Below are 144,179 nucleotides of genomic sequence, written 5' to 3' on the forward strand. Positions count from 1 at the left end.
CAGAGCAGCGAGCACGCTGCGGCTGTGGTTCCGGCTCTGCTTCTCCCCCTCCCTCTCCGGGGCCATCAGCTGTTTGGCCGCAGAGAGGGAGAGGAGGAGTGGCAGGAACCCAGCAGGCTGGGGGAAGAGGTGGGGGAGAAGGGAGCTTGGCTGCCAGTGGAGGCTGCCCTGCAGCAGCAGCTAGCAAGACCAAGCTTCTGCCCCCTGCCCCCACAGGAGAGAGCGGTGGGCAGGGGGCAGAGAAGAGCAGGTTGGGCCGAGCTGGATTTTTAATGGCACGCTGCTGCCTGCCAGGGTCCCGGCCGCCAGCCCCGCCCAGCCCTCTGCTGGCCTGGGTTTGGCAGCGGGCTGAGCGGGGCCAGCGGCCAGGACCACAGCAGGCAGCAGCGTGCCATTAAAAATCGGCTCACGTGCCGTCTTTGGCACACATGCCATAGGTTGCCAGACCCTGGGTTAGCTCTAGGAGCTGTGAGAGGCCTGAGCATGCTCAGTGGTGATGGACTTTGGAGATTTTAGCTGCTAAAAGTCAAAAAGTCCCTACTGAGCATATGCAACCTGTGATTTTTCAAAGGCTTATAAAAACTAAATTTGGGCTGATTTTCCCAATGATTGCAAAAAGCACGTTTCTGACACAAAGGATACTCCTGGACAGATTTCAGCTCTCTGCTCCAGAGCATCGGAGTGCAAGAGCTGTTCAAAGAAAAGGTCATCAGAATTTTTTAGCATGGGAAGAACAATGTATTTTCCCCTAGCTTCATTCTTGGAAATGGCTGCATCCTTTTGGCTCAAATTCCCCCTCCTCCCATTCCCCATCTTTCCCACCAAAAGCAAACAAAAAACAAAACCCCCACAAGAAATAAACAGCCTGTGACAAACATGGCATGGACGTTTCCAGCCCAAAAAGTTAATGTTTGGCAAAGTTTGAAGCAATTGAAAACAGAGTTTTATAATGGGAAGTGTCATACAAACTTAACAGGGGGGCGCTTATAAGTTCTTAAAGCTCTACTCTGATTGCTCTGAGTTTAGTTCACTGTTCTGTTTGGTCCTGGGTTTAGAATATTTGACCACTTCAGGATCCTACGTATTCCTGGTTTTAGAACTCACTCAATCTTTCAAAAACAAAAACATTGTTGCATTTTCGTTTTTGATCTATTCCTTCATGACCAGCACAATTCCTTTACATGAGATTAAAATCACATCCTGACAATCTTTCATATATCTGGATCCCAAATCCTTTAGGGATTTGTGGATTGAAACCAACACTCGAACTTGCCCTGAATTGGTGAACCACAGGGTGGGTAGTGAGACAATGCACCCTTCGAATGATTCAGTATCCATCCTGCCCCCTCCCTAACTACAGATACCGGAGATGCACCCAGAAAGGGTTTCCCTATGGTTGTTGGAAGGAGCTAGCAAGATGCATTTCCACTTTCATACTTTCCCCACCTAGCTCACCAGGTCTTTTCCCCTTCCACCCAGTGATGACCTGCCAAAATCTTAACAACCGGTTCCCTATAAAAAGTTCTGATTTAAGGGGGGGAGCGGGGGAAGGCCGGGGGAGACATACTTGTGGGGCTGGAGGCCCCTGCAGGGCCTTGGGCAAATTGCCCCACTTGCCCCCTCGGCAGCCCTAGAGCTTACAGCCCCCTCCCTCCTTACCTTGCCGACAGCTCAAAGCAGCAGGACGACTCCGGAGCTCAGCTGAGCTGCCCAGCTGATACCGGCGGCTGGCCACGCTGCAGCTGTGGGGAAGTGGGGGAAGGGCCGGGGGAGCCTCAGCCTTCCCAGCTGGGAATCCTGGGAGCAACAGGATGGTCCCGCCCACGGACCGGAGTTCTTTGCCCACTCCCTGACCCTTTAACAACCGGTTTTCCACGGAGGTCTAATTTTAGCAACCAGTTCTTGAGAACCTGTGAGAACCGGCTCCAGCTCACCACTGCTTCCACCCACAGACAGAGGAGACAATATGAGCTTATATTTGGTATGTGGCAAAATGAGGAGATTTTGAATAGAGGTTAAAGGTGATATTACTAAAGGGGCTCTCACACCCTGAATGGTACTTGGAAAATAAATATATAAACTGCTAACAGAAATACTGCCCAAGGATGATGCTCAAACATGATTCATAGATTTTAAGGCAAGACTGATCTCCTGCATAACACAGGCCATAGAATTTCACCCAGGGATTTCTGTAGCAAGCCCAACAACCTGCGGTTGAACTAGACATACCTTTTAGAAAGACATCCAATCTTGATATAAAGTTTGTAAAATGTATCGCTTTCTTTGGCAATCTGTTCCAACCATTCATTTCCCTCACTGTTAAAAATTTACATCTTATTTCCAGCTTCAGCTTCGCTAACTTCAGCTTCCAGCCATTGGGTCTTGTTATGCCTTGGCTGATAGATTAAAGAATTTTCTAGGATCAGGTATCTCTTCCCAGAGCAGGTGCCTGTAGACCATGATCAAGTTGTCTCTTCACATTTTCTTTAATAAGCTAAATAGATTGAGTTCCTTTAGGGTGGTAGCTGTATTAGTCTGTATCAGCAAAAACAAAAGGAGTCCTTGTGGCACCTTAGAGACTGACACAGGGACTCCTCATTGGTTGTGTGTTTCTTTAGTTTCTCACAGTCAGGCATGCTTTCTGGACCTCAAATCAGTCTTGTTGATCTTTTGTGAACCTTCTCCAATTTTTAAAATGTTGACACCTTCGCTGGACACAGTATTCCAGTAGCAATGTTGATGCACATAAGAAAAGTATTAGCTACATCCAAAGCTCAAATAGATCTCTAATGTCAAGGAGGATAATTCAGTCCATGTGAGAAATTAGTAGGAAGCTGATTTTGACAGGTTTTTTTTTAAAGAAATCTTCTACGCGTGTTTTAGCAGCCAGTTCCACACACAGCAAAGCCAGGAATAAACATGCAGAAGATTTGGTTTAAAAAGAACAGCATGAGGCTTGAAGTCTAATTTAATAGATAGTGCCAAGTTCAATCACCTGATGATAAGTTGGAAAAGATCTCCTTGGTGCTATGAGAACACACTGTTGGCTAGAAAACTGAGGCAGAACTAATTATGTTAGATTCTCTATACAGCATATTGAGAAAACTGAGCTCCATGTTCCCTAGCCTCTACCATGCTTGACAAATCTACATGGAGGGGAACTAAGCCAAAAGAACAAACGTTGAGCAACCCATGAAGGTTTATTTCAGCACTATTCTTGGTAAACTTTGGTTTAAGAAAAGCACTGTTGTGCTGCCTGCAGCCACAATATGCTTTGTTTAATCAAGTTAGAGTCGTTGGTTTTAAGCTGAAACTGCATTCTGGACATTCCAGAGACTCAGGATCCTAGCATAGAAAATGGACATGAGGGTTCCAAGGAGGTGGGAACCCTTCTCCAGTCATTGAGGGGTTTTAAAAGAATTTTACAGTCTTTGACCTCACCTAAGTTTTCTTAATGATGTTGAAGAGGTACATGGATGTAAACTCCCCAATAAACGCCACACAGTCTATCCTATCCCTATCCTCTTTCAAATCCCTCTGTAATGCTCCTCTATGATGCCTAGAGATCCTACCTCCTGCTCACAGTTAGGCAAGTGACAAATTGCGCCTGTCCCTCGCCCCCTTCATTCCTTTTTCTTCTCCCTTACTCTCAACAACATCATCATTCTGGCATTCCCTGAACCTTAACTCTACCCCCCAAATTAAAAATCAAACCAATATATGTTGCTAACAGAACTGTGCCAATTCACTGCCATGTTCATTTGCTTGTACATTATATCCCTGCACCACGCTTCTGTCTGTCTTTAGGCTCTGAACCTGCAAACACTAAGTTAGGCATATGCTGAACTTCAAGCACAAGTTGTCTCAGGAAGTCAATGAGACTATGCGTGTACTTAAAGTTAAGCATGGGCATAAGTGTTGTAAGACTGGGACGCTAAGTCCCAATCCTGCCACATGTTGCATGCAAGCAGACTTCTGCACCCACACAGCATCTCAGTGCACAGCAGTCTACTCACGTGCAACAAATTGCAGAACTGGGCCCTTAGACTGCAAACACCCAGGAGCAGGGAATGTTGCTTTAGCTGTGTTTCTACAACACCCAGCATAGTGGAGCCCCAGCCCTGATTGGAGCTGTTAGGGGCTACCATTATCCAAGATATTTATCAGCAGCAGTAAATAAATGTGGCTGTATTCACTTATTTTTGTTCCGTTCACAAGGACCGTGGAGTTGCATGGATATACGTGACAGCAGAATTTTGCCCAGTGTTTGTAAATGAATAAGTATGCCTTCTTCACTGTGGTTTTAACTGCTGATTCAAACAGAGCATTTTTATTAGACTATGATTACGGACATTTATCTAAAATATTGCGCTAAAATAATGTTCTCAGTTCTTTTTTTCTTCTTGGTAAACAAGGAGGTTTGTGTGTGGGAGAGGGGATACATTTCCTAGTTCCGTAAAAAGGAAGTTGTGAAATAAAATCCCAGTCTGATTGTGACAGTGGTTCATCACTAAGAGAGATTGCTGATCAGCTGGAGTGTAGTGGGGGCAGGGCTAAGGAGCTGTGCTACACTAGCAAATTGGATAAGCCAGATCCTAAATATGTTTAAGGGGGGTAAAAGGCATCATTTAACTAGGGTACAGTTTCCTGTGGCACTGAAAGAACAAAATTGTAAGAAAGAAGAGTTAGTGCTACATTCACCCTGAGTTACGTTGGCTTCCACTGGTGTGCACCCAGACACAAGACTCCATAAGTGGCAATTCCTTCAGAGAAAGAGTTTGCAGTGGCAGTGAGTGGTTACTACCTCATCTCCTCCAGGTTGGGGGAAACCTGTAGGGAGCTTTTGCAGCCTGAAAATTGGGTGTTGCTGGCTGAACAGGGGTATGATCGGGTGCATGTGATTGTGCTGATTCAAGGAGAGAGGACAATAGGCAGGAGAGACCTGGCCACCACAGAAAGGTGCAATTTATATCTCCCAGAGCCAGGATGTGTGAATTTATCCCATAGGGTCACGTTTAGCCCTAGTGAAAGCTGGTTTCACACCACTGACTTCCATGTAATTTCACCCACTCACTCCAAGGCTGAATTTGACCCATAACGTTGGCAATTACCAATAGGTGGACAAGTTATTTGCTTTGCCTTATTAATGCTATTGTTAGATTTGCTCACATACATATAACAAAGATATGAAGAGTTCTATTATTAGTAGACAAAAAGATGTTTTGAAAAGAAAACCTATTAACTTGTACGACCCAGAGTTGAGAATTACATTTGTGCTGATTTTATTTGTGTTATTATAGAAAGCTTTTGAAGCATCAGCAGTACAAGCATTAACTAGATGGTTCTATACAACTCTAATTCAGAAGAGAGGGGAAAGAGAAGATTGCCTTAAAAAAAAAGTGAAACAAGAATTCATCTATTTAGGTATGCTAGCACTGTATGTCTTATTACCAGTCAAATGTCATTGACTAACCGGAATATTAAGGCAAACTATTCCCAAAAATGTAAACAGAATCAGCAATCCAGTCAACAGATGCAAATTACTATGTCATTTATGCAAACAGATGTTTGGAATAGCTTTTTACAGGAGACATATTTAAGAAGGAAAGTGTCTTAAACTGAAATTACTTAAGTCAATCTGGTTCCTATGTTTAGAAGATTAGGTATTTTGATGACTAAAACATTGATAATATCACACATTTATATATTACCAGTCATCAGAAAAACTGTACCGCAAGGTGATTTCAAGATTGTGGGCCTTATCCTGGTCAAATATTAAAGTGTATGGGCATAGATAGTTGGATGCTGATGAGTGTTTTGCTACTGATTCCAGCTGAAACAAGATCAAGTCCTGAATATTCCATACAAAATATACCATTACTGAGGGCTGAGCAAGCAGGTAGGGGTTATAGTCTAAAGTGGAGTTCAACCTGAACTATAGCTTCTATTCCCACAATAGAAGCTACTATACAGAAATGACAATGTTTAAGTTTTGGGGCAGGACAAGAGGTAAAACTTAAACAACCTGAAATTAATAGATGAAGCATGAATATTCTACAAGATTCCTTTTCAAATACCACTAAAAATGGCTCAGGGTTCAAGACCCAAGACAACCTACCTAATCCTTTAATTAGCACCTGATAGCCACTAGGCAGCCACATGCCAGTGACAGAAATGACACAAGAATCTTGTGTTCCAGCCCCCTTCTCTAAGCATCACTGGATGTTAAACTAAGAGCCTCACTTCTGTCACAGTTTCCTGTGAGCCTAAATTAACATCTGTGACAATTTAGTGTATTTTGATGAATTAGTATTTTGATACAGTTTTTACAATTGTAAACATTTTAAATTTTAGATGGCCCATTTCTTGAATTGTGAAAGAGTACTGGGACAGTTTTTGATGCACAAAGATCTTCTTGTAGGGGGGTTATATAGTAAATGCTAATCTTGAGTTATTTGCACTCTCATCACTCTCCACCCCCGCAAAATCAACACTGAGTCAAATTCTACTCTAGGTTATCCCAATGTTGAATCCGGTGAAATCAATGCAGTTGCTTTGGATTCATTGCAGTGTAACTGAGAACAATGACACTGAAAATCTTTATAGTGCCTCTACACCTGAGCTGCTCCTAAAATATATAAATATCCAAGCCATTCCTCGTCTTTAATCTGAATAAAAAGAAATACTATTTTACCTCGTTGAAAAAATAATTATAATGAGCGATTTAATAATGTCCACAGTTTATTTTTCATATTTTATTTTTTTGATTTCTAGTAAAAATTCTAAATTGAATCCAAAATATACCTCGTTCCAGTCACACTCAAATCATGTTGCTTATTATTCCTACTATGAAAATCATGAAATACTGTAGGTAAAGATTTATTGTATCTCTTTAAAAGATAAATAATTCATTGAATACATTAGATGGAATATTATAGACATTTTTTAAAATCAACAGGATAGCTATTTCTTGCCGCTTATGCGGTTTAGAATACTTTTAATCTTGTAGTAGATAGAGAATAAGTTATGTTTCTGAAAAAAAAAAGAGAGAGAGGAACAAAATGGAGGATTATGTAAAAAACAATAAGACCCCTCTTTGAGAAAGCATCTATATTCAGGAAAGTACTTAAGCACATGCTTAAATTATATTCTGATTAGGGACACTCTTAAGCATGCTTTTCCCTGAATTGGAGCCTAAGCTGGGGTCTATAGCATACAGACCAAATCATACCAGAGACAGGACTATATTGAATATCATACCAAATCTGTTAATATATCCATTTCATTTATTCTATAATTGGGGTAAGAAGAATTTGCAGAAGGGAAAAAAGCAAATATTTTAACTGTATTATTATTTTCAGTCAAAACATTGTTTTAAAATATATTCGCCTCTTCACTGGAACTTAAAGCATTCAATCAGATGGTGACACATTGTTACCTCCCAGTTGAAATGACAATATTGTGGTTAATGGAAGACCACAATATTCATTGACTGCTATAGGTCACTATAAAAATCCAAACTATTGGTCTCTGATCTAAAGATAGATGACATACTAAAAATAGAGCTATCTTCCCTGTGTGACACAGGATGATACAGCAATCTTATTCTCTCTTGTAAAGGTCGGATAAATTATTTGGCTGGGATGGTGCAGTCATATCTAGGAATCTCGCCATAATTCAGAATAGGTTTTGTAAGGATTATCTATTTGGATCAGGTAGAATCTGAAAGATTATTTTTAGATCAAAGATATTCTGTCAGTTTAATCTAACATCTGTGTTTTAGAACTTGATTGTTGTGGTTGTTGCCATTTCATTATAAATAAGAAAAGTGTTCAGTCATGCTGAATGGGGATATTTATATGTAAATATAGGAATTTTTCCATTGGTAATACTTTCATTTCTGGGACTGAAATTTATCTGATTCTCCAAATGATGCATTAACCACCAAAAAACCTGACAGAAAATAAAGTAAAGCCAAAAGACAGGTCTGTTCTTCCCTAGAACATGTTTTAGTACCCAGCAGGTACTAAAAATACGTAATGAGGCTAAGATGATGGTCTGAGCCGAATTCATCTCTGATGTAACTCCATCGAAATCACGGGGAAATCAACAGAGTAGTAGCAGGAGTGAATTTGCCCAAATGATGGCATGAAGTGAGTGGTCACTAGGTTTAAGGGCACAAATCACCTCTTACTCACAGATAAAATATTAATGTACATTAGTGATTATACAAAAATCCTATATTAAAAAGATATTCATGGTGCAAAGTTAAGCATTCAAAGTTCCAGAATGAAGTTTGCCTATGTAACTTTAATTTAATTTGGGCTCTGTGTGCATATGCATTATAGCAGTCTTTAATTACATGATCACATACTGGGTTTTTTTTCAACAGAACCCCTGCTTCTCTCCATGCACAGGATGGATGGGGCTCACTGAATGAGCAGCTATTCACTTTTCATTTTACCCTTATCATTCAATATGTGGCTCCATGCTTTATTTACTACACACCATTCACACCCTGGTCTGAATACTGAATTATTAATTTCTTCAAGATAGCATAGTTTCTGATTATTTCACAAACATTAATTCATTTATCCTTACAACACCGCTATGATATTATTATGCCCACTTTAGAGACGAAGAATTGAAGCTCAGAGATACTAAGAACAAAATTGTTAAAAGTGTCCACTAATTTGGGGTGCTCAAATTTACATGCCTAGAGCCTGATTTTTCGGAGTACTTAGCATTTTTATAGCACTTAATGTATGCAAAGCACAGCTCTCATTGACTTCACTTGAAGTTGTGAGTGCTCAGCACTTCTGCAAATCAACCCCAAGTGTCTCAAGTTGTGCACTTAGAAAATGAGGCACCTGTGAAAAATCTGGTTTAAGTGGCTTCTCCAGCATTATACTGGAACTTTGTGGCAAAGGCAGGGACAGAATCCAACTCTCCAAGGTAGCAGTCAACTGCCTTAACCACAAGACCATGCTTTCTTTTCTGCCTAGCCCTGACACATTCATTACACACCTTCCAGCTTCTTCAACAGTGTCATGCCCTACACATATCTTCTAGTCCTCTGATACGTTCCCTGAGCACCATTCATCCTGTGCACAGAATGAGGCAAGTGTACTGTGGAAAAACTAGCATGTGATCATGTAATTAAGGACTACCTCCTAATGTATACACACAAGGGGGCCAAATTAAGGTTGCATAGGCAAACATGGAGGGATCCTGGACAGGTAGAAGTTGCTGCAGATAACACCAAAATATGCTAACAGTTGCAATCCTTTCATAACTTTTCAATGCTTGAGTTTGCAACCTTGACGTTCTTTTAATGCAGGTTTTTAAAATGCAATTTCCCAAAAAAATTTCTAAAAATCCAAGCTGAAAAAACAGCAATTCCATCATGTGCAATCATAGTGATCCCCCCCACCCCATATAGTTTAACAGCAGGGTTGGAACTTTAGACTTATAGCACAGATCTTTGACACTTAAGATAACAGAGTGACAGTAGCAGTTATAGGCTGTTAATCTTTATGTGTACTAGCCACTAAAGGTGGATGAGGCACACAATTTGCTGGTGGGTTTCACAGCTGCTTGTTAGACAGCAGAAGAATGTTGAGACTCAGGAATCTCAAGTTCTATTCCAGTTGTGGAGGGGAGTGTGCTCTAGTGTTCTTTCTATCCTAAGCCTGAACCCTTCTGCACCAATCCTCTAGCGTGTCTCCCATCCAGCATGTCCCTCAGTTCCTGTTGCCCCGTCAACCTGTGTTTGTTCACTCTCTGCTCCGACTGCCTCCTTTAGCCTGCCCTTTCTCTCCTCTGCTCCTCGCCTCTGCATTTGAGTCAGAGAGCTTCCTCCTTCTCCTTCATGCTGTCTGAGCACCAGCAGAAGGAGCATTGTGAGCACAGGAGAGACAGTCACCATACTCTCAATTCTGGTGCCTAGAGGCACAATGCCCCCAACAGCTGGGAGGACCAACTTTAGAAAAATCTCCCGCTCAACACAGATGGAATCTACCAACTTCTCACAAATTATTAGTGAGCATGTGCAAGCAGCTATTTTCAGACACTTATAACTTAGCAAAATTTGGGTGGATTTCCTGGGAACAGCAAATGGCACGTCTTTAACCCCCAGGGCAATACCCCTGCAAAATGTTAAGTCCCTTTTCCAAAGCTAGACCTTCTAAAAAAAATTGTAAGATTTTTTTAAAGATTGGCTAAACAATGTGTTGATCCCTAATTTCATTTTCAGAATTGGCTGAATCATTTATGCTGAAACTGCAAACATGATCTGCCTTTGGCCAAGACTCAGCATGGAAAATTTCTGCCTGAACAACTGAAGTTTGACACAGTTTATAAACAACTGAAGACAGGGTCTTATAATAAAACATGTTAGGCAACCTTCATTGCATGCAGCAGAACCAGCTCCACCTATAAAAATGTGGTAACGATAACATATATATTCATGGCCCAATTCTGACTATTCTGATGACCCAGCCACAGGTTGCACCTGCTACCCCTTCATTTTCACTGCTATTGTTATCCTCTTGATAGCCAAGAAATTATCCCTTTTGGGGTAAGGTGATTTATCCAATGACTATTAGCTTTGTTTTTGTGACAGATTTTCACACTGCCTGTGTCTGATCATATATTACATTTGAACAGTTGGCAACATTTAGTCTGTTTTGGTGTTTGTATTTGGGTATTTTGTTTTGTTGTGTTTTATGGCACTTACAGGTCTTACAATAAACACCTTATTCAAGGATTAAATAAAATGTATTTTACTTCTATTCAGAGAGCCCATCTTTGGTCAGGCAGAAATTTGCCAGCTGCACTGCCTGTACATTGCTCCTTAGCAGCCTGTTGAAGCTCTAATGACTGATCTAATAAACCAGAAGTATTAGAAGGTCAGAGTGAATAACATTGCTCAGTTTGACCTTCCATTATTTATGGTTTGTTGGATCAGCCATCAAAGCTCCAAGCGGGTAGCTGATAAGAAGCAGAATCAGCAGCACAATCATGATACTGCAAAAGTCTCACATTGCATGAATGGTGCCCCCTGGTTTTTGGTGACCTGTGCAGCCACCCATGTCTCATGCCCCTAAAGCAGGCCCCTGCCCATTCACCATTTCACTTTTAAATGGCTTTCGTAAGTGTCAGGATTAAAAATACAGTTGCAAAAATGGTTTTCTTTCAGCTAAAGACTCCTCTTCCTTAAAAGAATAAAGTCCACAAAAGTTCTTCATGCTAATGTTTCCATCTTGTAGAAATGAATTTATTTTTACACTTGCAAAGACGCAATTGAACTGTTAGTTAATTAACATTAGGCACAAATAATGACTGCATTTCATAATTTAAGGGACAAATACAACCCCATCACCTGTGGCTGAGGATGTTCCCCATGGCAGCAGAACTGATGTGGTGGGGCTGGATTTGAGGGTGTGCACTTTCAGCATGAAGCTGAAGCCTCCCTGTGTGCCACTATGCAGAGGAGTGTGGATCATCAGGTGCAAGATGTGGGCCGAAATAGGGTGGGACAGACCAGGACAATTCACTGGGTGAATCCCCCAGTCCTCATCCTTCTCCCACCACAGGGTTACAATGAGGCTGCAGAGGGCTAATTCAGCCTCTGAAGTAGCCTCTGTGGAATGACTCTTCAGCTGCTTTGTGACATGGGAGTAAGGATTCCTCTCTCTGGGCCCTCGGTTCATATATCCAGTGCTGCTATCCAGACTGGGCATCAGTCCTGGACAGCCTCCTGACTATTAGGAGTTTTTATTTTGCTAGTACACAGATTACTGTAATCATGGTTCCATTTGTTTTGTTCCATTTATTTTCATGAACATGTGAGTGCTATCTACTTAAATTTTTCTTACTGTCTGCTGTTTCTTCTGAGAGATGGAGAGGATGAGTTTTAGCCCAGGGGGCCACTTAAAGCTTCTCTCTGCCTGACACAAACAAGGAGATGCTCCTCTCCAGCTGTAGATTGCAAGGCAGGACTAGTTTTTATTTTATTTTTTTATTCAGGCCCTGCTAGAGTTATTCCTGTCTTTTTCAGCTCAACGTTAGGCTCACATGCTGTACAGAGTGAAACACACTGAAAACTCCCAGCAGTATGATCCGGTCCAGAACATGGCTGCCTAATCATTAAGTAGAATTTCATGCTGAGATCACGTAGCACTATTGTTTGATGAGCTGCCCTGTCTTCTGAATAGAGTTTAAGGTATTGGTTTTGACCTAGAGAGCTCTAAATGGACTGGGACCTGTCTACCTGAGAAACTGCCTCTCTTCCGTGCCATATTGCTGTCGTAGAGATCAGTAGATACCTCTAAGCCCTCTTTGGTTTAAACAGGAAATGCTTATTGCTAGGTAGTTATACTCTGGGAAGGTCCCTCCACTTTGGAACTTGTTTTCCATCTTGGCCAGCTACAACCCAGCTTGGTTTGCCTTCCAGACAGTGAGAAGCCAGCTTTATTCTCAGGTTCTTGAGGAGAGGACAAGATGATGATCCTGAGACAGGATTTGGAGAATTTATGAGCGTTTGAGGTCCCATGTGGGGCAATAGGGATTATTTTTGTTGCTAGTAAAGTTGGGTGTTGTGGAAACAGATTGCTTTATTTTATTTAGCATTGTTTTTGTGGAGCTGTGAATGTAAAAATGTGTATGGGTGACCACAACATACGTCTCTAGGATCTGGTATATCCATGGCTCCATTTCCTGTTGTCTAATGTCACATGGATGCAGGTTCTATTTCCCTAGGTCACTTCAAATCCTTTCTCACCCCTCCCAGGGGCCAGTTTGATTAAATATCTAACAACACCACTCCTCTTGGTATCTGGTTCAATAAGATCACTAAATATTTTCAACAATTATAGAGTCCGGTCCCTCCTAAACCTTCCCTTCAAGCGTAGTTTCCTTTATAGGGCTCATTGTCACCAAAAGAATTTGTTCCTAAAGGATCTAAGCCTTCCCCTATGGCTTGGGTCAGCCATCGCTCAGTCCTCATTAGGGTTCTTCTTCAGCCTACCTTCATCTAGACTCATTTTCCCAGCTGCCATTGCCACAGCCACCACATCTTCCAGGTCCTCCTCTGCAGACAGCCCCAGAAGCAGCCCCTATTTTATCCAGACAATTTTCAGAATGAGAAGCAGGCCCTGCCTTTTCATTTCTTGCCTTAGGTTCAGCCTGATCAATCACATGATTAAATTATGACATCCCCTCCCACCCTAAGGATGACATTTCCTGCCACCTGTCCCTCCAGACCACATCCCCTGGAATTCCTGGCCTTAAAGTGATGAGGCCCCTTAATAGTGCTTGTTAGGTTAGGCTAGGTCTTTCAAGGCCCCCATGTCTATTACAAGTATTCAGAGTGTTTGGGATGGGCACTTGACTATAAATTGAGATGCATTTTTTTTTCATTTCCCATCTGCCTCAAGGAAAGGAGGGAGGAAACTACAGCACATGAAGGACATCATACTAATAATCCTTTTATAGATACTTGCATGAAATTCACACCTGGGCAGAGAGCCCACACAAACCCTACACACTAATTAAGGTCCACTTAACCTTATTTCATGTATGCCATCAGCCCAGGAATGAATTTCACCTTAGGTATTGCAGTGATGAGATTAGTGTAGATAGATCAAGTGGAGCCTGATCCTCTTCTCATTTACATTGGTGGTACTGATGAGGAAAACCCCATTGAAGTCAAAAGTCTTTGGACCGCAAGACAAATTTTTAAAGGTATTTAGGTGCCTCAAACTGCAGATAGGTGCCTAGTGGAATGTTCAAAAGTATCTATGAGTCTAGCTCCCATTGATTTCAAGTGAGCGGAGCCTATTCCGAGCATTGGCCATCTTGCTGGAAACATGCAACATAAAAAAGTAATCCCTATATTTAAAAAAAAAATACTTTTCAGTCTGATTTTCAAAATCAGGGGGAAAATATCGCTACTGTTGAAAAAAAGTCTCATTTAAAAATGTAAGACGTTGTCAGTGATTGTTAAATAACATTTATGACAAAGGTTTGTTGTTGTTGTTTTAGGTCTGGCCAAATGATATAGTTAGGCTAACTATACATCCCATTTTGACCGGGACAGTCCCTTTTTTAAGCCCTCTACGGGCTGTCCTGACTGTTTTTTTTAAAGGTGGGCATTTGTTCCGTTTGTTCTTGCCAACTTGATCAGTTGGGAAGAGCAAACAGGACAAATGCCCACTTTTGTCAAAAAGTGGGGATGCAGAGGAACATGTAGGGGGCAAGTGGCAAGTGGGGGGAAGGCTGCACCCGAGAGAGCAGCCATGCCAGCCCCAGCCTAGCATGGGGCCAGCCCCGCATGGGAAGGGGGGGCTCAGACTGTGGCTCAGGCCAGCCCCACATGGGAGGTGGGGGTGGGGCTTGGACAAATGTCTGGGGCCAGCCCAGCGTGGGAAGGTGCCCTCAGGCTAGCCCAACATGGTGTCCCGTTTTCCCTTTGAGGTATAACTTTTATTGGCACTTGTGGTCAGATCAGAAGTGTACGCCCTCTCATGCAGGATTGCACTGTGGCAGGCACTGCTAAACTTGCAATTCCCCCTGAGAAAGGAGGGCAAGCACCAATTAGCCCCAGCGGCCAGCAGTCTGTGGAGAGGCAATTCCTGATGATCTGGGTACTTGGAAATACCTGCACCACTGTTGCCCTTTCTAGGCTACAACTCAGAGCTAGAAAAGTGGCTGCATTCACTGGTGTAGCTGTTAAGTTCTACTTCCATCTACTCCTGTGTATTTGTAAAGTGCATAGCGCAATGGGGCCCCATTCTTGGATGGTCCTAAAGCATAATAAACATGATTCATAATAATAGTTACTATCACAGGATAGTATGAGGTTTACCACAGATACTCTCAATTGTCATAATAACAGTTGCATCCCATAACTTTGGAAACCAACCAGCATGGACTGTTTCTTTGATTATTATGTGGTGACAACATCTGTGCTAACTGTAATTAACAACTTCATTTGCAATGCCATTGAACGCTGAGAAGGATATCTTCATCTATAAAATGTCAGGTTCCTTTTAAGTTTCAGATACCTTTTAAGTGGCAACTGGTTTTGTGTGTGTGTGTGTGTGTGTTTAAAAAAGTGTTTTGATTTTTACTTGCATTGAATGAGCTAATGTAAGTAACTTTTTTCGCATCTTTGCGCCAACTCAATGACAGTTGTGGTATCATTCCAAACCTGTAAGAATAAATGAACATTTTATGCTTTATTTATACTCAAATCTATCATTTATATGCACATGTATACATGCCCAAATGTAAATTATTGCTAACAATGTTAGATTCAATAAAAATGTATTTTATTAACAAATGCAAGTTCAGACTAAACCCACTAGATAGAAACACACAGTAGAATCAACATTCCAAAGACCTTTTAAACTGCATATTCTTCTATTCAAGCAGTGGAAAAACAATACAATTACATGGAAGGACTTGTAGTAGCTTGCTTAATGCATGATGAACATGCTGACCAAATACTCAATCCTCCTACCTCTCTATCCCAGCAGTGTCTGAAAGGAACAGGACAGCTGTAGTCTCCTTGATTTTGGGCCACACTAGTGAATGGGATGACAGATGTAGAGCTACTCTTTCAAAGAAGGCAGGAACTCCTCTTTGTCAAACAAAGAAGATTGACAGTCTCAGAGCCCAATTTATATGGTTAAAAAAGCCAGCTGCTTCTTTAACAGTTGTAGGCAGTATTCCTAATGTAGCAGAAAGTAGATGAATAAATTAATAACTACTAACATGATGTTATCCGGTGAATGACTTTGAGCACACAATACTCCCACAATAAACTATAGTAGACTTAATGCCCGTTCCCCCATAGAATAAAAAAGGTGTCCATACAAACTACTAAACAAATTAGGTTCCTAAACTGAGATTTAAAACTGTCTCCATTTTATGTATTATACCTAATTAGCACTCACCAGCAATATAGACAAAATATAAAGCTCTCCTCAGATTAGTGGTTGTGTCCTGTATGAGAAATTAATTTCAAACATAATTAATTCAAACAAAGGGCAAGTTTTTAATAAATGCATTTGAACCTTTTTAGCTAACATATTTGATATCTGTTTGATCTACTTTTAATGTAGACACAAACATATATTTGGAGAGTACTTCTTTATCAGTATCTTTCAATTCTTCATCAGTCAAGAGTATAAGGGGGAAATAGAGTATGTCCTGCAAAATGTACATGATGAACAGTAGATTTTGAAGGGCAGTATTTTGAAAAACTCACATGACAACATATAGCCAAATGATCGTCCCATCAGAAACATTTGCAATTATTAAAGGGTCAGCTGTTTAAAATCTGTTGAAACCTGCATACACAGATTCTGGGGGAAATAAACTAATACCTTGCTGTTTAGTGTCTAACTAGTAATATAACTAGTATTATATGTAACATTATTTTATGTTAAAAAATAAGATTTAGGAGATTTCGCTTTTTGAAATTTAGTAAAAAAGTTATTCTTTAAAACTTTGCTAGTTGTTAAGAGATACATCACATTAGTTAAATTTAATTAAGCACCAGGAATTCTGAGCTAAGGGAGTAGTTGATTTATGAAATTTAGTTCTCTCATTGGGCCTGATTCAGAGCCCACATTGAAGTCAATGGGAGCTTTCAATCTGGCCCATAAAGCCAAACATAAAAACTAACGAATTGTCAATAGCCTACTATACATACAAATTTGCTGAGCTTTAAGCATTTTCCACAGTTAGAAGTTTGCAATACTATACATAACAGAAATGATAATTAAAACGATGGTGAATTTTAAGGGCAAGACACTAGATTACTCAAATTAAATATCAGAGGGGTAGCCGTGTTAGTCTGGATCTGTAAAAGCAGCAAAGAGTCCTGTGGCACCTTGTAGACTAACAGACGTTTTGGAGCATGAGCTTCCGTGGGTGAATACCCACTTCGTCGGATGCATGCACGTCTGTTAGTCTATAAGGTGCCACAGGACTCTTTGCTGCTTTTACAAATTAAATATGTAGTTCTATATTAAAAGAAAATGAGATACAGCACAGATTGTGTTAGATTATAATAAATCAGGGCATTAGAAGAAGGATTAACGCTTGTAACTCAAAGAATTACTGTAAGTATAACTGCAATATTCGGGTAATATATTATTATTAAAACAATATTCAATTGTATTAAATAATATTATTAAAATATCCATTAGAGATCAAAACGGGGTTGTCAATTTTCTTTTTCATTTCATGGTTTAAAAAAACCAAAAAGATGAGAGATTCAAGTGAACTGAGTAATACTTTACTTCACAGGGTCCTATTTGTTTCAAGGGGACGACTCCTGGGGTAAAGTGCTACTCAGCACGAGTAAGGGAGTCAGATTCTGGCCCTTCTAAGGACTTTGGGGTTGTGCCTCCACGTTTTGGAGTGTCTTGGGTCACATTTAACCCCCCAGTTGAGTTCTAGAGCTAATAATGGGTTTTAATTGGGGCTCTGGGGTGGGAGGAAGGAGAACTTTAGGCAGGAGTGACTGTCCTCTCCAGCCTCTGCTGTTCATTCTGTATTTCCCCAGTGCCACTGGGCTCTGATTAGACAGACACACGCAATCCCCCAGAAAACAAACGGTGCAGCCAGCGGGGTTACTGTAAAGGTGGGAAGTCGCCGCCCCTCCTCCCTGCTAATCAGAGACAAAGGATCTGAAGTGCCCGCCGCCGACCACTCCTAACAGTCTGCCATAGCTTCACTCGCAAGTGTCCTCTGTAGCCTGTCCCCTGCCAAAGGCACTCGGAGCTGCAGGAGAGACTCTGCTGTGTATAGACTGCGCCCCGAGGAAATGCAGAGTGTGTGTGGTTGGGGAGGAGGGGTAGAGTTACCGCCCCCACTATGAGCTCCCCTCTCACAAGAGAGCACAGCCCCTCGTGCCCATTCATAGCAACCCTGTTGCTTGCACCTGCCAGCAGAACAAGTGGCAAATACATGTGCTTCAGGTCCTAATCTCTCTCACACCCTCGTGTAGGAACAAGGCGCAAAGGGGCGGGGGAGGAGAGAGAGAGAGATCAACACAGAGCAGTGTCAGAGGGTCCCCTGTTAGCGTTCACATGCAAGGGCGCTACTCATACCGAGGAGAGGGCGGAGTAGGGCGGGATCAGGGGAAGGGGTGGGATCCGAGGGGCGGAGGGGGGCTGGGCAGGGTGGGCTCCACCGTGCGGAGCTGGGATTTGCCTTTTGTCCTTTACCCTGCCCGCCTGTCAGTGCTGAGGGCCAGCGTGATTGAGAGGGAGTGTGTTAGAATGTGTGGGAGTGTGTGTGGCAGAGTGTGTGCGCGCGTGCGCTAATTGGGTGAGCGTGGGGAGGGCAGATCTCAGGGACAAAGGGTGTGTGTCTGGGAGAGGGGGGAGCGGGTTGGATGCAGGGGAATGGTGGACATCGCTGCTGTCCTCACACAACAGGGGCACCAAAGCAACCCGTAAAGGAAATCCAAAGCTCGGAAGCCCCTCTCTGATCATGAACTTACCTTGTTGATACAGTGTTACATAGGGCTAGGCAATCTCTGGCTGCGCTGTGATACTTACGCAGGTGCTTTCTAATTGGGACACCCTTCTGCGTGTGTAGATGGTTATTTTTCTTCAGGAAATGTATGCCCTCGGTGAGATTAGACTCTGATTTTGACCCGGGTTGGAAAACAATTTCCTGCTGCACAATAGTGAGGGTGCTTTGCCCTTTCACGTGGAACAGAGAGGAGACCATAGCAGCGTTTTCCCACATGTCCGCCTCGCACAGGACCATTCTGTCCTTTTATCTTGCCTCTCTCCTACAGAGCGTCCTTAGATAATTAGCTAAACACCCTGTTAGTCCTGGCATTGGCCTCTCCTTGTACAGGCCTAAATGCTGTGAAGCCCCCTGATCTAAACTGGCAGGCTGTGGCTATATTCTGGAATTGAACTCAAGTACTTAAAGCCTCTCTACTAGTACTGTCCCTCCAAAACATTTCACCGTCAGTACACCCCCATGTTGCACTGCACATACTGTTGCCTCTTTCAAGTTCCTGACTTTGGCAGCAATTCCCCCTCCCCCCCCCCACCTTCATCATGGCAGAAAAACTCACTAACGGCCTGATCCAAAGCCCCTGGGAATCTTTCCCATTAAAGCCCCTGGGAATCTTTCCACTGATTTCAATAGGCTTTTGATCAGGCCCGGTCCCTGAGATTCTGACTCCCACCGGCTCGAATGGGGCAGTAGCAAGAGTATGCGAAGGAAGGCGGGATTTGAGCCCCCAACATATTTTACTGAAAACACAGAGTCAAATGTAAGTGATCTATGAACGGCCAGTAGCTAGGAGGGGGAAGGCCAGGGGACAAATGCCCTCAAGCGTGCTTTGAGTTTGATGCATAACCAAGAGTTGACTTGGGAAAAGCCCTGTCCCTGGTAAAATCTCTATCCACTTCAGGTCAACAGGATTAAACCACATTTTTTAATTCTAAATCGCCTTCATTGTATCCCATCGGTAAGTAGCGCTCCATCGCCATGGCTCCTTACAGCGTATCTGGCTACTTCTACACTTCACACCTTAAAATCAGTTATTTCCCTACTTTCATGCTCTTTTGAACAGGCATTCCCCTTATATCCTGGTGTTTTTAACCAGGATTCGCAAGATTATTCCCCTCTGTAGGCACCTGGATTTGCTTCTGGTCATGAAGGGGCAAATCAGTAAGAAATTAGACAACAAAAAATCACCAATAAATTGTTGTTGCATCTCAGGCGCATCTGCCAAAGAGTTGCATGCAAGAAGGTACAAAAAGAAAGGTCATTCTTTTCATCAGCACCAGTAATATTGTGACTACTGCTAAAGCTTTCTCAGAAATCGAATCCCTCAGAACTACTCTCTGTGTTCCCTGCCACTGACTAGCGAACAAGCCCGTTGATTTAAAAGCTGCCTTTATTATGAGTATTATATATTCTTGTTTAACTTTAGGTCCAGTTCATCTGGTAGGCACCGTGTCACCACTCGTGCCCAACTTACGCTATTTATAGAAGCAGGCAAAATATAAACCAAACTTATTCTTAGAGAGGCGAACAGAGTTCTCCTTCAGAAAGGGGCGGGGGAAGCGTCACTGATTAAGAGGCCATATTCCAGGACTGGCATATTTTAAATGTAGCCAAATATATTTGAGGCAGAGCTGCAAAATCTGACACAGAGGCAGGAGTTGAGCAGTTGCCAAGATGGTCGCATCTCAGCTATCCCAGATTCCCTGCGTAGGTTAGATTTGACACGACCAGGGCGGTGTATGAAAATACCAGGACATTTTTTAAAAAGGTGATAGACACAATCCCGCAATGGAAGCACGAGGGAGTTTCTCCGAAGTAAAGGTTGAAGGATCGGGCTCGAAATTTTAGCTCAGTCAGCTAAACAAGGGGGGACCCTTGGGGGAGAAGGGGGAGGGTGAGTTCATCTCCAGGAATCTCCTGTAGCGTTTGATGCAGAACTCTGGGGCTTTTTATTTCCAGCTGGCGTATACATGAAAGCTTCAGAAGCCTTAGCTGATCTCGACCATTATTTATGTTCGCCATTTGCGTTTAAAATCAATGTATAACTTGACTCTCTGGAATCCCCTTTGAAGAGGTTTACGCAAAGTGGCGCTCATACGGCAGCCTTTGATTGCACCATAACACAGTATGTAGGAAAAATAGAAGGAGATAATTATTGTGGTTGATAACGGAAAAGCAAACGTCTGACCTTTGATTTGTACAATGAATTATTCCGGCAGAAAAAAATCCCGAGTGTTATGTGCAGCTTCCTGGAGGATCAGTTCTGTATCCCCCTGAAAGTCCTTTGGATAAGGCTCTGACGTTTTCAGGGACTGTCCATTGAAAAGAAGGGAGGATCACTGTTGTATTATTTTTCAAGGAGAGAAAAACAGTTGAACTTTAAATAGAAGAAGTGCCTAAGCAACTCAGCAACATTTTCCTCGAGTTCTCTACCAGAAACTCTCTAACAGTATGTATGGTTTGCAATGCTATTCTGTACATGTAGATAGACAGTCCCGGTTTTAATAAGTATAATAAGCCTCTACAGAGTTAAGGCGTTCTCTAAATGCTAGTGACTTAAAACCAGTGCATTGCATCTTTAGCTGTCAAATCACATTAACAGCAGCAGTAGGTGGCCATGGTTTCAAACGGACTTCCCAAGTCTGATATTAGTATCCAAGTGATATACTGTACGTGGAATCCAGGGTTAGTTTTTGTGCTCTCATGCAATGCTCTCGGTATCCAAAGACAAATTTGGAAACCAACCTGTCTGATTAGTGTTTGGGTTACTGGGGGGCGGGAGTCGGAGGAGGGGGGTGGAATTTTCACAATTATGCGAGAATGAATGACATCGTTCTGCCTGAACTAGGGTATGTGAACTATACTGCCGTCACTTCTGGTTTGTGAATTAGCTCGATATTTACGTGATAGCACAGTATGGGCCAAATTTTGCTCGCTTTAACGATGCAAATTTTCCATTTAAATCAATGAGATTGAAGTCAATGGGCGTTTTCCCCCATTAAAAAAACAGAAAATGTGCTATAGAAATTCATATCCATTTGAAACAGTATTTAGAGCCGAATTCTGTTCTCCTCCCCCCCCCCCCCGTTACATTTGAGTGAAGCCAGCGGACCCAACTCGCTTGAGTAGGGCAAGCATGATATGGCACTTTGCATGTAACAGCCAAAAAGAAGAATTTCAGGGCCAAATTCTGCTCTGAGTTACAACCGTTGTGAATTCGGAGCAGCTCCACGAAAGTCAATCGAGTTTATACGATTATATCAGAGAGCAGAGTCTGGCCCTAATTTTTCCCCATCTTATTCATACCAGTGTGTAAACTCTAAATCACGGAGGAACACATTCTGTGGTCCTTTATAGAGCAAAATGCCCATTAACTTCTATCCCATTGACTTAATTGGGAATTTCGCTCCATTAAGGACTGCAGAATTTATCCTAAAGTGACCACAATAATTTTGTTGCCGGTAATGGAGCTTCAAAGCCTTCTCTAATTAGGAGCCAAGAATCCTTAAACATTTGTTCATTCTGTACAAATTAAGTGTATTCTATGTGGAGACTGTGAAACAGTTAAATGCTCCCCATTCAAATCTTGGGGTATGATAGTAATCATATTAATATAATTTTACAAATACTACTTATACACAGGACTTTTCATCAATGATTTCTAGTTTAGTAACTGAAATGATAGTATCACAGCAGGGGAACACAAATTACTGGAACGTTATAGGAAATTTTATCACCAACGGAGGTTTTTATCAGAGATAACTTTCAAATAATAATGGTATATCTATGTATTTATATATATTAGACACACACCTAGTCAATTGTGTTTACAAATAATTCAGATGACTCCAAATGAAATGTATTAATTCAAGAATCAGGTCCTATAGTAACTAGCTAGCAGACTGTGGTTTGATCAATTTCACTCTGTATTGCCACTTTGCTTATAGCTTTCTGACTAGCAGCTTTCTGATTACTGGGGGAAACATAACAGAAAGGAAAGATCAACTTTAGCAAAAAAACAAACAAACAAAAAACAACAACAACCCCCCCATAAACTATAAATGAACGCACCATTACATTATGTTACATCGTCATCCGAGACTATGTACAGTCTATGGTATACACGAATTTTTAAGCAAAATGTCCTTATTAAATTCCAGATCTGAAGTTCCAGCAGTATAGAGAACGTATCAGTATCTTTTAAATTGTGTTATTAAATAGCCTGATACCTAGATTCCTAAATAAATAGATTTCCCCCTGAAGAATGCGATTTCTTTTCTGCAGAATCTGGTTTCAGAAACAAGTTTCACCTTGAGATAAAACACTCTTTTCAACCACTGAGGATCGGGCGAAGATTTTCTATTCTCCTGTGCAATATACCAAGAGAAGTGAATATAAAGGATGAGTGACATAAACTTTTAAAAAGACAATCCTATAACAAAACTACATACAATCTTCTTAGAAACCACCCTGTATTAGAATAAGAAACAGATATGGCCCCCAAACTAAGGGCATACACAGTACATTACACACTTACACACACACACACCAAAAAAAAAATCTGCCCCTACATTTTGGTCAGCATTCTAGGCAAAATATGCTCAACAGATGATAGCAGAGATGCAGCCAGAAAACAACTCCAGCTATTTAAACTGCCAAATGAGACATAAAGCCGCATTGTAAAAATCATCTGGAAAACAGGTTTTCCTATTGAAGTCTCTATGTGTTAATTACTGTGATCTGGAAGAGCTCTATATCTAAACGCCTGGAAGCCGACTTTCACCCCGCATATGTAAATGAAGAAAGCGCTGAATCAAAGCCAGAGGGTTCATGTTCGGATTCATTTCCATGCATGCCTAGACATTAATATGTGTTCATGTAGGGTTCGTACAGTACGAGGTGTTATTTCCTTATAAAGAAACACCAGGTCTCGCTTTCCATTCTCCTTACAAAATTATTCGCATTATTTATGCTACATTGAGCGATCTAATTTCTTCGTGATAGTCAGCTAATTGCTCTGGCAGGTAATTAGAAGCGGTTTACAACGCAAAGGGCTTTTGCAGTGCCCCTCGGATTATTAAGTTGCTCTGTAAATTATACCATATTTGCCGGGGGGGGGAAGGATAACGATCTTTTGAGCAAGTTCTTCTCCTGCGATCAGAGCTCAAAATGCTTTTTAACAGGTTTTATTTTTTCCCCTGGCTTTTTCCTGGACTCGAATTATTCTAAAGCACGCGATCTGAAGCCCATTTTGTTCGTGCTCACTGGTCCAGAATAACTTGGCCATTATGACCGGGAATGGGCCAGGTTTGAAGCGAGCTTCCTGTGCGCTGGCAATATCCAGCAGCAGCCATGTGGGAAAAGAATGGCTTAAATGGGGACATCTGTTCAGTGTTGCTCATCTCACTCTTACAGCCAGGTCAGGTTAAGAGAATAACCTGGTCGCCACCTTTCCCCCCTCCCTAGTTAATACGACTTGGGGGGAGGAGAGAAGGGGCAGTGGGGACGCTAATGGCTCTGTTATATAGGCAAATAGCTACAAAAAAGGTGGCAGCTCTACTCTAAGTGGAATAGTAAATAGATCAATATTGGGCTCTTTCAAGGCAAATCGCAGGACTTCTGTCTATTACGACGATCCGGAAAACGGGAGCTCCAACTGTTTAATGGTATGCAGCATTATCGGAGGATCAGGAATTCCTGTATTTAATCGACAAGGATTTATTTTCAGCTTGTCGTTTCTCTGCAAATGCCAGCACGTGAACACCCGTGGGAATGTTTTATTTTTCTTCTTGTATATACTCTGCAAACCGTGACTTCTGGTGCTCCGGTGGTGTGCGTGTACGTGGGTGGGTGGTGTTTTTTTTTTAAATCTATTTTCAGGGCATAACCTGGCTGTAGACAATCTCTATCAATGGGAATGTCAGATCTCCCACACCGATTTCTCAGACGTTTACTGTTTCTTGCCACCCACTTGAAAAGCGTGTACAATGATTCGAACACGTGTGGTTAAACCATCGGACCCAGAGCAGCTCCTAGATTATTTGTAATTAAACAGAATTCCCAAAGTAACATTTATCTTTCCGAAACTGCGATTGCAATTGTCAACCGTCTGGAGGAGACGCTGGGTAATCTGGAAGCATTACCTCCTCTACTAACAGAGCAGAATGAAAAGAAATCAATAGTTCCAAGGATAAGGATTTAGTAGTTTTTAACTGTAAGTGGTGGCTGTGAGGAAGTGAGATATAGTAGAAACACAGAAAACAGCTTAAACAAATCTATTCTAGGAAAAAACAAAGTGACCTACTGTATTGCAGAGAGCAGGTCTATCTCGCGCATTCTCTCTGCCCCTCTCCCTCAGCAGAACAGACATACAGGCACACACACGCACGTAGATTAGAAGCTCACTTTCACTCCATAACATGCCTCATGTACTTACACGATCACTTACGAACGCCGCTGGTGTACAGTTACACAATATCCGTGAAAATGTTGCTCAGTTATATTGTATACACCCCCATCTATAAACATTGTGATATGAACGCACATCTCTCTCTCTCCCTATAAACACAATAATATGCGCATACTGTATTCATAGGCTAATCTAATTGCACCGGCATCGATATTTGAGAGACGCATACCCTCTTTTTGACCAAAGCACAATTTTTGTCCGCAGTCAGCTGAAAATAGAAGATCAATCTGTGCCCTAGCGAAAATGACTCAGTAAGTAAACCAAGCTCTAAGGCTGAGGAGCGATGCCCGTTTTGAGACATTTCAACCCTTTTGAGATGAGAGAGCCGCAGCACTGAGGCTGTTTAAAAATAATCTTGAATGTTTTTGAAAAAACGTACAGGACTGGGAACAATACTGTGCTTTCAGGTACAACATGAGATATCAATTAGGTACATTGTGTTCGGTAATAAATACAGCCAGAAAAAGGATTCTCTGCTTTCAGCAGAGTCTGCTTCTCATTAGACCAAGATACCCTACTACACAGCTGCAATCAACGAATTTGCCCAATTAAGTAATGAGAAAAACGTCCAAAATCAGCTATAGCGATGGAAAGATGGGGCTGACTATCAAATAATAACATTAATCATTATTATTGGTAAATGATAATCGGTAATAACAGCACGGTCCTTTTGAAAGGTGTCTGTGTTGTTTTTTTCCTTCCATTTTTCCTCCCAAGCTGAGCCCTTGAAACCTGGAGAGTTTGTTGTCACCGCTCAGTAAATCATTAGACACAGACAGGTGAACGTGGCTTTGGAGCAGTAATGTAAAAGGGGGTGCCCGTCTGAATCCACAGGTACCTGCTACAGTCTGTCCAGGTTTTCTTTTCAGCAGGAATTCAAGAACGGAAGAAACTTTGGCCATAAACCCGAGAGCTTCAAATCTGTGCAAATCCAGAGTCCGGAGAGACCTCCCCTCACGGGGGTCCACCTCCCGCACGGTTTATCAGCGCCCCAGTCCAAGATAGGAGTTTCCAATGCAGTGACCATGAGGGGGTAAGGAATCCAAGTCAATTAGACCCTTCCCAGGGCATATGTCAAAACCTGAATTTAAACCAGTCAGGTTTAGCTCTAAACTGTAGCCTTCGCTTTACGCTTACGGAGACGGCTGAGAAAATGTGCATAATTACTTAGACACTGAGCGATTTAATTGTAATCATATAACATTCAGGATATTACATGATTATTAATAGATCACAACCACGCACAGGTATTGTATACACAAAACACACACTCACAGAGTACAAACACTTGCAATATAGTCTCATTTTTTATATTTACCTTCCAGGTGTGGTTTGTTCATTATTTAGATTAAATCCTTTCCAGCTATGTCCTTCTGAAATAGCCGGAGAGGAACTATATTTTCATTGTATCAATCAGAAAGAGCCCCCCATCTAAAGCACATTGTATACAGGCAGCTAACCCTTAGGAGCATTTGTGTATTTGATTTTCAGGGTACAGGGCGTCGTCACACGAGGCCATTGTTCTGGTCCGAGGAAAGGATTACCGACAGCTATCCTTGCCGGTAAAGTTCTGAGATTGCTAATGTATACCGTAGACACAAGGTGTTTGGTACACTTGAGCAAGTTGTTCCCAGGATGTAAATTAGGTCCCCAAAGCTGTTGTCCAAATCGAAGAAACAGAGAAATTAATCTGGGAGACTATCCATCATAGCCTGTAATAAAGGGAGCGACATGGATGAGACAGATGATATGATTAAGGAGCTGTGGTCGTTTTAATTAACTTTTTGCTGTCCTGTAATGATCAAACTGGTCAACAGACCCGGTCAATAAGCATGTTAATATCAAACAAATAAAACCAGGGATGATTAAAAACCTCCTGGTTTATTAAATTTGAAATTCAAATGAAATTTATGCCGCAGATGCATACAGAATGCTAATAGATTTTCGCTTTATTGGGAGTGGATCCCACAGGTTTTCAAGAAACAGCACGAACATTTATCTACCCCAGTACATTAAACTTCAAATGGAAAAAAAGTTTTAATTAATTTCGGAAAAGCCTTTACTTGCTAGCTTTTCCCCCTTCCCTCCTCCCCACAAACCTGCATATTATCTTGCTGTAATACACCCTTAAGTGCAGTGGTCAATAACGCAAATGCAAACAAAATTGTAAGCTTTCTTAAATCCTCTGCCCAGCAGGCAATGTATACAAAAGGGGAAGGTTACAGATGTTCCTGGGGTGAATTCAGAAATGATCAGCTCACTTCTCTCAAATTTCAGAGCTGCTGTTTTTCCAGTTTCAGTGAAACTATCAGACCAGCAGAGTGATGCTACTGACCCAATTTTGAGCTTTTTATTCAGTTACGATTATGTATTTGCCTGAAACCTTTTGTCAAGTTCCCGTTATAGGGGATTTTTGTAAGAGTTTTTCATTATTTCCAACGTCAATGTCTCACGGCTTTATTTATGTTGACAGGAAAATAAATTGAAAAATAAAATCTTTCAGAACAAAATTAAAAAAGAAAAGTTAGTAAAAGTATACAAACTTCGTAAAAGGCTCATTTCATACAAAATGCAGACAAATGTGGAAGCGATCTAATTAAAGACCTAACTAGAGAGGTTATTTTTTAAAGATACCACTTAAGCATTATACTTTGCTCATGTATTGTAACATACATAGAGGAACTTTATCAGGCTGAGAGTAAATGATCTTTATGCAGACTCTGACACGCCACAAAATGCGATTTTCTATTCCGCTTGAAAAGCATATTGCTTAAAATGCGTGTTTTGCTCTTAAGCTTTCTGATCTCTGTCTTAATAGTTACACTCCAGCTCCAACAGATAAAGGAAGTAGAGATAAAAGTTAATAAGCATTTATACAAGGGAGTCTCTCACGAAAATGCTCCCCCCCCTTTTCTACCGGATGATGGTATTGATTAGAATTAAACCCGAAATTTAAACAAGTGTGCATTAGGTCTGTAAAATGAATATCATTATAGAAGGAGACCAAAGCAATGAAGTTAATTCTTTTTTATTTGTTAAACGGAGTTCCCTCCTTCCCCCACCCCTTCCTCCTTCTGGGCTGGCCTGTCACGCCTTCTCAACAGGCTAAAATCATTCAGAGCAGCTCGCGGAGAGAAACACGACATTTATGGTAACCGTCAGTCTTCAGAGAAAGAAAGCAGTTCATTAATTTACTTCACTCTTACTTCAAAGTATGATAATGTACGTTACCCCCTTAATCAATAGATATGATGTATGCTCAATATCCCCGCAACATTGAAACAAGTCAAAAACCCAAACACCCAAGCCGACTTTCCTACCCGAAATGTACACCAATGATACAACCTCACCCGAAGACAGCTGCATGTTTTTCAGAGTTTTAGGAAGCATTTGATGCATTTGATTTAAAAAAAACCAACAACAACCCAAACATAGTAGGCCAGTCAAAACAACGCAGCTCTCCATTGCTCACAGTATTAATAACTTCCATCTTTAAACTATCAACATTTGGACAACAGAGGAGAGGAGATTAAACTGCGTATTTTCAATACACAAAGAGGAACAGCAAATGAAATATTGTTTACTCTGTGGTCCAGCTGCCGTGTTCCTAAAACTCTGATGACACTTTCTGAGAATATATACCACAAATTATCTCCGTGTACCTATAACCTAGGGCACTGGCACTGATATATGGCTTAGTCTGGGTTGCCAAAAACATTCGCACAAAGCAACAGCAATGTAAAAGGAATCCGGACAGAAATCGACCTAACTGTGGTCACTGAACTTAAATATTTTCCTGTTCCCTTGAAAAGATAAACAGTCTGAAAGCAAAACGAAGTGAACTGCAATCAGAACTAGCTAGCTAGCTATCAGGGAACAAACACCTCGTCAGGAAAGTGGGACCTTTGGATCCACACCAAATACCCAACAAACCAAAAAAAGTCCACGGGAAGGCACAATCCATAACTTCTAGCCACAAAAACCCGACTACGTATACATTGCTAAAGGCAAAGGGTGGAAAGGCAGGAGTAACAAGAGCTACAAAAGAATGAAACTATTGACACTCACTAAACTGAAAATGCTGCCGGGAGTTTTTAAACTCAAGAAAAGGACTGGGAAGGGGGAAGCAGAAATGCACTTGGGTAGTTGCATTGAGTATTTGTGGGCACCCTGTATTTGTGCACCCTCCCTTAAATTTGCAATCTCTCTCTGTCTTTCTTTTTGGAGAGCCGCTGTTGCTGCCGCGCGGCTGCAGAATGCGTTTGGCGGTGCTGATGACCTCACGCAGTAACGTATCTGAGAGGCCCGGCGAGGCTGTAGATTGGCTGGCTGGGACTCAGCGGCACTTCAAAGCCTGAGAGGGAGCTACAATTGTGGTGGAATGGGCGGAACTGATCATTGTATTGCACACCTCTAAAAAAAACACTGCCTCTGATTTATCAATATAAAAAAGATCCTCTGAGAGGAGGGCACTTTTGTGTGATGGCAACTTCACTTCTAGGGGTGAGTCTAAGGATTTTTTCTCTTGCTGGTTTAATTAGTTTCTTTTTATTGTCGATCGGAGGGGGTTAAAATAGCCCCTGTCTTGACCAGGGCTATCAGTCTCCTCTATTGAGGTTTTTTTTTTCTTAAGTACAAGTGAGTTTAGGAGAAAAGAAAGAGAGAGGGGGGGAAAGGGGCCAGAGTCACTTTTCAGTGTGCAGGAAAAGGTCTTAAGGGCATTTGTAGAAGCAACCTACAGCGCCCGGGCTGTGCTGTTCCTGTATCCCCGGTGAAGTGTCCTCTCTTCTTTACATGTGACTGCTGGAGGAAAAAAGCAGCACTTTCTCCGTCCGTGTGCAATTGCTAATTTGCAACAGATTGTGGTTTTCTTTTTCCCTTTAACATTTTTTCAGCCCGTCGCGTCCAGCAGGTACGTTGAACTTGTATGTTTGTTTATTGGTACGTAGATAAGACTGTCTAGCAACTTTTTGCAACCTGGTCTTTTTTTGGCCTGAGAGAAACGAACCTCTTAGTTCCTGGGGAAAGGAGGACAAGCTGCAACGTAGCTGCCTCCGGGTTGAGGGGCTTTAGTTTTAGCATCGCGGAAATAAATAACTTTTTCTCACCCCCTCTAGGTTTATCAGCGTTAAAATACCCCAGCTAGCCGGAGGCTACATAAACCCCAGCTCTCCTTAGCCAGCCCATTTCAGAGGAAGCCCGGAAAAACTTTCTCTCCTTTCTCTGGGGTGGTGGCGATGGAGCGAGCCTGGGTCAGCGGTTTGGGGAGAGGGGCAGGGGCGCGATGGGAGGCTGGCGGGCGGGAGGGTTGTTTCGAGGGCAGGCTCTGACGCTGATGCCCTTCTTGTCCCTCTCTCCGCAGGAAGAACCGAGGTTAGGCTCGACTCCTTTGGCCATGCTCGCCGCCACCTGCAACAAGATCGGCAGCCCCAGCCCGTCTCCCTCGTCCCTCTCGGACAGCGCGTCCTCCTTCGGCAAAGGCTTCCACCCCTGGAAACGCTCCTCCTCCTCCTCGGGCAGCTGCAACGTGGTGGGCTCCAGCCTGTCGGGCTTCGGGGTGGCGGGCGCTTCTCGGAACGGCTCCTCGGCTGCTGCGGCTGCAGCGGCGGCGGCTGCGGCGGCGGCCGCCCTGGTCTCGGACTCCTTCAGCTGCGGCGGCTCGCCGGGCTCCAGCGCCTTCTCGCTGACCTCCAGCAGCGCGGCCGCCGCCAGCTCGCCCTTCGCCAACGACTACTCCGTCTTCCAGGCGCCCGTGAGCTCCGGGGGCGGCGGCGGAGGGGGCGGCGGGGGCTCGTCCCAGGAGGCGGCCGCGCACCAGCCCGTCTTCCTCTCCAAGGTGCACACGTCGGTGGACGGGCTGCAGGGCATCTACCCGCGCGTGGGCATGGCGCACCCCTACGAGTCCTGGTTCAAGCCCTCGCACCCGGGGCTGGGCGCCGGCGAGGTGGGCTCGGCCGGCGCCTCCAGCTGGTGGGACGTGGGCGCCGGCTGGATCGACGTGCAGAACCCCAACGGGGCGGCGGCGCTGCAGGGCTCCCTGCACCCGGCCGCCGGGGGGCTCCAGACCTCGCTGCACTCGCCGCTGGGCGGCTACAACTCGGATTACTCGGGCCTGGGCCACTCGGCCTTCAGCAGCGGCGCCTCCTCGCACCTGCTCAGCCCCGCCGGGCAGCACCTCATGGACGGATTTAAGCCCGTGCTGCCCGGCTCCTACCCGGACTCGGCCCCCTCGCCGCTGGCCGGCGCCGGGGGCTCCATGCTGAGCGGGGGCCCCGCCGTGCCGCTGGGGGGCTCGCCCCGCTCCTCGGCTCGCCGCTACTCCGGCCGGGCCACCTGCGACTGCCCCAACTGCCAGGAGGCGGAGCGGCTGGGGCCGGCCGGGGCCAGCCTGCGGCGCAAGGGGCTGCACAGCTGCCACATCCCGGGCTGCGGCAAGGTCTACGGCAAGACGTCGCACCTGAAGGCGCATCTGCGCTGGCACACGGGCGAGCGGCCCTTCGTCTGCAACTGGCTCTTCTGCGGCAAGCGCTTCACCCGCTCGGACGAGCTGCAGCGGCACCTGCGGACCCACACGGGCGAGAAGCGCTTCGCCTGCCCCGTCTGCAACAAGCGCTTCATGCGCAGCGACCACCTCAGCAAGCACGTGAAGACCCACAGCGGCGGCGGCGGCGGCGGAGGGGGCGGCGGCGGGGGCGGCTCCGGCAGCGGCGGCAAGAAGGGCAGCGACACCGACAGCGAGCACAGCGCGGCGGGCAGCCCGCCCTGCCACTCCCCGGAGCTGCTGCAGCCGCCGGAGCCCGGCCACAGGAACGGCCTGGAGTGAAGGCTGCGGCGGGGGGCGGGGGAGACGCTGGGGCTGGGCGCCCTCCCCCCGCTCCCCCGCGGGAGTAACTGTGTAAAGGGGCCGTGGACATGTAAGTAACGTGCACTGTGTTCTCGGACACTCTCCCCAGGGCCTCCCTCCCCCGCAGCTTCCAGCCCCCTCCAAGCGCGCCTCGCTCGCTCGCGTGTGGGTTAAGGGGAACTGGGGCCGCACAAGAAAAGCTCTAGGGGAAAAGCGACCGAGGAGGAGGCAGATCGGGACAAAATAGCGCGAGCGAGTCCGAGCTGGGGGCCAGCGTAGCGTGTCTCATTGAGAAAGTTGGGGGCAGAAAGCTCCCAGTGCTGCCACTTGAAGCATTTGGGTGAAAATGGGATTGGAGACTTTTCTTTCCCCTCAAAACAAACAAACAAAAACAACCCTTCCGTGTTTATTTAAAAATCACCTGCTCTGCAGCAGTTAAATGGCCATTTCACAGGTCAAGAACTTTTTACACTTATAAATAATAATTACAAAAACAAAACACCCCAACCATCAAAGATACGCCTGGGAGCAATTCAAAAGTTGCAGAAGAAGTCTCGGGCTTGTTTTCTGGCTGTGGAGGGAATGATTTCGGAGTGTATAACAACTTCAGAGTTTTTTTTTATAAACACATTTTGCAATTGTTGTTGCTGAAACACAGCCCTAATATTGAATTTAAAATGATCCCGATCTAACAGGTTTTTTTTAAAGCACTGCTTTCCAGTGAGACCAGCGTGACTGTATTTGTCCTTTTGAAAAATAGGTTTCCACCCCACTTTCCAAATTTAATTTCGTTTGCTAGTCCACCCGTCCATTTGTATAGTTCCCGTTTCTGTACATTCACACGGTACGCCGAAAATAATTAGGATTAAATTTTTTTTTTTTGGTAATTAAATTCAAATCCAATGAAGAAGCATCGTTGGTTTCAAGCGAAGCTGTAGATCGAATGCCAAAAAGAGGATGGTGGGGAGAAATAGGGAAATAAAATATTTGTAAAATGCATCTGAATCTAATGGTTTGTACAACTGGGGAATCGTTCTAGATTAGCTAACAATTAAATATAACTCCACCAATGTATCGGTGTGAGGTGCAGTTGTTCAGGAGACGATTTTGTATAGTATTTTTCTTGTACATTACTTCTAGTAAATATTTGAAAATATATTGAAGTACACTTGAGCTTTTTTTCTTTTGTCACGAGAAAATATTAAGCGTTATTGTTGCAGTCCTAGTTAACTGCCTTTTTTTTTCCTGGACTTGTTTCTTGAAGTGTATCTTCAGACCGCACTTCAGGATATAGTTTTTGCTTGAATATTAATTTAGATAGGCATAAACCTGTAAGCAAACAATATTTGATAAATGTTGAATGACATTTAATTTAATGGAGCATGTACTTATTTGCATTTGCTGGCAGTTCAGGTATAGTTAAAGTGAGAGTTCTCCTATATTTCATAAAGTGGGTTTGCCAAAACCCATGTATTAAATAAACTGTCCAAGTGAAACTGAACTAACGTTGGCCTATGTGTATTTCCTGAAAATAATATTGATAAATGTTAATAAACACTCCTGACACTACATTAGCGGTTTGCAAATGTTGCAAACTATTTGTCTCATTGTAATGTTGAAATAATTTGGATATTTCACATTGAAATGGAAAGCCTTTCGCTGGAACATTTTAGATTTGCATTTTAAATGCATGAAATATGTAATTGATTTTTATCTGTAATATTTTAAATGGTATTAATAAACTCCAGATAAAACATTCCATTAGGTCAGTTAATTTTTTTTTAATGCAGTCACTGTAGGTGGTTTGTTATTTACCTGAAACTCCTACTGTCTGAATAATTCTCTATATTTTAATGTCAACAAGGGAATACAAGGAATCAAATCTAATTTTAAACTATAGTATCTAATGTGAACTGCACTTGAGACATTAAAATGGATAATTAGTCAGTCTGTATGAAAACTATAGCAATAGCTGAAATTAAAGAAAATGCATTAGCATCTACTATTGACCAATGTGCTGATCTTTTGTGTATGAATTAACTGAATTGCGTATACTTCTTTCACTTTTTCCCCTTCCCTCTAGTTCGGATTGATTGTAAATGGTTAATTTATATAAAAAGATGATTATTTCTTAAAAATCCAAAGTAAAGAAATGTTCTGGGGATGTTTTTTAGATAGCATAAGACCACCACCTCTACTCACAAAAAGTTAATTAACATGATGAACTCCAACTTTGTATAGGCACTGGGGGAAAAACTTACCTAACTGTTGTGTATAAAGAATTATTCTATCCTGATCCAGGGACCTTCTTCTATTGGGCCCAGAATCTGTTAATTTCAAGGACTGTAGTTTATTAACAAGAGGTTGGTAAAGCCCAGGAGGACTAAAACTGTTGATATATGAGTTGGCTATTGTCCATAGATGTCAGTGAACACCACTGTAAAAATACTACTGCAAGGGTTTCCTAGAACTGAATATCTCTTACTGATATTATGGGAATGCATATAATTTTTAAATTTTGGTGAAAATTCCTAGCCAACTCTTCTTGCCTTAGAACTTTTTTCTCTTTGAAAACCTAACCTGTTCTATTAAACATAGGACTTGCATTCTGCCAGATTATTGAATCCCTGTGAAATTCAGTAACTAAAGAAATATGTACACAGAACTGAGATTTCCACAATTGCATGCTGTGCCTGTATGTGAAATATATAACTGTCCTAACAATTGTAAAGGAGTGATGCACCCGGGAACTTGATCCTATAAATTTATGGGCATTTAAAATAAACTAGAAACAGGAATTATTCTAAATAAGCTAAATTTCTAAGCAGCCTTTTTACAAATGTAGATGTTTGAGGCCTGCAAAGTTTTCCATTGAAACAAAGCAACAGTTTGCTTTGCATTTTTAAAAATGATGTTTAAATGGGATCAACCTATTTAAACATAGTTCTATTTAAATCTATATGTAAAATTTAGTGGGTTTTGTCTAAATAAAAGTTTGGTTCCAAGGAATATGAGAATCATCTAAAAGGAAAGTTAAATGGTAAAGGTAAGAGCAATGCTTCTTCTGGTAACTCATAACAATGCTCCTTCAGTCTGTCACTTAAAAGAAAAGGAGGCTAACATGACAATAAATAGAAGACTTATGCTAAATTTATGGAGCTAGCTTTCTGGAATTGGGGCAGGTTTACAACAGGATCTACAAATGACAACACTCTTCCTCCTCCCCCAAAGGTGTGTGAGCTTTCCCCGTTCTTTAACGGACTATCTCCTTGGTGCTTGCAGGTTGTATAAGGGTAGACATTTTTTTTCCCTTTAACTTCTTCGGGAGCAAAATTCCAATCTCTTTCCCTTTTGTAGCTTGATTTATTTTTACTAAACCCATCTTGTTAAGGGCATTGAGTTGTTTGATACCAACTGCAAATTATCCTGCGTTTAAACCAAGCGTCGTGTAGATCAAGGTAGAATTAAAGTAGTTGCTGACCTTCAGGTCAAACCGGTGTCTATCAACTTACCTTCCAAGCGCCTTAGAATTATTGCGGCCATTCTCGTTTGCTCTTTGACCTTTTAAGTCTTTTCTTCCACAAGCCTGTAGCAATGTCTATCAAATTTCATGTCCTACTTTTTCCTTTTATTCCAGCTTTTCATTTTTCATTTTTTCAGTTTAAACTTTTCAGTAGGGTAGAGAGGGGAGGCGCATGCTGTTGAGTTGGTTGAAAAGTACTAGCGATTTCTGACTCTGCTTAAATGCTTTCTCTCTCTCTTCCCTCCATCCCCATCAGCCTAATATCTAAAGATAATAAACACGAAAGCTTATGCCCAAATAAATTTGTTAGCCTCTAAGGTGCCACAAGTACTCCTCCTTCTTTAAACAAATAAAAGGTTTCTGACTTGTCTTAAATTCAGCCTTTTTTCCTTGAGAATGTGAAAAGGGAAATGAATGCTGAACACTTCCTTCCTGCTATGCGGATCCATGTTACACCCGTCAACATTTTCATAGCCTTCAAGAAGTTAGTACTGTAAGAATGTAGGATGTTAATTCACTAGATTCGAATGTATATTATATATGTGTGTAGATGGGTAGATGCGCGCTTGTCTAAAATTGGCATACTTCAGTTGTGTTTGGTGAGGCGACTTCTAATTTGGCATTGAGAAGAAATAGCAAGGAAAACGTGTGAACGTATTAATAGCATGGTGGCATAAGGTTTAGTGCCTCCAGAGCTTAATCAGATCTGATGAAAGGTTGAAACATTTTCACTCTAATTCAAAGTAGGTTGGTGTTTCCTAACATACCGAAGAGAGCTGCATAATCAGCTAGTTTCATTATACTCTGCTTTATTATATTAAAGGAACTGTTTAAGAATCAGAGCTTGATTTCTACCCCCAACCTCCCCGAGGAAAAACTGATTGTGAAATATCTATTTTAAATCTCAGACTGATTACTTTTAACTTTTCTACTACCGCCTGTTCTTTCTTTCTTTTATTTTCGTTCGTTTTCTCAGGCTTTCTGGTTAATTTGCTTGGCACCTTTCAGAGAAGCTGTTTGTTATGCATCAGAAAAGTGTGTACTGGGAGAAATCACTAAAGTTAGCATTTCCGAGTTTCTAGTCCGGTGGCTTTTAAATGCTGTTTGGAACTATTCACTTTGCTACTTTTAAAATATTCTTTTAATTCCTTATTACCGGATCCCGGTAAGTGCAGTTTAAAAACAAAACAACAGGGAGCTAAAGTCTGCTTTAAATAGAGTCACTCCGTATTTACACCTAGGTTACTGGAACCGGAATCTGACCATTCATTACTTTTGATAGGTGGATAGCTCAGCAAGAGGCATAATTATGTTATATACTGTGTGCTTTGAAAGGGTCTCTAATGGACTCAGCCATAGTTTTTAGCACAGGCACTACTTATCTTCCACGAGAATCTCTTAAAATAGAGTACAGTAAAACGCTCCACGCCAGGCGTGTTGTTTCCGCCTCTCCTCCAGAGGGCAAAGGTCACAAGTCCCTTCTTCCAGGTCGCTGATTGAGCTCAAAGTCGGACCAAACGTCTGTTTTGGGGTGAGGACAGGTAGGGAGCAGAGGAATGTTCCAAATCATGACTCTGTCCGGTAGTTGACTCAACATTTCAACGACTTCTCCCTTGCCTTGCCGAGGAGCCTCCTTCCCTTCTCAGGATAAGTGCTAGAAGCCAGCTCCTGCTTATTTTCAGTAGCGGATCCGATCTTACATTTTAATATTTTAGGAGCGATCCCTTGTCGTTCTTTCCTCTGCTCCTTTTGGCCAGCCCCGCCTTGTTAGGTATCATGACCGCCCATGGCAATGAGCGCTGACAAAGTGCAGCTTCTCAGCCCGGAGTAACACTCCCTGGGGTTTCAGCACGTTTTAAACATTTCGCGTCACGGTTTATCCTGCGCGTTTGGGTCTAGCACGGTGTGGATGCGGGAGGAGGCGAAAGCGGTCACACGGTGACTTGACGGGGCTCACTGGTTCTGCGCCCCTGCCGGCTGTGTCCCACGGAGCTGCAGCATCATGGCGGGACTTGGTTTTTTGGGTCCCCGCCTGCTCCCTTAGCCCCGAGCCTTGCTTTGCGCGACCCACAAGCCCCCTTCACGCCAGGCTGGACAGGCCGCCTGCCTTCCCCTGAGCAGGCTCAGAGCGCCACCCTGCGCTCTCCCCCGGCCGGGACTGCAGGGCACCCAATGGCGGGCGCTTGCCAGACGGGATTTCTCTTAGCCCTGCCCCGCTCCGCAGGGCCGGGGAGCCAGGCGCCGGAGAAAGCTGCCAGGGGCATCCGGGGGCTTTATGCCCCGGACTTTTCGGTTGATTATTTTTTCATCAACTCCAGCGAGGCTGTGGCGGGGGAAACCCGGGGGTAACTGTCAGGCCCGGCTTACACTGGGATGAGTAGGGACGGTAGGTCCGGGTAACTCTGGGCTTGGCCCTGCTCTGCTGGGTGAACGCCGGCCCCGCGGGGGTCAGTTTCAGCACCAGCGGAGAGGTTCGCTCCGCCAGTAGCTGAGAGGCGGATCGTGCCCAAGCTCTGTCCGCCCTCGCCCTTTACAGGGGTCCGGAGCAGTATCAGCTCGTGGGGCTGCCCCCCTCTCAGCGTCACTGGCCCGCTCCCTGCGCCCGGCAGCCCCGGCTCCTACCCCGCCCCACTTTGGCTTCTGCTCCTAGCTGCAGGGCCCGGCCCTTTCGCCCCCTACGGGAGCCGCTTGCTGCCTGGGCTGGAGTTTCTCCGACAGCCACGTTGCGTTCTGCCATCGCCTTGCCGCCCCCCCCCCCAATCCATCGCTGGGGCGGGGATTCTGCAAGGTGTCGCCTCTTCTTGCTGGCCTGGCTGCAGGGGCTTTCCAGTCAACACCTGCTGGGCGGCGATACTAGATCCAGGCCGGACGGTGGCTCCCCTGGGCTGCCCACCGAAATACCTTAAAAAACACCCCCCTCGACTCGGGTTTTGGAGCAGAGACTCCCCTAAAATTAGAACTAGGCCCTCTGTGATCGGTGCACTGAGCCAGCCGAGGTGGCCAGGTTCACGGCCTTGCCTGTACCTGTTGCAGTGATCAGCGTGATCACGTCCATTCCCATAGCCCTCTCCAGCGCTGGACGGGCTCGCTTTGCTAGGAAAATGACGGGTCTCTCGTAGGTTCTTATTCATCCGGAGCCAGCTAATGCTTAAGAAGCAACAGGCCTTCTTTGGGCGGCATATACCTTTACAAAGCGATTTCCAGCTGGCAGGGTGGGTGTGTAGCAGTGTGGGTCCCAGGCTATTAGAGAGACAAGGTGGATGGGGTAATAGTTGGTATTGGAGCAACTTCTGGGGGTGAAATGGACAAGCTTTACAGCCACCCTCAGCTTTATCTGTTATGATCTACTCTCTGATGGAATTTTTTAGTTTGTAATTCACGGACCCCACATTTCAAGCACAAGATCACACAGTGGTTTATCGTGGAAATAATCTGATTAGAGACGTGCCTATCTATTAATATACACACAACTATATATATTGACATGCTGCCCTTCAGCGTTTCATATGATTCTCTCATGCTGCAGCGTCTCTTTAAGCAAGCAAATCACTACCTCACCTGGGTTAAAGTCACACGCAGAACTGGGCCGAACTCCATGAAATCAAAGCCATTCAGAGGTTAAACTGCCCTTTCTGAACTCGCGCCATTGTGCCTAGGCATTACCACACACAATAGATAGCATCAGCGCCTTGCAGCATTAAGCACCGAGGGGTGAGTGGAAATTGAATTTCTTTCTTTGCTGACGCCTTCTAATGGGCCTCAGAAGGTGAATAATTATGCGGTGTAACACTTCACGGGTTGCTGGAGTGGGAATTCCCACTGAGCTGTCACCGACCAGAATCCCCTTGGTACACTCGATGCTAAATGAGGCTTCACAAGTAACAGCCACAAGTGGCTTGCAGCTCGCTCTTTTACTGGAGATCATAGCCAATTCCCTCCCTTCCCTTTAGGAAGTCGTCTTTAGCCCTTCGCTCGACTAAGGTTTATTAGCGACCTTTTTTTTCTTTTTTTTTTTTTTTTACTTTTGCGTTATCCTCATTAGAGGTTTTAATTGTTCCGCGCTAGAAGGAACCGCGGTTAAAACATTCATTCTCCGAAGAGGAGCCCAAGCTCGCAGCCTAGCCGCACTGACCCGTTTGCCAGAGAGATTCAGCCTCTGGCAAACAAGCCGCCGTAGGTTTGCCTTAAAAATCCGATCCCAGAACTGATGTTCCCTTAAGTATAAACAGTCACTCCTGGCAATCTGGTAGGTGAAGCGCTGGGATTGCTGGGAGGGTAGGAAGCGATCAGCTAACAATATTTATTTAGCGATGTTAGCCTCTCGGTTGATTATCCTGACTATCTGTGCAAGACGGCGAGGGGTGAAGGAAGAAGAGAGGGTGTGCGAGTGCTTTCGCTTAACGCCAAGAACAGTAACACATTATTTTGTCATACATCAGAGCACCATCAAAATACAAGACTCTTGCAAACCTTGGCGGCACCAAAGCCGTATTTTGAAAAATTGCTCTTATTTATTTTTTCCTGGTCTCTTTCAAAGCTGGACAGGAGAGAATTGACAGCGTAGTATGGGCTTTGGGATCTGCTAGGAATGTAAGCACTTACTGTTAACACTACACCATACCATTTTCAAGACTGCACTTGGGAGATTTAAATCCCAGAGGAATGCTTCAAACTACTGTGCAGTTTGTTTTTAAACAAATTCTTTTGACACTAGTCAGGAAGGTTCTTTTCCCGAACTAGTGATGGTTGTGCCATTTTTGCTGCCTTGAATTATGCCACACGTAATTCAGCTCACTATCCCCCTGGTTTTGTAAGAAAAGCTTTCTTACTTCAATCCAGTAGCAGACCGCGTTATTAAATTCCTAGGAGTCTTTTAGCAACTGCTTTGAAAGGGACTAAACAATGAGACAATCAACATTACATTGATTTCACCCAAGACTCTAACAATGCTACCGGCTAGTCATGTTTACATTGTATGGGAAATTAAATCTCTCATAGACCAATGGTGCAGCCCAGAAGTTCTACAGATTACAATTGTCACTGTTGATGGAGCAACGACTGCAGGGTTAGGCCCCCAGTGAAGAAGTAATCACCAGCAAAGAAACTGTCTTCAGACTGCAATTGGACCTACTTATACTGAACCTAAAGGAGTCCTGCTGCCTAATTTAGCGTGTTCAGTTACACATAACCCACTATCAGATTTTGCACTAAATCAAGGAAGCAGCTTTGGCGCCTGCAGGTGCCCACCCATAGTCCATTACATACCTATTCCCGCACATTTATGTTCTCCCTATGCCTCCAATAGCCTCTGAGCCATCACTCTCAGTTACAACCAGTACCAACAGTAGTAGTAAGTGAATATTTTTAATAATGCTGAGACCAGATTATCTAACCACCTACTTTTAACCAATCCTCCCTTGTCAGAAATTAATTATAATTGTCATATCATTGCAGTACCTTCTCCTCTGAGACAGTTAAACACACCCCACCTTTTGCCTGTATAACTTATTAGCAGGATAATAATCTCTCTCCTCTCCTCCCTCATTTTTAATACATATACCATGACACTGTTGGAATATATACAGGCGGATTTTATAGCTTTTTTCTCGTTAGTTGGACAGTTAAAGGGGGATTTCTCTTTTAGGATAAATTGTTACCTGAATAAGAGTAGTAGTACACGAGACACCACTAAGAGCACTAGCTTAATTGTTTGCTAGATATGCTTGCTTTGTTTTAATAAAGATTAATTTTTTCCCATCACTTGGAGTCTGGTCTTGCACCTCTTCAAGTGTTTACATATATTGACAGGGTCTGAGTTTTTGTGGCTAACTCTCTTCCATTGAGAGGAAGGAAGCTTAATAATGAAAACACTTTCCAAATATATTTTAAAAAATTAATTAGACTTCTATAATGTTGAAGGCAATTGACTGTACAACTGTCTTCTACGCTCTGTGCAAACACAGATTTTTTTTCTTTAGGATTCCAGAGCAATGCATGGCTGGGGGGGGGGGGTCATTATCACCCACACTTTTCCCTGCTTGCTCTGCACCAGTGGTTCTCAATCTTTCCAGACTACTGCACCCCTTTCAGGAGTCTGAGTCATCTTGTGTATCCCCAGTTACACCTCTCAAAAACTACTTGCTTACAAAATCAGACATAAAAAATACAGAAGTGTCACAGCACACTATTCCTGAAAAATTGCTGACTTTCTCATTTTTACCATATAATTATAAAATAAATGGACTGGAATATAAATATTGTACTTACATTTCACTGTATAGTATATAGAGCAGTATAAACAAGTCTTTGTATGAAATTTTAGTTTGCACTTACTTCGCTAGTGCTTTTTATGTAGCCTGTTGTAAAATCAGGCAAATATATAGAGGAATTGATGTACCCCCTGGAAGACCTCTGTGTAGCCCCTGGGATACATGTACCCCTGGTTGAGAACCACTGCTCTACACATCTGCAAGTGCCTTTGGAACTGCATTCTTTGGAAAGCAGCCAATATGACCTTTGGCCACCAATCGGAGCCGCTCAGTGATATGATAGGTCCAGTGAACCATGTACAGGATTAAGAGCAAGGAACGCCTATATTCTAATCCCAACCTCTGACATAGTGTCTCTAATACACTACCTGTTAAAATGAACAACCTCTCAGCCTCAGTTTTTCCGTCTGCAAAATTAGGTTAATATTTAGCTACCAACTTCAGTTACATAGAAGTGATTAGTTAGTGTTTGCAAAGTGCTCTCTAATAACATTCAAGAATCTGCCAGAATGTGCAGTAGACCTTTGCCAAAAAGAAGTACAAAAGCCCTGAGAGTATTTCTAAAAATGGACCTTGCAAAACATCTGTCAGATGTGGCAGCTATAAATGGATCCCAACACAAGCAGCCTGCCCACTCTCACCCACACAGTATTACCCCAGTATCCTCATGCTAACCTAAACTCAATCCATAGGGAAAACAGTCAGTTATGAAATGTTGTCTGGGATAACTTGGAGAGTCTATATTATCTGTTAGGCATAACACCCGGCGAAAAAGGCAAACAGTAAATGTACAGATTTTTCTACTGCCTCTTTCAATGAGATTTTAATAAAAGTTGAAAGCAAAAGAGTAAAATGTAGGTTTATGTCAGAACTGACATCTTTCTATTTCCTAGTGGTATTTCATTTTGATTTCATTATTTGACAGGTAAAAAGACTAGTTTGTAATGTAACTGTTGGCTTTTCACCAAAATGATAATGGGAGAATTAAGAGGAGGTTTTAAAAAGGGAAATGTAGAAAATGCTGAAGTTGGCACATCACTTGGTGGACAGAGTACTACTTATGAAATAGAGTGACTTTCAGTGGTGTAACATTTGGTGACTTTCTTCTACTGCTTTTAAAGGCTTTACCTTACACTGTGTATACTTTATGCAGTGTAGTTTCTGCAGAGAAAATTGTGTGTGTGAAAGAATACCCATACCAAAAGCAATATTACAAATACCTTCTCATTAGTTTATCATGTTTGTACATGTACAGGAAGGACCTGAGAGTAATATTGGTAACTAACAGGTAATTTTCAGCACAAAGATTTAGCCATATGTTGATAGGACTCATGATGTGGGTAAATCCCTGTTCTGATATCTTGCCCTTAAAGACTCATGTTAGTTATAACTAACTATATAGGGAGGTTCTAACTTCCGCATAATACAACTCTAATAATTTAAATGACAAAACTGGTTTTTGCCCTTTTATAGGCCAAGTTTTAGGGTCCTTATACAGGTAAATTCTCTGAGTTCACTGGGAATTTGCCTGAGAAAGACCAGGTTGAAAACTGGTACAACCAGGGCCGGCTCCAGGCACCAGCCGAGCAAGCTTGTGCTTGGGGCGGCACATTCTAAGGGGTGGCATTCCGTCCAATCCTAGGGTGGCACGGACGCCTTTTTTTTTTTTTGTTCGCCACTCCGGACACCCTGCACCCTGGTGTTCTTTTTCTTTTTTTTTTCCTTTTGTTTTGCCGACAACTTTCAGTCGTAGGGGGCGGTGGCGCAGAGGAGGGGAGCGCCCTGCTGGGAGTGGGCTGCGCGCTCCGTCTGCCCCAGCCGGTGCCACGTCTGCAACAAGCCTGGCAGCCTGCATCCTTTCCTCCCTGCCGACCAATAACTTTCAATTCACCTGCAGGCAGGAGCGGTGCGGAGCCCTCCCAGCAGGCAGTGCGGCGGGAGGGGCCAAGTGGCGAGCGCCCCGGCTGAAGGAAGCCCTGGCCGCCCCTCTTCTCTCTCTCCGTCCCGCTCCCTTCCCCACTCTAGCTGGGGTGTGCAGTCCACTGCCCGGGGTATGTCTGCAGCGCAGGGAGTCTCGCTAGTCAGAGTGCAGCCACCGCCCGCCCAGAGGCCGCCAGCGCAGCTCGGGGAGGCAGCTGCGAGCCGCCAAGTAAGTGGCACCGAACGTTTGCAGCCTGTTTTTTTTTTTTTTGGTTTGCCGCTCCGACCTCCCTGCACCCTGGTTGTTTTTTATTTTGTTTTGTTTTGTTTTTGTTTTGCTTGGGGTGACAAAAAAGCCAGAGCCGGCCCTCGGTACAACCTCATGATTTGTCTAAGTCCTGCAGATCACAATAAGAGATACAAGCTGCCAAAATGAACAAAATGCTTGTCTCCTTCCTTTAAAAGAAACAATCAGTTTGGAAAGTGTATGATAAATCTAGCACTGCTAATGAAAGTTATGCTCTTGAACCATGGTATTCAAAAACCAAAGCAACATCCCCTGGAGAGCTTTTGTCTAGACATATGTAAGGTTATGGTCTGAACTAGGCATACAGGCCAAGATTTTTTTTTAAATGAATATTTTTGGGTACTCAACTTGAGATAGCTGAATAGACGCTGACTTTCAGAAAATGCTGAGCACCCACTAGATGAAAAATAAGGCCTTTAAAATGTGTCGCAAGTCAAGTATGCAAACATTGAGGCAAATAAAATCATCAGTCTCTTCTGAAAACCTGGGCCACAGAGCTATAGCCATGCAACCAAAACTAAATGTGATAAGTGGTTAAGGCACTGCTTATTGGTTTGAAAATACTGTGCTAACTCAAAATGCATTAAGGTAAATTTACTTTTTCAGTTGCATATTTATGGTTAAAACAAAATAGCTACCAAATGTTAACATTTGCATGTATAAAATTCAAAAAAGTTAATGATATTTGGAACCGAAAAAGTTGCCAGATAATCAATTAACTACTTAAAAAAATACATGTATAACAAACATTTTATTGTCTTATTTTAAGTACAGAAATCAGAGAAAAACATGCTTCTAAAAATAAAGACATCAATTTGATTCCACACATGACTCTCACCAGTTGTCAGAATCTAATTAATTCAATCTCTAGGGATCTTTAAGTTTTATGAACGTTTTGAGAATACTTCACTTGGCTGTCACTTTCCCACTGTTTGTAGATTATATGTATAATTAAATTTGTAACTAGAAGCTGCCCATATAAAAGTAACCAGGTGTTTCTTGTGATCATATCTGGATTCTGAAGATATCTGGAACTACAAACAAACAAACAATCAAACCACTTTCTGTCTTGCCAAGTTAGAGCTGGTATGGATAACTGAACATGTCCTGCCATGACTCTTTTTGGATCCCTTAGTCTTCCATCATTTCAATTCATTTAAGTTTAAACATTTTACTTACAAAACAGAAAAGGAGTAATAAATATATGGCAACAGCATATACTTTCATAGTGTCTTTTAGTGCTTTGATCTGATGCATGGAAAACTACATTTTTCATTCATGTTTAGTCCTATGTACAGACTGCTCGTAGGACACTTGTTTTTACACAGATCCTGTTTGTACACACTTTAGAATTCTATTTCTTGTAAAAGTAGAACTATTTCTCTATTGTAAGTAATATCTTGGAGTAAAATGCCATGGATGTCAGAGAAGCCAAATACAAAGATCAATGGAGGCTATATACCCCATCTTTATTGCTCTGTTAAATGCTCTGCAGCTAATCTAACTCTACAATTAGAGGATTTGTACACAAGTTCCTTAAACTGTTTAAAGTCAGACAGTTGTCAGTTTACTGTACTTTAAGCTTTCAAAGACTTATGATGGTACAAACTTACTTTAATATAAATATATCATACATATTTTTTAAGGTGCAAGAATTAAAACAAATTACACAATGGGATAAAATATTGTTAGGCCCCATTCTCTAAAATGGGCATAAATAGTGCTAGGACTACCCTCCTTCCTGGTTTAGTAAGTGAGGTGTGAAAGGTCATTGTAGCAATAATCCATAAAGGAAAGAAATACAACCCTAGTACTACCAATCTGAGTAGAGATATTGTACAAGAAACCTGTATTCTGGAATAACTCCCCATGCTGCAATAAATATGCTGGTCAATTTCCCTGTGTAGCCAAGGCCTTACACACTTTAAAATATTTTATCCTGTTCTGGGGAATTCTCTAGCACAGTGCAGGTGCCACTGCAAACTAATCTAGTGTTGGCACTTGTCCATGCAGGAAACCAAGATATTAAACTGGACTAGCGGTGATGCTCTGCACTGGAGACCCTGGGAAAACTGCAAAGACAGAATGCTCAGTTACTGAGAAGGAGACTTCGGTCTCCTTCGGGCTGAATAAAGAGCAGGGCTGACTCTTCAAGAGTCATAGCTTTGCAATCATTACTTGTAAAGATCAGTGTTAAGATGCAGCATCTTTTGAGTGTCAAGTTTATAAAAAAAATTTCTCCTAAAAAAAAGAGGAAGGATTGTGGAAATCTACAGGGTTCTGATAGAAATTTAAGTTGTCCAGGAAGAACTAAGTTAGGAAAGCAACAATGAAACTAAATAGATGCTTAAAGGAAAGTGACATATTTGGCTGTGTTGCAAGGTCCAGCTATTGAAGACTGTTACAAAGACATTTAGTCAATTATGGTAATAATGCCTGAATTTATTAGATAAAACAGGGTATTTTATGACAATGCAGATCTTAAAATTTTGCTATATTTCTGAAATTAATCTGCAAATGCTTTGCACTTCTACAGTATCTTCCTGACAAGATTCTCAAAGCTCACTGAGTCCTATTTTCCAACTGGGGAAACTAAGGTCAAGTCTACACTAAAAAGGCTTTGCTGATACAGCTCCACCTGGACAATGTAATACGTGTTTATAGATTCATGGAGCTTTATTAGGACACTGCCAGTGTTCGGTGACCAGATAGTGAGTATGAAAAATTGGGACACTTTTGTGGGGGAAGGGGGAAGGGAGAGAGGAGATAGTTGCATATAAGAGGACTTGTTTACATTATCGCTTAAGTCTATGTAACATGTTGCTCAGGGGTATGAAAAAAACCACCCTTCTGAGCAACGTAAGTTACATCAACTTAAAGTGCTGTCTACATCACACAATGTCGGCGGGAGACGCTCTCCTGTAAACTTAGCGTGTCTTCACCAGCTGTACTGCGGTAGTGAACACAAGCCCTAAAGACAAAGCCCCTAATATTGTGACATCTGGTCACCCTATGCGAGTAACAACTCCAGCACACACAGGCAGCACTGAACAGCCTGCTACACCCCAGGTTTTATCAACAATATAACATACAAGACAACAACTTAACACTAAGATAAAGATATAGCCCCATCTCCTAGCGGAGGTGCTGTCTACTACACTAATCTTTACAACAGCCAAGCCCACTAGAGGGGCAGCTTATACAGGCATAAGGAGATCTTTCGTTGGAATAGGTAAACTGTCCCCTTGAATGACATAAGCTATATCATCAAAAGGACTCTTTTGCCATCACAGCTGTGTCTACATGGGTGTGTGTTTGCTGGCATAGTTATGTTGGTCTGGGTTGTGGATTTTTTCCTGACTGACACAGCTATGCCAACAACTTTGCAATGTAGATCTGGCCTAAGGCAAAGAGGCAGGGTAACCTGCCCTAAGTCACACAGGATGTTTGTGGTAGGGTTGGACTATTGATATTCTGACTCCTTCCTGTGCTCTGACCAAAGGAGCATCTTATCTCCTCCTCAATACACAACTATTTTTTGCCTGTTAACACCACAGTAGTGCTCAAAGCCCCCAATCAGCATTGAGCTTTCCTTGTGGTAGGTACTCAGGGAGACACAGGCCATGTATACATTAGGAAAAAAAGGTGCATTTTTACAACATGATAGCAAACATGTTGTAAAACTCTGGTGTAGACAGGGCAAGTTATAATTTTTCCTAATTTATCTGGTTGAGAGGAACCCTAGATTAATCTTGGCTAGCTAAATCAAGGTAAAATACACCTTTCCCTGTTCACACTACAATTTTGTAATACCTTAGATATCTCATTGTACAGCCCTCCCCCCCAAAAAACCCCCAAAAGCCCACAAACACACTTTTCTACATACTTACAGCCCTCATCCTGAAAAGAGTGAAATGAGACAAAATAAGGGATATGACAAGACAGAGAAGGGTTAGAGGTAATGAAAATATAATCCCATGTAGGTTAGCTATTGCACAATTTAAGGCTTCAAAATCGCTGAAAGTATGTGTGTGTGTTGGGATTTTAAAAATAAATAAAATCAGGTATTTCCAACTACTGACCCACTCATCCTTTACTCATTGGCTGATTTATTGTGGGTGTCACAGTAGGAGTGGATCTGTCTGAGGAGAAGATAACAGCTTTATGGCTTAATTCAGAGAATGCTCCATGCATGTGAAGCAATGTGGAAAGAACTATGACAACGTTTGTGGCAGAAGCAGAAAAATGGGCATTTAATGGTGAAATAACTGGCTGGTGAGGAAGGGAGGGGGGTCATAACATAAGGTAAGCACTTGAAACTGATGCAGAATATTATTAATGAGTTTCCATAGTTCAGAGCTACTGTACAAATAAATAAAAAGCTGTGTGTGTCCCTCTCATTACAATTCTAACAACGTTTTAATTTGTCTTGCAGAGTCTCTTTGAAAATTTGCATACTGCAATATTTTTAAACCAATTAGTAAATGTATAATTTTAAACTGGACAAGGATTTATCCATGAAGCATTAATTTAAGAAATTGTTTTTATGGGAACAAAAAGGGTGGAATGATGCACCAGTGTGAGGGCTGTTACTGGGTTATGATTAAAGCTGATGAAAATAAAGGGAACAGTGATGATTCATCAACGAAGCTTTCTCCAGCCAGTTTGTAAAGATCTAGGATTAGAGGCCACTCAAGACAAACTGCTGCACTAAGTAAAACTTCATTGAGTCACCTCCGTCCTCATAGACTTAGGGCTTGTCTATACTTCTGGCTTAATTGGCACTGCTATGATTGATGCAGCAACGTTGATTTAATGGGTCTGGTGAAGACAAGCTAAGTCGATGGCAGAGCACTCTCCCATTGACATTTGTACTTCAGCTCCCTGAGAAGTGGAAGGTAAACTGGCGGGAGAGCATCTCCCATCAACATAGCGCGGTGTAGACACCGCTGTAAGTCGACCTAAATTACATCAACTTCAGTTACATAATTTACATAAGTAAAGCAGCGTAATTTAGGTCAATTTATAGCTTTAGTGTAGACCAGCCCTAGGATGGCAGATTTGGCACTGCCACTCTTCTGTCATGATGGAGGGGCATCTGGGCTAAATTTCAATGAATAGTGTTGTGAACCAGCACACTGGGACAATTTACCAAGGGTTATGCTGAATTATTGTGAGGAAAATTAAAAAAAAAAATCAAGATTGATTTTTGTCTAGAAGACATGCTCTAGTTCAAACAGAAATTAAGTCCTATGGCCTGTGTTAAGTAGGAGTTCAGATTAGATTATCATAATGGCCCATTCTGGTTTTACAACCTGTGAAGATAAACCATGGTAATTAAGAGTAACTGAATGACAAGAGTAGCATTATAAAATGATTTGTTAATCTGAATGAAAGAGGCTGAACTTCTAATGTACTACTCCAGGTAAACTGATGGGTTGGAACATACTTGGTCTTGTTCTGGATGGAAGATCCGAAAATCAGAGCTGGTTGGGAAATTACTCCCCCCTCCCCAAATATTTTTGATGAAAATGAAATTTGTTTAATTTTAATCCAAATATTTAGACTCTTTTTGTTTTTGATGAAAACCTGAAAAATGTTGAAAACTGGTTTTTGTGTGTACATTTTGTTTGGCTGAAAAGACTTTTTTAGTCAAATATCATAAGATAAGATAGTCTATTTCTGTTTCTCAAAATATCCAATGTCTAAGGCTATGTCTTTGTGCTATAGTGTGGACTATGGGGGTGTGAATTGCAGAGTGCACCTCTTTCAAACAGGACTCCATTACCATGAATTAGGTACCTTTTAGTTTGCACCAGCAGCCACCGCATGGGGGCAGTTAGAGCGCAATTCTTTGGTGTGCTGTGCAATACACCCCTCCATAGTCCACCCTGCAGGCCGGTGTGGAGAAGCTGTGTCTTACTATCATATTTCATGCTGTGAACACTTATATAATGTTTCCCTGTATGCAGGATGAAATATATGTGAGTAGGATTTGATGCTTCATAAACTGCCTGAATATTTGTGGATTTATGGAATGGAGTCTTCCAGGAAGTGTCCTTAATCCAGATTGTTTTCAATTGTTAATATTTGCATTTTATATATCTTACATATGTGAATATCTGCACTGTTCTGTGTTCTGCAATGTTCTGGATTAAGGACACTTCATTATATTAAGTGATATAACAGGGTATTCTGTTTATCTGTCCATATCTGAGGAAGATGTAGCTGCTGCTTTAGTCACTTCACCTAGAGGTAGAAATAAACCTTTCAGTGGGATTGGCCTGATTTATGCTAGGCTCTGCATAGCAGAATCCGAATTAGTTATGCTTTGGGCTAAGACCTTTGGGAGATAAATTTACCCTAAACTTGGAACACACTTAGCACACACAGTTTGGAAGGATCCCAGATATCATAACCTGTATATTGCAGCCAAGATTACACTACATTTAAGTGGCTTCTCTGAAAAAAGATGCACAGATAATGTGAGGATTTAGCCTTTAGCATTTGAAAGAAAAAAAACTTGTAACCCTTTGACAGCTTTCAAGTTAGTTTATAATTGCCTAACCCCCTTAAAAATCATAAGAACCTGACTAAATATAAAATGTCTCTTGGAAATTGAGCCACTCTTAAAAGTGACTTCTAAAGAGAAAAGGCCTTGTTTTTAAAGGAGAATTATAACACTTGATTTTTTCATATTGCTGAAGAATTCCTTTTGGGGAATGGAGAACTAGTAGGATTATGACATTACAAGAGATGGAAACTTGAGGAAACTGAGAGGGACAGGGTTTTTGTTCACACTCATTTAACTCAAATTCTTGAGAAACACTTGGGAGAAAAGCTTTGGGAAGATTCAGTACCCTTCCACCGTCAGTTGTAAGATGAGAACATTCCTAAGCCAGTTCTCTAGTCCTTAAGGCAGGGGTCCCCAACACGGTGCCTGCGGGTGCCATGGTCCCTGCCAGGGTGTCTAAGTGTGCCCGTGTACTGTCTGGCAGACGAGCATCTGCCGAAATGCTGCCAACAAGCAGCGTCATCCAGAGGCGTCGCTGCCAAAATGCCGCCAATTTTTGGCAGCGATGCCTCTGGATGACGTTACTTGTCGGCGGTATTTCGGCGGCGACGCCTATTGACGTTGCTGCTTGTCAGCGGCATTTCGGAGGATGCTCATCCGCTGCCACGGTCCTCCGTGGCTCATCGTCTGGCGCCTGCAAGATGAAAAAGGTTGGGGACCACTGTCTTAAGAACTCCACAAAAACAGTGAAATTAAGATATTGTCTCATTGTTTCCTTGTCTTTTTATACCCATTTGTTGTCTCTTGTCTTATATATACACACTTATATTGTAAGCTCTTGCGGGCAGATATGGCTTTTTTGTTCTGTGTACGTACAGCACCTAGCACAGTGGGGTCCTGATCCATGATTATAGCTCCCAAGTGCTATGGCAATAAAAATAATAATACAATACAATATTTCTAATGCATAAAAGAAGCAGAAGGAAAACTTAAATACCCATAAACTCAATGGCAGATCTGGAAATAATACAGCCTATTAAAATCCCTAGCAGGGATTCTGTAACAGTTTAAATTGGGATTTATGGGTTAGTGGATTAGTAACTAATTTAAACTCAAGATGCGCTACGTAATGAAGCCTGAATATGGATCCAAACTTTTAACAAATGTTTGGTCAGGACCATCGCTAGTTTCAACAGTAGCAAACATGTAATGATTTAAACCAACTTTTATAAAAAAAACAAGAACTCTAACATTGATTTCAAATGATATATAATTAAGATTTTTATATCTACATCTCTAAATATCTGCTAAAGCAAAGAGTTCCTGTCCAGTTGCATATTGCAGGAGCAGGTAGAGGGAATAGAGTAACCCCACCTGAGGGAAATACTGAAACATGCTCTGCAGATAACATGAGAAAGAGAGGTTTTCCCATGATTCCACTGACTCAGTATTAAACCCCAGTCTACGGTTTAAACCTCTCCAACATGGATTTCCCAAAAAGAGCATCTTTCTACTCCAAAGGCAAGAATGCTGAGCAAGTTAAACTACTCCAGGTCCTGCGGAGCATCTGTGTGTCCAAAGAAGAGTTGCTGGTAAGCCCATAAGGTCAGATCACATTCTCTGGATGCTAACTACTCCTTTTCCTGACAGCTAATTTCTAAAGAAGGCCTCAGGGGCTATCCTTGTTTTAGAGCTGTGTTTGTGCATTTACTAAATTAAAATAGGCTTCACGCTTTGCCATTAGTTGCTGATGAGTTCCTTGTTCTATTATTTTTCCATTGTTAATAACAACAATGACATCTGCATTCTGTACTGTGGACAGCCTGTGAGCAATCACAATACAGGTCCTTCCTTTCCGTGCCTGGTCAAGGGCCTGTTGCACCACCTAGGGAAAAATACAGAAGACATTACGGACTTGGTTTTAACACCTTCTCAGAACTGTTGCCCCTACACTGGCAAAATTTGGATCTGTAATTGACCAACAGCACCCTCCCAGCAGTAGGTCACAGGCATTTAAAATCAATTTTAGCCAAGTCTGATCTGAATAGGATGAAAGAGTGGTAAGAAGGCTGCAGTGTCTCTGTGTTACACTTCAACAATTACGGCCACAGTAGGGAATTCCAGCTTTGAATTTGCCTACTATGCCCACAGCCCTAAAGGCTGGTCTACATGAGGAAAGACAAGCCTGGACATTTCAGTAAGTTAAAATAAATATTTCTCTTGGGAAGAGGTTAAGTATATACACAGTCTTCCACCCGTGGCACAAAAGTTTAGGCCATACTTGCACATACAAAGCCTTGTTTAAAACAAAGACTTGGTGTAAAACCTATATCAGCATAGCTATGTCATTAAGGGTGTGAAAAAACCCACCTGCTACAGCCATAGCTCTGCTGACAAAACTTCAAGTGTAGACACAGCTAGGCAGACAGAAGAGGGCTTCTGTCAGCATAGCTAACTTGGGGAGGGGGTATTCCTACACGAGCAGAAAAACTCCTTCTGTCAGTGTACACTGTGCCTAGATGAGGGCGCTATGCTGGCAGAGACTTTATAGTGTGGATATAGTCATACTTGTCAAGCAGTTTTGTAGTGCAACTGGAATACAATGTATTTTTGTCTTGCTTTTGAGGGCAGAAAAAAACAAAACATATTAGGGACCATACTTTAACCTTGTTAAATGCGCAGGATAAAACATATCTCCCTAACGTAAGAATACATATATTTCTCCTCCGCCCTGCCACCATCCAGACAAGTAAGCACAGATTCTCAATGGTGTTCCAACATGGTTAAATCTGTGGTATAGACAGGGCCTTGGCAAAACACACGTGGAGCCTGCTCCAAAATCAGCATAGGGAGAGTGGTGTCTGTCCAAAATTGGAAGAAGATTTTAACAATTTTCTTTCCTATTTGTCCATTAAGGCACTTAGGGCCATACACTGTCACCACTTATTTCAATGAGTCTACTTGTGGAGTAAGGTGCTACTCAGTGAGAGTCAGGTTACGAACATCTGGCCTTTTCGTAGTGACCTGCTGTGGCTGTGCCAAGGTCTAGGGAAAATCCATGAAATCCCATGCTGTTCTGGAGGATCTCACAGGATTCTGTTGGATTTCCAATGTTTTTATCTCACACCACTGTAATCATAGAATCATAGAATATTAGGGTTGGAAGAGACCTCAGGAGGTCATCTAGTCCAATCCCCTGCTCAAAGCAGGACCATCCCCAACTAAATCATCCCAGCCAGGGTTTTGTCAAGCTGGGCCTTAAAAACCTCTACAGATGGAGATTCTACCACCTCCCTAGGTAACCCATTCCAGTGCTTCTCTACCCTCCTAGTGAAATAGTGTTTCCTAATATCCAACCTAGACCTCCCCAACTGCAACTTGAGACCATTGCTTCTTGTTCTGTTATCTGCCACCACTGAAAACAGCCGAGCTCCATCCTCTTTGGAACCCTCCCTTCAGGTAGTTGAAGGCTGCTATCAAATCCTCCCTCATTCTTCTCTTCTCCAGACTAAATAATCCCAGTTCCCTCAGCATCTCCTCATAAGTCATGTGCCCCAGCCCCCTAATAATTTTCGCTACCCTTTGCTGGACTCTCTCCAAGTTGACCACATCCCTTCTGTAGTAGGGGGTCCAAAACTGCACACAATACTACAGGTGTGGCCTCACCAGTGCCAAATAGAGGGGAATAATCACTTCCCTCGATCTGCTGGCAATGCTCCTACTAATACAGCCCAATATGCTGTTGGCCTTCTCGGCAATGAGGGCACACTGCTAACTCATATCCGGCTTATCGTCCACTATAACCCCCAGGTCCTTTTCTGCAGAACTTTTGTTTAGCCAGTAGGTCCTCAGCCTGTCACGATGCATGGGATTCTTCCTTCCTAAGTGCAGGACTCTGTACTTGTCCTTGTTGAACCGCAACAGATTTCTTTTGGCCCAATCTTCCAATTTGTCTAGGACACTGTGGACCCTATCCCTACCCTCTAGCGTATTTACCTCTCCCACCATCTTAGTGTAATCTGTGAACTTGCTGAGGGTGCAATTAATCCCATCATCCAGATCATTAAGAAAGATGTTGAACAAAAGCGGCCCCACAACTGACCCTTGGGGCACTCCACTTGATACCGGCTGCCAACTAGACATCGAGCCGTTGATCACTACCCATTGAGCCCAACAATTTAGCCAGCTTTCTATCCATCTTATAGTCCAGGGGTCGGCAACCTTTCAGAAGTGGAGTGCCGAGTCTTCATTTAGTCACTCTAATTTAAGGTCTCGCGTGCCAGTAATACATTTTAACATTTTTTGAAGGTCTCTTTCTATAAGTCTATAATATATAACTAAACTATTGTTGTATGTAAAGTAAATAAGGATTTTAAAATGTTTAAGAAGCTTCATTTAAAATTAAATTAAAATGCAGGGCCTTCCAGACCGGTGGCCAGGACCTGGGCAGTGTGAGTGCCACTGAAAATCAGCTCATGTGCCGCCTTCGGCACCCATGCCATAGGTTGCCTACCCCTGTTCTAGTCCATTCATCGAATCCATACTTTTTTAACTTGCTGGCAAGAATACTGTGGGAGACCGTATCAAAAGCTTTGCTAATGTCAAGATATATCACATCCACCACTTTCCCCATATCCACAGAGCCAGTCATCTCATCAATCACTACTTTTAAGTTCATTTAGAGAACTACTGTACCCATCTCAGTTCAAATAAGCGAAATAATGCAAGTTCAACTGGTTACTGATTCAGAATGTACAGTCTTATTTGTACAGTTATTCTGCTATAACACTTATTCGAATATATGTGATATCAGCAGGCAGCAGGTATGTCCAGCTAAATTACGGAAAAGCATGACGTGACCTTAAGCAGTGAAATGTTGTATTAAGTGGTAGTGAGCAGGTTTTGGCGAGGTCTACAGTAGTCTTAAAACATTCCTGAGCAAGTAATCTCATTAGTTCATAAAATAATCTTGCACTGCCTGTACAAACACAGCTGCAATTCTCTTCCTTCAAGGAAGATACTAGAGTGTGGGGGTGGGGGTGAAAGAGTGGAGACGAATGTGAAATGATCTGAATTAGCAAGCTGGAGAGCACTGCATGACTGCAGCAGCCAGGTTAGAAGTTAGCCAAAGGTGGGAGCACAAAATAGCAATAAAACAGAGTCTGATAGTGGGGAAAAAAATGTAGCGTAGCTAAACTCAGGTGTTCAAAAACCAGAAGACAAATGACCCCCCCGCCACGAGGAGATTATTTCCAAAATAAAACACACACAGAACTTGCTTCTAGTGCTTGCACCCTTTCATGTGCAGTTCAGCACCACAGCAACTAACACTTTTATGAAAAGAAAAGGAAAATACCCCAGAGGGGATGATGGATGCTGTGATCCCTATTTAGCCATCAGAAAGCTGGTCAAGTCTGATACTGCATGACCCACCCCACTCCAAGCTTCAAACTAAACGCTACATGAAAATAAATGGGATGTTTGTCCTTTCCTTAGTACTATTGTTGGTTTCCATATGACTCCCTCCAGTCCATCGATACACATTCTTGTACATTATTATTAAATATAGGCAAGTTACCTTTTCACTCTCATTATCAAGAGCAGAAGTGGCCTCATCTAACAACAAAATTTTTGGTTGCCGGAGAAGAGCCCTTGCAATAGCTATTCGTTGTTTCTGGCCACCCGAGAGCTGTGTTCCTTTATCTCCAACTCGGGTGTTGTATTTCTGTTATAAAAATAATACAGTTGATGAAGGAAAAGGTTCATTGTTTACATTACATCACAACCGTAGGTAGAATTAAAAATTAATCTACACGTTTCCTTTCACCCACTGCCCCTCCTCTAAATTTTGTGATGCAGAAGGAGTAGAAAATCTATTCTGGAGTATTAGTGGATTTCCCATTGTGGCTCAGACCATGGTGTAAGGTGGAGAGCAATGCAGAGACATAACCTCCCTTGCTACTGATCTTGTGCACTTACTGTGCCTCAGTTATTGACTTACTGGTGATGGGGACAATCCCATGGAATAGTATATCTCACTTAAAAAAAACAAAGTGGTATTTGAACATTAAGTCAAACATTCCTATTTCAATAATGTTGAAAACTACATATGGATAATAGTGCTGTAATATCAAAATCATCAGACCTTGATATTTGATATATTCTAAGACTTGAGTCACTTTATTACCTCAGGAAGTTCTTCTATAAAAGAATGAATATTTGCTGCTTTTGCTACTTCTTGTATCTCATCCAATGGTACATTCCGACTGTTATCCCCATAGGCAATATTCTCAGCTATGCTGCAGTCAAAAAGCACTGGCTCTTGGGAGACTATTCCTATTTGAGAGCGTAGCCACTGGATATTCAAATGTTTTGCATTGATGCCATCAAACAGCTGCCAACAGCAACAAATGTCAAGATTGGGTGTCTGGTATTTCAATCAGACTTTATTCACAAACATTACAATTCTGATCATTATCATAGCAAGAACTCTCAAGGAACTATCAAGAGTTAATAGCAATGAATATTGAACCCCTCTGGAAACCCCTGCAGACACAGCAATAGGGAGAAGACTTCACAGCACCAGCAAGCTCCTGATGTCAGCTGACTCGTTCAGTATCGAGCTCCTATATCTTGATTTTAATAAGTGTGTTGATTATGTCATTGGTTTTTACAGCGTTGGTTCTGATGAGAGCTGAGCAAAACCTGAAATTTCCATCTTGTGGGAAATTCCAATATTTTGTTTGTTTTCATCCCAAAATCAGAATGAAAAGTCAAAATATCATTTTTTTTCATGAAATGAAAAGCTCTGAAAAATTTTCATTTGAAAGTGTTACAATGTTTTGTTTTGACTTAGTTTGACATTAACCTGCATCGTCCTAATGTGCAGCAGTGCCTCATGGGAGTTGTAGCTTTGTGCCTCATGTCCCCTTTGGGCCAGCTCCCTGGCTATATTGTATCTCTCATGGTGCACCACGTGGCTGGGTTAGAGGGGAGACCGTGGGAGTTTGCTCAAATCCATTGGGAACAGGTTAAAGCTAAACCACAATAAGCCAATCTTAAAATGAAATAAGAGTCAATGCAGGGGGTTGCATCAGCTTAACTATATTGATTAAAAACTAGTTTATGTTAAACTGCTGCAGATTTCTGGTGTAGGCAAGTTTTAAGGATAAACATAGCACAAATTAACTGCAAAGGTTGATTACTCCAACTAAATGCAAGTGGACTGGGGTTGTGTAATGAATTTGAGAGACATGTGTTTTCCACCTGTGTATTTCCAAAAGGGTGGAGTCACAAAGTTTGGGGATCTTGCCAGTGTATCAGGCCTGGATCAGCTGATTTGTACTGCCCATCTCTTAAGTGGAGTAGCACTATAAGAAACATTTTTTTCTGATGCCGGTTCATTAGTAACTCAAAAGAGGATTCTTCTTGGTCAATAATCAATCATTCTCCATGAGATTAAATTTACAGTTTCCAAAAGTAACATTTCCTTTAGGTCGGTGATAAGATGACACAGTTTTTCCAATGACTAAAAACTGTGAGATTTTTTTTTTTAAATTTACAGTTGATGTTTGTGGTCCTAGTTCTGGAAAAGAGATGTTATGTGGGATACTGACAGTGAAAAAGCCCAGTGCAATAAACCAACATTTCTAATCTGCTTACTCACTCCAGCTATAATTGGTACAATATGGCAGAATTTGACCTAATGACCACAAAACCTGCATGACATGCTGTGCTCAGTAGTCACTGAATTAATATAAGATCAGGCATCCCGGCTGGCCTCAGTTCACTGCAGCTTGGTCACTGGGGCTTTTAAAATAGCAGTAAAGCTTAAGTAGGAACATGTGGTTAGAAAAACGACAATAAAATCACCAGTGCAGATATTATCAAAATTTAATCTTACCACTTGCCCTGTGAGAGGGTCATAGAATCTCTGTAAAAGCTGAACAGAAGTGCTTTTCCCACATCCACTGCTGCCAACAAATGCCACGGTTTGTCCTCTTTCAATCTGAAGAGACAAGCCTTGGAGGATGGGAACATCTGGGCGAGATGAATAAGTGAAAGACACTTCACGGAACTCTAAACCTCCTCTGAATGTAGCCTGTGAGAAGAGATGGGCAATGCTTTCATGTCACATGTGTTCTAAAACTTAAACAGAAGACTTCTTTAAACATTTGCCTTAAAAACACATAAGTCAAGTTAAATATTTATTACAGACATATTCCAGAAATGTCCTGGTTGTACTCAGATGCCCTGTTCTATTATTTTCACCAAAAGATTTCTAAACTGTCCTGACAATGCCAGTGTGGGTGTGATGGTGACTAACTGTTCTGAATAACACTTATTAACTGTTCTTCAAATTTTATTCTACTATAATCAATCTTTAATTTTAGGTCTTGGACTCCATGCTTACATTTCCAGGAAAAGAAGTTGCTCAGTCTTAGCGTGGAAGACAATGGTAGCAGCTGATTCTGTCTTGGTATATGGTAATGTGCTATGTTCTTTCAGGACTTAGCTGGTTTTAAATTGCTTAACACAACACAGACATATGCCCACCCCCAAAGGGTTCTGTAAGACTTGTGATTTAAAACATATGGCTCATTCACGGTCCGATTCTGTCACTGTCTGCAGAGGATGCTCCCACTGAAGTTGTACCAAAGCCTAGTGATACCCATCCATCTTCAAACACAAAAATTATTTAATCTAATGTCACCTGTTCTATGGGCACCACCAAAACAAAAGAATGAGGAAGGGGCTCAGTGTCTGATGAACAACCTACCTTGACTAGGTCATTCCTGTTCTGATTCTTGTCTTTTTAGATTGTGACCTTTGTGTGTGTCAAGGATTTCATCATTAGTATCACAGTAGCAACCAGACACCACCATTAGGATCAGGGGCCCTGTTATACTGGACATTGTACAAACGTAAGATAAAAGCCAGTCCCTGTCCCCAAAAATTTACAGCATAAGGCCCTGCTACTGCAACTTGCTTGGCACAGGATGCCAACTCCTCATTGTGGGTGGGTGCAGTGTACGGGTCTGCCTGTGTAGAACATGTTGCAGGATCAGAGCCTAAATACAGGACATGACTGGACAGGTGGGTGTAGACCACAACAGAGGATGATGAAGAAGAAAACGAGGGTGACAGTATTAGGAGCACAAGGTTTCATATATTTGCTACAGTGTACAACTTAGCTGGGATGTAATCATTCACTAACAGGTCACTTATTATTAAGTGTTAGTACATTTTGAGCACAGCTGTAATATAAACAACAATAGCATTGAGATGAATGGATAAAAGGCTTGTCACTCCACAATAGCCCAAAATACCCACCCTTCCAGCCTCTCTTTTTCTTTATTCTAAGCAGAAGTTTCAATGAGGTGAGATAATTGCTAGCAACAAGGACATGTGCAGTACATTTAGAACTGAAGTTGCACTCACTGGTTTTTCTCCTTCTTGGCTGTAGCTATCAATGGCTGGTGTTCTTTCAAACAGAGCAAACAAGTGTGCGGCCCCTGATTTGGCTTTGGCATATTCAGGTGCAAAGGTTAACGTCTCGCCAAGTGCCATAGCGCCATACGTAATTGCAGAAAAAACTCTATAGGAAGGAAAACACAGTAACTTCTGGTTAGATGCCAGCTTCATTCTGCGAGGCAAAAGCAACAGAAGCACTAGTGGCTCAAAGGTCATGACATGTAGCAGACATTTAAGTAGTAAAGGAAATCAGTGCAAGACACCTCTTTTCCCTCTAGCAACCAGCATAAGCAAACAACCACTGCAGGTTGTATTTTCAAGTACAAGGATGACATTGGGCTTTGCCTTGTGACCCAGGAGCCCACCATATCCTCCGCACCCCTGCACAGAACAGCAGCTGCAGTAGCTCTGTAGGGATTCAAGATGGACAGGGATAATCTATGAGGGTCCTAGGAATTCTTTAATTCCCCTCAGAACTCTCACTAGGGAGCAACAGTGTCAGAGGCACCACCGAGACTGAAGGCAGGAAGACCAAGAGGGAAGGACCTTGCTAGGGCTCAGGAACTCTTCACTCAGGTGCTTCTCACCCTGTTGGAGAGCAGCAGTGGCAAAACCAGAACTCTAGAGGCTTACGAGTTCTTGGATTGTCCTTTTGTCATGCATGCATGTAATGCATGACTGGAGATACTAAGACCAAGGCCTTTGAGGGAAGAGAAATTGAAATAGGAGGTTCTGTAAGCCTGGATAGCTACAGGGGATCAGGCTCTTTAGGAGCTGGGAATTCTGGTAAAAAATGGGAGTTGATAGATTCTTAATGTAATAATCAATTAATTAATAAAACCATACAGGAATGGCTGCACTTTCTTAGTTGACACTTTATCATAATTACTTAAATTTGTAAAAAAAATACAGCAAAACAAGAACACCCATTGTAAGACTAACACAGCTAGGATTTGCTCTATGAGGGAGAAGTGAGGACTGGATCCTGGAGGGTGCAGGGAAATTTATGTATAAAGGGATAGTTTGGTTAGGAATTTAGTGGAATTAAATACTAATATGTATGGGATTATAGAGCAGGATTGGGTCAATATTAAAATTTAGACTGTGTCCAATGGCTGGATGAGAATCTTTCCCCTTTTTCTCAGCTAGAGATTGGATAGAGAAATCCCCTTTAAAAATAGTGTACTTGTATGGGCCAGACCCAAGAATCTGGCCCATATTATTAAGTTATCAGCTTGTGGGCACAACTAAACTGAATTACTCCTGTGATTTTATCGTTGCAAATTTCTTGCCTGCCTTCCTTATTCCTCTGCCTCCATTGTTTACACCTCTCACTTGTGTCCTCTGATAGTTAGATTGTTAAGTTCATCAGGACAGGAATCGTGTATCGTTTATCTGTGAAGTATCTAGTGCAATTTTGGGTGCTATCAAATAAATAACTGCATAACATTTCAGAAATGCATTAACCTTTTACATTCCCTTCCAAAATAAATACACAATAAATAAAAATTAAAGCCCTGTATCAACAAAAATAATGTTTAATGTATCCACATGAACAGCACTGATGCTTAAACTGATTTTGCCACAGGCATTTGCAAGAAGACACTATAATCTGTGTACAACATATAGTAGATATGTGCTTCAAGAATTTTTGCATATATTATGTACGAGCAGGTTTAAGCACTGATTTTAAGGCCAGTTATCCATACCTCATGTTTTAAGTTATAAAGAGCAGAGGTTATAATCATTTAATAATAAATCTACTCTGAGTGAAAGACTAAAGAGACTAAAAATCATGTTTTAAGCAGATATATGAAGAGCTTGATCTTTTGATCTTGTAAATTGGGTTCTAGATCACAATCTTCATTTTATAATATTAATTATCAGCTAGAAGCTAAGTATATAAGATGAGCATATGCGTTCTGAAAGTCAGGCCCTATTAATGTATCTCATGTTGGGCACCAAAACATTTTTTAAAATGTCAGGCCTAAAGCACTCTGGAAACATAAGGCCCATTAATAGTTAGCTTCAACAACAACAAAAACGAGGCATTTTAAAACATGTGGACCATTCATCTTGTATTTCTCTTGTGTTCACTCAAACCTGAGCCATTATTTTCCACAAACAGAATCTTAATTTAATAGCAAAGATTACGTGTAATCCTAACAAGACCTTTATTGTTCCTGACCTTAATTTCAAATACCTGGTTCAGCCATCATTTCCGTGACGTGGGGCTCTGATTTTCTTATAAGTTAAAGAAGAGAACTGCACAATACATTTTATATAAAGCAGGCGAACACAGTAGTCCTTCATAAGGATTATCACACTCAGTTTAGGTCAGGTTACAGTTAGGCAAGAGGGTGTGCATATAATACAAAGAAAGACAGAGGGGAACAGGGCAATCTCCCAATACTTGCATGGTGTCTGACTAGGTACCAATACTTTATCTCTTTCAAAAGAGCTTATCTGCACAGTCTGGCTCCTGTCAGCATACATGTGCTCCACACAATCTTTCCTGTACGTGCTACTTCAAGTGTCAAATTGGTAAATAATAGTATGGAAGAGGACCTGCTGGATGAGCCATGTACAGTCCCTGAGGGACTAGCTTCTCCGGCTTACTGGATGACGACAATTCCGTTTCACAGCAACTTTTGAGGTTTCCAATTCTTTTGTTCTGCATTAGAATAAAAATAAAACCTTTTCCTGAAGGAGGGGGTATGCCACTCTATAGCTGGTGGTCTAGGTCATTGCTGTGTGAGACCCACATTTAAGTTCCTGTTCTGCCTGATTCAGAGCAGAGCTCTTCATCCCAGATCACGTCACAATCAGACAGAGTGGAGACTTGCAACTTGATCTCTCACAGCTTAGGTGAATGGCCTAAGCAACTGGTTATTCTTTCTCCACCCTTCTCTCTGAGCCCCACAAGCCTTCCAGATGAAAGTTTTGTAGCTATAAACACCTTTTGACAAAACACATATTGCAGGGAAAATATTCCACTGACTTCAAGTAGAGAGCAATGCTACAAAAAATTAATCGTCCCTGAATGTTTTGTAAAATCAAAATCAAAATCAGTGAAATAATTTTTCTATAAAAATAACAAAACTATAAGCTCCTCTTCCAGAGGAATTGCTAGATTTGCTTCATCATCAACCATCCTGTTGGAAGCTGGCAATGAATGTGTCTACATAGAATGATGAAATCAGGAGTGCATCATGCCCGCTGTGCTCCCATGGGAGTCAGGTAAGAGCAGTTTTAAAAGCGCAGCCTGGCTGTGTAGGTGCCCTGTCATACCAAGTCTATCAAAGCAATGTTCTGAATCAGCATATTGCTCTGATTTCACCACCTGTCCAGCAAACACTGCCCTGTTCTGGGGATATGCTAGCTGGCAACCCTTCTTGACCAGGAGGAATAGGTGCTTTGTAGTGTTGGCACACTTCACTGGGCAAATTTTAGCTGCCAGAAAACCTACACCTCCCAGCTTCCTGAGAGTTAATCTGATCCAATATTGTGAAAGCCCTTGCTGACGGAATATCACCAATTAGCATGCTTTATTGTCAGCTTGTTCCTGCTATTATGACTCTGGTTTCTCATTGTCTACTGCAAAACACAGCAGGCATTGCCAGGAAAATAGCCACTTTTCTAAAGCACAGTGTGGTGTCAGAACGACGATCATTTTCAGCATAAAACCAACTTGCCCCTCTCCTGCAACTGTGTCAGGATGTACCATCCAGAGAGCCCTCAGTTTTCTATATGCTATGGTGCCTACTGAAACCCAGTAGGACAACACATGGCTAGTGCTTGGAACAGGCAGTTAATAAAAGGGGCTGGGTTTTGCTTTAACGTCAATTAATGCCACATATTTTTGAAATATGAGTTCCATAACATGCCAGCTGATATGTCCATGCTCATGCTCATCTACTCCACTGTCCTATCTCCAACAGTGGCCAGAAGCAAAGGCTTTAGAGAAAGGTGCAAACCCAACCCATAAAGGATAATGTTCTCTAAAGTGAACCTCCTCTCTGAAGTTAAGTCCCTCTGGAGTTCCTCACATTCTTTTCCAGTGTGTGTCATTCTTTCGCCATATTATGGTACTTATTAACGCCTAGTATTAAACCTCGTGGCTTTCCACTGGTAAAATTCTTTGCAGGTTAAAACCTGATCATTTATTCTTACTCTTAGTATTCTGTCTCTGAACCAGTTTTTAATTCATGACACAACTTTACCTCTGACCTCCAGGCTACTTCATTTTTTTAACAGCCTTTTGTGAGGGGCATTGTCAAAAAGTTATTGAAAGCCTTCACAGAATATTCACCCTCTTGGACTTTTCAGCATTTCTCAACTGTGTAAAGATCTCACAGGGATAAAAGACATCTCTACCGTTAATGGGATTTTAAAACTTCATGATGCTTCTTCCTTATCACAATTCTCCTTTTCATCATAATCAGGTGTTTCTTTGTCAGTGCAACATTGTGGCAAACAGCCTCTCTTTTCTCTGACAAATTTGAGGACAAGATTTTCACTTGCTGAGCCTCCTGGTGATGGGACTGATTTGAAATGCAACTCTCAATACTATCATGGTAGACAGCTATCTTCTGGAAATACTGGGTCAGTAGAAGCAGCAAAGAGTCCTGTGGCACCTTATAGACTAACAGACGTTTTGCAGCATGAGCTTTCGTGGGTGAATACCCACTTCTTCGGACGCAAGTGGGTCAGTGTCACTAATGACTCCTGCAGTTACTGTAAAGATATGATTACTTTTAATTATCTGAGCAATCCACTTACTAATGTGTTATTGGAGTGTTTATTAAGATTTGTTGATGTACCAACAGATTACAGAACACCTTTGCAGCCTAAAAATGTAACCTGGCTTCATTTAATCAAAATAAATCATAATATTTGTAAAGGAAAGTTTTTCAAGTAGATTAACGGGGGAGATACATTTGGATATATAATAAAATGTTGGGGCAAAACCCAAGCAGATTCCAATGGGATCATAAAATGTCTAGAATTCTGCTTTGACGTGAGTGATACCAATTCAGATAATTCCATTACTAAAGAAAATATCAGCAATTGCCACACAGATGCTGTGGTTTATATGGTGGTTTATACTTATAAGTATTGGAGACAATGTAGTTTCCCAGCATCCACATCAGGCCTTGTGTCTGCCAAGAAATTTTAAATTTATATTTAAAAAGTTCACATGGGGGGGGGGGAGGGGGAGAAGTGGATGATAGATACAGATACTCCATTTTATGTCTGAAAGTCCCTATATTTTTGTCAAATTTATAATGAGTTCTTCAGGCTAGGGAACATTTGGACATCTTTGCTCTAAGGTTACGAGTGCATGCCCTATGCCTCATCACCATTTTGGGTTGGTGGGCCTGAGGAAGGTGGCAAAAGAAGCAAGCTTTCGCTCTCTCAGTTCTTCTTGCAAGTTATGCAAATAACCAGGCTAGCTAGCACCAGCATGTTCCTTAATCAGACGGCATCATTTTCAGATGTAAAGAAAAGCAGCACAAGAGATGTTGGGCCAGATTCTGATTTCAACACACTACCAACTGCAACAGCAGTACTCCTGATTTATACCACTGTCAGCAACAAGAGACCCAGCCCCTATATTCATTAATTTTAATGGTTCAGTAATAGATCTTTGGCTTGCTAGTGAGAGGAGCCCTCTCTTTCCAGGTACCTGTGTGCTGTACTCTGGCCATCGACAGAACTCGCTTCTCTGTCTCTTGAGTGGCCATATTCCTCTACCACAACATCTCTGTCATGAACAGCCATGCTCAATACTTAACCATCTTCATTAATGTAATTTCTCTGTCTGCCTCTCCCCCTTCTGGGTGGCTGTTTTACATTCTTGATCATCTGCCACGCAGCTCTGTCTGACCTCTGTTGCCAATAACTCCCCAAACATTATTAGCATATATGATTAGGCACAGAAAGAATAAATAAGACGTGCTGCCAGACTGTGACACCAGATCTAGGCAGGCTCCAAAGATATGTCATCAACTGAATGACTTTGCTCCAAAAATGGAATATGCCTAAGACTTTTTTCCCAGTAAAAACTATCCCCACATTTTCCTGTCCCATACCACAAAATCTGATGGGGTAACTAGAGAGAAGGAAGATCTGTTCTGCAACACTGAGTGCCTAATGCAGAAATAAATACAGCCATAAACTGAGAAGCTGTTTTCAAGTGGTTTTAATTGTAAAATAATTTCTTTTTAACCATCCCCCCCATTTTAATCTTAAGATCCAAAACCTCACATCCAGGTGCAATATAGTGAAGTCCTTAAGCACATGATTTGGATGCTGTATCAGGGCTCCAATGTGCAGCCTGAATACTGTGCATTGGCACAGGTGGTGGAACTAAGTTGCTGGTGGTGCAGCTGCACCCCCTGGCTTGAAACTGTTCCCATTATATACAGGTTTACCGTTTGGTTCAATGGCTCTTAGCACCCCCATGTACAAATTGTTCCAGCACCCCTGTGCACTGGGTACATATGAACATAAGAATTCCCTTCAGCCTTGATGCTGAAGTTTGATGGGGTCTCTGTGGCCTTTAAAGGCTCCCTCTGTTGATGGCAGGGGGCAAGCTCCAATCATTCCCTGATCCAGGGCTGCTCTGGCCCCAGGTACCCTGGTTCATAGGGAGGTGCTGTGATCTGTGATGTCAGAACGCAGCCCCCAACATTACCCTTCTCACCCCTTGTTATGCAGCTGAGCTCTCCTGGTCCTCTGTACCTGGAACAGGATTTGACCCAGTGGGCTTGTTTATATTCCATAACATCAGAATTTGGATATCCTTTGGGTCAATGACAGAACCTTAATTTAATAGCACATTTTTCCTTCCCCACACAAAACTCTATATATTCGAATAATCAGAAACAGGTAGCAGACAATACTGCAGTGAATGATAACTTCCTAGGACCTCCATCCTGCAGAGGTCCACGTGGACAGATCCCTGTGCACAGTGTCATTGACTTCCATGGCGCTCTCCGCAGGCAAACCCAGTGCCCAAGTTTGTTTATGCAAACAAACATTAGTGGGAAAATTGAAACCAATTTTACATTCTGAATTTACTGAAATTAACCAAGCTTGTCACAAAAACTCTCTAATCCTTGGAGCAGACATTGGTACTAAAGTGCTCCACTAGGGGCTGTCATTGTATTTCAATAACAAATACAGAAAATAAACTCACCTCCTTCTAGTCTGATAATAATTTATCTCTGTGACAGTGTTGTGAGATGAGGAGGGTGGGTGTTGGGGGATTTCCTCAGGGATCTAAGGGGAGGTGTAAAATGGCACACATTGCATATTTGTTCATTTATGAGACTCACGTGAAAACACCCTCTGGGGTCATTCTTCCAACTGTAATTAAGTATGCCCCAAATCGAAAGCTTGCCGCATAGGTGAAATACATAAAAGCCTGGCTGAATGCGTAACAGGAACCATAGATCTGAGCTTTCTTCTGAGCATTCCTGCAACATACAGTATTTACAAAAAACATGAACCAACTGTAAAAATATGAGGGATATTCTGCTTGTTCAGAGAGAAACTGGGCTTATGTATGCTGTGGCTAGTATAGCTTCACTCCCAGGTATGCTACAGAGGCCACCCATAGTAGCCACCCCAAATTTCTCTACAGTTGAAAGCATGCATAGATGTCAAAAATGTCCAAGCTTTGTCTACACTAAAACCACCACACTGCTTCCAGTGGTGGAGACGCAAGAATGAGGGAGACTTATGGGTCCAGTTATGGGTAAATGAAACTGTAAAAAAACCCCAAAAACTATATCGCATACAGCTGTAGCCAAAGGTCTGATCCTGGACACACTTACACATAACTTTGTTTCCATGAATAAAATCATGCAGCATCGAACTAGGGAGGTAAGGGTTTCCTGGGACAGGAGAGAAGAAAGGCCTCCAAGGGTGGTCTGGGCCTGTGTTGACTGATAGGATATCTATCCCCTCCACTACCTCTATGCAATGTCTACAGAATGGAAATTTACCAATACATTCCCACCAGTTCTAACAGCAGTTCAGTTAAGCTGGACCCCTGTCAATGCTAGCCAGGAGTCAGACCAACAGATCAGCAGGACCTGTGCTTAATCCACTACCGCTTGGGTTTTGAGAGAATTCCCTGTAGAACCACATACCAGTCTGAGCCCGAAGTCAGATTTATAAGTGTTTTCAGGATTGGATCCTAGAACTGCAAATTTGTACTGTATATTTAACTACCCCAGTCTTCCCACTCAAGCATCTTTTCAGTGAGTTTAAGAGAAATTATGCTGACACACAAAAATATTGCAATTTGTTTAGAATACATCACTAACAACATTTGATGCCTTAGGGACTATCCAGATTACACTTGAGGTGCAATCTCTTTCATTCTTTCCTCAAGCTGATATCCCCCTTAACAAAACAGCCATATGATGTATTAATATGGCTGTTTGTTTGCCTTTGTTTTGTTCTCTGCAGACTATTAACTTAATGTAATATTTTAAATGGATAAATAAAATAGAAAAAGAACTAAAAGGGACAATTGCAATGGAGGAAAGGGCAATGCACATGGTCTCAACATGACTGATAACCACTGCGATTGCCTGGCTTAATATGACATGAATCATTTCTGACCTGTATGGCTTCTGCAGGTTTTCTTCATACATTTGTTCAAAAGTGTTCTCTCTAGTTAATGAAGCAACTGTTCTAATGTTCTCCACAGCTTCAGTTGCTACCTTTATGTAAATAGGAAAACCAAAAGACAAAATGAGATGGAAAAAAATCACCACTGGTCCTTCTCAACGTAGTCTGGGATTGGTAAACATTTTTTTTTTACAGAGGAATGTACTTACTTGTACTTATGGTGGTAATATACTGAATGCAGCAAAATAAATATCCAGTTTGTTTGTGCAAAGGCTTAATCACAGAAATAAATGCAGATGCTTTTATTTCAATGTTCCCAACTCCAGGTATATACCTAAATGTGCAAAGTTAGGCTGAGATTCACTGGTCTGGCTGAGGGAGTGCTTCAGTTGAGTCCTTGAACGGTAAGTAAGAGTGAACTCTTGTTCATGTGTATATGTGAGTATTGGTTTATTCCTTTTTAGAAAAAAAAATAAGAATAGAGTGCTGCTAGGGTATTAGCATACCCCCCCCAACTATATAAACTAGAACGGTAACTATTATTATGCATTTGTATTGCAATAGCACCTGGGAGTCCTCATCATGGACTGAGACCCTGTTGTGCTAGGCACTGTACAAATTAAAAAAACAGGTGGTGTATTGAAAATGAACCCTTGAGGGGTTCACATCACAGATCAGATTAGAATTAGGAGAGTCTATTCTTTATTTGTTCCATTCAATTAGCTGTGTTATGAAGAAGCTGTATTTTACCTTTCCTGCTCGTTGCAGTTCCTTTTTATCTCGGTTGGCAAATCCAGTCAATGCACTGGTCTCCAGCATCCCAGTCACAGCAAGCACCGGTGCCATCACTAGGATCAGCAGAGTCATCTCCCACCCATATATAAAAGAAATGATGACAGACAATCCCATGCTGGAGATGTTTTGTGCTATTACACCAAGCCTTGAACCTGTTGCCTGTAATTGGGTAATATGTGAAAACTGTCATTTGCTAATGGGTCTTAACTACAATCCTTCTCCCTACCTGATAACAAGCAGATTAAAAAAACCCAAAACAACCCCCGTCCCCTGCACATACCTTTCAGAGAGAGACCTTTCATTCTGGCCTCATCTCCCCTAGCAGAAATGGGCTGTGCCATCCAGTACTGGTGATTGTTTTTAAAATACAGTCTCATCTGTTGTTTGAAACCTCCATTCCCACACTGTGAGAATCTCACAACTATTAGTGGCCAACAAAGAAGCCATAGGGAGTGATTCAGACAGTAACTTACAGTGGACACTGGATGTTAATTTTGCTTAAAGGAATCTTGGCATCCAGTGTTTATTTTTGAAAACGAGTTCTTGAAAAATAGCAGGCTTGGCCTTTTATTGACTGTTTGAAATTTAAAACTGAAACCCAGAATCTCTACTAGCATTTATATAGTGCTTTTAGCTGAAATGCTTTCAGTCACTCTCCCTTTCACCCATCCCTTGTTCCTTCTAGAGACAGGCTAATCTGAAACTCCAGATCTGAACTCTGCTGAACTCCAAGTTTGCCCTGTATCATTACAATGGGATGAACCACAACCCTATATCCCAACACTCATGAACTTTAGGTAACTTCATATCCAAATCCAAACTTGTAGTTCAGACCCTTCTCTATGTACTGCACAACACCTGCTTCACTTACTCCTCCTCCCTCGCTCACAACGCCCTAGCATTCCTTTTGTCCCTTCATTCTAAATCTAATTCTCTCCATTTAAATAGCTGCCCCCTCTCCTCCACCTTTATCAGTAACTCTAACATTCTGGGCCTCCTTGCTTTCTCTCTTCCCAGTCTTGTCCATCTCTCCATAAATCTGCTTTCTTCCTTCCACTAGTATGATCCAGTGCTCATGGTCACCGACCTCCTAACAGCTGAATAGTGTGCTTGTCCCTAGTTTTACAGATAATGTCATCTTGTAAGTACCCTGGAAGAATGATCCATATTTAATGTTAGTGTTATATAGATACAAAAATCTCTCTCTCACACACACGTACAGTACGTACTGTTTGAATTTGTGCTGCCTCTGTGGCTAATCTTGTTGTCAGAGCTCCGGTGTTGTTTTTCTTATCATCAAACCAAGAGATTTCCTATGGAACAAAACAGAAAAATGAAGTTACTTAGTGAGAGCAAGGTCATTTCTCCCCTTCTTGCTTTATTATTAACAAAATCTTCAGTGTCTGAGTATGTCTGTTTGCACATGAAAAACAAAATCAAAACCCACCAAACATCTATTTGTTCAAAAGCGTCCTCTCTATTTAATGTGGATAGTTACCCATGCAAATCACATTAACCAATTTGTGCATGCAATTACTTGATTTATGCATGCAAATATCCATTTGCAGCCAGATAATAACTTATTGTAGACTGATGTAGCTCCCTTTACTTCAAGTCAAGCAATGCCGATTTATACCTGTTAAGAATATGGTCTATGATTTTTTGTGCATTCAAAATTTATATTCTTGCAAATATCAGACATAGTTATAAAGACCCTTTAAAATGTTGGTCCTGTGTGTTCTTAGCAAGGCAACAGCTGAACTCTGAAGATAGCCTAGATTTTGTATTTTCTTGAAGTCCTATGCTCTAAGCCTCCTCTCTTCTTGCAGACTCTGGGGCCTCCCCTATAAATCTTCTTATGCCCAGCATCCTGCAGTCTGAAAGTAAAGGAGGTCAGCAATTAGCCTGTACAGAATGGATGTCATGCTAGTTTAGGGGCCTTGGGTGGCCCTATATATCAGATTGACTTTTAGTTACTGATCAACTAAAGATCAGTTATGGGCTACAAAAGGAAACCAGCTGACCTGTCAGCATTGGTATAGTCTCCGATTTCAAGGCTGGGGTTGAGATAAGTTAATTGCTGAACTTGATTTGTATATATACAGAGTGAAGTGAAGTAGGCATAAAAGAGAGTTAGTTATTCAAATATTTCTTTAACCTAAACTTCACTATAGCTGCACGGACACTATTTTGATGCAGATGATAGATTTAGCTGGAGTACTTTCATTCTGTCACCATGGCCCCTTCCACACTTGTACTAGGACACTGTTTGCTAACATGGATTTAAAAGGCTTCAGGTCAGGCTAAAATGGTTTTAATATGAGTTTAGATTAAGTGTTTTTTAAACCAAAAATTAAAAGCATTGCAGAAACCATGTTTCAGCGCTCAAAAGCCAAGAATTTCCACTTGCCGGCCATTAGAAAATATGAGCCTCACCCTGAAGCCCATTGTGTCTTCCCACTGACTTCAGTGGGCTGAGAAGCAGGCCTTTGCATGGAAGGTTTAGGCCCTGTCTACAATGGCAAGTTTCTGCAGAGTAAAGCAGCTTTCTGCGATGTAACTCCCAAGGTGTACACACTGCCAATCCACTTAGTGCACAGAAACTGCACAGTTGCAGCACTGTAAAAAACCCACCCCAACGAGAGGTGTAAAGCTTTCTGCGCCAGAGCTACAGCATTGCGGTACCAGTGTAGACACTGTGGTCGATTATAGCACTGCGATTGGCCCCTGGGAGGTGTCCCACAATGCCTGTTCTCACCTCTCTGGTCATCAATTTGAGCTCTACTGCCCTGCCCTCAGGTTACCAACCGTCATCCCCACCCCGTAAATTACTTTGGAATTTTGAAAGTCCCCTTCCTGTTTGCTTGGTGATGCGTGCAGTGGTCTCAGCGTATCTTTCCAGGTGGCCATGCCTGCTCCACGCACCAGGCAATCCCCTGCTTGGAGCAATGCCAAGCTGCTGGACCTCATCAGCATTTGGGGAAAGGAGGCTGTCCTGTCCCAGCTGTGCTCCAGCCGTACGAATTATGATACCTATGGACAGATTTCACAATGAATGACAGAAAGGGGCCATGACCGGGCCACATTGCCGTGCAGGGTCAAAGTGAAGGAGCTGTGGAACGTCTACCACAAGGCTGGGGAGGCAAACCACTGCTCCGGTGCTGTGCCCACGAGCTGCTGGTTCTACAAAGAGCTGGACGTGCTACTCGGTGGCAACCCCACGTCCACTGTGAAGACCACTGTGGATCCTTCGGTGCCTCGTATGCCAGTTGAGAGTGGACCGAGCCAGAAGGAGGAAATCTTGGACAAGGATGTGGAGGGGGAGGGGAACCCAGAGGCAGAGGATGACTCAGAGGTCAGAGATGCATGCAGCCAGGAGCTCTTTTCTACCCCGGAGGAGGCTAGCCAGTCACAGCTGTTGGAGCTTGGCGAAGTGCAAACAGGAGAGGAGGCCCCTGGTAAGTGGACTTGATTTTGGGACTCACTGAAGCAAGTTGTTGGGGGCAGGAGGGTTGCAGAAAGAAGGCTTGTCTCCCACCGCATGCCTAGTCTGAGTAGCGGAATAGGCTGTTGATTGACTTCCTCATGTCACAGGAACCTTATTCAGAGATCTCCAGGAAATTTTCGTGGAGATACTGGGCAATCTGCTGCCACAGGTTCTTTGGCAGAGCTGCTTTGTTTTTTGCCCCATTAACGGGGAGTGCTTTTTTCTAGGTGGGCCTTGAGTGGGCCTGACTGTTATAAAAAGGCAGTCAGCTGCGAACCAGCTGAGCGGCAAACAGCGGAGAGGCTAACAGGGAGTTTGACTGGGGAGAGTGCATTGAGGCTTGCATCTTGCAGGCTTCTCTGAGTAGTTACTGCAACAGCTGAGGAAGCCATTAGAAGGAAGGTAATATGGATGGTGAGCGGTCAGCTGTTGTGACCTGCACAGGATGTGCCATGTTCGTCTTTCTTCCACAGGACAGAAGCAACTTTGTCTGTACAAAGTGAAAGCTGGTCTCCATATTGGAAGAGAAGGTTCAAGGTCTGGAGAAACAAGAATCGACCCTGCGTTGCGTAAGAGAAAATGAAGATTTCCTGGACAGATGTCAGGATATGCTTCTATGGGCACAACGTCCTGAAGAATCAGAGCAGGCTGCACAGTGGGGACAGAAGGATGGTGAAGAAAATTGGCAGCATGTGACCTCCAGAAGAACAAAGAGGAGCCTCCATGTACCAGCAATGCAGATACAGGTGAGCAACTGTTTTCATGTTCTCTCCACAGGTACTAATGCAGAGAGTGGACTAGATGATACATCTGAGGTAAGGGAGCAGAAGGAGACTCCACCAATTGGAAGGCATGAGATGCACTGTTCTAGGGATGGGGGTTCCACGACCACGTCTCCCAAGAGGAGGTGGGTGGTGGTGGTCAGGGACTCCCTCCTCAGGGGGACTGAGTCATCTATCTGCCGCCCCGACCGGGAAAACTGAGAGGTCTTCTGCTTGCCAGGAGCTAGGATTCACGGTGTGATGGAGAGACTGACGAGACTCATCAAGCCCTCGGATCACTATCCCTTCCTACTTCTCCATGTGGGCACCAATGATACTGCCAAGAATGACCTTGAGCAGATCACTGCAGACTACGTGGTGCTGGGAAAAAGGATAAAGGAGTGCTGTTCTCATCCATCCTCACTGTGGAAGGAAAAGGCCTGGGTAGAGACCGTAGCATCATGGAAGTCAATGAATGGCTATGCAGGTGGTGTTGGAGAGAAGGCTTTGGAATCTTTGACCATGGAATGGTGTTCCAAGAAGGAGGAGTGCTAGGCAGAGACGGGCTCCACCTAACGAAGAGAGGGAAGAGCATCTTCGCAAGCAGGCTGGTTAACCTAGTGAGGAGGGCTTTAAACTAGGTTTACCGGGGGAAGGAGACCAAAGCCCTGAGGTAAGAGGGGAAGTGGGATACTGGGATGAAGCACAAGCACGAGAGCACAAGAGGGGAGGACTCCTGCCTCATACTGAGAAAGCTGGACGATCAGCAAGTTATCTTAAGTACCTATACACAAATGCAAGAAGCCTGGGAAACAACCTGGGAGAACTGGAAGTCCTGGCACAGTCAAGGAATTATGATGTGATTGGAATAACAGAGACTTGGTGGGATAACTCACATGACTGGAGTACTGTCATGGATGGATATAAACTGTTCAGGAAGGACAGGCAGGGCAGAAAAGGTGGGGGAGTTGCACTGTATGTGAAAGAGCAGTATGACTACTCAGAGCTCCGGTATAAAACTGCAGAAAAACCTGAGAGTCTCTGGATTAAGTTTAGAAGTGTGAACAACAAGGGTGATGTCGTGGTGGGAGTCTGCTATAGACCATCAGACCAGGGGGATGAGGTGGACAAGGCTTTCTTCCGGCAACTAACAGAAGTTACTAGATCGGAGGCCCTGGTTCTCATGGGAGACTTCAATCACCCTGATATCTGCTGGGAGAGCAATACAGCGGAGCACAAACAATCCAGGAAGTTTTTGGAAAGTGTAGGGGACAATTTCCTGGTGAAAGTGCTCGAGGAACCAACTAGGGGCAGAGCTCTTCTTGACCTGCTGCTCACAAACAGGGAAGAATTAGTAGGGGAAGCAAAAGTGGATGGGATCCTGGGAGGCGGTGACCATGAGATGGTCGAGTTCAGGATCCTGACACAAGGAAGAAAGGAGAGCAGCAGAATACGGACCCTGGACTTCAGAAAAGCAGACTTTGACTCCCTCAGGGAACTGATGGGCAGGATCCCCTGGGTGAATAACATAGACTCAGCCAATAATCATAGAATATCAGGGCTGGAAGGGACCTCAGGAGGTCATCTAGTCCACCCCCCTGCTTACAGCAGGACCAATCCCCAGGCAGATTTTTTACCCCAGTTCCCTAAATGAGGGGTAAGGATTCCAGGAGAGCTGGCTGTATTTTAAAGAATCCTTATTGAGTTTGCAGGAACAAACCATCCAGATGTGTAGAAAGAATAGTAAATATGGCAGGCGACCAGCTTGGCTTAACAGTGAAATCCTTGCTGATCTTAAACACGAAAAAGAAGCTTTCAAGAAGTGGAAGCTTGGACAGATGACCAGGGAGCAGTGGCGGATTAACAAATTTGGTGCCCCTAGGCTCTCAAAAAATTGCCGCCCCGCTCGTCCCCCACGCCAGCTCACCTCTGCTCCCTCGTGGTAAGCCTGGGAGGGAAGGGGGAGAAGGGGAGTTGCAGCATGCTTGGGGAATGGCAGCGGTGGTGCGGAGGTGAGCTGGGGCAGGGAGCAGTTCCCAGCCCCCCCCGGGTTACTCCCTGCGCCTGTGGGCCCCAGCTCACCTCTGATCTACCTTCTCCAAGTGCACCGCTACTCGCTTCTCCCTCCCTCCCAGCGCTTTCGCGCGGCAAGCCTGGGAGGGAGGTGGATGGAGGGAAGCACAGCGCGCCTCGGGGAGGAGGCGGGCCAGGGATTTGAGGAAGGGGTGGAGTTGGGGAGGGGTCACGAGCAAATTTGCCACCCCTGCAAATTTGCTGCCCTAGGCCTAGGCCTTGTTGGCCTAGGCGATAATACGCCGCTGCCAGAGAGGAGTATAAATATTGCTCAGGCATGCAGGAGTGAAATCAGGAAGGCCAAATCACACTTGGAGTTGCAGCTAGCAAGAGATGTTAAGAGTAACAAGAAGGGTTTCTTCAGGTATGTTAGCAACAAGAAGAAAGTCAAGGAAAGTGTGGGTCCCTTACTGAATGAGGGAGGCAACCTAGTGACAGAGGATGTGGAAAAAGCTAATGTACTCAATGCTTTTTTTGCCTCTGTCTTCACAAACAAGGTCAGTTCCCAGACTTCTGCACTGGGCAGCACAGTGTGGGGAGGAGGTGAACAGCCCTCTGTGGAGAAATAAGTGGTTTGTGACTATTTAGAAAGACTGGATGAGCACAAGTCCATGGGGCCGGATGCACTGCATCTGAGGGTGCTAAAGGAGTTGGCGAATGTGATTGCAGAGCCATTGGCCATTATCTTTGAAAACTCATGGGACAAAAAAAGCTCGAGGGTTTAACTCTTGGATCTGTGTCTGCACTCCTCTGTTCTTTCCTCTCATGTTGGCACCATTATTTTAGCCCTGACCTTTCATGTCAGCTATCGCAATTCCCATATCTTCCAGCTTTTTAAGAAGCACATTTGTCATACTAGCTCCTGTAGTATCATCGATGTCAATAATTATAGAAAATGCTCTCTGACAGTCGCCATTGCAGGGACATTTTCACTAGGTTCTGTTGTTGTTACAAAAAACACCATTAAAGTCATTTGTTCCATATGGCTGATGTCAGGTGTGCAATCCAGAATAACAGAGTAATATCTTGCTGACTTCAGATTTGCCACAATCTTCTGTTTGATTTTTGTTGCCAGGGCGTTTTCTTCTTTACTCATGACTGTTGTTCTGTGCCAGCTATAGTGGCTCTCAACACTCAGTTGAAGGGGACAAATAAGCAGGCTGGTAGCAGGGCCTGAGTGAGGGAAGATATCAGTGTCTTAAGGGCCTAACTGGCTCCTACTACTTCAGTTCATTGCCTGTTCTCCTCAAGTGGGTTCAGGAAAGCACCAGGAAACAAGAAGCTCCCTGAGAAGCTGGTGTCAATCAGCTCCTGGGGGTGCTAGAGAGGTACATGAGAGGCTCCTCCTCCTCTATCTCCCTGCAGCTCCTGCTGCTTTCTGTTATTCCCTCTCACCTTTTCTCCTGCCTGCCTCTTATGTCTCTTGTGTCCTCGTTCCTCCAGCACAGCACTCCCCCATCTCTGTGCATCTAGAGCAGAGAGATACATATGCACCAGCAACAGACACAATTTTCTACACTCTGAGTCCTATTGGTGCCACCCCCCCTTGCCTCCCCCACACACAGTCTGGCACCTGAGGCGGCCGCCTCAGTTCACCTCATGGTAAGGCCAGCCCTGGGTATTCTTCTCAGCTGAGGTGAAGTTCTTTTTCTTCGTGGTTTTCAACATACTTCTCCTTGAATGCACTAACTTAGGCCAGCATCAAGTACTCAGCATGTTACGTCAGTGCTATTGTCAGGAAGATTAAAATTCATACCAGGGGACTTCTGATTGCTCAATGCCACTGGCCAAAGAAGATAAGCATGTGCTTGACATAAATAAAAATGATGTTTAGGACGATGGGCATCTGACAGCTACCAAAGAAAACCAGGTTCAGCAGGTAAAAGCAGGAATATAATTTGGTCACTCAAAAAAGCCATCTGGTTTAAAATTAACCTGGTTTAAAACGAAGTAGGTGGTAACCTCAGGGCGCATGCACATGCGCATGCACAAACACACGCACCCCTGCCCCCACACACCTGATTAACAACTGCAATTAAACGTGGTTGCCACTCAACTCTGTTCTTACATGGTATAGCGCAGACTGCATGGATGGGACAGAATCACATTATAATGGGATTCAAAACCATATCCCAGTTGTTAGAACAAGCTTGAACTTCAACCAAATTTAATTACTGATTTTGGTGTGGTTGTTTTCAGCCTGTAAATGAGGTCTTAGCTTGGTAGCATGTAGCATACTTTCATGAGGTTCTAACACGATTTCCAGTCAAACAAATCTTTATTCAGAGTGGTCAAGGAAATTTGCAATAATAGTAGTTAATCATGGTTAGAATTAGTACAGTTCTTCTCCTACTTTGGCTAGAGTAAGTATACATATAATTAATACCTAAATCTTCATGTGAAAGGTGGTGCAGTAAAATTGCGCTGTGTATGAGGAAAGAGGGTGAATTAATCCCTTTGCAATTTATTATAGGAAAGGCAAGTGAGAAAATGGTGTATTTATAAGAAAAATTTTAACACTAACCTGCCGCAGCATGGCTTTAAATGCCATATGCCTTAATCTCATTGTTAGGATTTCTCCTGACCTCCCATAGAGAAATCCCTGTAAGAAAAAACAAACAAACAAACAAAACAAAATAAAAAACCAGAAGTGCCTCATATCTTTGATTTTTAGTACTTGTAATTTAACTGGCAGTCTGATGCTATTTATACATCGAGTGCAGTCATTTATTACAAGCATAGCACAAAATGGTGAGATGTGAATATAAAATTAAAAAAAACAACCAGAGCTGAACAATACAGCTGCAGAACCAGACAGACATTCCTCCATCCCATCATGCCATGATCACTCAGCTGCCAACTTTAAATCCATAGCTGATTAAAGCAGTTACTAGAATGCAAACTGCTGTTCTGACCAATTGTTTTATTGATTAACACTGGTCTACAATTTTTGAGAAGTCGTCTGCTTCAGAGATAAAAATGTGGTATTTATTATGTATTTTGATGTGCTGAATTCAAATATGACAATTAAAACAACTGATTGGCTACTGTTTCTAAGATATTTAAGTTTTTACATTTTATGTCTATGTATATTGTGTAGATAGTAGAGTTTTAATCATAAATTGTAAACCTAGGTTTTTTCATGTGTTTATGGTTGTTTACATGATAATATTTCACCTGTCCTGTTTATGTAACACTTTAAAAATCAGCAAAAGGGTTATCTAACTAAAATTTATTATGAAACAAAAGGCAAAAAACTATTATGTACATAGTTTAGTCCTATTCAGTGTCTACTCGGCGCTTCTTGGCTTGTCTCTTGTATTCATTAAATGGAGCATCTCTTGTCACTGTCCAGCAATAGTCTGCAAGCATTGATGGGCTTCATTTGCCCTGATAGCGTTTCTCCATTGTTGCAATGTCCTGGTGAAATCGCTAGCCCTGCTCGTCGCTCACTGCTCCACAGTTCGGTGGGAAAAAAATCTAGATGAGAGTGCAAAAAATGTATCTTTAGTGACATGTTGCAACCAAGGCTTTTGTATGCCTTGAGGAGGTTTTCCACCAACAACCTGTAGTTGTCTGCCTTGTTGTTTCTGAGAAAATTTATTGCCACTAACTGGAAGGCTTTCCATGCCGTCTTTTCCTTGCCACGCAGTGCATGGTCAAATGCATCATCTCAAAGAAGTTCACGAATCTGAGGACCAACAAAGACACCTTCCTTTATCTTAGCTTCACTTAACCTTGGAAATTTTCCACGGAGGTACTTGAAAGCTGCTTGTGTTTTGTCAATGGCCTTGACAAAGTTCTTCATCAGACCCAGCTTGATGTGTAAGGGTGGTAACAAAATCTTCCTTGATTCAACAAGTGGTGGATGCTGAACACTTTTCCTCCCAGGCTCCAATGACTGTCGGAGTGGCCAGTCTTTCTTGATGTGGTGGGAATCTCTTGCACGACTATCCCATTCGCAGAGAAAACAGCAGTACTTTGTGTATCCAGTCTGCAGACCAAGCAAGAGAGCAACAACCTTCAAATCGCCACAAAGCTGCCACTGATGTTGGTCATAGTTTATGCACCTCAAAAGTTGTTTCATGTTGTCATAGGTTTCCTTCATATGGACTGCATGACCAACTGGAATTGATGGCAAAACATTGCCATTATGCAGTAAAACAGCTTTAAGACTCGTCTTCGATGAATCAATGAACACTCTCCACTCATCTGGATCGTGAACAATGTTGAGGGCTGCCATCACACCATCGATGCTGTTGCAGGCTACAAGATCACCTTCCATGAAGAAGAATGGGACAAGATCCTTTTGACGGTCACGGAACATGGAAACCCTAACATCACCTGCCAGGAGATTCCACTGCTGTAGTCTGGAGCCCAACAGCTCTGCCTTACGCTTGGGTAGTTCCAAATCCCTGACAAGGTCATTCAGTTCACCTTGTGTTATGAGGTGTGTTTCAGAGGAGGAGGATGGGAGAAAATGTGGGTCCTGTGACATTGATGGTTCAGGACCAGAAGTTTCATCCTCTTCCTCTTCCTCGTCTGACTCAAGTGAGAATGATTCTGGTGCATCAGGAACCGGCAGTCCTTCTCCGTGGGGTACTGGGCGTATGGCTGATGGAATGTTTGGATAATGCACAGTCCACTTTTTCTTCTTTGACACACCTTTCCCAACTGGAGGCACCATGCAGAAGTAACAATTGCTGGTATGATCTGTTGGCTCTCTCCAAATCATTGGCACTGCAAAAGGCATAGATTTCCTTTTCCTGTTCAACCACTGGCGAAGATTTGTTGCACAAGTGTTGCAGCATATGTGTGGGGCCCACCTCTTGTCCTGATCTCCAATTTTGCAGCCAAAATAAAGGTGATAGGCTTTCTTAACCATAGTGGTTATACTGTGCTTTTGTGATGCAAAAGTCACTTCACCACAAACATAGCAGAAGTTATCTGCACTGTTCACACAAGTACGAGGCATCTCTGCTCACTTTGGCTAAACAGAAATGTGTCCCTTTGCAAAATCAAACACTGACAAATAAGAGAGCACGACACTGTATGATTTCTAGAGATGATATAGGGCAATTTGTTCAGCAGAGTGATGTAAGCTTCGTTATGATTGCATCATCCATGTCTTCTAGGAATAACATGATGCAATTCATATAATGTATGACGCAATACCAGCTTCAGATTGCATCATTCATTATTTTACCTAAAAAGCAAGTACTGTCCAAACCCGTCATAGATTTATTCATAGATTCAGTCAAAGATGTATTTTAGACATTTCTGGTTTAAATTGAGATCCCTTCCCTTTATAACTCACTTATCCTCCACTATTCCCAAGTCAAGGGTCGTATATACTGACCCAATAGCATATCTTGAAAACTAGAGCCAATCAACAATTTTAAGCATCATTTTCGTTCTCAGTGACCCAGAATTAGTAAAGTTGGACTACATTTATTTCAAAAGCATTTTGGCTGTAGAGCAGTGTTATGAGAGTTTACCTGCAAAAACCAAGTGATAAAGCAAACACCACCTATAACAGCAAATGTGATGGAGAAAATGTTAGCTTCATGCTGGATCCTCTCCCGATCATCTTTTATTGAAAAGATCTGCAAAAATAGAAGGAAAAACATCCAAATATTTTGTGAGCCAGCCTATTAATAGATGCTGTATAACACTATATAGACTAGAATGGAGTTTCTTACATACTTGGGGAAGAAGAGAGGAGAACATTTATATGAATGACTATTTCAAGGTTAAAGTTAATGAGGACTAAGGGTTAAATTTTCAAAAGCCTCACATGGACTTTTCTGCCTCACACTCACTCCCCTCCTGATAGTCATGGCGCTGTACCTCTGCTGCCTGGCTACAGAGAATTACCTTTGTTCAGACCTTTACCCACTGGTGTCAGAGACTGCAGTAATGATTGTGCCCATTCCCTGGCTTTGGAACGCTGACACAGAACTGAAGTCAAAATGAGAAGGAATGAAAAAAGCAATCTTGTTAGTAACTGGTTGGTCAGTAACTTCCTAATAGAAGTTGGTCCTCTGATGCCATCGGGAAACCTTTTTTCTTAATGATATTCCAATAGGCATAATCTTTCAGGAACAGGAGCACTACAAGAGGCCCTACTTCACTCTATTCAGCGCAGAAAGAACCTCCCCCATCTGCATTAGAGAGAGGAAAAGAAGGTGTGAGCCAGCAATTAGCCCTGGCTGAGATGATTTAGTTGGGGTTGGTCCTGCTTTGAGCAGGGGATTGGACTAGATGACCTCCTGAGGTCTCTTCCAACCCTAATATTCTATGATTAAACTACAGGAATGGGAACTTCTTGGTTCTACAACATGCTCCAACAATCATATCCTCTGTGGCTTTGGACAACTCACATCTCTCTGCCTCAGTTTGTGTAAAATGGGGATAATACTTCCTTCCTTCACAGATAAGTTGTGAGGACTCATTCATTAATGTTCATAAAATGCTTTGTGAATGGGAAAAAAGTGCAATATAAATACTAAGGATTAATATACTACAGAGAAACTATGTTAGCCAGAACCATTTTCAAATGGAAAGATGCAAACATGGTATTCCTATGTTCTGAATTGTTTTACAAACCATGTTTATAATCTGCTTATGTTGGGCGCTCAGTGACCCAAGAAACAGTGGTGAAACTATGCTAGCATATTTTTGTAAAGAACTATGTATAAAAATGATTCTAACTACCGTGGTTTCACAGAAGTGTACATAGGGCCAACGGTACCAATCAGGTCAAATTAACCAGCATCCTTCTACAATTACATTACGGAAAGGTCAGTACTGCACTTACTGTTATAATTTTAGCAAATATGATGGAAAAGATAGGGTGACATGCTCCACTAATAACAGCAGCTAGTGTCCCCAGTGCAATGAAAGGCCACTCGGACTTGTTTAATCTAAAAAGCTTGAGGAAAGAAACTTTGGGAAGGTGTTCCTGGAAAAGAAAAACACATTAAAATCAGATCTTTTATTTTTGTCAAATAAAATTCAATTTTACATTTTTTAGAGAGCTGAGCTGCATTATGGTGCCTACAGGAAGAGTTGAGTTTAAGAACCCTGGACTAGTAGAGAACAAGGCAGGTAAATGGAAGACTGCAGGTGACAGGACTGGCCAAAATCCATTCTGAAAACACTCTGGAATACTCTTTACATCAAACTTTACATGGATAATTATGCTTTGTACTTACATTCAGTAGCACTTTACACTCAAGGATCTCAAAGAAGCTCTACAAAGGAGGTTATGTATTACCCATATTTTATAGATGAGGAAATGACACACTGAGAAGTGAAGTGACTAGCTGAAAGTTGCACATTGAATCAGTGATACAATTTTCGGAAGAGGACACAGTCCTCTTGACTCCCACTGAAATAATTTTTGATATACACCACCTTTCAGAAATGTTCTGATCTCTCTGGCAGAATTGTGCAGGTTTACCACTGAACTGCTGAATCTTTTTAGGATGAAAACATAAACCAAACAACCAAAACCAAACCAAACAAAAAAATCTCGACTAAGCTACAGTAAACCATTACCTCTTCGGGTGCAGCTTCTTCTTCAGCCTCTTTTTGTGGAACATGTTTTATGCTTGCTCTTTTGGAAATCAACCCGTTGATGGGGAACACTTCTTCGTGATCTTTTAAGGTAATAGTTTCTGTTGATTCTTCATGGTCTTCTGTTTTAATAGACTTTAACACAACATAAATTCAGTCACAAATACATCCAAAAGGTCAGTGTAGTTGCATTAGGTAGACTTAGGGTGACCAGATGTCCCGATTTTATAGGGACAGTCCCGATTCTGCAGGCTTTTTCCTATATAGGCACCTATTACCCTCCACTCCCGTCTCGATTTTTTACACTTGCTATCTGGTCACCCTAGGTAGACTCCACTTCCATCTGCAGTGTCATGTAGGTTCTCTGAGTCCCTGACTGCTATTTTGGATTTAGTCCTCTGACTAAATTTGCTACTCATACTCTTATTTGGCAGAAACATAAGAGCATTTCTCCTAGTTATTGGATTCTCACTCCTCACGTCCTGAAATTCAGCTACAGGCATCTTCTGTATTCTCTGCATGTTTACACAAAAAGCTAACATTTTGTGCCACGCATTAAGGAAGCCATGCTCACTTTCTTCCAAAGAGCCTAATCCTGTGCAGTTATTCCTCTGAGCTTCCATTGACTTCCATGAGAAATGAGGTTGCTCTGCCTCTTTCAGAAGGGGGCCCAAAAGGTTGTAAGCAAACAATACATTCAAAAATACTTTGACATATTGTTTTAATTCTGTTTTTTAAATGGTTTGCAAAACTCATGATAAAACATGTTTGTTCTCCGATTTTAGGCTGAAATCCTGGCCCCATTGAAGTCAGTGGCAAAACTCGTATCAACTTTGATAGAGGGAAGATTTCGTTCCTAGTATTTTGAAACAATTTCTTCTGAATTTCCTTCTAGTTTATCTTCCCACACCCCCAGAGTATGAAAGTGGGTTGATTCTGAATTGCACAGATGAAAGAATCCATGACAGTACAACAGTTCTAAAGTATAGCCTATAAGAAAGTTTCCTACTAATATGTTTTAAAACACTATTTCCAGGGTCAGAGCTGGCCATACTCATCTTGAAACTGTGTTTTAAAACCAAACAATTTTCAAAGTATATTCAAGAGTTTTCTAAAATATGGCTTAAAAACAGCCTAGTTTTATCTATTGGCCATTCTTACACCGTGTTGTTAACAGGAGTGGTTTTAAAACCATGGTAACATAAATGGTATGAAAAAAACTGCTTTAAAATTGTTCCACTGTCACCGCCTTAGTGCCAGTTCAGGCCTTGTCTCCATTAAACAAAACTACTAGCATGTCTCTCACAGCTGGGCTAGCAATGGTGACAGAACCAGGTAGATCAGCCTCTATTCTAACCCTGGATAGAGAACATGGTAGTAAAAATGCCTGTGCTCTGCCTACAGTACACTAGCACCATTTCTACCATTGAAGTTGCCCTGGGTGCTAGAGCAACAGCGGAGAAAAAGGCTGAAAATGGTGTATATACACACCTGCACTACAACTGTAATTGTACAAGCACCTGGTTGTCTAACCGTTAGGGGGCATCTGGATTCTGACAGATTCTGTGCATAGTGTGGATCCAACATCAAAATTAGGAAATAGAATTAGACTAGACTGTTATCTTTTCTTTGGAACCACCTTTGTGCTGTGAAAGCTTCCATCCACCCCTTTAGTTGGGATTCCACACACAGCGGTTGCCAAAGGAGCTATGCTACAAGGAAGCTGGAGGGTGGGGAAGGGGGCCTGATTTCAGCACATCCTGGGGTATCTGTGGGTTTGGGGATGGATGTGGGGACAAGCAAACCCCAGTGACATGTACGAACAGAACAATCTTGGTTTTTTGCAGGAGGCGGTGATTTGGCTTTTAGTTACCATCGTGCCTCTCACTTCTTGGCAGAGTAAAGAACTTAATGCACGTACTAGTGTATGCGTAACCTGCTTATTGTCAATAAATGAAGTTGATATGTCACAAACAAGGACTTTCACAGCAAAACTTTGGTATCTTTGTAAGGTACCTGTGCTGTTGCAAGTGAATAATATAACCCCCTTTTCTCCATCAGCTCTGAATGTGTTCCTACTTCAGCCACAGCACCATCCGCTATGGCCACTATTACATTTGCAGTCCGAATGGTGGAAAGCCGATGAGCTATTACAAGAGTGGTTCGACCTTTGCTGGCCTGTAAACAAACAACCAAATTGTCATTTGTGTCCCCTGTGGCTTGGAGATTTAGTGCAATTTACTCTAATTGGTCATATTGAGACTGTAGTTCCTCCAATCGATTTCACTTGCTAAACATCCTGACAATCCGTGAGTTTTTCCACAGCTGACAACTAAAACCTTTCATATCCTGGTCCTGTCTCTGCTGAGCTACAGGAGACCTGCTTCCCGGCATCCACACTCAGCAAACTCAGAAAGCTTCTTTTGCTTCGCCTGATTTTCTTGACTCTCTCTCTTTTTAATTATTCTATCCAAAATTAAGAACGCTAAACTCTGAGCTGCTTTAGGTTATGCCACGTGGAACAGTCTCATAGGGACTGATTCCTTGCAGAGGCTCAGATGGAGCAACATGTGCTCTGGCCCTGCCCCAAAATGCCGCTGTATAGGTGTCCAGGTAGCATGAAGTTGCCTACGCTAGCCTCACACCTCCCAGGAGTTTTCCTGAACAGTGGGAGCTCTCAACTGTCTTCTTGAGGCTTCTCTAAGTGCCTTCTTTGCTGCCAGAGTGGCATAAAGACACCCAGGATACATCTACTCTGCAATATCTCACCTGAGGCTGGCCCAGGTCAACTGACTCAGACTCATGGGGCTCAGTCTGTGGGTCTTTAAAATTGCAGGGTAGACATTCAGGTTGGAACCCAGGCTCTGGGACCCCATGACGGGGGAGGATCCCAGAGTTCAGGATCCAGCCCAAGCCCAAATGTCTACCCTCAGTTTTACAGCGTGAGCCCCACAAGCAAAGTCTGCAGACACAGGCCCACTCACAGGTGTTTAATTGCTGTGTAGACATACCCTAAAAGATACCTGGTTCACATTCATGTAGTCCCATTTGAAACAGGACTATATTAACATGAACTAGGTACCTTTTAAAGGGCAGTTAGAGCACAACACTGTACCACGCTTCACAAATCACACCCCTTTGGTGCACTTTGCCAGTGCCATGTAGACAAATCGTTCATCAGTGCTGAGGATCTGTTTTTTGGAGGGAGTAGCCATGGGTGACATGAAGTGGAATAATAATCAACGCACACTTCTTCGGCAGTGCACATCTCTATGAAAAGCATTAACAAGAAGGTATCAAGATTTACACCTTCAAAAGATTAACATTACTGTAGCACTTCTTAATACCCCATTTGGCATTTTTGTTAGCATTGGTCTGATGATCTGAAAGTACAGAAATATCTATTGTACCAATTCAGATGTTTGTGTATTTAAAATTAATTTTCAAGAAATGGGCAAGATGATAATTCTAAAAGCTCTAACTGTGACAAATTATTTGCCAAAGGGCAAATGTTGCCCTCAATGATTTGCACCCTATTTACAATCTGGTGGTAGCCAATGGGTTTACATGTGCATCAGGGCAACTTTTGGGCCCCATAACCACATAACAATACATTCATTATATCTTAGTGATTTAGATCCCAGTCTTGTAATGAGGCTCACCCATACAGAGCCTCACTGCTGGATTGGGCCATGGTGAGAGTTACCACGTGGTTACTGTTGTTCCCAGTGGGGCTACAGCATTGTTACAGCTGAAGAATGGGCAGCATTTGGCAGTAATTGAGTAAATCATCCCTGTCATTGCAGTACAATAATAATCTGGTTCATCTCTTCCTTGCTTTGAAAAAATATATGTATTTGATTGAAGAAGATGGAACTAGAGGTTGTGTCAGTAACCCAGCATTTACCTTTTCCAGTGCGGCTTGGACTACTGACTCACTTTCTGTATCCAGGGCAGATGTGGCCTCATCTAACAAGAGAATTTTAGGGTTGCGAACCAAAGCTCGAGCTATGGCTATTCTCTGCTTCTGGCCACCACTCATCTGTGCTCCTCTTTCTCCTACAAGGGTACTGAATTTCTGAGAAAATAGCAGAGACACCATCAGTTTTGAAGTATAGACAATTAACCACTAAATAGAGCTTGATCCACAGTCCACTGAAGTCAATGGAAAGACACGCCACCCCCCAACCTTGATTTCAATGGACTTTGGATCAGGCCCACAGTGAGAGCAAGATAATTATGTATTACGGGAGCACCCCAGTGAAATGAAAGCTAAGGTTATAGATTGTCTGATCCCCAGAGTGCAGGACACAAATCCCATTTGAAATGAAATCTACACAAAGTCACTTTCACTAGCAAAAACGTTCCCACAAGTAGGTGGTCATGGCATTTTTTCAGATGAGGTACTAAGGACCAGAGGGGCAGCCCAAGGCAATAGAGGGAGTTTCTGCTCGATCTGGTACTGGAACACAGGTTTCTGTTGTGAAAGACCCAAATCTTATCCACTCAGCCACAGCACCCCTCAAAAAAATACACGTTAGATCTGCTGCCCTGATTCAGCCAGGTATTGAAGCACCTGCATAACTTGAAGCACTAGGGTGACCAGCTAGCAAGTGTAAAAAAATTGGGATGGGGTGGGAGGTAATAGGTGCCTATGTAAAAAAAAGCCCCCAAAATTGGGACTGTCCCTATAAAATCGGGACAGCTGGTCACCCTATGAAGCACGTAAGTAGTTCTATTGACAGGGAGGATACTCACGTGCCTGACGTCATGCACATGCTCAAGTGCCTTGTTGAATTGGGGCCTTTGTGCCATAAGCATTACCCTGATCACCACCTTATATGTCTAAAAATACAAATTTTGAATGACACTGCAAATTCCACTCAAGGCCACAAGGTGGCTGTAAAAAACAATGTTTCCCTGCTTACATTTATCAGCTGCTGCTGAGTTTTGGTTACCCATATTCTGTGATTTTGCAGAGGGGCAGCTGTCCCTCAACGTGGGGCTGAGATTGAAGGAAAGACAACCATAGTTCTTAATTTTAAGATGCATTTATATCAGAGTCATCCATGCTTCCAGCTTTTGGATTCAGTTATCCTTCCCCTGACCCCAGCCCGGATTTATTTCCATTTCCTTAGATGTCTGTTTCAGAGAATTTAGAGAAACATTGCAATTGCTGGAAATTCCTTCTGTCACACACACACAAAATGGTTTCTTTTATGGTCATATCTCAATATCTCACTTTATTTCAGTTCATTTCTAAGAATGCAGGTTATTTTAAGTACCATACTTACATCAGGAAACTCCATGATAAAATCGTAAGCATTTGCTTCTTTTGCTGCATTCTCAATTTCTTCATCAGTTACATCCTCTCGACCATATCTTATATTGTTTCTAATTGTTGTCCCAAACAGAACAGGTTCCTGACTGACCACACCAATGAATTCTCGGTAACGTCTCAGATTAAGGGACTTTATGTTGTGTCCATCCACTGTGATCTAAAGAAAGAAAAAGACTATGAGAGCCTGAGGTTGTATATTATTATTTTTCTTCTTATTTTGTATTACCGTAGCACCTAGAAACCCTGGTCATGGACCATGACCCCATTGTGCTAGGTTCTGTACAAACACAGATCAAAAAGACACTCCTGTTCTTGAATCTTTCTAAACCTACAAATGTTTAGGACAAAATCTTCCCATTCAGTTTGTTAGGGCAGATTTAGGATTCATGAGAAAAGTGAGGATTTATTTTTGTTTCAGTGAAGAAATAGTCCTTGGCCAGATGTTTCCATACACCAAGTAGAGATTTGCCTCTGCCGGCACCACATCTGCAGTAAGGCCAAAGTAAAGGAAAAAGGAAGGGGCCCTCAATCTGAATCCTACCATCCCTTACACAGTGTTGGCTGGAGATATTTTTCATTTTTGCAGAAGAGGAAAACTTGAAACCAGCAGAGGCCATTTCTGCTTATCAATCGTATGGTATTATGGTTTCTTGACACACACCCTAAGGCCTGCATGAAGCATGGTGCAAGGAGGATAGAAGGGAAAAAGAACAACCATCATGTATCTTAAATGGGAGATCAGTAATCTATATGGTGGAGGAGGTAACACAAAGTTTGGCACTTTACACTTTAGCTGTGCTCAGAAATGCCCATGAAAATTCTTTGTCTGGATAGCAAATAGGAGAGGATGGATATAAGTGTCAGGCAATCGTTGAGACGAACACCGGTCTTCTATGTGCACTCTCACAGGACTGTGTGACACTGGAGCCTGGGTGGAGTGTGCTTGGCTGTATTTTGTTACAGTGTGTGTTTGGGTGTTCTAAATCCAAGCCCAGCATCTGCAACACATTCCTAATGTAAAGGGTGAGGCTGCTCAGAACAGAAAACACACGACAGTATTTAAAAAGCTGCCAGTGATTTATGTGACTTCCAAGTGATCCACACTCTGAGTGCTGCAAGGCTCACTTTGTAAGAATTAGACTTTTGTTAAATCTCCCAGCATCAGACGGGAGGAACAGCGGCTGATTGGCTCAAAATCTTGTGTATTATAGTTGGGTACAATATCCCCAACTTTGTGTTCCACTTGTCTCCTTTTTCCCTGAGGACATGTATAGCTATAATTCTTTGTATATTACTATTTTAATACCCATGTAAACAGTACTATGCTCTAGAATGGCTGTACTCACCACTCCTTCCTGTGGATCATAAAACCTCTGAAGCAGCTGGACCATTGTGCTCTTACCACATCCACTGCTTCCAACCAATGCCACCGTTTGTCCACAGTCAATTTTCAGAGTAAGGCCTTTCAAAACCTTGTAGTAGTTAAAAAAATAAAATGTAGATCAATCTCAAATTAACAAGATTCTGTCACTTAGGGTGACCAGAGGGCAAGTGTGAAAAATCAGGACAGGGGTGGGGGCTAATAGGTGCCTATATAAGAAAAAGCCCCCAAAATTGGGACTGTCCCTATAAAATAGGGAATCTGATCACCCTACTGTCACTAAATCCTGCCAGATTTATCCCTGCTGTATTTTCAAAATGCACTCATTCCTATTGCAAAATCTGGCTCTGATCTTGTCTCATACCTCAACCATTGGAACCTGCCCTTCCTGACACCTCACATACTCTAATTTGTCCAGTGTTCTGCAGCAAAAAGTCATCTACTGACATGATTCTGACCACATTCAGTCCCTCTTGAAGTCCTTCCATTGGCTCCTGCATGCCTCCTGCATCACATTCAAGCCCCTGGGCTCACCTTCAGGACCCTGCATAACTTTGCCTCTTCCAATCTCTCTTCTCTTCTCCTTTTTAGATAGGGTGACCAGATGTCCCGATTTTATAGGGACAGTCCTGATTTTGGGATCTTTTTCTTATATAGGCTCCTATTACCCCCCACCCCCGTCCCGATTTTTCACATTTGCTGTCTGGTCACCCTATTTTTAGAGGCCACACCTTCCTTGCCTCACTCAGCTCAAACATTCCATTGGCTAACAACCCCTTTTTACATTCTTCTCCAACACTCTTCTTCATGCCTTCTTTTATGTTTCCTCTTTACGCATGGAACTCAAATCAACCTCCTGACTCCAATCTGCCGTGCTTCCATCCTGTCCTCTAAAGCACACAACTCTTTTAGGATAATACACAAGTAACATGCCATATTTCAAGTTGTAGTCACTGTGACTACAACACAGCACAGAATAGGTGTTTCTCCTACCTGTACATCTGGTCTTGAAGGATAACTGAATTGTACATTATTAAATTCAAGTGCTCCCTTTATGTGATCAAGTTTGTGTCCATCTGAAGAAAAACTATCTATAGTGGGTTTCTGGGGAGTGGAAAAAAAATAAAATTTAAGCAAATAATTTACAAATGCATAATTGAGGGAGATATCATTATAGCCTGAATATTTCATATTTTTATTCTACAATTTAAAACATCTCCCACACCACACCTGTTTTAGCATTGGGTAGTTTGCAATCTAACTACCACAGTTACTTTGCTTTGGTAACTGCATTGTATTGTTTGTAATTTCCTTTTAAGAGACTGAACATAATGTTTCTTGCTAAGCCAGTTTGGTCTTTTTCCTTTTGGCTAACACTAATTTTTTCCTCCTTTATTTTTCAATGGAAATTACCATGGCTTTTTGCTTATTGCTACTTTATTTTTCTATTGGCATTGTTAGTGCTCTCATGCAAGATACTAGCCCAATTAGGAGGACAGGGTAGAAGGATCCATACCTGATCAATGATCTTGAAAACTTTAAAGGCAGCTCCTCTAGCAATAGAGAAAGTTTCAAAGTGTGGTGCTGCTGTGCCCAGGCAATAACTACTAAAAGTTACACAGAAGAAAACCTAGAGGAGGAAGAAGATGAAACCCACACTGAAAACAAATCCAAAATTAAAGGTTGGTTCTATAGTTTTGATTAAGGCAACACTCCCATTTCTGACCACTGGAGTTATGCCTCAGAAAAGACCACAGGATCAGTCTCAGCATTGGTGTGTCATTCACAAGACACTCCTAAGTATCAAAAGAGGAAGTTTAAACCTAAGTTTAAACCTTGGAATGCCAGCACAATACCTTATAGTCTGGAACAATAGAAATTGAGAAGGATTTTTGGCAAAATTCTACGGAATTTCTACATAAAACAGAAAGAAAAGGACTATTTTTGTTTTCTGTTCTACTTGTCTCTATTGTAGTATATTTGAACACTAAATATTGTTAAAAAATACAAAAAGGTCATTCAAAAATATGTATTGGCTCATTAAAGTGAATGGCCTTTACCGCTGCTAGATCAAGTTTTGCAGAAAACTCAGAAAACCCGCAAACCACACTGCGAAAGTCCAGCATATCTTTAGCTGACTACACCATAAACCCCACTATTACTCTGAGTTTTAAGGCAACCAGTAAATAGAGTTTCAATTTTCCAAACAATTCAAAACTCCACATAGTCAAACTTTCAACTTTATTCAATAGAATATCCTTCAAATGAAGAGAAACACAAGATGTGAGGAGTACATGCAGCCACCCTACCTAACAGTTCATCACATAATTTGTGAGGAAGAGTCTATTATGCAAATTTCACCTCCTCTTCTGTTTGTGGAAAATCCATGAGCAGATTATGATTTTTACTAATTTGTTAGTTATTTTAAATTATCTGATTATCTGATCTGATTACGTTTTCAATTAACTTCATTTACTGTTATTTAGTTGTGATTTGTCATATAGTCGCATGGTATTGTTTCTGTTCTCTGGCCGCAATTATTATAATCCTTGTGTCTGGTGTGAATGCTTCTGGAAAGTAAATTTAACATTTATCTTCAATGCACATTTGTGGTGGTAAAACAAACAGCATGAATGTTTATGGACAACAAACAGAAGAGACGCAAATATGGCAGAGACAAATTTTTATATAAATTCAAACTTCTGTTTTGTTATTACATTAAAAAGACAACAGCAAACCAGTTATGTGGTGAAGAGTCTCTTCTGCCTATCTAAATTCTTATATTAGTGCCCATTACCCTGGTATCCAAACACAACTTTACAATCAAAAGGGCAAGGAACTTAATTTTAACTTATATTTTACAGAACACAACCAGCTCTGCAGGAAGTTATAGAAAGAACCCAGCTCCTGGGCAGTTGTGGATTCTCCATACATATGATATCTCTTGTCCCTGCCTATAGCCAACATATTATATACTCAACATCACCTTCACAATGAAGTCAGTTTGTAAAAAGACACTGATGTGAAAATATGACACTTACAGCCAGGACAGTCCCAACTGAATAGCCAGTATTCTCATCAAGAATTAAGGTAGTTCCATACCAAAACCCAAGGCCATAGCATCCATTTATAATTAGGTACAAAAACCCAAGAGACAGCTTAGAAGCAATAGCCTTTTTTATACCAAGGTTTTTTGCTTCTCCTAGTTTACTTGTATATCTGTTAAAAAGACAAACATATGTTAGTCATTGTGGCTGCAGACAAAGTCATAAATTAAAAAAGACATTAACTATTGAGAGAGTCAGACCTATTGATTTCCTTCTCTTGTCCTCCAAAGGCTACAACAGTTCGCACTGATGACAGGACTTCTTCTGCTACTGCACCTGCTTTGGCATAGGCTGTTAACTCCTTACTGGTTAATGTGATGATCATCTACAGTCAATGGGAGCAGAATGAAGTGAACTTCTCAAACAAATTGAGAGTAGCTCTATACCTCATATTTATTATGTTATTTCTCCGAGCTCAGAACTGCCAGATTCACAATGATCTTTAGAAGTGCTGCCTGGGTCATTATTCTGTGTCTGATAAAGTATCCAATCTTGCAAATACTACCATGCAGATGTAAGTATGCACTATCCCAGAATTGGACCCATAAGAAACATTTTAAATGCTGTTCCATATGTACAGAACGTGTTATGGAATGTATCTTAGAAGCATAAAGATCTACAATTTTATAAACTCTGTCCCGGCAGTCTACTAGACCTACCTAAATAGGATGAGTGCAGGGATGTTCATTAATTGGGATTCCCAACCCACACCTGGAGACCTTGCTCTGGGCCAAGTGAGGCCAGGAGAAAAATGCTAGGCCCAGAAGGGGAGGATTATTGAATCTTCTCAACTTTATTTATACATTTTAAGATATTAAAAGACAATGTTAAAATCATAAAGGCATGTGTTTAGGAGGACCACTACCTGTTACAAATAATCTGTTACCGAAATTGTGAAGTCTTTGGGACAGGAACTATCTTTTTGTTGTGTGTGTGTGTGTGTGTGTGTGCAACACCTAGTAGTATGGTGTTGTGATACTGCTTGTGGCCTCTAGGTGCTACTGCAAATCTACTATCATCACTAACAATACAAGAAAATTGAGACTAAGAAATATACCTAATTCCCTTAAATATATCTTTTTCAGGCTATTTTTTGTAAAATTTTATTTTACTCCAGCTTCAAATGTACTACTGGAGCTGCTCAGAAATTTTTCAACAGAAAACAGATTCATTGAAGCAGAACCTTTCATGGAAACGTATTGGCTTCAACACAGCTTTTGTCCAGAAGGTTGCTCAGGTCCAGAATACGATTTCTGATTAAAATGAGAGGTAGAGAGAGCACCCAGAATAGCCAGTGATTAGGCACTCTGCTGGGATGTGGGAAACCTATGTTCAAATCCTTGCTCCGAATCAGGACAGGGACTTGAACCTATAGATCCTACATCATAGAGGAGTACTCTATGTACCTGTCTATCTGTGCAAAGAAACTATTTTTTTTTAAATCAGGCATTTTTCTTTTAGTTTCTTTTCTTTTCATGAACCATGCCCTTAGCAATTGTGAGCAGCTCTTAAACTCCTACTAAAGGAAAGTTAACACTTAAAATGTAATTTGGTAATTTAGAGATCAAAATGTACATTCATTCACACATAAGAATAAGTCCCAGGATTTCACTAGTGGAAATCTGAGCTTTTCGGTAACTGTAATTTTGGCAAGTATATAGCAAAAACAGTTTCCATGAAATTCCCTTTCCCCAAGAAATTTGTTACATATTAATCTTTAAAATCTTGCCTACCTTAGAACAAAAAGCTGCTGATAGTACTACGAGGGGGCTTGTGGACAGAATCACAAGTGTAAGTTTCCATCCCTTTACAAAGCCAATCACTATGCCTACTGTGAACGTTGACATGTTTTGAAATAGCTGAGCGACTTTGTCTCCAATGCCATCATTGATTTTATTAATGTCTCTAAGGGGGAGAAAAAAAACAAATTTTCAGCTGAAGATAGTTTAGAGTAATATCTATATTATCTCTATTTCTCTCTCATTTTTATTAGGGCTGTCAAGCGATTAAAAATTTATCACCATTAATCATGCTGTTAAACAATAGAATACCATTTACTTAAATATTTTTGGATGTTTTCTACATTTTCAAATGTATTCATTTCAGTTACAACACAAAATACAAAGTGTACAGTGCTCACTTTATATTCTTGATTACAAATATTTGCACTGTAAAAAAAACAAAATAAATGGTATTTTTCAATTCACCTTATACAACTACTGTAGTGCAATCTCTTTGTCATGAAAGTTGACCTTATGAATGTAGAATTATGTACAAAAATAAATTTAAAAAAATGTAAAACTTTAGCGCCTACAAGTCCACTCAGTCCTACTTCTTGTTCAGCCAATTGCTCAGACAAACAAGTCTGTTTACATTTGCAGGAGATAATGCTGTCTACTTCTTGTTTACAATGTCACCTGAAAGTGAGAACACGCGTTTGCATGGCACTTTTTTAGCTGGCATTGCAATGTATTTATGTGCCAGATATTCTAAACATTCATATGTCCCTTCATGCTTCGGCCACCAATCCAGAGGACATGCTTCAATGTTGACGACACTTTAAAAAATGCGTTAATTAAATTTATGACTGAACACCTTGGGGAGGAATTGTATGTCCTCTGCTCTGTTTTACCCATATTCTGCCTATATTTCATGTTATAGCAGTCTCAAATGATGACCCAGCACATGTTGTTCATTTTAAGAACACTTTCACTGCAGATTTGACAAAACACAAAGAGGGTACCGATGTGAAATTTCTAAATTTAGCTCTAGCACTTGACCCAAATGTTTAAGAATCTGAAGTGCCTTCCAAAATCTGAGGGATGAGGTGTGGAGCATGCCTTCAGAAATCTTAAAAGAGCAACACTCTGATGTGGAAACTATAGAACCTGAACCATCAAAAGAGAAAATCAAAATTCTGCTGGTGGCATCTGACTCAGATGATGAAAATGAACATGAGTCGGTCTATACTGCTTTGGATCATTATTAAGCAGAACCCATCATCAGCATGGACGCATGTCCTCTGGAATAGTGATTGAAGCATGAAAGGACATATGAATCTTTAGTGCATCTGACACATAAATATCTTGCAATGCCGGCTACAACAGTGCCATGCAAACATCTATTTTCACTTTCAGGTGACATTGTGAACAAGAAGCAGGCAGCATTATCTCCTGGAAATGTAAACACACTTGTTTGTCTGAGTGATTGGCTGAACAAGAAGTAGGAATGAGTGGACTTTTAGATTCCAAAGTTTTACATAACTGCACTCAACGCCCCCCCCCAAATTCTACATTTGTAAGCTACACTTTCATGATAAAGAGATTGCATGACAGTACTTGTATGAGGTGAATTGAAAAATACTATTTCTTTTATCATTTTTACAGTGCAAATATTTATAATAAAAATATAAAGTGAGCACTGTGCACTTTGTATTCTGTAATGTAATTGAAATCAATATATTTAAAAATGTAGAAAAATGTCCATTATTAATGATTAATATTTTGAGTTAATTGCATGAGTTAACTGTGATTAAATAGACAGCCCTAATTTTTATATACACACACTTTGTAGCACAGTATTTATTATTACTGTTACCCCTTTTGGCCCAAGTGGCTGGCCAAAAAATTTGGGGTCTTGCAGAGTGTCAATTTATCCTCCTAAGTGGAACAATGGAGCCAACTACCTTTGATGCAATCTTGTTTATTTGCAAGGAATGTACAAAGTAATCCTCCACAACACTTATGCGCATGCTTAATTTTAAGCATGTGAATAATCCCATTAACTTCAGGTAGAGTTAAGCACATGAGTGTCTGCAGGCTCAAGGCCGAGGTCGGGCAGATATCTATTAATTTTATTTATTTATTACCCTATCACAATTTGTGAGTGCACTTTACATGACTTAAGGTTGGGTCTGCTCATATTTCCTGTAATATGGGGGAAAAAAGCACCCTGGGCTCTTTGTCTTTAAAGCTGTAGACAAGTTCAGATCTCAGGCCTGGTCTACACCTAAAAACTTTGGTTGACCCAGCTACCTTGCTCAGAGCTGTGAAAAATTTCACACTCCTGGGAGAGAGAGTTAAGACAGCCTATGCCTTGGTATGGGCTCTGCTAGGATGACAGAAGAAACCTTTCATCAACCTAGCAAATGCCTCAAGGGGGTGAATGGACTATAGTGATGGTAAAACCCTTTCTGCTGCTGCACTACACTAAGGGTAACTGCAGCAATGCAGACATCCCTCAGTTACATTGGTGTAAATCACAGTAAATGAAGTAATTGCAAGAGTTACTCTTCATTCCCAGTGGCGAAACTGATGGCAGAATTAGCCCACAAAACACCAGTATAAAGGCCCACTTTACACAGGTGCAGCCTATTAGTCCCCACTCAGCCCCAGTTTAGTCACCACTAAATAGTTGCACCACTGCAAAATGTTCTTAATGAAAACAAGGCTTAACTGTCCAGAATATTTTCTGGTTGAATTAATCTATTTGGGAATTCAAGTTGAATTTGGTGAATACAAAATGAAAAAAAAATGTCCAAAAGGTTCATTTTGACCTTTTCTAAACAAAACGTTTCAATTTTTCATTTTGAAATAGTGCTTTGTTTAGAAATGTAGTTAGATTGGTTAAACTCAGTTTTTGTTTCTGGTCGAACAAAATTTCATTTGACCGGAAATTATTTCTTTTTTTCATTTTGGCAACAACAAAAACATCAGGTTTTTTTACATTAAATTATTTTTCTCCCCAGATCTTTTGTTTTGACCATGAAAAAACAAAACTAAACAAAACAAAATTGAAAAAAAGATCATTTGCTCAGCTCTACCTAGAATTTCACATTCAGTGGAAATATATACGGCTTAGGCACAAGAACAAAGAGAAATGCTCTCAGAAGGCTTAAAAACTGACTAAGGACATGGTTCTGCAATCTTTACTCACTGGGACTACTTGAGGGCTGCAGTACAGGGCCCTAAACAAACAAAATACAAAGACTCTTACTCCGTCAGACGTGTGTTAAGCTCTCCACTATTACTGCTATCGAACCAGCTGAGTTCCTGTCCCAGAATTGCATGGAAGAAAGTTTTTCTTATTTTCTTTGTTTGCCTTGCAGCCGCCAAAACCCAAAAGGAAATCTGTAGGTAGCCAAACACTAAGGCAGTCGCTCCAATACCGACATAATATAAAGCAAACCTTAAATTAAAAAAAAAAGTATATTAAGTTGTGGCAACTTGGAAGAAAGGGAACTTGGTTATTATTATAAATAAAAAGGTTATTTAATTTTGTTTCTAAGGTTATGTCTACACTACTGCCTCTGTCAGCAAAACTTATCTCACTCAAGGGTGTGAATATTCCACTCCCGAATGAAATAGTTACCCTGACGTAAGTGCCAGTGTGCACAGCGCTTCTCCCACTGACATAGCTTATGCCAGTTGTAGGAGTGGGTTTTTTATGCTGATGGGAGAGAGCTCTCCTGTCGGTATAGAGCATCTTTACCACACACGCTGCAGTGGTGCAACTGTACCGGCACAGCTGCAGCACTGTATGTGTAGACATGACCTAAAAGTTTCACTGCAAAATCCCAAATTCCTGTGGCGAAGTTAACCACAGACATTTATCTAGCAAAAGCTGAAGCCTGATTCCTTTACAGTGGTATGACTCCACTCAACTCTGTGCAGGCCTCTGACATACAGATAATATTCCTGTCCCCTGGCTGCATGGTGGCTGATTTCAGGGCTTTGCAGCAGGTCAGTTTCTGTAGCTGGAGAGAAGTTGATGTCTAGGAGTCAGGTCTGATGTAATTTGTTTATTTACGCGAGGGGTAGGCAACCTATGGCACGCGTGCTAAAGGCGGCATGCGAGCTGATTTTCAGTGGCACTCACACTGCCCGGGTCCTGGTCAACAGTCCAGGGAGCTCTGCATTTTAATTTAATTTTAAATGAAGTTTCTTAAACATTTTAAAAACCTTAGTTACTATACATACAACAATAGTTTGGTTATAGATTATAGAATTATAGAAAGAGACCTTCTAAAAAACGTTAAAATGTATTACTGGCATGCAAAACCTTAAATCAGAGTGAATAAATGAAGACCTGGCACACCACTTCTGAAAGGTTGCCGACCCCTGATTTACGCTATGAATGTGATGCTATCTACATGCTTAGGTGAGATTTGTGGTTCTTATACAGAGGCAGACCCAACCTGTCACAACGAACTCTGGAAACCCCAGCTCAGTCCAGGGCCGGCTCTAGGTTTTTTGCAAAAGAATTTTTGGCCACCCCCTCTCTGTTTTGGCTTTTAGATGTTTGCACTTTGCAATTTTTGTTTGTTGGTTTGTTTTTGACTGTTTAAAATAAAAAAAAATGAAAACAGAATTTGTAGTTAGTGAAATAAAACAATTTCCTACTAGTGTACTCATTTAATTTCAACAAAATCACAATTACAAACAATTTGGGTTCAACTATACACTGTAATGAAAAACGTTAGTATCGTCTGGTGTGCCCAGTTTCTCGTAAATTTAAAGAATTTACATGAACTGAATTTTTCTGGTTTTTATACTTGCGTAGTCTATTAATAATTTCGTGAAATCTAAATTTTTTGCAATGGTACTTTCAATTGAAATTAATGTGAGTCCCGACAAATGATTTTGAGACATGGTGGACCTCAAATAATGTTTTAGTAATTTCAGTTTTGAGAAACTGTGTTCACCAGAAGCCATTGATACTGGTAATGTTAAAAGAATATGTAATACTATAGCAGTGTTTGGAGTGAAAAAATCATTTCTTGCTATAAATTGTAATACTTTTAGAGGAGAAGTGTTAGGACTTGTTAGCTCAGATAAAGTTATTAATTCATCATACAATTCTACTCCGCCAATGTCAGCAGCGTTATCCGTACCGAGCGCTAAATGTAGCTCTTGGCAGTGCTTAATGAGGCCTTCTTTGGAAAACTAATTTTTAATATTTCCAATATGGTAAAAAAATTCAAAAGTTTCACAATAACCATGCAACTGATAAAATCTTTCTTCAAGGGAAGTTATTGCTACATCCAAAATACAATAGATTGGTCTTCCATCAGTTGATGAATAATCACTTTCAATGCACTGGTTAGAGCTTTCTCCCTGATTGTGGACTTTTAAAAAATACTTATTTGAAGTACGAGATAGTTTTTCTAATTCTTTTTGCCGTTTTTCTCTTTGTTACCGGTAGCAGCACCAGAAAGTCATTTTCATTTTTGTCCTGGCATTTTAGCCCCATAACCACTGACACCAATGTAACACGGAAATTGGTGTAAATGGCGCCAATAGGACAGCACAGTACACACAAGTAATCATGATTCCTGATTTAATTAATCAATAACTGTTAACATTTACACATTTACACACGTTCACCTTATGAGTGACCGTGTCACGGCATGACACGATATTTTTCACGTTACACTCCTATCGCACTACTGGAGATTTTTTTGATCTTCATGTATTATTTTTTTTGTACACTGGTGTATTTTTCAAAAAAAAAAAAAAAAGGATGGCTGGAATGCCGCCCCTGGAAATGTGCCGCCCCAAGCACGTGCTTGCTTTGCTGGTACCTAGAGCTGGTCCTGGCTCAGTTACCACATCCACTCCCAGCAACTAGAAACAACTGCTTCCTTTGCTCTTCCTACAAGTCTCTCTCCTCCCTCCTCTCCCCGCCGAGCACAGTTAAACAGCACCTTCCCTTCTTGGCTGTCCTACATCACCCTCCAGTCAGGAGCCAGAAGGGCAGCAGTAGATTCACCCTCATCAGATTCTTGACTCTGTCCTCTGCTGACCTCTCATTGCTCAGCTGATTCCACACAATACAGTTTGTGAATCTAAGGCCTATTACAGTTTGGTCAGCGTTCCTTTCCTTATCTGCACTCAAGATTAAAACCTTTTCATCATCGTTATGAAAAAGGCCAATAAAATGCTACATCTTTGGAGGCTAATGAGTTTAAATGGCTATTCATTACTTCACAATTATACATTAAGCTCCTGGAATCCCATCATTTGCTCTCAACGGCACTCGGCTATTTCTTCCCATTCTGTCACTTCCCTCAGCTTTACACCAGCGTCACGCCAATCAATGCGGCTGAAGTTATCCCTGATTTACAGCAACGTACGTGAGCAGAGCATCAGGTTCATTCATTTTATTTTATTCATGAGGTAAAATGGTTGGGACAGAAGGGAAAGCAGTCACGGGGATATAATTCAATACAGAAGATAAGTCTGGTTCTCAGCTAGAGGGAAGGTGATGAATAACAACTTCTATCTAATGCTATTAACTATCTCCACAGACAGTTTACTTAGAGTCGGTATCTGCTATACACTTAGCAGCTGCTAGTCAACCCAAAGTTAATAATTACTTTGAACTTACTCTGTCATTTGTTCTTCAAAGGGCACTTGTGACTGATTGCAGCTCAATGAACTTGCTGGAAAAAAAAAGATGTTTAAAAGTTATGTAAGTTGTTAGAGAGACAAGGTGGGTGAGGTAATGTTTTTACTGGTGATACCGACAAGCTTTCAAGCTTATGCAGAGCAGGCCTGAAGAAGAGCTCTGGGTAAGCTCAAAAGCTTGTATTGGACAAGCTTGGTGAGAGAGACAAGCTATTACCTCACCCAACTTGTCTCTAATATCTTGATACCAACACATAGTATTTAATTTGTAATGAAAGAGGTGCTGGGGCTCAAGCTTTTTTTTTTTTTTTTTTACATTCATAACTGACGTAGCAAACCCAGAGGTGCTAAGGCTATGAAGTGCCAAGTCTAGAGATGTCAGGGCTCAGCCCTGGCACAAATTAAGCACTGCCAACATGGCTACAACACCATCGCATACAACAATGTAAGTTGTTAATTATTTGCACCATCCGCCTTTAACTCTTCATTGCTGGTTCTCCACACCAGTATGTGTTGCGACAACATGCAGTATCATTCCATTTATTACAACATTCCACTGAAATTGAAAGTTGTAACATATCCGCTATGCCAATTTAATTTATTTTGTGCCTGACATCCAGCAGCAAAGGGGTTAAACTCAGTAATTGTCACATTAGCATATTACCATTAGAATTATATGCCTGTGTTTCACTTGCATGTGGATTTTGCTGCCCGCCCCCTTCCCCCCATGCTCACAAGCAACACTGAATAGCTGAAACTAATCACACAAAGATATTCATGCTAGGCAGGGTAATACTTTTTAACCCAGATTTACCCCAGTTTACATCCACTTTTGCCTACATAAGCTAAGATGGTGGTTGTTTATAAGGTAAAACGTAAGCTCTAAAAACACCTTTTAAACATCAGAAATGTCAAGTTGTGTCTTCTCTGTACTACTGGAGCATGCATTAAATAGCCAGAGGGCTGAAGTTGGGGATTTCTTAGCCCTCAATTGAAGAGGCACCCATGTTGAATCTCCTATGCAGTGGCGGCTCTAGACATTTCGCTGCCCCAAGCAGGGCGGCATGCTGCGGGGGGCGCTCTGCCAGTCGCTGGTGGACCTACCGCAGGCGTGCCTGTGGAGGGTCCGCTGGTCCCACGGATTTGGTGGACCTCCCGCAGGCACCAGACCAGTGGACCCGCCGCAGGCACGCCTGCGGGAGGTCCACCGGAGCCGCCTGCCGCCCTCCCGGCGACCAGCAGAGCGCCCCCTGCGGCATGCCGCCCCAAGCACACACTTGGTGTGCTGGGGCCTGGAGCCGCCCCTGCTCCTATGGAGAGACCTTTTCTTCTCCCAGCTGTTTCTCAGACCTTTGAGTTACACAGGTGTTTTTGTTTATATTGGATTAAAATCTCTCCCCCTTAATTGCTCAAGTTTTCCCGATTTAATAATCCCACTAATTCTCTAGGCATCTGTAGTGAGTCGGTGTGGCTCCCCTCCTGCCCAGCGGAGGGCGCTCCCTCCCAGAAGCCCAGCTGGGCTGAGCCACCACTTCCTGTCCCCGCCCCCCGGAAGTCAAGGGGCGGGACAGGAAGTAGAAAAGGAGGATGCCAAAGCTCAGTCAGGAGCCAGCCACCGCCAGGAGCAGACGTGCTGGCGGGGGCTCCAGACTGGGAGCCCTCTAGGACCCGAGGCGGCGATCCGACTGGCCCCCACTACCCCGCGCCCGGTACGATGAGGAACCTGCGGAACTTCCCCGGGATCGGATCCCGGAGCAGCCGCTAGGACTTCCCCGCGCCCGGTACGAGGAGGAGCCGCCGCCGCCGCTTCCGCCCTGCTGTTATCCGGAGGAACCACCAGAGCCAGCCTGGCCAGACTGCCAGCAGGAGTTGCCTGACTTGCCCCCAAGCCCTGGTCCTGCAGACCCCATGCCGGTGGACTGGCCCGAACCCATGGTGACCGAGGAGCAGGTACCTATAGAGGGGGATATGGAATGTAGCCCGGGGATAGCCGACCCCTGTCAGGCTATAGGCACCGAGGTTGCCCATGTCAGTGTGTTTCGGTCAGGACCCCACTGACCAGCGGCAGTGCTAGCCGCTAATAGGGCCCCGGGCTGGGACACAGTGGCGTGGGTGGGCCTGTGTCCCCCCTGCCACCCCACTCACGGGTGGCAGTCTCCCCCTCACCCCAGCGCAGACAGAGACGCCTGCACTAAGCTGAGTTGCTGTCATTGCCCAGCTCCTGACACCAGGACTTGAGTCCTGTGGACTATGGTTTGTTGCCCCGCCCTGACCAGAGGGTCTGGGCTTACTGACTTTGTAATTGCTCAGCTCCTGAGGCAAGGACCTGAGCCCTAAACTGAACTGCTGTTGCCCAGCCCCCTGCTCCAGAGGGCCTGGGCTTATATGAACTGCTGTTGCCCAGCCCCCTGCTCCAGAGGGCCTGGGCCTATACAAACTGCTGTTGCCCAGCCCCTGCTCCGGAGGGCCTGGGCTTATATAAACTGCTGTTGCCCAGCCGCCCTGCTCCAGAGGGCCTGGGCTTATATAAACTGCTGTTGCCCAGCCCCATGCTCCAGAGGGCCTGGGCTTATATAGAACTGCTATTGTGCTGCCCCGCCCTGATTGAGGGCCTGGGCTTACACTAATGGACTGTGTGCCTGGTGTTCTGCCCCTGCCTGAGGATCTGAACCTGAAGGCGTTGAGACTGATTGCTGTTGCCCAGCCCCTGCTCCAGAGGGCCTGGGCCTCTATTGAACTGCTGTGGCCCCGCCCCTGCTCCAGAGGGCTGGGGTTTATATTGAACTGCTGTTGCCCCGCCCTGACCGAGGGCCTGGGCTTACACTAATTGACTGTGTGCCTTGTGGTCAGCCCCTGCCTGAGGGTCTGCACCTGTGAACCTTCATGAGACTGATCGCTGTGAGAATCTGAGACTGATTGTTGTTCAGCCCCCCTGATCTAGGGGGCCTGAAGGCGCTGAGACTGATTGTTGGTCAGCCCCCCTGATCCAGAGGGCCTGACTCCTGAGACGGTGCTAACCTTGACTTCTTGCCGCCCACCAGTTAGAGGGGACAAGGAGCGAGTCGGTGTGGCTCCCCTCCCGCCAGCTGGAGGGTTGAGCCCCGACCACCAGCTTACAGCATCATAGAGTCTCCCCAGGCTACGGTAGTAAACACAACCCAAATTTCTAAAGTAACACAGCAAACAGAAATAATTGCATCTTTTTTTTTTTAAAAGGAGAGCGCAAGAAGAGGAAAATTCCCTTTCAGACTGTTGTATGTCGCTGGTGATCTTCTGGTTTTGAGTACCATAAAAATAAGAGGCTATTGTTTATTATTAGAATTAAATGAGTTTACAAAGCACAAACCAATGGATCATTAGCTACTCCGGGGACAGCTTTTCCCCACATTGTCTGGATTTCCTGGTAACAAAGAGCTCTTAGAAGTCTTGTTGCCATGGGCTATGTGCTCTGCCCTTCTCTTTGGCCATGGCTACACTTGCAAATTTGCAGCGCTGCAGCAGGGTGTGAAAACACACCCTCTCCAGCGCTGCAAATTGCGGCGCTGCAAAGCGCCAGTGTGGTCAAAGCCCTAGCGCTGGGAGCGCGGCTCCCAGCGCTGTACGTTATTACCCACAGGGAGGTGGAGTACGGACAGCGCTGGGAGAGCTCTCTCCCAGCGCTGGCGCTTTGACTACACTTAGCGCTTCAAAGCGCTGCCGTGGCAGCGCTGCCGCGGTAGTGCTTTGAAGTGCAAGTATAGCCATAGCCTTTGAGGTGATAGAATCCACTGAGGGAAGTAAATGCCCCCTCCCCCCTGCTTCCATGCTCCCCATCCCAGCTCTGCCCTTTTTTACTGTTCTCCACCTGCACAAATGAAGTGGGGAGAGAGGTTCCAGGCCCATGGTTATAACATTAAGTTACCGAGCACCATCAACCTAAATAAAGTAGAGCAGAAGCCTTTATTTCCATAGGCAACACAGCTAGTGATATCTTGAAGAATATTAACGGGTCACCACTATCTGTAGAGCACATCAAGGAGAATAGTGGGATCGGAATTTATTAAAATAAGTAACTCTTCCACGTAAGCATTTCTTCATGAAGACATTGCCCATTGTCATAAGGTGGAATCCATCCCTGTGCAGAGGCCTGCAACACCGCTTAAGTCCTCTCAAGGACTATTAATCCTTGTGTGAGATTTGTAGCAAGGGATGAATTTCACCTATAAAATGAATGGCCACGATGAGTGAAGTTTAAACAAATTAAAGAAACCGAAGAAAACTACTACGTTTACATGAAGACTTACTGCTTCCCAAACTTTTCTCTCAGGTAAGGATGATAATTACTTAGCCATGAAAACACCCACATAGCCAAGCTCTGCTACAGGAATAAAATAATAATAATATAAAAACAACAGACAAATTGGACTTACTTTTAGCCCTTCTTTTCACAGGAAAGCTAAGGTGATCATAAGGAAATAAATGGGTGAGGGGAGAGGAACATATAATGAACAAAAGCAAAATAAAGTATATGAACTGTTTCCTTACGTAAACTCTCTTGGGATATACAACCACTCACAAAACCGTCGCTCATTTCACCAAAAACCAGTGACATCAGAGGAAGGCAAACTCCATTCAGTAGTGCTGCTATTGTTCCAAATACCATAAGAGTTATATCCAGCCCGTCTGCATATCGAAACTGATGGGAATGAGTAAAAGAAGTAAATATCAGATTATTGTAGTCAGTGGATACCAGTATGGCTTCCTGGTTGTTTGAATGTTAATAAAATAAACTATTTACAATAAAATGTTAGGAAGTTAATGCTCTGATTCATTTAATATTAGAATAGTATTTTGGATTATATATCACATCATCATCAATGGAAATATAAAAGAGGTATAGAAAAGTTCAAGTGGCATCTCTCCTACATTACCCTCTGTGGTGAAATGCCTACAGATGGCATTGGGAGTGCTTCATATGGATGGAGAGCAGCATTTGTACTTAGTTGTTACAGAGTTAACTACAATTCCAAAGCAGCTGTCGGACAAAAATGAATGCAACAAACCTGGGATAATATGATTTTGGAAGACATGAAAACTCACATTTCACTGCATGTGTACTAGACCAACATGTAGTTACTATCATTACAAGTGTATTCTTGCTTACAATTGTGATTGGACCAACGATTTCAGATGGTTTGCTTTTCTCTTCTTTTTCTTTGTGTCTCCTGAAAGATAGAAATTAAACACGGGACATTTCCACTTTCACAAGATTGGCACAAATGTGTACATCATTTTACTTCCTACAGGGCCGGCTCTAGGCACCAGCGCTCCAAGCATGTGCTTGGGGTGGCACTCCACCCCCCCCTCTCCCGCTCTCTTTTTTTTGGTGGGGCGCACAAAGCCTGGAGCCCGCCCTGAACCAAGATGTTCCCTGTCGGCTGAGGCTTTCAGGCTGAGCTGGAACTGACACTGCAGTTCTGGCTTCAGTCGCTAGATGGCGCTCACGGCAGCCTGAGTCGCACAGGCTGGACTGCAGTTCAGGCTGCCCTGCCGCTGGAGAGCCCGAGCATCATCCCCCGGAGCTGAGCCCGGGCTGCGGCGGCGAGAGGGGCTCAGCTCCGGGGGATGATGCTCTGGCTCTCCAGCTGCAGGGCGGCCTGAACTGCAGTCCAGCCTGGGTATGAGGAGCCGGGGAGGGAGGGAAGTGGGGCCCGGGATGCAGGGAGGGAGGAGGGGTCCGGCTGCCGCCACCGCTGCTGCTCTGAGTCTCCCCAGGGCGGCGCGGCATTTCCCCGCCCGAGTGGGCTGTGCAGGGCGCCGCCGGGCTGGGCAGGGGGCACGGATCCCGGCTCGCGCGCTGATGGGGCGAGTGGCTGGGCAGCCCGAGCTGCCAGGGAGCTGCCCCCTCCTGCCCCCGGACCCAGCCCGCCGCGCACCTCCCCTGGACCCAGATCCCTGCTTTCCAAAGCCCCAAGATGCCATCTCGTCACTCTGCTTCCTCCACCCCTTCCACTTCTAGGCCCACTCCGGAAGGAGAGATGGTGGTTTGGGGAAGATACACATGTGCTGCATGACAATGCAAAGTGTGGCGGGGGGGGGGACCCCATATACACACACACACACCTCTCGGAATGCAATGCATGTGTAAAGTGGGATCCTGGCGATGAGGAAATTGGGAATGCAGCATATGTGCAGAGCTGTGCAGCTCTTGATTAGCTAGTCCCATAGGTCAGTGTGCAGCAACATGGCATGTATAGACTTTATCTGTACATGTATTATACAGAGTATTATAGACTTTTAGCCCCTGCATTTTTTGTAGTGACCCTGCCACTTGGCCCCCTCCTTAGGAAGAGGCTGGCTGGGCCCCAGCTGGCAGTGAGAAGGGCATGTCAGGGGTGGGGCTGCAGTCTACAGTGCTGTGGGCCATAGGGCAGCCTGGGGAGACTTCGTAATTTAGACAGACCCTCAGGGCTGAGTTACTCCTGGGGCCTCTCCACCTCACACAGCAGCCTAGACTTGAAAGGGTACAAAAGGTGACCGAATTCTGTTCTGCTTCTCTTAAATTGTTATCGTCAGTGACCTTTTAATTTTCAAAGTTTTTTTAATTTTTTTAACTACATAGAGGAAAGATGTAAGATACAGTCAAAAGAACCACAGTTTATGGCCCAGCTTCAACCCAGTGGCTGGCATAGACAGCGACCCTGCCAATCTTTGTTAGAAATGATGTAGCGTTCATCCAAAAACTGCAACCCCCAGGAGGCTACCGGGTACCATCACAACCCACAAGTTGGTGGTATTAGTTGGGGATGGCACATAGTCATGGGTTGCCAGGATGCGCTGATTCAACCTCAATGGGGCTTTTATGCCATTTAAAGCTGACTACCCTCAACAAACCCTACAGAAGCATAGGTGGTGGCAACACCTTCCTTCAGGGTGAACACCCCTTCGGGACTAGGGAGCTACGGGGGGACAGGGAGCTGTAATTTATATCTCTCTGAGCCATCTTGTGACACTTGCCCTTTTAAGATGTGCCGCCAGACTGGAGTGCATGCCAAAAGCAGAGCAGCATATTGAATATCTTTTTATACATTATTAAGAAATCAATAGAAAGCCTGCACAGTTCCTCTGAGATGAGTAATTAGAGAAAATGGCTGTGTAGATGGAACACTTGGAAAACCATTCCAACAGCAGCAGTCCCCAGGAGCTCAGATTAGCACAAATTTACTTAAAATAGAAACAAACACTTTTGTAAAGAACAAGTAATTCAACCCATTGCTGGGCACATGACACAAAACGTTGAGAATTTAAGATGAAATCCACTCTGAAGCCAGTGGGCCTGAATCCAGTCTCACTTAAACTGATGTAAATCAGGAGTTACACCAGTAGAAAACCTTTGTGAGAAGACAATAAGGCTCATTAGCTGGTTTCTATATGTGCGTTACCCTCCTTGACCTGAAAGCTTAGCCAAATTCAGGGTGTTACAAGTTGTTCCAATTAGGAGGGAAAATTGATGGTAGAATCAGATGTTTTCTTTGAAGCAAGTTTGTTTATTTACAAGGAATGTCCTGTTTTCCCTGAATACTGGAGGAATCAAACAATAGGAGTTAGTTCTTTGCTTATGGCCTCAAGCCTCTTTAGCCAGCTTCTCCTCTTTAGCCAGACCCAGAAGGCCCTGCTCTTGGCTTTTTCCTAGATCACACTCTGGACACCCTATGCTTGTCCAAGCTTTCTCTGTCTCTCCTGTCTCTGTCTGCTAGTCTCTGAGTATCTCTACACTTAAAATGCTACAGCAGTACCGCTTCAGCACTGTAGCACTTCAGTGTAGACATTCACTACACTGGTAGGAGGAGTTCTCCTGGCACTCGAGTTAATCCACCTCCTCCACGAGAGGCAGTAGCTAGGTCAATGGAAGAATTGTTCTGTTGACCTAGCACTGGGGGTTAGGTTGGTCTTTCAGGAGTGTAGGTTTTCACCCCTACCCCCGAGAGACATAGCTATGCTGATGTAAATGTTCAGTGTAGACCAGCCCTCTATCTCCTGCTTCTCTCTCATTAACACACCCCCTTAGCCAAAGGATGCCCAGCCTAGCATTCTGCCTATATAGCTCAAATTCCTGAGTGGCATTGGGTGAGCATGAGCCCATCTTTTTAGAGCACTATTGTTTCTTACCCTGAATGAAGGGTGGCTGCTGCACTCACCAATGGAAGGGGCTTTAAGCCAGTTATGACACCTGCTTCATTCTGAAAACTATACTAAGGTTGTTTGAGACAGTTTGTCCCATTGAGCTATTGAAAAAAATAATCAACCCAAACAAGATATAAAGCCAAACTCAGACAAGAGGTGATACCCAAACACTTACCTGTCATCTACATCCACATTAGTAGAATACTTTGGTGCCTGTCCAGCGATTTCTATGTCAATGTCTTCCATAATTATGTGGATAGGTTATTTATTCTAGAATAAAATGTCATGCTGTTAATATCATTACTCACCATGAAATCCAATAGATTTCACTTTGTTTAGGTGACACCAATGAGAAATCTCAAATATAACAACTTTATGTTAGACATATTATTAGCTTGTCCATTGAATCTTGTTTAAAATTTATTAAAAACAGAATTAACCTTTTGTGACATCATCTGATTAAAATATGACCATATAGATCATTGTTGAAACCACCGTTATACATTTGCAACAAATCTTGTACAAAATGTGGAATGTAAGATGTCTACGGAAAGGTTATGATTTGCTGAATATGATTATGCTGTTTGTATGCATGTATCATTTTTGTATTTGAAGTTATGAGTATTGGCTCTATACCTGTATTTCAAATGTTTGCTCCTGGGGTAGCGCCCACAAGGTATTTAGCCTGCACATCTTGAATTCAAGTAGAATGGCCCATTACAGTACTCTTAACTTACAATTGAAGAAGCCTATCTACTCTTAATGGACTTTACTTCTGTGACTAGGCGAAATCATGCATGGACATGTGACTTGAAACACCATCTTGCTACTGTAAATTTCCACAGTAAGAACAATGGGATTCCCTCCACATGGCAGAAGATATAAAAAGCCTGGAAAACCTCAATTTTGCCTCTTTCCTGCTCCAGCCTCTTTTCTGCTCAAACTTCTGGACTATGGGCTCAGGGCTGGGGCAGTAGCGTGGGGCTGGGGTGCAGGCTTACCTCGGGCGGCTTCTGGTCAGTGGTGCAGGGAGGCTAAGGCAGGCTGCCTGCCTGTTCTGGCTCCATGCTGTACCCCGGCAGCAGCCAGCAGGTCCGGTTCATAGGCGGAGATGGGGGGGGGTGAGGAGGGGAGGGGGAAGAAGCTACGTGCCCCAGGACAGGTAGGGACCAGCCTGCATTAGTGCCACAGCACCACTGACTGGACTTTTAACGGCCTAGTTGGCGGTGCAGACCAGAGCAGCCACGATTCCTTTTCAATCAGATGTTCCAGTCAAAAACTGGACACCTGGTCACCCTAACCTAGAACTTTGTATTTATTGTATGTATTTGACTCCTTTAACCAATTTTAACTCTCACCTTTCTTTCTTTTTATAAATAACCCTTTAGATTTTACATACTAAAGGATTGGCTTCTGCATGATTTTTGGGTAAGCTCTGAGTTGTATATTGACCTGGGTGTGTGGCTGGTTCTTTGGGATCAGAAGAACCTTTTATCTGAGGAGACTGGTTTTAAAGAACCACTCGTCTCTAAGTCTAGTGTTTTCAGTGGTGATAGAAGGACAGGTATGCCTAAGGAAACTGCTTTTATGGCTTCTTGTTAGCCAGTGTGGTGAAACAGAAGTTTACTTTTGATGCTGGTTTAGTATATCTCATGGGAGAATAACCTCCAGTTTTGGGGTGTGTCCACCCTATTTCTCAGCAGTTTGTCCTCAATTTGGTATTCTCAATAGTGACCCACAGAGGCATGGGTACATGTGTTTTCTCCAGTATTACCACTTTTTTTCTGGTTTCCCTATTGAATGAGTTGTCTTGCTAACTTTGATTAAATAAGCAGCTATGAGAGTCGAAGGAAGCAGAAGACACAATAGCTTCAGAAATGTCAAATATTACAGACACAAGTACAGTGCATGGAGTACACTTGCTCTATGACAGGGGTTCTCAAACTGGGGGTCGAGACTCCTCAGGTGGTTGTGAGGTTATTATGTGGGGGGTCGCGAGCTGTCAGCTTCCACCCCAAACCCCGCTTTGCCTCCAGCATTTATAATAGTATTAAATATATAAAAAAGTGTTTTTAATTCATAAGGGGGGGCTATGTGAATGGGGTCACCAGTACAAAAGTTTGAGAATCACTGCTCTATTCCAAGTTCACACTGAGAAAGATGACAAATTATGAGGAAAAAAAGCTTACCTATGAAGAGAGACTGAAAAGGTTGGGATTCTTTCCCTGAGAAAGGAGATAAATAAGAGAGGCCATGATAAAAGCATTAGAATAATGAATGGTATAGAGAAGATGGATAAGGAAAACAGAAGTTCTCAATCTCATAATACAAAAACAAAGGCCCATTAATCTGGCACCTATTAGGAGCATAAACATTTGCTTCAAAGTTGTTTTAGGGACCATGTCCGGTATAATCGCCTGCACAGTATGTCAATTGTGTCAATTTGAGATCCACTTCTTTTTATAAAGTCCCACACAGAGGAAATTAGAAACATGGTACCAGGTACCTTATTTTAGTGAAGCCTCTTGCTTTAGTCTTCACTCAGCAAGGGAAAATATGAAACATGTTATCCAATACCACATACTTACAAAAAAAAATCACAGCATGCTTTATAAACAGAAACAATTATTTTGCACTGATGTGCTAAAAGAATAAGAAATCTCACTCTCAGCTCATAAACTGCAGTGGAGTATGTAGCTTCAGAGGGTTTTACTGGGCAGCATCCAAAATAGCTCAAGGGTGTACAGAAGATGAACAGTGAATAGCAAATTTCAACAGAAATATTAGTTCATCTGGAACCAACTTCCTGTCTTTTATCATGGACTATTTTAATGTATGATCCTGTTTTTTTCCTGGTTATTATTTCTCTTCTCTGATACAATACTTCCAAGAATATCATTTTTAATTACTCTTTTACATATTTCCTTTTATTGTATTTATTTACTATTTTTCAGTGCATCCATCAAAAATTAGCATAACAAGGAAAAATGGACTCACCATCAAAGCAGGAATAATACACTTTAGGCAAAACCATAAGTAAGCAGATGGGCATGGTGCCGTGCCCTGATTTAACAAACTCAGGCTCTTTTGGACTAATGGAGAAAGTAAGTTTCAGAGCTGAGCTCATCTTCCTGATGACAGGTCCTGAGCATTCAAATATAGGGCCTCTCTGAGCCTAGGGGTACAGCTACACTGCAAAGACAACCCCGCAGGAGGAAGTCTTGGGGTTCGGGCCACCTGACTCAGGCTCTCATAATGGGGCTATAAATAACAGGGTGGACTTTCCCGCTTGGGCTGGAGCCTGAGCGCTGAAACCCAGTGAAGGGGGCATCTCTCAGAGCCAGAGACACCTGCCCACTCCCACTGGGTTTCAGAGCCCGGGCTCCAGCTGGAGCGGGGAAGTCTACACTGCTATTTGTAGCCCCATTGCACAAGCCTGAATCAATTGAGACTCACTCACTGCCACAGGGTTGTTTTCTGCAGTGTAAATTGACCCTAGTAGCCAATAGGAATTCAGTGCCATCTATACAATGCTAGCACAATATGGTGCATGAAATCCCTACTAAGCAATTGGGCTCCTTATGCTCTCCCATCTGAAGGGGCTTTACATGTAGCCAAAAATCTAAAAAAAGGGACATACTAGAAATAGAAATAGATGGGGTTCAGAGACAGGTAATGAGGTCAGTCAGAGGGGACGTGACAGAAACAGGTAATGAGATCAGTCAGAGGGGACATCATAGAGACATACAAAATAATGACTGTTACAGAAAAGTTACATCTGATACTCCTGTTTACCTTCTTTCATAAAATGAGAACAGGAGACATTCCATTAAGTTGTAAGGCAGCACATTTAAAAACTGAAATATTTCATTTCAGTTCAACATAATTAATCTGTGGAATTCATTGTCATTAAACATCACTTTGGCCAAGACCTTAGTCTTGAAAAAAAATGATTAGGCCTTTATATGGATAGTGAGACCATCAACAGTTACATTAGATGGGATTTTTTTTTTAAAGTTAGTCCACACATAGTTCCCAATCGAATGCCCATTGATATCAGTGGGACTCATTCCACTGATTTCAATGCACATTCAATCAGGCTCAAATTCTCTTAGGTTAGGACACAAGCCAGCCTCTGAACGATAAGGTTTAGAAAGAATCTTCCAATATGGGGTTTCTTACACCTTCCTAGAATCTGACACTGGTCACTGTCAGAGCCAGGATATTGGATTAGCTGGACCATATCTAGTATGGCAATTCCCATACTCCTAAATCTATTAATAACAAACAATTGTGTGTTGTGGTTAACAAGCAAATACTGAATTTGTTTAATTTTTTTCATTTAGGGCCCAATCCTGCTCTCATTGACATAAACATACACAACTCCCACTGACTTGAGGTTTCTAAAAAAACTTTCAATAAAACTGTGCCCCTTCCAAAATGGCCAGCATAAATGGTAGAATCATAGAAATGTAAGGCTGAAAGGGACCTTGAGAGGTCATCTAATCAATCTCCCCATGCCAAGGCAAGACCGTGTTACCTAGAGCATCCCTCACGTGTTTGTCTAACCTATTCTTAAAAATCTTCAGTGACAGGGAGTCCACAACCTCCCTAGGTTTTAGGAACGATCTTGCTTTATGAGCAGGTTATTCAATAAATATGTTAGTGTCAACATGTTGTTTGCAATTTTGTTGTAGCCATATTGGTCCCAGGATATTAGAGACCCTGATATTATTGGTCCAATAAAAGATATTACCTCACTCAACTTGTCTCTTGAGTTTTAATACTTTTTAAAAAATGATTTTATAAAAATGAAGATGACATAACATTGTTTTGGATGAGAAGGAATTGGTGAAGTGATTTAGAGAATAATTGACTCAAGCACCTTCCAGCCTCAGACACATTTCAGGTCATTTTAAGCTTATTTCACTGAACCAACAGTACCTGAAAGGGTAACATTTATCATTAACATACACAGCATGATTTGACAGACAGTAATTGGTACTTAAACTCTTTTGTACATCAGCAAGATTTGAGTTCTGCACCAGGGAGGTAAAAATAAAGAGAACCTGTAAGTCCCCAACTGAATGTTCTTTAAGCTTACTGGGCCAAATTCTTCCCTGCTGTAAATTCTACAGCAGTCAATTTACCTGTACCAGGGATGAATTTGGCCCACAAATGACACAAAACAAGCATACCGACCTGATGTGCCGGTAGCTAGCAGGGTTACCTCCACCAGCATATTCCTCATCCACAAACGCTTTAGAACTGTCCTTAACTATTTTAACTATTTTAAGATCAACCAGTACAGTGAGAATCTTACATGAGCCTAATGAGTCATGTCATTACCTATGAAGCAGACGTCAGGTTCAATGGTCAATCTCATTGTAAACTTTCGACATTTCATAATACATTCTAGGATTATTAATTTGTAACAGCAATACCTAGAGCTTCACTGTTATGAGGGATTTTTCACACAGACACAATATGTAGAGCAATTAAACTGCTTTACAAAATTGTGTTACTTTGTTTTGTGGCAATGTGGTTTGATATAGAAGTTGCTAATTCAACCCCATCTCTCCTGTGCTCCACATTACACACACACGGAGACTTTCCCCAGTCCTCCATTATTCCCCACTATAGTATCATGCAGACTCTCCACCCTCTCCCCTTTCCCACACCTATTCTTCCTGTTGATTAGATATGGTGCATTAAGTAGGTTTTACAAAGAAATTTTAGGTTATTGGTTTAATGGTTATTTCTTGCATTATTCTCCACAGGTCTCCCCAGTTAAGACGGTCACTGTTTACCATTGCTCCCAGTAGGAGTGGAGACATCAGCGTTCCTGGAATATAGCGATCCATTTACTTGCAGGATGCAGAAAGAAGAAACATAAGGAGCAGATGAAAGGAGGCGTTGGCCACCTTTAATAAGGAAAGGCAGTAGTCTCAGTCCCATTGAAAAACAATAGGAGCTGGCTGCCATTTTGAAAGTGGGCAGCTTTTGGCAAGTTTCTCTGAAAGAGAACATTATTCTTTACCCTCTGCTGAAGAAAAAACGTCAGTGATGAAGATTAGTGAGAAAAAGTAATCATTAATCACTTAAAGGCTCTTCAAAAAATATCCTAAGTCCCTAATTGTCCTTACACCAGATCAGCTCAAGGTTCACCCCCCCTGCCAATTTTTATGTAGCTAGATAATAACTTAGTTAAGATCATCTGGAACAAAACAGATCTAATACCAAATGTTGAATATCTAAAAGGGCCTGTTTAACTTTTTAAATTTAAAGTGATTAATAGATTTACTTATAAGTTCTCATAAAATTCGTGCTATACTCAGAGTAAGTGCTGTAGTTTTGGGGAAGATAGTGTTTTCTTCACATGTAGAGCAAGAATTAAGTAAGTAAAAAACAGCTCAACCTTAACTATGGAGCTGTAACCAGTGCCTCCATATTATGGGCACACATATAGATACACACTGTATGACTGAGGTATATGAAAGATTTTTTGCCTTTTTACCCTTTTCCTTGTGGTAACTGATTTGCCTTTTCAAGCAGTTCTCACACCACATACAGGACCAGTACACTTGAATCAAACAGCTTTACAAGGAACACAGGGGCCTCTCCCATCAATACGCGTAGCAGATTTCTCTGTTAGCATTAGCTTTTCTGTTTGCTACTGAGATATTTGGCCCCACAATGTCTAATTGACAATCTGGCAAAACACCAAGATTTGACAGCGGGAGCTCTGGGTTTGTGTGAAAGCCTTTTCTGTCTTCCTCATTCTGAGTGTTCCTAATCTCTAGGATGGTGAATTTCTTTTATGGGAAACACATTTAAAAACAATATAGATCCTGGAGTATGCATCATCCAAATCAATTTTCCATTTAACAGAGACTTGAAGAGGATGACTACGATGTATTTAAGTACTGACCTTGGAAAAAAGCTCTACTCAGACAGTTTTCATAGGAGAAAGATGCTTATCTGAAAATATATGCATATTTCTCCTTCCAAATTAGGATCCTAAAATGTTGCCATCACCTGATGAAGAGATTCATCTAATGGAATGGCCTTTTTATTAATGGCACTTCCAAAAAAATATTGTGGCAGTTTGATTAGTAACTGGGACCATGTGTTACATTCTTATCAAAGCACCTTCTCCTCAAGACAATCTCTGCAAAACATTTTGGAAGAGAGAGGAGCCTCATGATGCTGTCCATCCCCATTTCCCTTGTGATCATTTCTTACATTAGCATTTGACCCTGTTCACAACACCAAGGCCAAATTGACTCTCACAATCCCACAGCAGGTTCCCTACATCAGGTGAAGCTGTATTCCAAGGCATAGAAATGTGATTACCCCTCCTCCCCCTACGATTGGGCTCCAACATTTCCCTGAGAGCTCAGCTCTTCATCTCTTCTGGTGCTTCAACACCAACTCCCTTCAGCTACCTGCCACCTTGTGGCATCAGCCTTTTATCCCCTGCTGACTCCTGTGCAGCTTGATAGCTCATCACAGGATGCTCTTGCAGCCAGCTTCACCAGGAGAAGAGACACACGTGTGACAGGTTTTGAAAGAGTCATCAACTTCTTCACTGTGCCATGAGAGTAGCCATAGAAACTTAGGCCCAGATCCTCAAAAAATATTTAGGCTCCTAACTTCCATTGAAATCAGTAGAAGCTGAGCGTTTAAATGCCTTGGAGGATTTGGGCCTTACTGCAGTTGGCAACTTTGGCAGTTTTCCTTGCCTTCAGCTCTCCCCTACTGTGAGGGTACATGTACCGTTTCTTTGAAATTGCAGCAGGAAGCAAGGCAGGAAAGGGCAGGGGAAGGTTCTAAGAACAGTGGGAGACAGAATGACTTCAAGGACAGTGTTGTTTGTATTTCTAATATAGTTCCTCGCACATTGTAAGAAGAAAGTGACTCTTCCTGCAATTCTTAATCATGTTCACATGATGCCTGCCCTCACCCATTTGCAGGCCAAACAGAAACAAGGTAGAGGGGCAGGTCTTGGAGCTCTGTTTTTGATCCTACTTCCCCTCAGCAACTGAAGCAGCTCCCATGGAATTGTTGGCCCTAAACATAGTTGGGGAAGGATTTCTGCCCCTGTGATATTTCATCAGGGATGTTAGCAGACTTGGCAATCTTAGGGCTTCTTTCTGCCAGAACCCAGCTTGCAGATAACCTTAGGTTGTCCCCGAACACAAGGTTTGAAGACAGCAAACAGCAGTGACACTATCACACCCACAGACTCCAACAAGGATTTCAATAGGAATCGGGGGAAAGGAGGAGGAAGTTATTTTCTATTAAACCATTGGGAAGTCAGCTTCAGACTTGCTGCTACCCACCAATCCCCCAGGCCCTTGGCAATCTGTTATCACTGAAATGCCAAAGCGCAGGCAGGATGCAGCTTTATTATGGTGATAATTCAATGCAGTCAGTAAAGTTCCAGAGTAATAAGGCTGCTGGCAAAAGGGAAGAGATGGACAATTTTATCTGTGAATATTTTTCTAAGGAGAAAATAAAACAAAGATTAGGAAGTGGTGATGGATACAACTCAATGCCTCCAGTCCACTCAGCCAATACTTCAAGACCTTAGCTAGACAATATTCTTTTCTTCCTAATGCTTGAGGCAGGAAAGTTATGGTTCACTGACAGCTCTGACAGAGCTTGCTAGGAATCAGCTACTATTTGGAGTACGTTGGTATTAGAAGCGCCCAGCACTGCATGCAGGCATGAAGGTCAGTGGCACTGAGCTTAGCCACTGGGATTCACTGAGGCTCAAACAATTCTCATAGGTATTGACTCAGACATCGGCACTTCCCTCAGCCCAGAGCTGGATAAAGCAGAGTATTTATTGACAATCTTTTGGTGTTAATGACATCTCTGCAGACAGACGTGGATTTTTTTTAATAGAAGCTACTCTTTCCTCATAGTTGTTTGACTAACACTTTATGTTAATATATAGGTTGTTCAAAATTGATCCACTTCGAGTCTGTCTTCAGCTCTTTGCTATTCGTCATTTGAGATATGTGATTGGTAACTTAAGCTGCACAGTATCATATCTGCTCTCTGGCCAGATGACAAACTTTACAGCCAGGCACTATTCTGGTTTGAATAGTGAAGACCCTTGTTTGCATGTGCACAAGAACAGTCACCATTGCTACAGATGGCCAAAAATAACATTTGAAAATTAAAAATAGTAAAAAACCAAAGTGGAGCTTTGTGAAAATGTCTTCCAACCAGCTGCACACTAACACCGAGGAATGACTGAACAGCCACTAATTTGCACCAATGTTCACAGAAAAGTGAGCAAAAAGGGATGTGGCTAATTCCCAAAGCTATTAATATTTAGTGAAAGTTCTCAAAAAACATTTACCCACCATTTGCCTAGCTCCAATTGACACCGTGGTTCATTAACATGCAGCTTAAAGATTTGCTAACCTGCTGCAGACTTTGCCTCTGCATGAGAAAGCGACAGAGTGTGTGAATAATTTACCTTCTTTGGTCATGCTGAGCAAGCTCTATCTTCTTCTCTTCCTGCCCCAGAGAAGAGCTGATGACTCAAGGGTGGGATTTTCTTTATTTCTGTGGAAGGAGATCACCGACCTCTTCTAGAGTACGCATCCAGCTGGGGCTCTCCTTCTGAGCCACAGCTGACAAATGCATTTAGCCACTCCTCCTCCCTAGGCAGCAGCTAATAGAAGAGGGGATGTGGTCACATCTAAGGTCCAGTCCCACAGGCAATCTTTCTCGTATGCTCCTGATCTGCACCCCAATCCCCCCCATGGGAGATCAACTCACACAGACATTTCCTAGTAGTCTGTATTTATAAGTTTTCAAAATGTATAGGTATTTCTGGTGTGTGATTTCATTTTCTAACTTACATGCTTTTCTGTAGTCTGGTTTAAAGAAATACGGTCATGCTGAAATTATATATTAATGCAGGTGTTAGGAGATCTGTTTTTTTAATAGAAACAGCTAAGATTGTTGAAAGTGAAAGCTTTTTAAAAGTCTAATTTACTTTTTTACCATTTATCTCTTCTGCTTACTTCCCCCTCACTCCCCTTATATTGGGACAATGAAAGCAAACCAGTAGCTGTTGGTTTCAATTTCTAATCTTTTTAACTTTTTACTTGTTCTCATATATTTACAGGATGCTGCAATATTTGGATTGTAAACTCTGGAGGGGATTATTATTGCTGAGAACAAGCTACTGCCATTGTCATAAACATACAGCTAAGGGTAGCATAAAATATTTCCTTTACCTGTAAAGGGTTAAGAAGCTCAAATAACCTGTTTGGCACCTGATCAAAAGGACCAAATAATGGGAGAAGATACTTTCTAATCTGTGGGGGAAGGTTTTTGTTTTGTGCTCTCTTTGTGTGTTTTCTCCAGGACAGGAAGGAACCAGGGCAGGGAAAATACATCTCCTAAAGCCATACCTGAACTAAGCATCTAAGATTACAAATTGTAAGTAACAGGAAGGAAACACATTAGATTATCTTTTGGTTTAGCTTGTGAATTTTCCCTAGGCTAAGAGGGAAGTTTATTCCTGTTTTTTTTTGTAACTTAAGTTTTGCCTAGAGGGGAATCCTCTGTGTTTTGAATCTGATTACCCTGTAAAATTACCTTCCATCCTGATTTTAAAGAGGTGCTTTTTAAAATTTTTTCTTTATAATAAAGTTCTGCTTTTAAGAACCTCATTGGTTTTTAATGTCCTAAAAACTCAAGGGGCTGGTCTGTGCTCACCTTGTTTGCTCTCAAACCTCCCCAGGAAAGGGGATAAAGGGGGTTGAGGGGATATTTTGTGGAAACAGGAACGCCAAGTCGTCCTTTTCCTAAATCTTTGTCTAACTCACTTGGTGGCGGCAGCAGTACCCATCCAAGGACAAGGAAGAATTTGTGCCTTGGGGAAGTTTATAACCTAAGCTGGTAGAGATAAGCTTAGGGGGTCTTTCATGTGAGTTCCCACATATGTACCCCAGAGTTCAGAGTAGGGAAGGAACCCTGACAGCCATTATGCTAAAATTAGACTTTATATATATTGTGATAGACCCAGACCAGTTGGGTATAGCAGAAGGCAGATATACTGGCCACTGGATTAACAGTTTTCTGTTCCCTGACTGACCAGAGCAGGGGCTGCTCCAGGCTAATGAGAACACCTGACTCTAATTAACCTGCAAAGAGTCAGGTGAGGCCATTAAGCTAATGTGACCACCTGACTCTAATTAAGGCCCCGCTGATACTATAAAAAGGACTCACTCCAGTCAGGCAGAGGGGAGCCAGAGGAGAGGAAGTGCGGCTGAAGGGCTGGTTAATGAAGATGCCCTCAAATCATCATTAAGGGAGTCCTAAGGTAAGGGTGAAGAAGGGAGAAGCAGGAGAGCTTTGGGGAAGTGGCCCAGGGAAATGTAGCAACTCTGGCAGTGAAAGGTTGGCTGCCAACAGCTGCTACCATTAGGGTCCCTGGGCTGGAACCTGGAGTAGAGGGCGGGCCCGGATTCCCCCCAACCCACTACTACAGGAACATCTCCTGGGAGGGGAAGTCAGGCCCCTGTCAGGACAGGAGGCTAAACTGTTCTGAAATAAGCCCCCAGGGACAACAGGAGGAGATTTTAGAGACTTTGGTCATGGACCATTACATGCGGGGACTGCCGCCAGATCTCTGCAAATGGGTCTGCCAGAACGATCCGTCCACCTACGATGAAATGATCAGATTGGTGGAAAGATGGATGACAGCCAGGGAACTGACCCAACTACCCAAGGAAGGCCCCTCACGAATCAAACACTCGACCCCGACCATACCTCCAGGAAGCCCTAGGTGGAAAAAGAGGGAGGTCGAAAACCAGTTGGGAACCCAGAAGGAAGGGGAAGACCTGAGTGGGGGGAACCCTGGGACTAAACCCCCTAACCCACATGATAGGGGAGTGACTAGAAGCAATTATAGGTGCTATGGGTGTGGGGAGTTGGGGCATATAGCCGCCAAGTGCCCCAATGTCGTAGAGCCAATGTAGTGTAACCTGGGGAATGGGGCAGACCCATGCAGCCTACTCAATATTGTAGGGGTCGCAGTCACCCCACATAAATATACAAGACAGGGAAAGTTGAATGGGGTAGAAACCATGGCACTTGTAGACTCGGGGAGTGCTATCACCCTAATTTCGGGTAAATTAGTGAACCGCAACCAGTTAATGCAGGCCAAGCGTACGGAGGTAACCTGTGTCCATGGGACTGTTAGCTACTACCTCATCATACCAGTAAAAATTGAAATTCAGGGAAATGTCACCAGGGTGAAAGCAGGGGTAGTCCCAAACCTCCCATACCCTGTGCTCATAGGTAGAAATTTCCCCAGGTTTGGAAACTTGCTCCCACAGGTGGAATTGGAGGGAGAGGAGCTCCCCGAACTTCAGGCGGCTTCCACGGCAGAATGTCACCTCCCATTTTTTGTGGAAATGTCCCAGGAGCTATTCTCTGTCCCGGGGAAAGGCAGGAAGACCAAAAGAGAAAGAAGGGTGGCCAAGGCCTTGGGTACTCGAATCCTGATACAAGGACGAGGGTTGCCTGTGTAGGCAGACATATACGGGCAACTGAAGGGGAGGGCCCTGAGACAGAGGAGGGGTCAGAGACCACTTCCAACCCCAACCTCACGGAGCCAGCCGAGAGGGCAGAGACAGATCCCTCAGAGTTCAGGCTGTTAAGCCCAGAGAGAGAGACTTTTGGACGAGACAAGGTGGAAGAGCCAAGGTACGAGAATGCCAGGAAGGAGGTGGCTGAGATAGATGGGATACCCACAGAGGGAAAGGCCCGGGGGCCAGGGCCTTATTTTGTGATCAAGAGGAATCTCCTATACCGGGTCGTGCAAATGCAGGAGCAAGAGGTACACCAGCTGCTAGTCCCCCGGAAACATCAGAAGGCAATATTAAGCCTCGCTCACAGTCACCTTTTTGGAGGACACTTGGGAGTGGAGAAAACCCAGATGCGAATCTTACACAGGTTCTTCTGGCTGGGGGTACATGAAGACGTCCGATGGTACTGTGCCTCTTGCCCCGAATGTCAACTGCACAGCCCTCGTCCACATCTAAGAGCTCCTCTGGTATCCCTGCCGATCATCGAAGTTCCATTTGAGCGGATCACCATGGATCTTGTGGGACCGCTAGAGAAAATGACCTGAGGCCACCAGTATGTGCTTGTCATCCTAGACTATGCAACCAGGTACCCAGAAGCTGTCCCCTTATGAAACACAGCTTCCAAGAGCATTGCCAAAGAATTAGTGGCAATCTTTGCCCGGGTTGGGCTACCAAAAGAAATCCTCACAGACCAGGGAACACTATTCATGTCCAAGTTGATGAAGGACTTGTGTTCCCTGCTCCATGTCCAGACCCTGCAGACCTTGGTTTACCATCCACAAACCGATGGTCTGGTGGAAAGATTTAACCGAACCCTCAAGGCCATGATAAGAAAGGTGGTAAGCAAGGATGGGAAAGATTGGGACAACCTACTACCGTATCTCATGTTCGCCATCTGTGAGGTCCCCCAAGCTTCCACTGGATTCTCCCTCTTTGAGCTGTTGTATGGACGCAACCCCCGAGGCATCCTGGACATAGCCAAGGAAATTTGGGAGGAGGAACCCAGTGAGGGGAAGAATGTAATAGAACATGTACTACAGATGAGGATAGCCCGGGTCACTCCCATAGTGAGGGAGCACCTAGAGAAGGCCCAAGAGGCCCAGAGAACTTACTATGACCATCAAGCCAAGCTTCATCAGTTTCAACCTGGTGACCGAGTAATGGTACTGGTACCCACGGCCGAAAGTAAACTACGAAATAGTTGAACCCGTAGGGAAAGTAAATTTCAAGGTGCGACAACCAGGACGTCGAAAAGTAGAGCAGATATATCACGTCAACCTTCTGAAACCATGGCATGCGCGAGAGGCATGCACAGTGATTCGAGAAGAGCTGCACCCAGGGAACAAAAATCCTGAACAGGTGAGGGTGTCTCCTGATCTAATGACAGTCCAGAAGAAAGAGGTAACTGAGATGATTGACCAATATCAAGATGTATTCTCGACAAAGCCAGGTCACACAACCGGGACATATCACCACATCATCACAAACCGTGGGGCCAGAGGAACTATGAGGCCCTACCGGGTGCCAGCAGCCAAAAGGGAGGAAATAAAAGTGGAAGTCAGGAAAATGCTGGAGGTGGGGGTCATCGAAGAATCGCATAGTCAGTGGTCCAGCCCAATAGTGTTGGTGCCCAAACCTGATGGCACCACAGGGTTCTGCAACGACTTCCGTCGACTAAATGAGATATCCCAGTTTGATGCCTACCCTATACCCCGCATAGACGAACTAGTCTGGGGAATGCCCGGTACTTGACAACCTTAGACTTGACAAAGGGGTACTGGCAGATTCCCCTAGCCGAAGATGCAAAGGAAAAGACTGCGTTTTCTACAGCAGAGGGTCTCTTCCAATATACGGTCCTTCCCTTTGGACTACATGGGGCTCCAGCTACTTTCCAGCGCCTCATGGACAAGTTATTACGTCCCCATACCAGTTATGCTGCAGCGTACTTGGATGACATGGTGATTCATACCCCAGACTGGGAGACCCACTTGGAAAAAGTGGGGGCAGTCCTTGATACCTTTTGGTGAGTTGGCCTTCTGGCGAACCCTGTTAAGTGCGCTGTAGGGTTCACGTAGGCCAAATATCTTAGCTACGTGGTAGGAAAAGGTCTGGTAAAACCCCAACTGAATAAGTTAAAGGCCATCCAAAATTGGCCTCGGCCGAGTCGTAAGAAGCAGGTCCGAGTATTCCTAGGGGTGGTGGGGTATTACCTGTGTTTCATCCCCCATTTTGCTACAAGGGCAAGTCCCCTAACGGACTTAGTGAAGGCCCGTGGTCCTGATCCAGTCAGATGGTCCGATGCAGCAGAGAGGGCATTCGCGGACCTACAGACTGCCCTCTGTAGTAACCCCGTATTGATAGCCCCAGATTTCAACAAGGACGTCATTCTACAGACAGATGCATCCGAGGTAGGGTTAGGGGCCATCCTGTCCCAGATGGTTGAGGAGGAGGAACACCCAGTTCTCTACCTCAGTAGGAAACTCCTTCTGAGGGAACAAAAATATGCGGTAGTAGAGAGAGAGTGCCTCACCGTAAAATGGGCCATGGAAACATTGCGTTATTACCTGCTGGGGCGCGGATTTATCCTTGTGACTGACCATGCCCCTCTTCAGAGACTGTGGGAGTTCTCTCACCAACCTCCTTGCTGGCCTATGATGAAAAGGGCTCAGTAGACTGTAATCCTGGCCCTAGAGAGAGAAGGGCTACGTGGAGGGTCACAGTGAGCCACTAAGGCTAGCATAAACCACCTAGAAGCGCAGGACCCACGGGGGCCAGGTCAGAGCTCTGCCACAATATATATATGTGTGTGTATATATATATATATATATAAAACCCCTTAAAAGTCAAAATCTGGGGCTTAACCTGAGCTGACATTTCCCTGAAACAGTTGCAGATTGGACACTCTGTGTGCCTAAAGTTGATCCCATGAATTTGCCAATATGTTAGTTAGATTTTTAAAGTTGAAATTCAAACAAACTAGATTGGCCAATTTGATAAGTGTTCTAGCCAATATTGGTATGGAATTTAGTTAGGTTAACTCCTTTTTTTTTATTGAGTCCAGGGAGTGTTATCTTAATAATTTTAAGATTAGGTCAGTTCAACTTTTACCTTGGACAGTAAAGAAATGTCTTAAATTGGGACACTTAGTGCTCTTAATCAATTAACAGTTGATTAATCAATTGATACGACTAATCTTCTAGGCACGTACTGAAAACAAAAATAAAGTTTTGCAAGCAATTGTCAGACTAGGACTGATATGCAGCAATTATAAGGTAACACACTACAAGTCATCAAATGTATTACATTACATTTATGATCGATCCTCAGTACCTTAGTACATCTAATACATTTGCAATACTTTTCTAAGGAGTAAGGACAACTGACTTATGGAGGTCCTATCTTAAAGGCTATTGTAAGAGTGTGGTTCCTGCCATTTGAATGGTTTTGTATGAAAGGGACAAGGTTAGAAAATATCAAAAGCAAATTGCTTAAAGTGATTGTTTTAAGTCTCTTGGGTTAATTTGCCTGGGCTTACAAAGGGGAACATGCTCCTAGCATTAGTTAAAGTCCAAAATGTGGCTACTTGAGGCCTCACTAAAGAGGGCAGGCTCCGTAAAAATAAGATATCCTACAGTAAGTGATATTCAAGTACAGAAAGCAATACAATCTCCAAAATGAAATCTCCCTACTTCTTCCTAGTCTTGCAACACTAGAGGAAGGAGAGCTGCTCAGTCTGGTCTGAGTGTCTGACAGCGAGAGCCCTGTGAAGTTATTTTTTGTAATTTTTCATTTTGTGTGTTGGGAATTTCTTTTCTTTTTTGCATTCTCCCTCACAGCTGGAGGTCCTGTTGGGTGCTAGGAGGGTAGGGGTGGGGTGTCAGCGTTTACAGAGCAAGCCCTTCCCATACTCACCCCACAGCTGTGGCTTCTGCAGTTCCCGTCCTGTGAGTCTGGGCCTGGCTCTGGACATTGCAACTTGGTGCAAGGAGTTGTAAGGGTGGCTGGGCCAAACCTGAGTCATGAGGCCAGGCAGACAGGGTTATAGCAACACCCAGAGTGGTGAGTCAGGTCCCCATCTCACATGACAGCAGCTGCAAGAGCCACAGCTGCAGGGATTTTTGTTTTGTGTCTTTTGTTTTATTTGTGTTATTTTGCATTTTTGAACAACATGGGGCTCTACCAACAGCATTTCTGGATTCAACAGCCTACTCATAGATTCTGCCAACTCGTCTAGTCCTGTAACCCTGGATGGGGGCAAGGCCATCCAAAGGGGTCCAGCAAAATTCTGAAGTCTACATGATGGCCACAAGTTTATATAGGCTGTTTCAGGGCCTGAGGGAAGGCCATCCTCTTATTTTCTATTGGACACTATTCAATTAGTGCTCAGATTTCAGCAGCCTTAGTTTTTCTGCTGCTTCCGTCAATAGCCAGTAGATGGCACCAATGTACAAGTTTCTTTGAGGTTTCCCAGAATTTTGTTTACGTTGGGTTCATTTCAGTATTAGCCCAGACTATTTGGAATTTTCCCCCTTTAAAGCAATTTCTTTTACTATTCCAAAGTTCTGCTCCAGTTAAGTGCTTTCAGCTTTCTGCATTCTTTTTCCTTCTTGTGCTGTACAATTCCTATCCCTTTTAGAGTGCAACAATCACAACGAAGTCAAAAATCCCTTCTGGTTCCTCTAAATCTAATTGGATGCAATAGAGAAGCTGAAACTCTGTGGGAGTGGGATCACTTAGTTGTCTAATCCAGGTAATGTTTAGTTTTGTCAGAAGTTTGAAAGCCTGCTTTAAAGAAATAAATCTTTCCAGAGAAGTGATCTAAAAGGAGCAAAATTTGGGCTCATCCTGATTGCTGGTAGAAAGAAATTACATAGATTAGTGCCCACTTTCCCTGGCTCCACCAATACAGCAGTGGCTGTGTTTGATCGTTTGTGGCAATTTTTTATTCGCTTACATTATCTTATGACTAAGAAGGTAATAAGGGGGAGGAAAGTAATTGACATTTCTACAAATGACATATGTCCCTTTAACGGCTTTGAACAGCTGTTGAAAAATGGAAGCTGTTTTTATGAAGGAGACAAACTCCAGGATTCCTGTAATAGAACAGAGCTTTGTTTGGGTGGTTTGGAGAATCCTGTGTGACTTGGAAAAACATGGGTGGCTAGGTCTGGAACTAAGCTGGATATGGTCCTATTTCCCTCCCCTGTTCTCTGTCCATTTCACTAGTGCACTATTATGTCAACTCTCCCCCTTTGCAGATCAGTCTCCCACTGAGGTGCCAAGTAATAAAATAATTCACATCTAATCCTATCCATAAGGAATGAGGGCAGATTCTCCCCCCACTTCACTCCCTTTGTGCCACTCAGGTGTTACGAAGAGAGGAAACCTCCCCTAAATTCCCCTCTGATACCCCAGTACAATGCATAGCTCCTCTGGGGCCATACAGAGGCGTGGTAACTGTAAACATGCATACACATGGTATGTCTATGCTGCGTTTTAAAACCTGTGGCAGAGAGTCTCAGAGCCCAGGTCTACAGACTCGGGCTCACACTATGATGCTAAAAACAGCTGTGTAGACATCATGGCTTGGGCTCTGAAGCCGACCCCTCAGCCTTGAGCTGCAGTGCACAGAACATGGCCAGATCCTTCTTGCATGGAGCTCCTTCTGGCCTCTGGGTCTGACCTGGCCCCCGCAGCAAGGTGCTCTCATAGAGGCAGACCCATTGTACATGCCCCTCTTGCCTGCATTCAGTGCACACGATTAGGTGTAGGGCCCCTCTTCTTCCCTTTCAACATTTGCAGCAACCAATTCTTTCTAATTGCTATAGCTCCTGCTGTGGCTGTGCGGGAATTTCCAGAAATGGGAACTGGACCCCCTGAAGTCATTGTAAGCCTCCATATGTTGATTGGGGAGGGTGGACACCTCACAGCCAAGGAACGGGTTTGTGCCTGGCTGCTCGGTCACCCCTTCTTGACTGTAGGGGGTTTCAGATCCCACTTCTGGTACCAGTGACAGTGGGGCTGCCCTAGGGCATGCCCCCGCTGGTAGTCCTGTTGGTACACTCAGCACCTGTCCAGGTTCTTCCAATCAGTGACCAGAGACTGATTCCTTCAAACAAAATGTCCCCTTCATGGGGTCTGGTTTAACAACTTTTTTTTTTTACAGTTACAGAATCCAAACCACTGATTTTAGGGTATGTCTATACTATGGGATTATTTTGATTTTACAGAAACCGCTTTTTGGAAACAGATTATATAAAGTCGAGGGCACTCGGCCACACTAAGCACATTAATTTGGCGGTGTGCGTGCATGTCCCGAGGCTAGCGTCGACTTCCGGAGCGTTGCACTGTGGGTAGCTATCCCATAGTTCCCACAGTCCCCCCCACCCACTGGAATTCTGGGTTGAGATCCCAATGCCTGATGGGGCCAAAAATTTGTCGCGGGTGTTTATGGGTAAATGTCATCAGTCAATCCTCCCTCCGTGAAAGCAACGGCAGACAATCATTTCACGCCCTTTTCCCTGGATTGCCCACAGACACAGTACTGCAGTGCTACGCAGCAGCATCCCCTTGCCTTTGCAAGTTAGCAAAGACAGTTACCAGCTCTACTGTACAGTCTGCTGCTTTGCAAATTGACAATGACAGTTACCAGTCATACTGTACCATCTGCTGCTGTCATGGGTGCTCCTGGCTGGCCTCGGTGAGGTCGGTCAGGGGTGCATGGACAGGTCATTCTCTTCTTTAAGTTTTGTCTAATGGAGAGTCAGTCCTGCCTAGAATATCAGGCAAGCCTACTAAAGAACCAGAGAGGCAAACAGACGCTCTGGGTCAGAGCCCCAGACATCCCGCAGAAATGATGAGCTGCATGCCATTCTAGGGGGCCCCTGCAACAACCCCACCCATTGCTTCCCTTCTCCCCCACCTCTCCTGGGCTACCGTGGCAGTTATCCCCCCATTGGTGTGATGAAGTAATAAAGAATGAATGAATAAGAAACAACACTGACTTTATTGCCTCTGCAAGCAGAGATCAAAGGAGGAAGAGGAGGGCTGTTGGCTTACAGCAAAGTAGAGTGAACCACCATTCTGCACTTACTCAGCCTATAGCTGAAAATGGGAATCTGTGACAAGCACTAGGATAGAAGCACAGGCAGGACTGAATCTCCATTTGTGTGTGAGCCTTTGGTTGACACTGGTAAAATACAAAATGTCCCAGGATATGTATGTTGGGGGACAGTTCTAAACGGCAGCTTTTTTTATTTGCAGCAAAATGTAGAGGTCTAAGTATCTGATTGTGAGCCCTGGTAGCAAGGGGCAGGCTGGGGTAGGCACGACTGCGCAGTGCTGCTGACTGGGAGAGCAGCCTGAGGCAGAAGTCTCCAGCTGCCATGATATTCCAGGCAGGACTGAATCTCCATTAGACAAAACTTAAAGAAGAGAATGACCTGGATTCATTCCCATTTTTGCCCAGGCGCCCCCGGCCGATCTCACCGAGGCCAGCCAGGAGCACTCACGGGACGACAGTGACAGATACCAGTCATACTGTACCGTCTGCCATCCGGAAAGGAAGGGAAGGGGATGCTGCTGTGTAGCGCTGCAGCACTGTGTCTGCCAGCAGCATCCAGTAGACATACGGTGACATTGAAAAAAGGTGAGAAACTATTTTCCCCCTTTCTTTTCACAGCGGGGAGGGGCGGGGCTGATGACATATACCCTGAACCACCCGGGACAATGTTTTTGACCCTTCAGACTTTAGGAGCTCAGCCAAGAATTCACATGGTTTTCGGAGAGTGCGGGAACTGTGGGATAGCTACAGTCATCAGTCGCCCCTCCCTCTGTGAGTATCCATTTGATTCTTTGGCTTTCTGATACGCTTGTCTCAGCTCCTTAAGTTTCACTCAGCACTGTGTTGAGTCCCTGTTGTGGCCTCTGTCCATCATGGCCTTGGAGATTTTTTTCAAATGTTTTGGCATTTCGTCTTTTGGAACGGAGTTCTGATAGAACAGAGTCATCTCCCCATACAGAGATCAGATTCAGTGTCTCCAGTACGGTCCATGCTGGAGCTCTTTTTTGACTCTGGGACTGCATGGTCACCTGTGCTGATCAGCTCTCCACGCTGGGCAAACAGGAAATGAAATTCAAAAGTTCACGGGGCTTTTCCTGTCTACCTGGCCAGTGCATCTGAGTTGAGAGAGCTGTCCAGAGCGGTCACAATGGTGCACTGTGGGATAGCTCCCAGAGGCCAATACCGTCAAATTGCGGCCACACTAACCCTAATTCGAAATGGCAATACCGATTTCAGCGCTACTCCCCTCGTCGGGGAGGAGTACAGCTATCGATATTAAGAGCCCTTTATATCAAAATAAAGGGCTTCTTTGTGTGGACAGGTGCAGGGTTAATTTGGTTTAATGCTGCTAAATTCGAGATAAACTCGTCGTATAGACCAGGCCTATCTCTCAAGTTCATGCATGCTCTCAGTCCATACAAGACTCCCCGTAGCTCTCCTTCTCTGTTCAGAAGACTCAGTTGTCCTCCTGGAGCTGGGTTAAACTTTGAACAGTCAGCTATTCTCCCCCCTCAAGAACAAAAGTCCCTCAGCCCTTCTTGTGGAGCTGGGTTGTATTTCAAACCATCTGCAGGGACTCAGCCAGCTTCTCCAGCCCAAGTGAGTTTCTTTATCTTGAGACTTGGAAGGTTCAGCTGTCAGAAATTTTCCTGCTGGTGTCTCCCTTGCTAGGATGAAGGGGACAGGATATATGCTGGTCCTCTTTCAAGAGCTCATCCTGATTGGCTGGAAGTGAGGGGAGCCTTTCCCCACCTACTTTGCAAGGCTCTTCTAGCCCCAGGCTCTTAAAGTAGTAGTAATGAGTTTATCCCTAAAATAAAACTTATTCTTGGAACTGCATCCCTTCACCAATAGCTCCTGTTTCCTAGGTCCTTGCATCCATAAGACCTCCAAAAATATTAGAACAGGGGTGGACTGACCCCAGCTCCTATCAGTCTTAAGAGGATGGGCTACCCTGTCACATTAGCCTTCTCACTCTATATGGCCTTGGAATACCAGAGATTCCCAAAGAGAGAGGAAAAAAGGATTTAATGGTTTGTCCTTACTCCTCTTCTTGGGTTAGCTGATTTCATTAAGTGGTTAAACCAACCAACAAACATGGGGGAGGAAAGGGGGAGAAGGGGAGATTCTAGCCAACTTTCTCCCAAACAGATGAATTGCAAGGATATAAACTGCTTATGGTATATTAGTTTCACCTAAAAAGACTCTAGCTCAATAGAAATAATTTTTGGGAGGTCTATAGACTGTTTTATACAGGATGTCAGAATAAATTATCACAGTGGTCCCCTCTGACCTTGAAATCAGGGAATCTATAGTGAAAATAGATCCTGCATATTTAAGACCATAAGTTCAGCTCCTTCCTATAGAAGTTTTCAGACAGCTTGCACTTATGTCTGGATCTCGCTGATCTTCAGGGATTAGTTCCCAGGGTTGTATCTACTTTAAGTTGTTAAATATTATTATTTGACAGACTGCTAGTTAAAGACAGACTGTTAAACACATTCATGTTATTGATAATACACCTAAAAATTACTCTAGACATTCCAAACAGAAAAAACAAGTGCAGGGTACCTTCTTGAACCATTAGAGGTCACTGTTGTGTATGGAATACCAACTTGCTTACACATTTCTTGCAAACACTACAGCATGGTTGTGCTCAGAAAAGTGACTATATAAAGGGTCCCATTTTTACTGGGCCCTGTAGATCTAGCCACTCTTACTGCAACAGAGCTACCCAATACAACATTAGGAATGTGACTTGGACTGTGTTCAGGCTTATGCACAACCTACAGAATTGTTAAACCTGTCCCATATTTCAGATGGTGCTAAAAAACAAAACAAAACAAAAAATACAACAGCTGGGCCCTTGATCTCAGTTTTAATTTGTGAAGCTGGTAGCTAGAAAAAACACCTTAATTGTAAACTGGTCATTTGATATTACTGAAAAATAATGGCCCCCACAATGTTAGAGTCACTCATCGTAGTATGGGCACACTCCACTACCTCAATTATAAATGAGCCGAGGTATCCTTCACTGGGCAGATTTCTACTTGCACCCACTGAGGCCAATAGGGCTGCATGTAGGTAACTGAGAGCCACATTTAGCACAGAGCATTTGGCAAGGCCACCAAACAAAGCTATCAGCAATACCCTATGTCTCAGCTGTCTCAGTAATCAGATGGGAAATTCAGTTTACTGTATGGAGAAACAGCAAATCCTTCAGTAGAGGGAGCTGGTATTTCTAACAAAAGATTGATCGCTACTTTAATTTCTGGCTGAATTGCTCTGACCAGCTCATTTCAAAACACACACTTTCCTCTGGCCCTGGTTACAGGGCAGGGGGCTTGCAGAAATAGAAAATGCTACTACCATTAACTTCTTGCTATTAGTCCTGTCCTCCTTGTTATCTCATTCTTTACTAATGGATCATCCACTTTTTATTCTTGGAATGAAAATGCTTTAATACTTTTGTTCCAACCTTTTTCTTTTTATTTATGCCAAACATGCTCTCAGTAAGGCTGATAGGTAGAACACAAAGCAGATTTTGATCCCACCAGTGCATCCAGTATTTGCATCCCAGGATGCTGTTCATAAGATCCCAGAGATTGTTGGGGGGTTCCTGAATTCCCTGCATCTCATTAGATTATTGTCCATTTCACACCTGTAACAATCTGGATCCAAGACTGTCAGAACCAAATTTACGGCACCCCATTAGGGCACCCCCTTGTGTCATGGTGGGATGTTCCAGGAATCTAAGCCTCTAGAGTCACCTGCAGGTCTTCTGTCTGTACACAATGCAGCCCTCCAACTGAGAAGCATCTAAGTCCAACCCCTTTCAGGGCAACACAAACTCAGACCAGCATCCAAAGTTTCTGAACAAATCTACCCTTTTTTGGACTCTGTCTTCAATCGCCTTCCTCCGATACCAGAGGAGACTTTCTGAGATTTGCGGCTTTTCTACACACCCAACTCCTTTACAGGAGTTCCTCTTTTCTCTGTGGTTCTTCCCTTCACAGTGAACTTTCTCCCCCTTTTATGAGGACCTGGTGTCCATAAGCATCACTTACTGCCTCTTAGTTCTTTTCTTCTGGCTGAGAACCAATTAGTTAATTATTGTTTGCAGTATTGAAGAATAACCCTGTGTAGCTCATAAGCTTGTCTCTTTCAGCAACAGAAGGTGGTCCAATAAAAGATATTACCTCACCCACCTTGTCTCTCTATTAATTAATTATGGCACAGGTGTAATAGATATGACTAATAACTCCTTCCCATCACATTGACTCATTAAAACTCCACATCATGCCTGCCAAATCATTTCATCTTGAATCCTCCCATTCTCTACACAACCCAAATACTGGTTTGTGTGCTGGGTATTTCCATGGGGGCTTGAGGGAGGTGGACTCTTTCTCACCAGATGATGGAGTTACTCTGGAGATGCACTAGTCTCTGTGTCCCTAAAGAGTCTCTCGCTCTCTGAAGACTGGAGAAGAAAATCTGTGCAGATAGGTCACTGACATGAGGAAATCACAATTTAAATTCGACACGATAGAACAACTGGTGATTAATTCTGTCTTGTAACTCCCCCTGCAATTTTATTATTGAGTAAAAATAATGTCAAAATATTTGTGATGTTGTTTTGTTTTGTGGGGTTTTTTTTTGGTAACAAAGTTAATGATTTGATATAGGGTTAAAATGTTTTTAATCCATTTGCCAGTTACTAAGTAGAACGAACTTCTAGTAAGCTATTGCAAAGCTGGTAGCTTTAAATAAGTGAATAGTTAAATATATTTCAAAAGTCAGAATGTCTCAGGCTGGAGGAGCTGGAATTAAAGTGTCCTAAATTAATTAATTAATACTTTTAGATTGAACTCTTAGTTGATAATTGGTTTCCTCACAATAACAAAATGTGGAATTACAAAATTGCAGAATATCCTCCACTGTAGTTCTTCTCTTTCCTCAGGAATCTTGGACATTTCCTGGATGGGGGATGCCTGGGGAGTTCTCAGGAAAGCACCACTCTCATTTATTTTGACTAAAAACATCTCCTTGATTTATGGCAACTTTAAAATATTTTCAACTGTCCACTGGAGAATTAAAAGGCAGTGAGAGGTTTGTGGGTTTTCTTTAGGAGGTGGGTAATAGTGGAGTTTTATTTAATACTAGCTGCTAATCTCTTGCTGCCTTTTTTTAAATTATGAAAATGGGATTTAGACAACCTCTGGGAGGGGATGCAATCCAACATCACTAACTCTGGTTCTTGCTAGAATACCAGCTTTGCTTCCTGATTTATATAAATTAGTGCAGGGCTGATTCAGGCACATCCATGGGCCCCTGAGAATCATCTCAGGTTTATCCCCTCCTCCCTATATAATATTTTTTTTCCTCCTGCCTCTGGGATTATAATTGAAACTGTATGTTGGCTGAAATAAAAAGCTACTATTTTGGGTGCAGAAGTGGGCTGGCGGTGGGAGGCTGAGAGAAGGGCAGCTGAGGGAAACATACATTAGTGCAGCTTTGAGCAAGCTGTGGGGTTGAAGGTGCAGAGAAACATTGTGGAGTGAAGGGAGGAAGCAGCAGGAGCACGAAGCAGCAGGCACCTCTGAGCGGCAGGGCAGCAGTGCCAGAATTGAGGGAAGGGAACTGCCACAATAAGGCAACAGGTGCCATCAGGCGGAGAGGGTAAAAGTGACAGGGGACCCAGAAGGAATCTTCTCACCTGAGCAGCAGGAGCCACTTGGGCAGAGGTTGGCTCAAATCATGAAGTTCTTGAGGTCCGCAGGTGGCAGAAAGGTTGGGGAGGGGAGGGGGTTACAGAAAACCCCAGTGGAGGCAGGAGGTGGGCAGCGGAGGGAAGGGGGGAAGGAGTGCAAAGGAAGCCCTGGTCAGTGGTAGTGGATCAGCCTTGCAAAGGGGCCAGAGGAAGCCCCATTTGGGGACAGGAAAGCAGCTCCATGAAAAAGATGAGAGCGGCTCAGGAGAGTAACCTGCTGTGAAGGAGCAGAGCAGTATCCTCAAGGGAGGAGGGGCCATAGATCAAGCCCAACCAGGGGCTGCAGACCCCTGTCAGAAAGGGTCTGGTAAAAGGCTCTGATTAGGCTGGAACAGCCACCAGGAGGGGGTGGAAAAACTCCTCAGCCAAGGGCTACAATAGGAGCATCAGGTAAGGCACCTGGCAGGCAGGAGCCATAGCCTCTTCCTAGGCAGTATTTTAATGCCTTTCTCCTTGACCCCCTTTTTTTCCTCTTAAATCTTCCTTTTCATTTATATCCCACCAGTTGTGTGCGTGTGGCTGGGCTGGTGCCCCAGTGCTGGGAAGTGGCAAAATGTAGCCAGAAGGGCTTTGAGTCTTCGAGATACAGCGAGAGGTTCAGCTCAGCTTGCTCACACTGTCCCTTTGCGTGCAGTACAGAGGGGGAAATGAGGAGCAGGAGCAGAACACTCTTTCTCACTGCCTCCCTGTGAGGGGTCCCTCCCACCCCAGGTGCAGCCTGTCACCAGTGGGTCTGCAGCTTCTGACACATAGTCTAGTACTGATCCTGCAAGAGCTAACAAAATAACCAGGTCTTCAACCTATGTTAATCTCCCTGTTGTTCCCCTACGACTCACTTGTTAATGGCATTGTACAATTTCCTGTAGAGACCACCTGAAGGTCAAGGGGAGCTTTATGAAAAAGGCTGACACGCTCTCATGCTTCTAAAAGCTGGAACCGAACTAACACATTGCTCACCTCTGCTGTCACTGAATGGAGAAACTCCCAGCCGCGTGATCCAAAGAGAACAAGGCTTCTTACTAATATGCAGCCTTCTGACATCTCTCTTCCTAGTCATTGGGTGACCAACCCTTCCCATCAGCGATTTTCTCTCTTTTTTTCCATCCTTCCCCCATAAAGCTTTTCCCAAAGATCATTATTCACTGCATGTGGAAATGCCGGGTAGAATTTTGTCAATCTCTTTTAGCTGCAGGACTTGGTTAACCTGGATGCTTTATCATTAATAATAATAATAATAATTAATAATAGTTTATGTTGTGCAAGCGTCTAAAGGCTCCAGTCAGGATTGAAACTGCAGTGTGCTAGGTACTGTACAAACACATACAAAGACCGTTCCTATCCCAAACAGCCAAGATGTGGAAAGTGGCTGTGACAGACAAGAGGAGGGAAATGGGCATAGAGGATACATGGTTATAAAAAAATGGAAACTAGGACAAAAGGAACTAGGACAAATTACAAAGGATGAATATAGGCAAACAACACAGGAATGCAGGGGAAAGATTAGAAAGCCAAAGCACAAAATGAGCTCAAACTAGCTACAGGAATAAAGGGAAACAAGAAGACTTTTTATCAATACATTAGAAGCAAGAGGAAGACCAAAGACAGGGTAGGCCCACTGCTCAGTGAGGAGGGAGAAACAGTAACAGGAAATTTGGAAATGGCAGAGATGCTTAATGACTTCTTTGTTTTGGTCTTCACTGAGAAGTCTGAAGGAATGCCTAACATAGTGAATGCTTATGGGAAGGGGGTAGGTTTAGAAGATAAAATAAAAAAAGAACAAGTTAAAAAGTTAGATGCCTGCAAGTCACCAGGGCCTGATGAAATGCATCCTAGAATACTCAAGGAGCTAATAGAGGAGGTATCTGAGCCTCTAGCTATTATCTTTGGAAAATCATGGGAGACAGGAGAGATTCCAGAAGACTGGAAAAGGGCAAATATAGTGCCCATCTATAAAAAGGGAAATAAAAACAACCCAGGAAACTACAGACTGGTTAGGTTAACTTCTGTGCCAGGGAAGATAATGGAGTATGTAATTAAGGAAATCATCTGCAAACACTTGGAAGGTGGTAAGGTGATAGGGAATAGCCAGCATGGATGTGTAAAGAACAAATCATGTCAAACCAATCTGATAGCTTTCTTTGATAGGATAATGAGTCTTGTGGATAAGGGAGAAGCAGTGGATGTGATGTACCTAGACATTAGTAAGGCATTTGATATGGTCTCGCATGATATTATTATAGATAAACTAGGCAAATACAACTTAGATGGGGCTTCTATAAGATGAGTGCATAACTGGCTGGATAACCATACCATGGAAGTATCAGAGGAGTAGCCGTGTTAGTCTGGATCTGTAAAAGCAGCAAAGAGTCCTGTGGCACCTTATAGACTAATAGACATATAGGAGCATGGCCAGCCAGGAGCACTCACAGGATGATGACGATGGCTACCAGTCCTATTGCACCGTCTGCCATCAGGAGGGGAGGGGATGCTGCTGTTCAGCGCTGCAGCACCACGTCTGCCAGCAGCATCCAGTAGACATAGGGTGACATTGAAAAAAGGCGAGAAATGATTTTTTTCCCTTTTCTTTCATGGGGGGGGGGAGAGGTGGGAGATTGACAGCATATACCCTGAACCACCCACGACAATGTTTTTGACCCTTCAGGCATTGGGAGCTCAGCCAAGAATGCAAATGGTTTTCAGAGACTGCGGGAACTGTGGGATAGCTCGAGTCCTCACTCTCGCCTCCCTCCCTCCATGAGTGTCCATTTGATTCTTTGGCTTTCCGTTACACTTGTCACGAAGCACTGTGTTGAGTCCCTGCTATGGCCTCTGTCTATTATAGCCTTGGAGTTTTTTTTAAATGCTTTGGCATTTCGTCTTTTGGAACAGAGTTCTGATAGAACAAATTCATCTCCCCATACAGAGATCAGATTCAGTATCTCCCGTACGGTCCATACTGGAGCTCTTTTTGGATTCTGGGACTGCATGGTCACCCGTACTAATCGGCGCTCCACGCTGGGCAAACAGGAAATGAAATTCAAAAGTTCACGGGGCTTTTCCAGTCTACCTGGCCAGTGCATCCGAGTTCAGATTGCTGTCCAGAGCGGTCACAATGGTGCACTGTGGGATAGCGCCCGAAGGCCAATACCGTCAAATTGTGGCCACACTAACCCTAATCCGAAATGTCAATACTGATTTCAGCGCTACTCCCCTCATCGATGAGGATTACATATACCGGTATTAAGAGCCCTTGATATCGATATAAAGGGCTTCATTGTGTGGACGGGTGCAGGGTTAATGCGGTTTAACGCTGCTAAATTTGATATAAACTCGTAGTGTAGACCAGGCCTAAGGACAGAACAAGAAGCAATGGGCTTAAACTGCAGCAAGGGAGTTTTAGATTGGACATTAGGAAAAAGTTCCTAAATTTCAGGGTGGTTAAACACTGGAATAAATTGCCTAGGGAGGTTGTGGAATTTCCATCTCTGGAGATATTTAAGAGTAGGTTAGATACATGTCTATCAGGGATGGTCTAGACAGTATTTGGTCCTGCCATGTGGGTAGGGGACTGGACTTGATGACCTCTCGAGGTCCTTTCCAGTCCTTGAATCTATGAATTTATACCATTAGTGCCCTACACAACTTCCAAATCATCTCAAGTAGCTTTGTTCCCCCGTTGAACATTGCGTCATTCAACTAAGTCATCAGTGGTTGGATAATTTTTTATTAAAGGTTTACAGCAGAAGTAAATTTTGAGAAAATATTTGGAAACTATTCTACTTGTGTATGTTCATTTTATTATGTTTCTCATGTATCTGTCTTTTTAGATTGATTATTCTTTGGGCCCAAACTCTGTTTTTGGAAAGAGACTAGCATATTTTTGATGCAACCATAATCTAAATAATAATAATAGTAATAATGGCTGTAAATTAATCACAGTTAACTCATGCGATTAACTCAAAAAAATTAATTGAGATTAATCACACACATAACAATAGAATACCAATTGAAATTTATTAAATATTTGTGAATGTTTTTCTACAATACCATACCATTTTGTTAATTTTTGTTGATGTTTCTACATTTTCAAATGTATTCATTTCAATTACAACACAGACTACAAAGTGCACAGTGCTCACTTTATACTATTATTTTTATTACAAATATATGCACTGTAAAAATGATAAAAAAGAGAAATAGTATTTTTCAATTCACCTCATACAAGTACTGAAGTGCAATCTCTTTATCACGAAAGTGTAACTTGTGGTTATGTAACTGCACTCGAAACAAAACAGTGTAAAACTTTAGAGCCTACAAGTTCACTCAGTCCTACTTCTTATTCTGCCAATTGCTAAGACAAACAAGTTTGTTTACATTGATAGGAGATACTGCTGCCCACTTCTTATTTACAATGTCACCTGAAAGTGAGAACAGGCATTCGCATAGCACTTTTGCAGCTGGTGTTGCAAGATATTTAAATGCCAGATATGCTAAACATTCGTACGTCCCTTCGATGCTTCGGCCACCATTCCAGAGGACATGCTTCCATTCTGATGATGCTTGTTAAAATAATAATGCGTCAATTAAATTTGTGACTGTACTCTTTGGGGGGAAAATTGTATGTCTCCTGCTCTGTTATACCAGCATTCTGCATATATTTCATATTATAGCAGTTTTGGATGATGACCCAGCACATGTTCGTTTTAAGAACACTTTCACAGCAGATTTGACAAAATGCAAAGAGGGTACTGATGTGAGATTTCTAAAAATAGCTACAGCACTTGACCCAAGGTTTAAGAATCTGAAGTGCCGTCCAAAATTTGAGAGGGACGAGGTGTGGAGCATGGTTTTAGAAGTCTTAAAAGAGCAACACTCTGAAGCGAAAACTATAGAACTCAAGCCACCAAAAAAGAAAATGAACCTTCTGCTGGTGGCATCTGACTCAGATGATGAAAATGAACATGCATCAGTCCACACTGCTTTGGATTCTTATTGAGCAGAACTGGTCATCAGCATGGATGCATGTCCTCTGGAATGGTGGCTGAAGCATGAAGGGACATATCTTTAGTGCATCTGGCATATAACTATCTTGCAATGCCAGCTACAACAGTGCCATGCAAATGCCTGTTCTCACTTTCAGGTGACATTGTAAACAAGAAGCAGGCAGCATTATCTCCTGCAAATTGTAACCAACCTTGTTTGTCTGAGTGATCGGCTGACCAAGAGGTAGGACTGATTGGATTTGTAGGCTTCTAAAGTTTTACACTGATTTATTTTTGAATGCAGGTTTTTTGTACTTAATTCTACATTTGTAAGTTCAACTTTCATGATAAAGAGATTGCACTACAGTACTTGTTTTTTATGGTGCAAATATTTGTAATAAAAAATAAATATAAAGTGAGCACTGTACACTTTGTATTCTGTGTTGTAATTGAAATTAATATATTTGAAAATGTAGTGAACATCCAAAAATATTTAATATAAATGGTATTCTATTGTCGTTTAACAGCGTGATTAACCGCAATTCAATTTTTTAATTGCGTGATTAATTGTGATTATTTTATAAATCATGACAGCCCTAATAATAAATAATAATAATAATATTAATCAGCAGTGTGTTTGACCTGCCATCAAGGCTAAGGTCTTATATACTGCGTCTCTTCAGATGGTGAAGTTTTCAGAACTATCCAATTTAGTCATCTTAGTATTTATATTTATCTTTTCCCATGAGGAGTTAATTTTTCTAGTCAGGTGAACAGTACAAAATGACTTCTCTAGAAATGGGGAAAACAGGTGACAGGCCTAATTTTGCATTTATGCAGAACTATCATTGGCTTCACAAGGCTGAGATAACATTTCAAAAATGTGAGACTCCCTTTGTGACCAGAAGATGTCCACTATACCCGGCTGTTCTCCACTAAGAAATTCCGAGGAGGACCAGTGTATGTGTGTGTTGGGGAGAGGGTTGTGAGCAGACTGCACTCTGTTAAGAGATGTAGAACTGGGTGTACTTCCCTTGCTTTCATTGGAGCTCCAGAGGGAATTCTCCCATCCTAAGGCAGAATGCCACATGGTGAATGCTCTGGTTTGATGCAGCTGTGCACTTCCCATAGCAGTGGACTACAGCTAACAGGCATGATCTGGCCCTAAATGAAACATAACACAACATTTTTTGTGACCAGAAGTCCACCATACCCAGCTGTTCTCCACTAAGCAGGGGCGGCTCTAGGCATTTCGCCACCTCAAGCACGGCAGGCAGGCTGCGTTCGGCTTGGCGTGCTGGGGCCTGGAGCCGCCCCTGCCACTAAGAAATTCCGAGGAGGACCACTGTATGTGTGTGTTGGGGAGAGGGTTGTGAGCAGACTGCACCCTGTTAAAAGATGTAGAACCCATGTCATCAGATGCATGGAGTGAAAAATTCAGGCCTAATCTGATGATATCCAGTTTGCAAATTAATTCCAGTTCTGCAGCTTCACGTTTTTGAAGTCCAGGCCAATGGGGGCTTTGAGAACCACTGCTGTAGCAGGCAATAACCACATCATTATGGTTAAGAAATTGTGGTTTGGTGTCTGTGGTCCTATATTAGATTAAACTGATTATTAAAGACATTAGATTTTTCTTTATTTTGAACTCATGGGATATGGTGGTCCTAAGCTGCTCCTGCAGAGGGAGAATTCTCCCATAGCCAGTTGTGGTTCCTTTATGTCCCCTATCTGCCACTAGAGTGGCATACAGCAGCTGGGATCTGAATTGGGCTTCATATTTTTGTAGAGTACTTTACAGGTGCTATGTGTTTGTAGGTTGGCTGAATGGAGAATGAAAATATGTGACTTTCTAGGCAAAGCTGTATTTTTTTTATTTTTATTTTTGGAAGAAGGAAAGTCTGTGGGCAAGAAATGAGACCACCTGAGAGGCTCTGATTTTGTGGCTGGAAATGCTTACTGAAGATTTAGGGTTGAATTCTGCAGCCTGTTATTGTGCAATTTCCCATTAAAGCCAAGGGACAAATTCTGGGCTCCTTACATTTCCTCCATCCCCATCATGAAATGAACTAGCTTGGCTATGTAAGTGCGGGAAATATGACCTTTTCCCAGGAGGGCTGGTCATCAGGGCTTACATACAAGAGGCAGCACTGGTTTAACTAATTGTACAATCCCATCCAACCCCTGGGTACATACTCAGGCAGCTGCCCTGACCATGCTGTGATTTTTAGGAGCTAGCTCAAGCACAGCTAGCATGTGTACATCTACCCGAGCTGGGAATCACACCAGGCTGAATAGCTCATGAATACATTTATATAGTAGGAACATTTAAAATGATTACTAAAATTTAACTAATATATTGTAACCCTTCTGCCGGGCCGAAACGATAGCAGCAAGGGCCGGGTTCAATACATAGGGGTCCCTTCCCCACAACATAATGCAAAACCAGCTCGAGCCCCCACGCAGTGACCTGGGAAAATCTTACACTCACCCCTGGGCGCCTCGAAGAGGCAATACTTCCCCTCTCGCAAGCACAGAGTCTTGGTATAGCAGAAAAGGTTTAATTACATGACAAACAACAAGCATTAAATTGGGAAAATACCTCAGCTAGAGTTCATAGGTCAAACCGTGAGCAAAGACCCACTCCAGCAAATTGGGCCATGTCCTTCTCTCGGGGCCCTTGAGTCCAGCAACCCCCAAATCACCCACAGTCCCAAAAGTCCCACAATCCAAAAGTCTCTGTCCCGGGTCAGTGCAGCCCCAGAGCTCAAGAGTCTCTCTGCAGAGGTCCCCCTCCCCAGCCTGGGTAGAAAGGGGCACCTTACGTGGTTTCGGGGCCAACTGCCCTGCCTCTTTGTGGGGTTCTGCTTCCACTAGTCATCTCCGCAAACAGCTCAGCTCCGCTTGCTCTGTGGGCTGCTCCGCTCTGCCAGCTGCTCTGGTCCACCAGCTGTCCTGTGAGCCACTACAGCCGTCCTCGCGAGCTGCTTGGCTCCACTCACCCAGTGGCTGCACAAACTGCTCCACTCTGCTCTGCCAGCTGCTCTGCTCCACAGTATGGCTTCAGGCTCCCCCACTCATTAGTACAGTACTCAGTGCTCTCAGCTCAGCAAGTCCAGTTCTTCAGTGATTTCAGCTCTTAGTAGGGGAGCCCCAGTACCAGTGAATTCAGCTCAATAACCTGCATTTAGATTCTTAAGGAAATCAAAAATTAACTCTGACATTCCACAGTGGAGAGAGGCATAGGTGGAACTGGTGCTTCTGGCTCACACAAGGAGCCTGCACCACCAAGTACAAATCTCTATCCCCAGCCTCTCTCTCTTGACTGGGTTTTGGAACCCATGTCCAGGGCTCAGCTAAATGGCATGTGGCATGACAGGCTCTTTGCTGGGGGCCCTTGACAGCGCCCAGTCGAGATCTGAATCGGACGGGCACGTGCAGGTGCATTGCATGACTTTTTACTGGACTCCTGGACCCTCTCATGCCGCTGCTGCAAACGTTCTTTCTCGCTCAGTGCTGAGCAGCAGAATGCTCCTTGCCCTTTGGCTGTGCGACATCCAGATGTCTAGTCCTGCTGCTCTGAAAGAAACCATCTTCACAGCTCTAATCCTGGCAGATATTGATTAAAATCTTGCCATGCTCCTCTAAGTGTATTTGTGGGCTGGAAGGGACCTCAGAAGGTCATCTAGTCCAACCCCCTGCTCAAAGCAGGACCGGTCCCCAGACAGAATTTTACCCCAGGCCTTAGATAGCCTTGTCAAGGATTGAATTCACAACCCTGTGTTTAGCAGGCCAATGCTCAAACCACTGAGCTATTCCTCCTCGGACTGCTGAAGCTCCCGTCAGGCACAGGTTAATATACAGTGAACCATTGTGAACATAATCTTACTGATTTCAACAGGAATGCTGGTTATTGAACTTAATCAGAATTTATTCCTAGGTTGTGATTTTAATTGACTTCTTATTCATAGCATAGCTCCTGGTTTAATTATGAAAAAGTGATAGACAGGAAGACACTAGACAGATGGATGCTTTTCTATGGGGCCAGATAGACAGAGACACGGTTATGTCTGGGGTTAGATAGACAGAAACACGTCATTAGACACACACAGGAGAA

The 144,179-nt window shown here is 42.9% G+C and overlaps 2 protein-coding genes across 2 annotated transcripts; one reads left to right on the top strand and one right to left on the bottom strand.

Annotated features, from left to right (window-relative positions):
• The first annotated feature begins 29,422 nt into the window (after positions 1 to 29,422).
• SP8 (Sp8 transcription factor) lies at positions 29,423 to 31,847 on the top strand. Its single transcript, XM_045007332.1, has 2 exons — positions 29,423 to 29,527; positions 30,387 to 31,847. The coding sequence occupies exons 1-2, from the start codon at positions 29,507 to 29,509 to the stop codon at positions 31,845 to 31,847; spliced, it is 1,482 nt and encodes a 493-aa protein (XP_044863267.1). The 5' UTR covers positions 29,423 to 29,506.
• A 19,916-nt stretch (positions 31,848 to 51,763) lies between these two features.
• LOC123363810 (ATP-binding cassette sub-family B member 5-like) lies at positions 51,764 to 119,236 on the bottom strand. Its single transcript, XM_045005226.1, has 29 exons — positions 119,118 to 119,236; positions 111,811 to 111,846; positions 109,797 to 109,891; positions 106,602 to 106,662; positions 105,983 to 106,133; positions 101,439 to 101,493; positions 98,046 to 98,237; positions 94,784 to 94,955; positions 93,251 to 93,375; positions 92,985 to 93,162; positions 91,460 to 91,573; positions 90,937 to 91,047; positions 89,909 to 90,034; positions 88,516 to 88,719; positions 87,129 to 87,299; positions 85,238 to 85,399; positions 83,204 to 83,356; positions 82,461 to 82,604; positions 81,139 to 81,246; positions 78,165 to 78,242; positions 70,549 to 70,632; positions 69,275 to 69,478; positions 68,516 to 68,616; positions 67,219 to 67,359; positions 59,843 to 59,999; positions 58,305 to 58,502; positions 56,589 to 56,795; positions 55,980 to 56,126; positions 51,764 to 52,286 (listed from the first exon to the last, which is right to left on the bottom strand). The coding sequence occupies exons 3-29, from the start codon at positions 109,865 to 109,867 to the stop codon at positions 52,089 to 52,091; spliced, it is 3,813 nt and encodes a 1,270-aa protein (XP_044861161.1). The 5' UTR covers positions 109,868 to 109,891; positions 111,811 to 111,846; positions 119,118 to 119,236; the 3' UTR covers positions 51,764 to 52,088.
• Positions 119,237 to 144,179: the final 24,943 nt, after the last annotated feature.

The sequence above is a fragment of the Mauremys mutica genome, chromosome 2 (genome assembly GCF_020497125.1).
Source record: "Mauremys mutica isolate MM-2020 ecotype Southern chromosome 2, ASM2049712v1, whole genome shotgun sequence".
NCBI lineage: Eukaryota > Metazoa > Chordata > Testudines > Geoemydidae > Mauremys > Mauremys mutica.

Excerpts from the sequence above, each read along its gene's own strand:
- LOC123363810 (XM_045005226.1), bottom strand. The coding sequence starts at position 109,867 with ATGGAAGACATTGACATAGAAATCGCTGGACAGGCACCAAAGTATTCT. Across the intron at positions 82,605-83,203 it reads AAGAAGCTGCACCCGAAGAG|GAACACCTTCCCAAAGTTTC; the intron begins GTAATGGTTTAC and ends TTTCTTTTCCAG. Across the intron at positions 78,243-81,138 it reads TTATCACTTGGTTTTTGCAG|GGATTTCTCTATGGGAGGTC; the intron begins GTAAACTCTCAT and ends TTTTTCTTACAG.
- SP8 (XM_045007332.1), top strand. The coding sequence starts at position 29,507 with ATGGCAACTTCACTTCTAGGG. Across the intron at positions 29,528-30,386 it reads TGGCAACTTCACTTCTAGGG|GAAGAACCGAGGTTAGGCTC; the intron begins GTGAGTCTAAGG and ends CTCTCTCCGCAG.